This window comes from Carassius auratus, chromosome 10 (assembly GCF_003368295.1).
Source record: "Carassius auratus strain Wakin chromosome 10, ASM336829v1, whole genome shotgun sequence".
Taxonomy (NCBI): Eukaryota; Metazoa; Chordata; class Actinopteri; order Cypriniformes; family Cyprinidae; genus Carassius; species Carassius auratus.
In genome coordinates, this window is record NC_039252.1 from 7,384,761 (window position 1) to 7,528,939 (window position 144,179).

The 144,179-nt window shown below is 38.8% G+C and overlaps 6 protein-coding genes across 7 annotated transcripts in view; 4 read left to right on the top strand and 2 right to left on the bottom strand.

Annotated features, from left to right (window-relative positions):
- The first annotated feature begins 16,190 nt into the window (after positions 1-16,190).
- itga1 (integrin, alpha 1) lies at positions 16,191-66,368 on the top strand. The gene is made up of 30 exons (XM_026274557.1): positions 16,191-16,461; positions 39,412-39,532; positions 42,221-42,333; positions 43,688-43,779; positions 45,251-45,365; positions 45,755-45,876; positions 47,082-47,230; positions 47,411-47,561; positions 47,683-47,857; positions 48,882-48,955; positions 49,561-49,705; positions 50,416-50,558; positions 52,107-52,250; positions 54,800-55,060; positions 55,172-55,302; positions 55,918-56,081; positions 56,161-56,297; positions 57,803-57,913; positions 59,849-59,925; positions 60,279-60,408; positions 60,536-60,616; positions 60,712-60,788; positions 61,368-61,457; positions 61,927-62,035; positions 62,328-62,441; positions 62,526-62,630; positions 62,717-62,827; positions 62,919-63,014; positions 63,627-63,740; positions 63,834-66,368. The coding sequence occupies exons 1-30, from the start codon at positions 16,419-16,421 to the stop codon at positions 63,894-63,896; spliced, it is 3,558 nt and encodes a 1,185-aa protein (XP_026130342.1). The 5' UTR covers positions 16,191-16,418; the 3' UTR covers positions 63,897-66,368.
- Positions 66,369-73,807: 7,439 nt separating this feature from the next.
- LOC113110379 (integrin alpha-2) lies at positions 73,808-85,033 on the top strand. The gene is made up of 30 exons (XM_026274555.1): positions 73,808-73,958; positions 74,746-74,869; positions 75,596-75,708; positions 75,906-75,997; positions 76,137-76,251; positions 76,336-76,463; positions 76,551-76,699; positions 76,778-76,928; positions 77,285-77,438; positions 77,561-77,634; positions 77,736-77,874; positions 78,490-78,635; positions 78,724-78,867; positions 78,951-79,154; positions 79,240-79,370; positions 79,451-79,611; positions 79,703-79,851; positions 79,977-80,087; positions 80,170-80,252; positions 80,970-81,111; positions 81,201-81,287; positions 81,380-81,456; positions 81,550-81,633; positions 82,077-82,179; positions 82,289-82,399; positions 82,545-82,655; positions 83,187-83,300; positions 83,385-83,474; positions 84,105-84,221; positions 84,342-85,033. Exons 1-30 carry the CDS (start codon positions 73,913-73,915, stop codon positions 84,426-84,428), a joined length of 3,537 nt encoding a protein of 1,178 aa, XP_026130340.1. The 5' UTR covers positions 73,808-73,912; the 3' UTR covers positions 84,429-85,033.
- A 13,914-nt stretch (positions 85,034-98,947) lies between these two features.
- itga2.2 (integrin, alpha 2 (CD49B, alpha 2 subunit of VLA-2 receptor), tandem duplicate 2) lies at positions 98,948-126,005 on the top strand. The gene is made up of 29 exons (XM_026274554.1): positions 98,948-99,164; positions 106,991-107,114; positions 109,714-109,823; positions 109,982-110,076; positions 110,261-110,375; positions 110,787-110,914; positions 110,996-111,144; positions 112,297-112,447; positions 112,564-112,729; positions 112,856-112,935; positions 113,029-113,167; positions 113,615-113,760; positions 113,849-113,992; positions 118,171-118,368; positions 118,452-118,582; positions 118,969-119,132; positions 119,231-119,490; positions 120,272-120,354; positions 120,776-120,917; positions 121,111-121,203; positions 121,285-121,361; positions 121,533-121,616; positions 122,427-122,529; positions 122,650-122,760; positions 122,867-122,977; positions 123,238-123,351; positions 123,429-123,518; positions 123,921-124,037; positions 124,123-126,005. Exons 1-29 carry the CDS (start codon positions 98,963-98,965, stop codon positions 124,216-124,218), a joined length of 3,723 nt encoding a protein of 1,240 aa, XP_026130339.1. The 5' UTR covers positions 98,948-98,962; the 3' UTR covers positions 124,219-126,005.
- Positions 125,161-129,253, bottom strand: LOC113110427 (molybdopterin synthase catalytic subunit). The gene is made up of 5 exons (XM_026274623.1): positions 129,117-129,253; positions 127,202-127,318; positions 126,959-127,112; positions 126,749-126,872; positions 125,161-126,124 (listed from the first exon to the last, which is right to left on the bottom strand). Exons 2-5 carry the CDS (start codon positions 127,314-127,316, stop codon positions 126,038-126,040), a joined length of 480 nt encoding a protein of 159 aa, XP_026130408.1. The 5' UTR covers positions 127,317-127,318; positions 129,117-129,253; the 3' UTR covers positions 125,161-126,037.
- On the bottom strand, positions 127,202-130,718 carry mocs2 (molybdenum cofactor synthesis 2). 2 transcript variants are annotated; one of them, XM_026274627.1, is made up of 4 exons: positions 130,576-130,718; positions 130,271-130,395; positions 129,117-129,256; positions 127,202-127,318 (listed from the first exon to the last, which is right to left on the bottom strand). In XM_026274627.1, exons 1-3 carry the CDS (start codon positions 130,585-130,587, stop codon positions 129,130-129,132), a joined length of 264 nt encoding a protein of 87 aa, XP_026130412.1. In that variant the 5' UTR covers positions 130,588-130,718; the 3' UTR covers positions 127,202-127,318; positions 129,117-129,129. The 2 variants fall into 2 exon arrangements, with proteins under 2 accessions (XP_026130412.1, XP_026130413.1); XM_026274628.1 differs by having other exon boundaries at positions 130,271-130,392; positions 130,576-130,703.
- Positions 130,719-138,967: 8,249 nt separating this feature from the next.
- fstb (follistatin b) overlaps positions 138,968-144,179 on the top strand; it is a 6,210-nt gene continuing 998 nt past the window's right edge. The window contains exons 1-5 of the mRNA XM_026274602.1: positions 138,968-139,942; positions 140,715-140,906; positions 141,072-141,290; positions 142,142-142,366; positions 142,639-142,869. Coding sequence (XP_026130387.1) covers positions 139,858-139,942; positions 140,715-140,906; positions 141,072-141,290; positions 142,142-142,366; positions 142,639-142,869 — 952 coding nt within the window. The 5' untranslated portion in view covers positions 138,968-139,857. The remainder of the gene's footprint in view (positions 139,943-140,714; positions 140,907-141,071; positions 141,291-142,141; positions 142,367-142,638; positions 142,870-144,179) is intronic.

Below are 144,179 nucleotides of genomic sequence, written 5' to 3' on the forward strand. Positions count from 1 at the left end.
GCTAACAAGTGGATGTAACTATAGAAGCTGTCGGATTCATTAAACGTCATCGGAAAGAGCAGAAAATCTCATCTACAAACCAGTCGCTTCCACAGCCTCATTGTGTTTACAATCGCTCTCTTGCAAACTATTCCATCTCAAACTTTCAGAAAAAAAGTTTATTTAAACAGAGACTGAAAAGGCTGTCGAAAGCTTAATTATATGGTGTTCATTTACTGTACAGCATGTGATTTTCACTTCTGTCGATTCTATTTACGATTCAACCCTCAAAATGAACAGCTGAAGAGTTATCATGATGAACAAAATGTGTAAGAATCATAAATGATTGTTGGTCATACAGCTTATTTTCTAATTGTGTGTGGAAATTACTATGGACACAATCTTCAAGAAAAGGGAATTCATCAGTATTGCCATTTCTGCGGTTTTCCTGTGGAATCGGACTCCTTTTATACGGCTGCCGTAGGTTGTTTTTTTAGTCAATGGGTTAAAGTGAAACCCCTGTCCCCCCGGGACTTGATTTTGACCTAGGTGGAACTCCCTAGAAGAAGGTTTTAACCCCCATGAACACAAATGTGGAGTGATTTCAATACTATTTTGATGACCATTTCTCCTAGAATGCCATTGGGCTTGTTTTGGCCATGTTTTTGCTGTGATGGAGCTAGTTTTGAGTCGGGTTGGTTTTGTAACGCAGATCTAGTAACCCTGGAATTTATTAGCCACAACTCTCCTTGTGCACTATAATTCTCTAGCAGCTAGTATGTATTGGTTATTAATGTTATGTTAAGGGAACATGCCAACATTATGGGAATGTTTCTTTTGATTGTTCTAGATATGTTGAAACTTGGAACATTTTAACTAACTAAACTAAAAACTTCCAACTAAAACGTTTCAGAAATGAAACCGTTTATAAAAACTATTTATAAATAAAATTTTTGGGCTAGCATTTTGAGAACACTATTAAAGACCAGATAACTCTGAACAAATGTTCTACAAAAAATAAATGGAAGTATGTTCCTTTAGAATTTCGAGGGAACCTTGGCAGAACATTAGCCAAAGTTCCAAGAACCTTGCTTGCTAGCTGGTGTATTACATTTCTGATTGCATATCAAAATGAATTTTAGAAATGAAAAACATGTTCAAGTACATTTATAATGCATTTTTAAAAATAAATGAACAGAAAAGAAAGCAAAAGTTATGTCACAGACCATAATATTGTATTGTTGAGTAACAGTTTAGCCAATGCCTTTCCTGTAGCAAGGAAATGACATGTAACAGCTTTCTGCTGCCGAAATTTCAATGTGCTGATGAAACACGCCCAGATTCTATCCATTGAAATGTTCTTTGAGCCTGCACATGGCTGCCAAACCACGCCGTAACCTCCCTTCCTCTTCCCTCTACAGAAGACGTGCAGGAAGCATATAACAATAGGACTCCCTCTGCTCAAGACTTTGAGAAAAGACCCACATTGGGGACCATGCAGCTCACACAGGTCTGTTTACCATTAATCCAGACCAGGTAATGTTCAAGCAAGGTCACGAGAGAGAGCAGAAGTCACTGCCTGGTGGTCTGGCTCTAACCTGAGCGAGTGATCGGTCCTGTCAAGTGAGTAAGTGAGGCCACATGGTCTCCCAGATGTGATGTAACAACATGCCGAATGCTTGTCATAAAGAACAAGAGACGTCCCGCTGTGAAGAATTTTTATCGCAGTGCAGTGCTTTGATCAGACACACTGGGTTCACGCACGATAGACCCACCATGAAGACACTGTAGTTGTGGACGGAGACCAAAGTGGGCATTAGATTACAGCAAAGCGGGTGAATCTCAATGAGAGTATCACCATAGCGGTCTCGTTCTTTCTTTCTTATGGCTAGACGTTTGACATTTGAACTCAAGCGTCCTGGTGGAATAGGTAGCTGGTTTTTCTTCAGCTCTTGTTACATTATCACAGTCCTCTTCAAAATCATAGCAGACATATGGACTCTCACACTCCTAAACATGATCACTGAGCAGCTCATTGAGAACCTTTCGATTGGTGTTGATTGCTTGGGTTCCTGCTGAGAGCTGTCAAACAAGCGGATCAGTAGAGGGCTATCCTGTGTCTGCCAATCAGTGAACATGACCATATAGATTAAAGAGCAGAGAGCTCTCATCTGTTTGTATTGGCTCGTCTCAAACTAACATGTCCAGATGACAAATAATAAATCAATAGAGCAATAATATTAAAGTAAATATTAAAGTTCAATCACAAATCGCAATTTAAATTATGAATTAAACGCACTACAACAAAATGTAATTTAATTTAATTTAAGCCTTAGAATATGGAGAATGCAATAAGAATAAGAATAAACTATTTATAATTGTATAATAGTAATTATAATATTAATATTAATCATGTTAATAATTAACAACTAAAATAAAATTGGAGATTAAATGGACTATTTAACCATTTTATTATTATTACTATTATTATTATTATTATTATTATTATTAATAATAAATTCATATTAAATAAATTTAGTAATTTGTTTATTGTGACAATTTCACATAGTAATACATTCTGACAATTTTTTTCTTATTGGATTCTCTTATATTCTCAGATATCTATTATAATAAATAGTATTATAATAAATATGCATTACTTTGTTATATATATTAAATACATTTGATTGAATAAATAAATTAATTAAGTGACTTCATAATGAACTTGCAATAACTCTTAATGCTAAAGTCTGCAGTATTTGTGGTCACAAGTTGCAAACAACTGTGTGATTGGGGAGGAAGGAAAAAAAAAAAAAACATTGGCATACGCAGAATTCCACTAAGAATTCACACAGATCCATGCCAAGCCAAAACAGTTGCACAAAAACAAACAGGCATGAAACTGGGGTGAAGGGCACTTCATTAATAACCCATATCACTGTGTCCAGCATGTTTCCAGATTTTTTTCAGAATCATTCCAGGTCCTTTGGCAAACAACAAGAGCTTGATAATTCGGCGTAATGCAGTCAGTCAGTGATTTCCTAATTAACCGTCAAAAAGCCACCCCTTAGCTGTGAAAGCAGCACATCTGACTGTGTTTAAGTATTCATTATACTGTTTACCAAAATGAGTTTATGTGGGAGTGTGAATGCAACATTTCCAAAGCGTTGCTGATGTTGCCTAATAAATGAGTGGGTGTGGACGGAGTAAACCACAGAGACACTCAGTCATCCAACTGGGCAGGAGGGGAAACACATTCATTAAACTATATATGAGGGCCATAATGCCACAAATCAGGAGAAAAGGTTCCATGAAGTTAGTTTGTTTCCCAGCATTCCTTGAGTTCTTTCTATCTTCAGTTGGAAAGAAATTAAGGTTTTTGAGGAAAACATCCCAGGTCTTTTCTCTATATTGTGGACTTCAACAGGGATCAATGGGTTGAAGGTCCAAATTGCCGTTTCAGCTCCAAAGGGCTCTACACAATCCCAGCCGAGGAATAAGCATCTTATCAAGTGAAACAATCGATCGTAAAAAAAAGAAAGAAATACCACAAATACTCATACGTAGTGATGTAGACAGAAGAACTGACAGTGTTTATAAGTTTGGAGAAAGAGGACTGTTCAAAATTCACTGTATGTTGATTGACACACATTTACACGTCTTAGTTTCAGTTGATTGTTTAAAATGGTCCATTTGTGTGCGTGTCCTTGACGTTTAAATCTTTTGAAACCTAAAAGATTTCTTACGCTAGAAAAAAAGTGACCTTTGTGACTACATAATGAGACATGGACATGCTTTGCAGAGCTAGTGCAAAATGATCATTTATGGTTAAAAGGGATATACATTTTTATTTTTTTAATTTGTATGAACTACTTCAGCTTCTGCTGTGATCTATAACTTGAGCGATTACGTGAGAGGTGTACGGAAGTTCCAAGCGGTCATTCATTATAATTTTTTCGCTTTTTGTTTTCTCGTTATAACGACTTAATTTTTTCGTTATCTCGACATAACGAAAGTTTGTTTTCTCGTTATAAGGACATGAGGGTTTTACTGTTGCTATAGTAACAAACTCAACTTTGACAGGTATCTGATGGACAACCATGCAGGCGCTCATACTGTAGCCTATATTTCAGCAAATTTAGCTTCGCCTAGGTAATAACGGCTACAATACTGTACATAAATAAAGGCTGATCAATCACTGTAGATTTTTCCAGAGACAGTACAACGAACGTTTTGTTTTTGTAATTGACATGTTTAAATGGCAACACCGCGCCATTAGAGCTGCTTGGATTAAACTCACTTTTCATTTTCCCTTTATTTGAAATAAAATTATATATAATTTGTAATTTGTAGTAGTCATTATATGATGTGGCAGATTTCATGTGTGTTACAAGCTTCTGTTTGAAAAAAGCGTTCATGTGTACGTGTAGTGTATGTGTGTGTGTGTGTGTGTGTGTGTGTGTTTGTGTAGAAAAAAAACGATTACAACATTATAGAACAAAACTGAATTAAATTAGCCTATGGATTTTACATATACATCACATTTCTCATCAATATGGTTAACAATAAAGATTAGTAATAAGAAAAAGAAGCACATCAGCCTACATTGTTAAATCCCGTCCAACTGTAGATAAACAGAATACAGTGATGTCAACCTTGGTTTTGATAAGCAGTTATTTTATGACACAGAACACATTGGTGAAACTCATGCATCTAGCAGTGTTTAATACACAAAATATTCATATTGATTCAAGCATTTAACATTTATGAATTAATTAAATGTCAGTAATGAACAAGACTGCACAAATTATAGCGATCACGAGGAAGGTCCGCGTACAGTAAAGTGGATAGTATACAACATCCCATTAGTTATATTCAGGTCTATAGTGCCACCTGCTGGCACAGTTTTGAAACTTCTTAGAGAAAATTAAGTCCTTATAACGAGAAAACGAACTTTGTTATGTCGCGAAAACGGGAAAATTAAGTCGTTATAACGAGAAAACGAACTTCGTTTTGTCGAGAAAACGAGAAAATTTAGTCATTATAACGAGAAAACTAACTTCGTTATGTCAAGATAACGAGAAAATTAAGTCGTTATAACGAGAAAACGACCTTCGTTATGTCGAGATAACGAGAAAATTAAGTTATTATAACGAAAAAAAGAACTTCGTTATGTCGAGATAACGAGAAAATTAAGTCGTTATAACGAGAAAACGACCTTCGTTATGTCGAGATAACGAGAAAATTAAGTCGTTATAACAAGAAAACAAGAAGAAAAAAAATTATAATGCATGGCCGCTTAGAACTTCCGTAGAGGTGAGATGTTCATTCATGTTTATTTCGTGTTAACACTAGTAATAAAAAGGAGGTGATCACACTCTGTTCTGTTGTTAGAACTTAAAATTTTTTGTAGAAATATGTATACTGTTACACCTCTAATTTTTAGAGATCTGCAATGGTTTATTTTTGAGTTCTGCATTCTGAACTTCTGAACTATTTATCCAGAAAAGAATCTAGAAAATGGAGAAGAACAGAACATAGGCCTGAAGAACAGACATCTGACTGTCCTGGAAACGAGAAATCAGATTATGCTGTTGTATAAGAGGACTCCTTGTCCTCCATCAAACATCTTTTCCTCCACATTAAGGCGAATTTATTATTTTAAACCAATCTGACAGGCATCTTCTGAAATAATGGCTCATGTACGGCTTTCTGCTGAAAAGCAAATGACATCTTAAAAGCTTTCCTTTGGTAACAGGGTAACTAATCAAGATCATGCTGTGTCCAAAATAAACAGACCAGCCACAAAAGAAATTCTGAAAGTTTGTGTGTGTGTGTGTGTGTGTGTGTGTGTGCGTGTGTGTGTGTGTGTGTGTGTGTGTGAGTGTGTGTGTGTGTGTGTGCTCTTGTTGACATATCAGGACACAACTCTGTATAATGACTTGGGTATGACACAGGTATTACAAGGAGAGGGTGACTTATAAGGACAATAACCCATGTCCCCATTTTTCAAAACGCTTATAAATCATACAGAATGAGTTTTTTTGAGAAAGTAAAAATGCACAAAGTTTCCTGTGAGGGTTAGGCTTAGGTGTAGGGTTGGTGTAGGGCCATAGAATATTCAGTTTCTACGGTATAAAAACTAAAAAATATTTATTTATTTTTGGGCCATTTGTCAACAATTTTAGGAAGGCTTTCTATTATCTCTGAACAATTATATAATTACAGAATTGAATTTATTTTCTTTACAAATCATTATGTTGTGATTTAAAATGCCCCAATAAAGCAAAAACATTGGTTATAATCTGACCTCTTGGCTAGATATTTGTGAGTCAAAGCTGCCTCATTTCCTTCAGTCAGGGGGAGGGGGATTTGTTTGGGATATCCATACCTCTAAGCTGTTGGTGGGGTATGTCTTGCATGCATCGGATGTGTAAGGTCTCTTCTGTAACAGGCCGTGTCTGCTTGTTCAAAGACAGGCCTGCAGATGGGTGTGGTGGAGGAAATCGATTAAAGAACGGCACAGACTAAAAACACTAATCAGTGTTTCCTGAAACAGGATTCTATGAGGACCAAGAGATCAGAGGAAGCTGGAAAAATGTAAACTATGAGATTACAATTTTTTTTTTTTTTTTTCGGAAATTCACAGGACTCGAGGGAACTATACAACTGATGGCCTCTCGCTCACTGACAATTTGGACGTTTCATTTTTTACTTGACTGCTTGCCATCTGTAAATGTGTTTATTGCAGGAAGAATTCTCCAGAACCCCCTCGGTGCTGCTTTAGTCTCTGATGGAGAGCAGGTAGTGTATACGCAGCAGACTTATGGCCACATTATTGTCAGATGACACATTATTGATGACTAGCGAGATTTCAGTTTTGCTTTGAAGGTTTGAGTTTTGTATCGAGCACTGTTGGCATTTGCAATGTAAAAACAGCATTTATGAAAATATAAATTGAATTAAATAGACACAACAACACTAGAGCTAATGACCACTTTAGACCAGCCAATGACCAAGCTGCACCAGCCAATGACAAGACAAACTGATGACCATCTTGGGCCAGATAATGATAAGTTTAGACTGGCTAATGACCACCTTAGACCAGCCTGAACCAGCTATTGACCATCTTGGACAAGTTAATTACTAGTTTAGACCAGTTAATGACCACATTAAGGCCTTTCCACACAGAATGCGTAAAAGCGAAACGAATATAAAAGAAATAGCAGAAATACATGCTGGCATAAAACAATAGATTTCTATGGATGTTTCCACATAGACTGCAAACATTCACGTACCAAAAATGCAGAAGAAGAAGAAAAATAGAAGCAATCCAACAAATCTTTGCAGTTTCGCAAAGTGATTTGCTGGTCTTATCATTACCTGGTTTCAGATTGTTCATTAGCTGGTCTGAGATGGTCATTAGCAGGTCTAAAATGATCATCAACTGGTCTGCTGGTCTTCAGTTGTCTAAGCTGGTCATTGGCTAGTCTAAAATAGTAATTATCTGGTCTCAGATGGTCAATATGTGGTGGAGGCTTGTCTAAGCTGATTCAGCCTGCATAAGTTGGTCCAGCCTGGTTATTATCTTGATGCTAATTGTACTTCTAATTATATTTTAGGATGTAGGGCTAGCCTATTCTTGTAAGCATTATAGATAGTTTGTGTTTCTAGAGTAGAACCAATCTTTGTTTACAGTAACTTAATGTTGTATATTGAGCAGCGGTTGATGTTAAATCCATTTACAAGATACATATCTGAGGGAAAATGCATTGTTGGTCAGCGCCACCTAGCATGCACGTGTGAATTAGCAAAATGGCGAACAATCATTTTGCATTCGGTGTGAAAGCACCGTTGGCTATTTGCCTTGGTTTTTCGCATTGCGTTCACAAACAAGGTTCTACACCAGAAACACAAATTATCTATAATGCTTATAAGAAAATGCTACATCCTAAAATATAATTAGAAGTACAATTAGCATCAAGCTACACTTGAAAATGTAAGTATTAATGTATTTGCTTACCCACTTTAAACCATGATCCAGTGCTTGTAATAACTTCCAGTTGTGATCTATAGTTGATTTTTAATAAGCAGATACATGTACTCTGTAAGAAAGGCCACGCAGATAACTGAACAATCACTTATGCGCAACTCCAGCGCCAACAGATGCGCTTAAACACAACCAGCGTGCATGCAGTAATCTGTGAGCAGTGCTCAGTTATGGGTAGAACTGCGCGAGAAAGAAAGCGAAGGCAGTACGTGGGGCTGTGCAGATGCTAGTATTCATGCCATTCTTGGACGTAATATAGTTATATTGTGTGCGTTAATGACATAAAGTAAGTTTCTATTCTCACTCCTATTTAATCATTTACTGTAGACTATCGCGTTTGGGTGCTATATTGTGATTATGGCCGGTGTCTAGATGACACAATGCTAGATTCATTTAATATTTCCCTGTTAACTATTACAAACACAGTGTATATTATGTTTGGATAGATATTTAATAAGATATTTCTGCTATACTGTATTGTACAGCTAGATACTTTGAGTTTCAAATCTTTGGCTTTTAAGTTTCACCAGTAATAGTCGTTATAATTGGTGACACACTTTTTATTTAGTCACGTTTCTGTACATGTGACTGTGTTTAATGGCAATCATTATTTCTGTGACGATGCTTGTTATTACACACATTACAGTTTAATTACTGTTTAGTTATTGAATGTATTTATATGGATACTACATTTATATGTTATTTATTTTTTGTTATTTCTTTAATTCCAGAACCACACATACCCAGAGACGGATATGTTATAAAGCCAACTGCTAGATTGTTTGCCCATGCCTACTCAACTGTTCATTAAATAACCTAAATTCAGCAATTGGTCTGGTTCCTGTGTCCTGACCGGCACCCGAGAGTGATCACCACACAAATAAGTCTCGGCGATATATCTCAATATACAGTCCTTCTAAGTCTCACTAATATTGGTCCTTCGAGCCGGATGTGTGTCATTTCTCTCTAGAAGATGGATGATAGAGCCTCAACCAGACCTAAATGCCGGACCCACCCCCCACATCATTATGATGAGTACGAAATGGGTTTTGTGCTGCCACAAAGACAGTTATCTGAATCAAGAATCAGTAGGCATGGGCAAGAAGAGGAGTTGTGTTCACAAGAAAAGGGAGCTGCCAGTATGACCCCCCCCCCTCCTTCAGCCATCGTCAGTCACTAAGGGATGCTGACTGTACAGAGGAACAGCACATTGCAGCGGGACAGTACAGCCGGCAGACTGGCCTGATCCCCCTCCATGGACAGAGACAGGAGACCCACAACCTCAGTCTGCCAGTAGTGAGCCCATTGTCGACTTTCTGGAGAAGATGATGAGTGAGCTTCAAGTTCTAAAACAAGCAGCTGTTAGTAAGAGTAAGCCTCTTGTTGCACAGACACCAAGCCCTCATATCGTTAAACATGGTCCGCTGACAGCAAAGACAGGCAGGATGTTTCAAGGTCATTTGAGTCAACAACAAGGCTTCCATCCTCAGCCATCTATTCGAGCCAGTCCAGCCTATAACTCTACAGGAGTAACCTTCAAGGTGAGCCTGCAGCGATCTCAGAGCCATACCTGCCAATGAGGGCCCACAAAAGAACTGTAATCGATCCTCAAAATCAGATTCCTCTACATTCTGAGCCGATATACCGAGGTCCGATGCCGTCGATTCCCTACTTCAGTCACAGAGACTCCAGTGAGTTTGCTAGGATGAAAATAGCTTTAGAAAATCTATTACCCCCCGATGGGACAGAGCTTTTTAAATACCAAATCCTGGTGGATCACTTGAAGTTGGAAGAGGCAAGGCTGATAGCAGATTCATATCTGAATTCACCCAGACCGTACACTGATACCATGGCAGCTCTTAATCTAAAGTTTGGCCAACCTCATCAGATGGCTCTGAATAAAATAGCCAGTGTTATGGACTTGCCTGATATTCGGCGCGGTGATCAAGCTGCCTTTGAGAAGTTCGCCCTACAGGTCCAAGCACTTGTGGGCATGCTTAAATCCCTTGGTTCCCCAGGAGAGATAGAGCTACAGTGTGGATCTCACGTAGCACGCTTGCTGAGCAAGTTACCGACAGAGATGAGAGCTGAATTCAGGCGCAGCAAGTTTCATTATCCAGGAACCACCTAAACTCTCATTGATCTCTTTGATTGGTTGCAATATGAGTCATGGTGCCAAGAATATGACGGTTCATCAACAGTGAAGATCACTAAGGAGAAACAATGGCCTAGACAGGAGCCTCGGCAGAAGAGGTGGACCACTACTGTGCTACATGAATCTAGAGAGGCAATGGAGAGAGAAGTTTCACCCGCACAGCTGAATCCATCTACTACGAACAGAGCTGCACCCTACTGTCCATTCTGTAACAATACAGAGCACTTCTTAAGTCAATGTACCGAGGTTGTAAAACTGACCACAGACCAATTATCAGAATGGATCCGTACCAATCGAAGGTGCTGGCGATGTGCTAGAACTCACCAGGCAGCTCAGTGCAATCTGCAGAAACCTTGTAGCATTTGTCAAGGTAAACACCTACCAGTGCTGCACAAAGTTAATTCCAGAACACCTAAGAGTGTAGTCAAGTCGACTAAAGAGGAGAGCTGTCTAGTGAATACATCTTCTGAAGTGCTGTATATAGACAAACCAGTAGATGGAAGTCATGTGCTATTAAAGGTTATTAGAGTACTACTCCACCATGGTAAGCGCACTCTGAACACCTATGCTATCCTGGACGATGGCTCGGAGAGGACTATGCTCTTACAAGCAGCAACACGCCACCTGGGCCTCCAAGGAGAGCCAGAACACCTGGCCTTGTGGACTATACGTCAAGATATTCAAGTTCTTCATGGGTCCAAGGTGTCATTCCGTGTTTCCCCAGCCGATAAGCCTCAGCACAGCTTTCTCATCTCTGATGCCTTCACTGCAGACCACCTTGGTCTGGCACTTCACTCTTACCCCATGAACAAATTACAGAAAAATTACAAGCACCTTGTGGGCCTCCCAATACAGGCACAGCCCTCGCTGCTAATTGGAGCTGATCACCCTCATTTGATTACTCCTGTTAAGCCAGTAAGGTTAGGTCCCCCAAGGGGACCGGCAGCCCTGAAGACACGATTAGGGTGGACATTACAGGGTCCCACCCGACTTGTTGAGCAGTCCATTCGACCACAGCAGCGTTTATTGACCTCAACAAATCCCCTAATGGCAGAGCTTTTCAGGAACGTAGAGAAACTGTGGCAAGTGGACGTACTTCCTATTAAGAACAAGAAAGAGGTTACCAGGTCACGACAAGATCAAGAGGCCATTAACATGCTTGAATCAAAGACCACTCGTGTTAAAGTGGATGGAGTCTTACGTTATGTCACCCCATTGCTTAGGCACAAAGATATGCCTCCTTTCAAACCACAAAGGAAATGGTAATGCCCAGCCTCAGGAACACCGAACGGTGCCTCGCTAAAGACCCAGAACGAGCTAAGGCATACAACGCTGAAATTCAGAAACTGACTCGGACCGGAGTAGTTAGGAAGCTGAACTACCATGAGATAACACAATCAGTTGAATCATGGTATATTCCACACCACATGGTGACCCACAACAATAAGAATCGCATAGTGTTCAACTGCTCTTACCAGTACCGAGGTCAGAACCTAAATCAGTGGCTGTTACCTGGACCCACTTTAGGACCCTCACTCCTAGGAGTACTGTTACGGTTTCGAGAGCATAGTGTAGCCATAAGTGGTGATGTGAAAGCCATGTTTCACCAGGTCCGCCTGCTCCCTGAAGAACGCCCCCTTCTGAGATTTGTCTGGAGAGACATGGAAAGAGACCAAATTCCATCTGTGTTTGAGTGGCAGGTTTTACCTTTTGGTATGACGTGTAGTCCGTGCTGTGCCACTTACGCCATGCAGCACCATGTAATCAGTCACAGCCAGCCAGGGGATGATGTGAGGTTTTCCATTGAGAAATGCTTCTACGTGGATAATTGTCTACAAAGCCTCTCCTCACCTGACCTGGCCAGAACCCTGATAGATAAGCTAAGGGAGACTCTGGCTTCAGGTGGATTTGAACTCAGGCAGTGGGCCAGCAATAAGCTGGATGTCATCAGTCACCTACCAGAAGAAGCTCGGTCAGACAATCTGGAACTCTGGCTCACTCATGACGGAAGAGACAATCCGGAATCAGCTCTTGGCCTCAGCTAGCACTGCTCAACAGATGTGCTGCAGTACAAACATCGCCCTGTGAATTATGATGCTCCTACCATGCAGAATATCTACAAGGTATTAGCCAGCCAATATGACCCTCTTGGCTATATTCTGCCATACACCACCCGTGCCAAAATATTAGTGAGACAGCTATGGAACAAACACAGAGACTGGGACGACCCCCAGTTGCCGCAGGATTTGCTGCAGGCCTAGAGGGATTGGGAAGGAGAGTTAAAATTTCTGCCGAGGATCACGTTTCCCAGAGCATACGTACCTCCTGCAATGGATGAGAGAGGAATAACTCATGAGGTACATGTGTTCTCTGATGCCTCGGAACAATCCTATGGAGCTGTCGCTTACCTGAGGACAGTTAACCCTCAGGGTCAGCCTTATCTGTCCTTCATTGTAGCCCGTTCAAGAATTGCACCGAAACGACTGATGACCTCACCAGAGGTAAGAAGTTAGAAGAACTAGCTGAGCCTAACCGATGGAGCCATGGGCCACCCTTTCTGCTTCAAAGCCCTGACAAGTGGCCTACCTCACCAACAACAGCAATAGACGAGTGTCACACAGAACTTCGCAAGTCTATATTCTGTGGAGTCACTACGACCATACCTGACAAGGAGCCTTACCTACCAGATGTACATCAGTACACAACATGGAGGGAACTTTTAGAGGCGACCGTACAGAAGCTTCAAGGGGCGGCAAGTAACAGTAGAGCTCTTAGCGCTGATGACTACAGTACAGCTGAGATTCTTATCCTAAGAAGTGCACAACAGGATAGTTTCAGAGAGGAGTTCAGCCTACTGCAAAAAGAGAAACCAGTTCAACAAAATAGCCATCTACTTATGCTGTCTCCAGAGCTGGACAAGACAGATAAACTCATTAAAGTTGGTGGCAGATTGAGACGATCTGAAGACTTAGACCCAGCTGCTGTGCATCCCATTATTTTGGATCAGCACCATCCCACCACTAAGCTTTTGATCCAAGACTACGATTCTCGACTCGGCCACCCCGGCCCTGAGAGAGTGTTTGCAGAGATTCGCCGCAATTTTTGGATCTTACGAGGTCGAGAAGCAATTCGACGATATCAGCATACCTGCACAGATTGTAGACGATGGAAATCAAGCCCTCAAATTCCAAAGATGGCAGACTTAACTATAGCACGCTTAAGCCTTTATAAGCCAGCATTTTACTCGACGGGGATGGACTGTTTCGGGCCCTTTGTAGTCAAGTTGGGCAGACGCACAGAAAAGAGGTGGGGAATCTTATTTAAATGCCTTACGACCAGATGTGTACATTTAGAGATCCTCACCAGTATGAATGCCGACTCCTTCTTAATGGCTTTGAGGAGGTTCATCGCCAGAAGAGGGACACCAGCTGAGTTGTTCTCCGACCAGGGAACAAATTTCCGAGGAGGAGAAAGAGAGATACGAGAGGCTCTAACAGAACTGTCCCCAGAACTCCAACCCCAGCTTGCCAAACATAAAATACATTTCCACTTCAACTCACCTGGTGCACCCCACTTCGGTGGAACGTGGGAAAGGGAAATTCGCTCTGTGAAAACAGCACTTTACAGAGTAGTAGGAAGTCAAGCTGTCACGGAGGAAGTACTCCATACTGTTCTCCTGGAAGTAGAAGGCAAATCCGAACTCCTGAGCAGACGCCGATGGAGACATTCCCAAATTCTGGCTGATCAGTTCTGGTCTAGTTTCATTAAGAACTATCTCCCAAGTCTACAGTCTCGCCAGAAATGGTATTCCACATCTGCAGATATGACCCTAGGATCTGTAGTACTGATGATGGACCCTCAATTGCCGAGAGCACACTGGCCTATAGGACGTGTCACCAAACCTACACTAGACCGGTAGCCAGACTGATTGTTCTATCAGAGGTTCAAAATAAAGATGAGAACTGTTCACAGGTGCTGAACTAAGTACTTATTTAGGAACAAATGTGCTCCACACATTTGGGGGCGGCTGTAAGAAAGGCCACACAGATAACTGAACAATCACTTATGCGCAACTCCAGCGCCGACAGATGCGCTTAAACACAACCAGCGTGCATGCAGTAATCTGTGAGCAGCGCTCAGTTATGGGTAGAACTGCGCGAGAAACAAAGTGAAGGCAGTACGTGGGGCTGTGCAGATGCTAGTATTCATGCCATTCTTGGACGTAATATAGTTATATTGTGTGCGTTAATGACATAGTAAGTTTCTATTCTCACTTCCTATTTAATCATTTACTGTAGACTATCGCGTTTGGGTGCTATATTGTGATTATGGCCAGTGTCTAGATGACACAATGCTAGATTCATTTAATATTTCCCTGTTAACTATTACAAACACAGTGTATATTATGTTTGGATAGATATTCAATAATATATTTCTGCTATACTGTATTTTACAGCTAGATACTTTGAGTTTCAAATCTTTGGCTTTTAAGTTTCACCAGTAATAGTCGTTATAATTGGTGACACACTTTTTATTTAGTCACGTTTCTGTACATGTGACTGTGTTTAATGGCAATCATTATTTCTGTGACGATGCTTGTTATTACACACATTACAGTTTAATTACTGTTTAGTTATTGAATGTATGTATATGGATACTACATTTATATGTTATTTATTTTTTGTTATTTCTTTAATTCCAGAACCACACATACCCAGAGACGGATATGTTATAAAGCCAACTGCTAGATTGTTTGCCCATGCCTACTCAACTGTTCATTAAATAACCTAAATTCAGCAATTGGTCTGGTTCCTGTGTCCTGACCGGCACCCGAGAGTGATCACCACACAAATAAGTCTCAGCGATATATCTCAATATACAGTCCTTCTAAGTCTCACTAATATACTCTTTAAAAATACCACGAGCTGCATACAGAACACATACAGAAAATATATCATATGTCTTTTTGCTTTCATATTTCATGTGTAGAAAAAGAGTTAATGCTCTCTGACTCATAACACTCATGCATGTGGAAGGAAACAATGTTAATCTACAGATAACATAATTCAGTGCACAATTGATAGAAATGTTATTCTGTATAAAGAACATATGAGAATAAATCTGTTTGGACCAGCCTCAACAGCTATTGGCCATCTTGGACCTAATTGCTAGTTTATCAAAGCCGATGACCAGCTAAGACAGCTGAAGACCAACAGACCAGTTGATGATCATTTTAGACCTGCTAATGACCGTCTCAGACCAGTTAATGAACAATCTGAAACCAGATAATTATTAGACCAGCAAATTACAATCTGAGACATCTCATGACTAATTTAGTGTGGCTAGTGACTGGTTTAGACCTAAGTGAGCAGTTTAGACCAACTAATGACTAGTTTAGACCAGCCAAGGTAGGACTAGCTACTGACCACCTTAGACCAGCTTATTAACAGGTTGGACCAATTAATGATCAGACTGGACAGCAAATTACCATCTGATATATAATGACTATTTTAGACTGGCTAAAGACTTGTTTAGACCTTAAAGGTTAAAACAGTTTAGACCAGCTTAATTACCAGTTTAGATGAGCTAATGAACACCTCAGACCAGCTAGTGACCAGTTTAGACCTGTTAATGAGCAGTTTAGATGAGCTAATGAACACCTCAGACCAGCTAGTGACCAGTTTAGACCTGTTAATGAGGAGTTTAAACCAACTAATGACAAAATTAGACCAGTTAGTTTAGACCAACCAGTGAACAGTTTAAACAAGCTATAATCACCATCTTAGATCAGTTAATGTCCTGTTTAGACCAGTATACACAATTGCAGGCAAACAACAAACAAACAAACAAACAAACATAGTAGTAAAGATATAAATAAATCTATATATAATCTATATATAATTATTAATTCTGCCTAAAACTCTGCTAGTACAGCTACTTGACAGTGAATGAGAGAGAGAGTCCTCCCTCAGATGCCCAGATAAACCCTCCCTCACCGGTGTCCTCGCTTTCAAATACGCTTTTTAAAGTCTGTCAAGTTGTAGTTCAGGCAAAAGGTGTGAGATCTGTAGACTTGCACTGACACATTGACTTTGCGGATGAAATGTCCTGTGTATTCCTCTGAGAGTGTCTGACTCGAGTGTTGTCTCCAGAGAGTCGAGCTGCTGCTCAGTTGAGCGTCTGCTCTTCCAAGGACAGGAGCCTCGTCTAAGGCTCTGACAGCGAACCGGGAAGATGCTTTCTGGAGTCGTTCAGTTCACACTAGCAGCGCTTTTGGGTACGTTTTTTGTTTTTATTGTGTCGTATTTAGCATGTTTTCGGTCAAATGTATGATGATGATGATGATGTCAAAATCCTGAGCGCGAATCTGTGCGCGTTGTTTATTCCGTGCATGTCGCTCTATATTTCAAAGACCATACGTGCAATATAATATAGCATATTATTAATCCGGTGTGTTATATCCACTTTGGCAGGCTGTGGTCTGTTAATCTGAACAAAAGTATTTTTGTTATTTATCTTCTCGTAGACGTAGAGAACATTACTTAAACGCATTTTTATTTTTTATTTTTATTTTTATTTTATTTTTTTTGCGCAGCACATGCTTGCAAAGTGTATGTGCATATAAAATGTTACAACGCACTTTTAGTCTTACAGAGCAACTGGCTATGTTATTATCAGACTTTTTATTCCCTACTGCTTCCTCATATTATAATCATCACCATTACCCTGACGTTCTGCATTCTGGTGCCCATTGTCATTTTTTGCTAAATACAAAATTGTAAGTATGAAGACATAAAATATGACTTCTGAGGAAATCATTGAAGACATGTACTCTCACATGAGATAAAGACTCCAGTCACATCAGTCTCCTACTGAAGAAATCAGGGGCAGTTTTAGTAAATAATTTTTAGGGTGGCAACACCAAAGCAAACTTTTGAATCTCTTAACATTAGAAATAAATACAGTAATATAAAAGCACTGAAATTATTTGATTTTCTTTCTTTTTTATATATTTTATTTAAAGCTTTTCACTTTTTACAGAACAACCCCAACCCCATGCCAGCAAATAAGTAACAAATAAATAAAGTATATATATAATGAAAAAAACAACAACACCAAAACAGTAATCTACAGTACCACACCCATTAGAGCATAAGTCCAAAATGTTAAATTCAATCATCCTCTTCCAGAAATTCCATAAAGGACTTCCAAATCTGTAAGAACATTTGCAAACACCTTTGCCATAATAATAATTCCTGTTAGATTTTTGTGTTACATAAAGAATTGTGTTGTGTTTTGCCAAGTCAAAGGCAGAGAATTAGCGTATAGTTTTGCAGATTTGATCTGTGGTTCTGCTGTTTGAGTGTCAGCTTTCAGAACTTGTGTGACAAGTATAGATTTTGAGTGTAAGCAGTTGAAAAAAAAAACCCTGTAAATGCTTATAATTCAAATACACAGATGATGAATTCCCTGCCAAGTGAACATTGAGATCAGTTACACTAACAAAAAAACTCTTACTAGGATTCAGCAATTATTTTTATGGCTCAATGTCTATTACAGCATACATCAATTAAATTACAGATACAGATGTATAATTCAACAATGAACTTTGGGGGGGAAATTTTCATTTTACTACTGTAAGGTAATCTTGCTGCAGATGAAAAGCACTAGCAGTTCAAATACCAAAGAACTGTATAAACTTGGCATGTGCCACAATACAGTACAGTAAAAATAAAATAAAAAAGTGAATTTAGCATTCTCTTCTATTACAGTATACAGTACTATAGCAGTGTCTTGGTCTCCTGACACAAGACTAGCTATATATTTAGGCAGTCATTTCTCACTTCTGCAAAAATGCATTACACATTATAAATGGTTACAAATAAAATTTGACAGTCACACTCTTGGTGTACAACATGTGCTACATTTTGTTGTAGATATAGGATAGTGAAATATCCATTATTTAATGTAATTGTACAGTAATTATACTGTATGTGTAAGTAAAAACCCCTGTAGATGATTGGCTCGGCCCTCTCCGTTGTTAGGATGCAGAGATTCTGATTGGTGTGATCAGTTTTGCAACCTAATGTTTAACTTACTCATTGTTAAACTTTTTGAGAAACGTGCCTTTGTTTTGTAAACTGAATTAAGTGAGTGCCAACTAAAATCAGTTATATTAGCATTTTAGAAAACTCAGACTTATCACAGCTCAAAAGAGTGTTTTTGCCATTATGTTGCATTACACTGTCTTTGCCGTAGATGAAAAATAGCACATGAAACATTGCTCACATATATATTTTGATCTGTGATAATTCTGGGGTGGCACATCTTTTTTTTCTTAAGTGAGTGAAGTGACATTCAGCCAAGTATGGTGACCCATACTCAGAATTTGTGCTCTGCATTTAACCCATCCGAAATGTACACACACAGAGCAGTGAACACACACACACACACTGTGAGCACACACCTGGAGCAGTGGGCAGCCATTTATGCTGCGGCGCCCAGGGAGCAGCCTTGCTCAAGGGCACCTAAGTCGTGGTATTGAAGGTGGAGAGAGAGCTGTTCATGCACTACCCCCACCCACAATTCCGTCCGGCCCGAGACTAGAACCCACAACCCTTCGATTGGGAGTCCAACCCTTTAACCATTAGGCCACGACTTCCCCTAGCACGACTTCCCCTTCTAAGGGTGGTAGTTGCTACCCTGTGCTACCCGGTAGATCTGAAAGAATACAGTTTTATTCTACATGGAGCTGGATGCATCATCATGTCAGCTGACATGTTAAGAACAAAAATATATATTTTGAAACTTTAGATAGCACTTTCAGTGTTACACAAACTTCTTACATCCAAGCCAGCAGGTGTCACTATAAGGTACAAAACCATCAGTACTATTGAAATGAATAAGAAAAAGAACAAAAATACAAATTTCCTAATGGCACCTCAAAATATAAATCAACAGTTTGGCTGTTGTCCACAAAGCTGCATATTGGCAACTTTTAAAACACCTTTAATGTAAAGCTTTAATTAATGTTAGGCTATTAAATGGTAGGAAGAGCACTTTTTATAAAGAAAAGCTATCAGTGTTCCCTCCCTATTAGTTTAACCAAACGAAGACCGCTCATATCTCTTTGAGTGCAGTTTCTTAGGAATGCATGTGATGGAGGCTCGTGACCCGCGTTAAGGAATTGAGATTTAGATGCAGCTGCAGTTAGAGGTTCACATTGACTCACATAAACTGCAGGATCATCACAGTATCGCTTCATCCATGCACTTAAAGGAACAGTTTACCCAATAATTAAAATTGGCTGACAATTTACCACCCTCAGGCCATCCAAGATGTAGAAAAGTGTGTTTCTTCATCATAACAGATTTAAATAAATGTAGCGTTACGTCACTTGTTCACCAATGGATGCTCTGCAGTGAATGGGTGCCGTCAGAATGAGAGTCCAAACAGCTGATTAAAAAATCACAATAATCCACAAGCAATCCACACCACTCCAGTACATCAATCCATGTCTTGTGAAGTAAAAGTGTGTTAGTCAAATCCATCAAGATGTTTTTAACTTCTGACCTTTGCTCCTGGGTAAAATATGAGTCATTTATTTGTATTGGTTTCTCCAGTGAAAAAATAGTCTCGACTGAATCAGGAGAAACACCAGAAAATGGTTTTAAACAAATATGTTGGTGGATTTTGATGTGAGAGGACAACAGGGGATGGACATTTTGTTGGAGGAGGCGTTAATATGGATTATGAACTGATATTTTGGCCAGAAGTTAAAAGTTAAAGTTCAAAACCAAGGAGCTTTTCACGTCAAAAGATGTTTAATGTTAGATTTTTGGATTATTGTGATGTTTGGACTCACATTCTGACGGCACCCATTCACTGCACTGAATCCACTGGTGAGCAAGTAAACTAATGCTAACATTCTCCAAATCCATTCCCATTAAAAACAAACTCATTTACATCTGGAAATGTCTGAGGGTGAGTGCATTTTTATTTTTGGGGTAAACTGATCGTCTAACTCGGGTCCAGACCCTACTGGCTACCACCCTTCAAAATACTGGTTTATTAACTTTCATGCATATATGGTACTATGATAAGCATAATACTACATTACCAACGGAGTACGCTGATACTCTTTGGTGGTTTTATTTTAGATCCTATCATTCACTTGCTTTTTTTAGATGCTCCGAGACTACAGATCAGCGCACTAATAGTTTAATAGGTTGCATGTCTGTCTGCAATACTCCACAGACTCAGATGTGGTTATAGCAGTGGTGACAGTAAAGCTGTGTAAATTCCTAAAGGAGATGAGTGTGCAGGTGTTTTGGTTTGACATTAAAGGAAAGTAATCTGTTTTCAGTCAGCATGAGTGTAATCTGCGTAATCTGGATGCGCGGGACATCAGATACATACATATTCACATGCATGTCTAAGGCCTGTGTGATATGTTATAAAAAGCTCTGTGGTATTTCTAAATTATTGAGTCATTTCCTATGTATTTCCTGAGATGTGCCATCTGTTAAATGCTGAGTCATTGGAGATTATGATTATAATTATTGTAAGATTGATCGCAGTAGTGTTTTCTTGGATAAATACATAAAATTGCATAAGGAATTATTTTTATAGCATTGTTAATAAATGGCACTGACTCGCCAATGCCTTAAATATCCCATAATTTTTTTTTATTAATTTTACTATTTTAGTCATTTTTTATATTTAATGATATTGCTAATATTTTATGATACTGTAGACTAATAGACTGCATACGGTAAAGTTCAGTCTGTGAATCCTGAGATTTTTTTTCCATGGATAAACAGTGTGTCCAGTTTATCTCCAGGCTTCGATAGGAATGCATTCCTTCTGTGTGTGCTTTATGTACAAAACGCCTGCACTGTCTGGGATAAATAATGGATTCATTGAATGCTTAACAGATTCATAACAGCAGAACGGTTTGTGCTCCCTGCCGCCTGTGAATTTAAAGATATACTCTGTTTCACCCCAAAATGAAAATCTCATCATTTACTCACACTGCTCAAACAAATATATATAGAAACATATAATGAAATATAATGAAAGTCATTGTTTCGGACCCCATTTCTTTTTCATTGTATGGATAAAAACTATCTTATAATATGCTCCACACTGAAACAACATGAATGTGAGTAAATTACAACCGAATTTTCATTTTACGGTCCACTATTCCTTCAGCTCAGACTCATTAAACCTGTTTCACTTCATCAAGTGATTAGTTTTTATCCTGAGCATCTAATATGGCTGACTGTAGTTTCATTTCAGCCCTTTTTGTCTAATTTAATAAAGTGGACCAAAAATAGGGTCATTAGGAGATGAATGGTCAAGCTTAAGTTAGCCATCTGCCACTCCCCTCGCGCTGGCATGAAGAACATCTCCACAGTTATAAATCCAGAGCACTTACTGGCAAGGGCTTCAAATCTCCCAGAAGACCTTGCTTTGAACTGTCTTCTTCCATACTTGGAGACTCCAGATTGCTGAATGCATTCCATTACATGCAGACAAGCCCCAGTCCTTTCAAAGGAAATGCTCTGACTCATAATTATTGTTGAAGACGGTTGTAGACAAATTTGGAGTTGATGGTACCCGATGAGGAGTTCAAGAGCAGGCTGGTCATAGAACATGCCATAGTAACTTTGGCAAACCACTTACTTGTCTGAAAACTGGCACAGAATGTGCAGTTCTGTTTAAATGATCATAATAGATATAATTACCGCTTTGGTCAGCCTCCAATTTTAAACAACTACTCAAGGAGCTACTGTGAAAACATTCACACTGAATATGATAAATGGCTACCATGCTATCTGGATGGTTTCTCATAAATGGTTGTGATAAGGCTCGTTTTTTGCTATTGTGACTTGATTGCAGGAAGTATTCTGGGTTCCAGGGTACTTTTAAACATTCTTGATGACTGGGAAAACATCTCCCGTCATCTGCTTTGTGCCAGCGGCTGTCAAATCCTGGAAAAGTAGTGTTGGTTGTTTGGGGGCGAGTGAACCGGAGGCTGGCACGTCCCTCACTGGTGCACTGTTCAAGTTTCCATGCCATGTGCGCATACTTAGCTTCCTTAGGTTCAAAAACATCTCCAACTTTGATCTACAAGTGACTACTTGGGGAAAATCATGTCTTTCATTTCCAGCCACTCAAAAAAACTTAAGTGCTCATAGGTTTAGTTATCCAGTTTAGTTAAATGGATAGTACACTTTAAAATAAAAATCATAATTTACTATCCCTTCAAACGGGTATGACCTTCTTAAACAAAAGTATGTTTTAAAGAATAATTTTTAACAGTTTTTTTTCCATTCAATGGAAAACAATAACAGACCCCATTGACTTTCATTGTATTGACTAACAGTTTTGTTTTACCGAAGAAACAAAAGTCATATTAGGAATGATATAACACCTTCAGATAACGATGACCTAAAGGTTTTGGTGTAAAAGTGCACCTGAATTTAAAGCTTGTCTTTGAAGTGGGTTCTGTTTCATATAGAGCCGCTTCTTGTACATTTTAAACCACAAACACTGACGACTTAAAAAAAAGAAAAGAAACAATGCGCAGGAAGTAACACTTCTGAGAATGGAAGACTATCATTGTTCACTTTAGTTCAGAGATCTGCAGATGTTTTGCACGTCTTTGTACGAACTATTCAAGCATTTCACAGTTTTTCCTCAACGGATAAGACACATTTTAATTAAATGTAACACATTTCTTAAAACTATGACAACATAAACAGTAGACAAATAAAAAAAGTACGTTTATGCTAAAAATCACTTCAAAATGTGGTTTTCTTTAATATAAATCAGACGTTGCTTTCAAAGAAAGACTGATGGACTGAACACTCATTACGCACTGTCAGATTTAATAAAAACAGTATGACTAAGGCCTCTTACAATGAATGAGATTTCACAGAGCAGCCTCGAAACATGTTAAGCCTTGCAACATAATACTGCAGTAATCTACATTTATAGTATAAACAATTCCTTAAAATGCAGGGGGTTTTTTGTGCTTACAATACTGGAAAAATGTACCATCATTTGAGGAAAAGTAGTTTCCGAACTGGGATAACTGTATGTTAGGAAATGCATTACCATCACCCACATTTATGTGATGAAAACTGTAAAAATTAGATAAAATGTGTGATTGCATTTATTCTGAATCAGCATCTGGATCAGGAAAGAGGTTACTGTACTATATCGCTCTGCTTGCTGTGATGCACCTTCCAGTTTACCAGGGAAAAGGACAAATGCAGTAGCGCTGATCACATCTGACACAAATGTTTGGGTGTTAAATACCAGGAAGAAAGCAGGCGCTTAGAGGGTAGGAGGTGAAAAGTAAGAAGGATTTGTGATGTCAGCCGAAAAGGAAAAACACTTCAGAAGTGCTTGTTCTTGGTAAAGCAGAATTCCTCAAAACGAGGACCGTTATAATGAAACATTATAGGGGAAACCCCTGATCTCCCATAAAATGTTCAAAATAACAAGCCAGACATTTCGAAGCAGCTAAAGAGCATGACCCCAGGGGTATGACCCGCAAACCTCTCTCTCTCAAAGACTGTAAACCTCACAGCACAAAATAATGAGAGAACAGATACTTTACAGGTGCTTCATCTGTGTGTGTTTATGAGCCGTCTGGGGCATTGTCGAATGCTATTTTGCATGCTTTAAACATACCTTAAATGGTTGTGGGAAAAAAGTACCTACGGTACTCAGAAGTTTGTGATTTTAGACACGGCATTGAATCATTCATTCAAACAATTTGTTCAAAATTGCTGATTCATTCAGTAACAAGTATCAAGAGGCTGTCTTTATGAAAGAATCACTAAATCATTCACTCAACCAACTAAAACCTATAATTAATCCTGGAATGAAATTGCTGCTATGTTGCTCATTTAGCTCTTTTTTTTTTTTTTTTTTACTAACAAACATAAACATTTTTTTTTACTACAATTCTGTGGCTAAAATGTAAGTTACTCCTATTTATTGAACTGCTGTTTAAAAGATTGAATTTTAACTACTTATTCCTCAGTTATTTAATTTAAATTTTAATCAATTTCAAGTTAATCAATTTATATGTATGTATTGTTTTTGATATAATGATACATTGCTAAAATAAAACATAGCTACTTTTTAAGGCTGTATTTAGTAGGAGGACCGTGCAAGAGAAAGCTAAACAAAGATTGTCTTCATGAGCCTTATTTATACATCATGTGATTGAACTTCACCCAGGATTCAGAAGGAAAGGGCAAGAAAGCCCCTTCTATGATTGCATTATCTCCACTTTAACCCAACAGCAAATAACATACCTTTGCCAGACACAGAAAAACAAAACTTTCAGACTGTTAACAAGTTGACATGCTGCACAAACTCTTTTGAGGTCTCTGACATAGAAACTTCATATTTCTTGCAATATTAATGATTTTTGCTGTAGAGTGACATCTAAAGCAAGATATACATATAAATCATATATATTGATAGGCCTATATATTTTAAGCAAGATCCATTTGCTACCAGTACATAAAATACTGCAGCTTTTTTTCCCATCTCACCATAATGTTTAGCTTGAACTTTGGCCTCTACAGAGATCTAATCCCCAAACTCACATGAATCACGTACCATCCGGGATAACTAAGCAAGCTTTGATTTAAACAGACACTGCAGCTGAGAAAGATCAGTCAGTCCATGTACATGATGGTTTTAATTTCAGCTGCATGTAAAACGGCAGTCCCGGGGAATGTTGGCCTTCAGCGCTGCTCCAGGAAGTGAGAATCGAACTCCCCTCCAGCAGGACAGCAGCCCAACCTTTCCCAGAGCCACACTAGCATGTGACGTCCTGTGATTAGCCACGGGGATGTTTTGTTTTATTCTCATGCTATAAAACATCTATTTTATGGCTAATTTTGCTTTTCTGATTCAGACCACAGGATCTGAATGTCAGTGTCATTAATACAGTATATTGCGGAAAAATATACACAGTCAGAAATGTTGAATAATTAAGACTTTTTATGTTTTTGAAAGAAGTTTATACTCACCAAGGCAGGATTTATTTAATAAAAATTACAGTAAAAACAGTAATATTGTGAAATGTTATTATAATTTAAAATAACTGTTTTCTGTGTGAATATATTTTAAAATGTAATTTATTTCTGTGATCAAAGCTGGATTTTCAGGAGTCTTCAGTGTCACATGATCCTTCAGAAATCATTCTAATGTTGATGATACTGGTGCTCAATTTTCTAAAAACAATACAGTTTTTTTTTTCTCAGGATTTTTTGATGAATAGAACATTTTAAAAAAAGTTTATTTGAAACAGAAATCTTTTGTAATATTATAAATGTCTGACTGGGTTAATGGCTGTTCAAAAATTAGCTTTTTCATCATAGGAATAAATTACATTTTAAAATATATTCAGAAATAGAATATATTTCTTTTAAATTGTAATAATATTTTTACTGTATTTTTCACCAAATAAATGCAGCCTTGGTGAGCAAAGCTTCTTTCAAAAACATAAAAATATCTGAATTATTCCAAACTTTTGACTGCCAATGTATATTTTTGTTCTGGGCAAAACACGTTAAATATATTGTGTCAGTGGAAAATATATTTAATGTAAACCTTCAAATGCCAATGTAAAAAATTTCAATATTTTTTTTTATATAGTTTGTACAAAATATACAGGAAATCTATGTAATAAAACATGCAAACATTCAAAATTTATATAAAAATATGTAAATATATTTTAAAATATATGACTTTGGACCACAAAACCAGTCGTAATTGTAAATTTTTCAATTAAAAAAATTCACACCTAAGAATAAATAAGCTTTCCATTGATGTATGGTTTGTCGGGAGGATAATATTCGGCCGAGACTTAACTATTTGAACATTCTAAATTCTTAGCAATGTGTATTACTAATAAAAAATTAACTTTTTATATATTTACAGTAGGAAATTTACAAAATATCTTCATGGAACATGATCTTTACAAAATATCAAGATTTTTTGCATAAAAATCGATAATTTTGACCCATTTAATGTTTTTTTGGCTATTGCTGAAAATATACTCCATCATGACACTTATTGTTCACGCTTGATTGTTTCTTTTACTACATTTTTTTGGGTTGAAATGCAGGAAGTGACCCGCTATGCCCTGTGCCGTGTATTTTTAGTCTCAAAACATTTGTGTTATATGCTTGAGCAAGTTGGGTTCCTGGTCCGTCTGTGCACCATGTGGCTGTGTGGGAACGGCCGTTTTGGGGAGTGTCTGGGTGTGGTTGCGTGTGAGTGTTTGTAGAAGGTGGGCGTTTGACAGGACATGATCGGGGGTCTCTCCCCTGTTAGTGCGGAGGAAACTGGAATGAAAGCTTCTGGACTCAGCAGGGAGCGTTATGTCATTCTGTGGGCGGACTTTTTCATGGCCAGTAAAACACTGCTCCTCCAGAGGACACATCTGAAGGCAGTATATTCAGGAACAGGATATTGGGGTTGTGTGGTGAATCCACTAAAGAGTGCTGGCACTTTTCCAAGTGCAAACATTTTTGAATTTACTAATAACATGCAATACAACCTTACATGTGCCGAAATTAAATTAAGTACTTTTTTTTTTTTTTTTTTAAATAGACACACCTCTTTCTATGTGCGAATTGCATTCACTGCTATATTTCCGAGGATTGCTGCATAAGAGTAGGGCCTCAACTTAATTTTCTTTTCAATTGAGTAACAGGACACGTTCAACAGGACACATTTACTTGATTATCTTGAGATCTGCTTTGTCATGAAAGAGCGTGTGTGAGCCAGACAAGGCCTCGACCCAGGCCTCGTTTCTCATAATCACGTAGCTCTCCCGCTGCCAAATGGGCTGATTTAAAAAATCTTAGCCCAGATAAATCCAGCACATTGCTGGTGTTGGATGATTAAATCTTATAACATAATACATTTTATCAGATTTTGGCAATGTCAAGTTACACATGATCGAACCTGAAGGGGAAAGACAGCATCGTTTAGCAGGCTTTGCAATGTAAGCATGGATAGACCTCGTCACTTTAAACGTGTTCCCCATTTTATTCTTACATCTTCACCGATACCAAGACTTTGCTTTCACTGTTAGTTTGGCAATGTTTTCCAAAATGAAAAGGTCATGCATGCTTTTTGAACTCTGCAACAGAAAACTCAAAGCTGCTGTCTGCAGTTCTTCAGTATTGCCTTCATGTGGTTTTTGTACATTGGATGGAGAAAGTTCTGCTTTTTGTAGGGTATAGTTTTGTTTTCACACTTTGCCCCTGCATGCATGCATAAAGGATGTCCTGTCTTATATGAACGAACATGCATTATATTTATAATTAAATCATTTCGTGGAAACTCAAGTGTGACTTGTAAGAAGCGCTCTATGCACGTGTGAGACCACCATGTCAAAAATAAAATAAATTCTAGAGCCTACAAATGATCATTTATTATCTATGTTGCTTTATGCATTGAATATAGTGGAATAAAAAGAACTTTGTGTTACAAAATAATGGCAAGAAATGTGTTTGAGTTGTCTTCACAGGCTACACACAAAAGCAACACACAATGTAGACGATTGAGTCCGATTTCCAAAACAAATGATTCTTGTGAGCCAGTTCTATTAATAAGCATTCAACACACTCTCATGGCAATTTGTAACTACGTTACATTTTGGCAAATTGGTGGTGAATTAATTTTGTATAAATTTGTACAGCCTCACTTGTAGTTTTATATGGCCTGCTTAGGCTCCGCTGGGGGTCTGGTTTAGTGGTGGACCTTCTTGTTTACTACTTTTTCTAAAAATCATTCATTTTTGTATGAATCAAATCATAAAATAGTTCATTTTTTTCATTGTATTGTAAATAGTTACCAGTTTACAGTTTTTTTCAATCGCTAACAAGCGCTTAACCATACTTCAGATACTTTTTCTAAACTCTTAACACAGACTAACACCTACAAAACACAATTGGCCAAATGGATAATTTTCTTCTCAAAAACACATTTTGTTAAATATATACTAAATCTTCATTTCAAAATAGAACACACCTTTCTCTGTACACACTAACTTTACCAAATCACTGGAAATCTGACTGAAAATTAAATTATTCTGTCAAAGAATAACACTTGTTTTCACCTCACAAGTTACATGCAGTCAATCAAAGTACACCAGGTTTCAAAATACTGGCTATTGTTGACATTACAAAAACTGCATAGACTTTTCAGTCTCAGTTTTACAGGTATTTGTATGCAAAACATGCAATTCACTGTTTTACACTAAATTTCTTGGTTAGGAACTGTATGTCCAAATGTACAGTAATGTTCACATTCAAAAGCATTCCAGTAAAAAGCTATTTTTTCCTTTACTGTTTACTGCAGGAGGTACAGTAGAAACACGGTATGATAGAACAGAAAAGGTTTGACAGTATTGCTTACAGTGAACAAAATATCCATGAAACACATAAGAGTTTTCTGAACAAAAAACAACAACAGCAAAAAGCCCAGATAAAAAAGGGGGGGGGGGATTTAAAATAAAAACAATCTCTCACTGCTCCTCTCACTGTTCCTGCTCCTCTCACTGCACCTATCACTGCTCCTGCTCCTCTCACTCCTCCTGCACCTCTCACTTCTTCTCTCACTGCTCCTGCTCCTCTCACTGCTCCTGCATCTCTCACTGCTCCTGCATCTCTCACTGCTCCTCTCACTGCTCCTGCATCTCTCACTGCTCCTCTCACTGCTCCTGCACCTCTCACTTCTTCTCTCACTGCTCCTGCTCCTCTCACTGCATCTCTCACTGCTCCTGCTCCTCTCACTGCATCTCTCACTGCTCCTGCTCCTCTCACTGCATCTCTCACTACATTCTCTCACTGCTCCTGCTCCTCTCACTGCATCTCTCCCTGCTTCTGCTCCTCTCACTGCATCTCTCACTGCTCCTGCTCCTCTCACTGCTCCTCTCACTGCTCCTGCTCCTCTCACTGCTCCTCTCACTTCATCTCTCACTGCTCCTGCTCCTCTCACTCCTCCTGCACCTCTCACTTCTTCTCTCACTGCTCCTGCATCTCTCCCTGCTCCTGCTCCTCTCACTGCATCTCTCACTGCTCCTGCTCCTCTCACTGCATCTCTCACTGCTCCTGCTCCTCTCACTGCATCTCTCACTGCTCCTGCTCCTCTCACTGCATCTCTCACTGCTCCTGCTCCTCTCACTGCATCTCTCACTGCTCCTGCTCCTCTCACTGCATCTCTCACTGCTCATGCTCCTCTCACTGCATCTCTCACTGCTCCTGCTCCTCTCACTAGGACTGCTCTTCTCCCTGGGCCCCTTGCTCTTACTCTTCCTCGTCCATACATTACAGTGTTTGTCTTTTTCTGTTTCTGTTTCCAAAAAATCACTCTTCAAAGTCATCCTTTTACTGTATTGTATACAGTTTTTCTCAGTCACTTTGGTGCATTTTTCAAAACAGAAATGAAATTTTCAAAACTACTTGTACAACCTCCACATCATCTAGTCATTACAGTTTTTTTCAGTCGCTAACAAGCATTTGTCCAAGCAGTTGTCACATTTTCAAAACTCTAAACACAATTAGCACAGCATCTATCTATTGTGGCCATACCATTCACACATTTCATGTCGTTTTCACACAACATGGAGTCACTGAACACATTTCCACAATGCTTACATATTCTGAACAGACAAGCTATACCTCCCAACAAAATTATGGATCGTTTTTGTAGTATTTACAAATGTTAACACACAACATCCCACAATAGCAAAAACAATGTTCCAAACCTTAGATACAGTATAAAAACCTCTGCTTCTGCAATGATATCAGTTCAAAAACAATATATCTTAGCTGATTTATTTTGTGTAAATTGGGCCAACCACAGCTGATTCCAGTCTGGCTTAGACTCAATGGCAGGGCTTATTTTTTAGACAATAAACTTATACAATACAGTTTTTTTCAATCACTAACAAGCGCTTAACCATACTTCAGATACTTTTTCTAAACTCTTAACACAGACTCACACCTACAAAACACAATTGGCCAAATGGATAATTTTCTTCTCAAAAACACATTTTGTTAAATATATACTAAATCTTCATTTCAAAATAGAACACATCTTTCTCTGCACACACCAACTTTACCAAAACACTGGAAATCTGACTCAAAATTAAATTATTCTGTCAAAGAATAACACTTGTTTTCACCTCACAAGGTACATGCAGTCAATCAAAGTACACCAGGTTTCAAAATACTGGCTATTGTTGACATTACAAAAACTGCATAGACTTTTATGTTTCAGTTTTACAGGTATTTGCATCCAAAACATGCAATTCACTGTTTTACACTAAATTTATTGGTTTGAAACTGTATGTCCAAATGTACAGTAATGTTCACATTCAAAAGCATTCCAGTAAAAAGCTATTTTTCCCTTTACTGTTTACTGCAGGAGGCAGTACAGTAGAAACACGGTATGATAGAACAGAACAGGCTCGACAGTATTGCTTACAGTGAACAAAATATCAATGAAACACATAAGAGCATTCTGAACATAAAACAACAACATCAAAAAACCCAGATAAAAAAAGGGGGGGGGGTTAAAATAAAAACAATATCTCACTGCTCCTGCTGCTCTCACTGCTCCTCTCACTTCTCCTGCTCCTCTCACTGCTCCTGCTCCTCTCACTGCTCCTGCTCCTCTCACTGCTCCTGATCCTCTCACTGCTCCTGCTCCTCTCACTGCTCCTGCTCCTCTCACTTCTCCTGCTCCTCTCACTGCTCCTGCTCCTCTCACTGCTCCTGCTCCTCTCACTGCTCCTGATCCTCTCACTGCTCCTGCTCCTCTCACTTCTCCTGCTCCTCTCACTGCTCCTCTCACTGCTCCTGCTCCTCTCACTGCTCCTGCTCCTCTCACTGCTCCTGCTCCTCTCACTGCTCCTCTCACTGCTCCTGCTCCTCTCACTGCTCCTGCTCCTCTCACTGCTCCTGCTCCTCTCACTGCTCCTGATCCTCTCACTGCTCCTGCTCCTCTCACTGCTCCTCTCACTGCTCCTGCTCCTCTCACTGCTCCTGCTCCTCTCACTGCTCCTCTCACTGCTCCTCTCACTGCTCCTGCTCCTCTCACTTCTCCTGCTCCTCTCACTGCTCCTGCTCCTCTCACTGCTCCTGATCCTCTCACTGCTCCTGCTCCTCTCACTGCTCCTCTCACTGCTCCTGCTCCTCTCACTTCTCCTGCTCCTCTCACTGCTCCTCTCACTTCTCCTGCTCCTCTCACTGCATCTATCACTTCTCCTGCTCCTCTCACTGCTCCTCTCACTTCTCCTGCTCCTCTCACTGCATCTCTCACTGCTCCTCTCACTGCTCCTCTCACTTCTCCTGCTCCTCTCACTGCATCTCTCACTGCTCCTCTCACTGCTCCTCTCACTTCTCCTGCTCCTCTCACTGCATCTATCACTGCTCCTGCTCCTCTCACTGCATCTATCACTGCTCCTGCTCCTCTCACTTCTCCTGCTCCTCTCACTGCTCCTGCTCCTCTTACTGCTCCTGCTCCTCTCACTGCTCCTGCTCTTCTCCCTGGGCCCCTAGCTCTTATTCTTCCTTGTCCATACAGTGTTTCTCTTTTTCTGTTTCTGTTTCCAAAAACATCACTCTTCAAAGTCCTCCTTTTATTGTATAAGTTTATTGTCTAAAAAATAACCCCTGCCATTGAGTCTAAGCCAGATTGGAATCAGTTGTGGTTGGCCCAATTTACACAACATAAATCAGCTAAGATAAATTGTTTTTGAACTGATATCATTGCAGAAGCAGAGGTTTTTATACTGTATCTAAGGTTTGGAACATTGTTTTTGCTATTGTGGGATGTTGTGTGTTAACATTTGTAAATACTACAAAAACGATCCATAATTTTGTTGGGAGGTATAGCTTGTCTGTTCAGAATATGTAAGCATTGTGGAAATGTATTTAATGACTCCATATTGTGTGAAAACGACATGAAATGTGTGAATGGTATGGCCACAATAGATAGATGCTGTGCTAATTGTGTTTAGAGTTTTGAAAATGTGACAACTGCTTGGACAAATGCTTGTTAGCGACTGAAAAAAACTGTAAAAGGAGGACTTTGAAGAGTGATGTTTTTGGAAACAGAAACAGAAAAGGAGAAACACTGTAATGTATGGACGAGGAAGAGTAAGAGCAAGGGGCCCAGGGAGAAGAGCAGGAGCAGTGAAAGATGCAGTGAGAGATGCAGTGAGAGATGCAGTGAGAGGAGCAGTGAGAGGAGCAGGAGCAGTGAGAGGAGCAGTGAGAGATGCAGTGAGAGGAGCAGTGAGAGATGCAGTGAGAGGAGCAGTGAGAGGAGCAGGAACAGTGAGAGGAACAGTGAGAGGAGCAGTGAGAGGAGCAGGAGCAGTGAGAGGAACAGTGAGAGGAGCAGGAGCAGTGAGAGATGCAGTGAGAGGAGCAGTGAGAGGAGCAGGAGCAGTGAGAGGAGCAGTGAGAGGAACAGTGAGAGGAGCAGGAGCAGTGAGAGGAGCAGGAGCAGTGAGAGGAACAGTGAGAGGAGCAGTGAGAGGAGCAGTGAGAGGAGCAGGAGCAGTGAGAGGAACAGTGAGAGATGCAGTGAGAGGAGCAGGAGCAGTGAGAGGAACAGGAGCAGTGAGAGGAGCAGTGAGAGATGCAGTGAGAGGAGCAGAAGCAGTGAGAGATGCAGTGAGAGGAGCAGGAGCAGTGAGAGAAGCAGGAGCAGTGAGAGGAGCAGGAGCAGTGAGAGATTGTTTTTATTTTAACCCCCCTCCCCCTTTTTATCTGGGCTTTTTGCTGTTGTTGTTTTATGTTCAGAATGCTCTTATGTGTTTCATTGATATTTTGTTCACTGTAAGCAATACTGTCGAACCTGTTCTGTTCTATCATACCGTGTTTCTACTGTACTGCCTCCTGCAGTAAACAGTAAAGGGAAAAATAGCTTTTTACTGGAATGCTTTTGAATGTGAACATTACTGTACATTTGGACATACAGTTCCAAACCAAGAAATTTAGTGCAAAACAGTCAATTACATGTTTTGCATGCAAATACTTGTAAAACTGAAACATAAAAGTCTATGCAGTTTTAGTAATGTCAACAATAGCCAGTATTTTGAAACCTGGTGTACTTTGATTGACTGCATGTACCTTGTGAGGTGAAAACAAGTGTTATTCTTTGACAGAATAATTTAATTTTGAGTCAGATTTCCAGTGTTTTGCTAAAGTTGGTGTGTGCAGATAAAGATGTGTTCTATTTTGAAATGAAGATTTAGTATATATTTAACAAAATGTGTTTTTGAGAAGAAAATTATCCATTTGGCCAATTGTGTTTTGTAGGTGTGAGTCTGTGTTAAGAGTTTAGAAAAAGTATCTGAAGTATGGTTAAGCGCTTGTTAGCGATTGAAAAAAACTGTAATACACATCATAAAACCAGTTTCTCATTCTTTTGAACAAGTTGCGATTGCTTTTGTACATTCATGCAATTGATTACGCACATTTATCTGCGGTTTCCTACATTATCAGTTGCTAATGTCATGTTGCTCAAAATGTATTATACAGTTTTCTGTGCAATAGTCTTACCCCCCAAAACATCTAGTCTTTAGTTCATCGTATAAGTCATTAAATGCAAAATGGTTAATCTAGTTGTCATAAACTGCCAAGCACACTTTTTATTTGTATTTTTACACACTATTATTAGATGTTTTGTCAATTTGGCATGAATTGTGCAAGTGAATCTTGACTAATGAAGAGAATGTAGATGATAAACCAATGATAAACCATTTCTCTGAAATAGCTCAAAGGTTCATCTCATGAATCTTCAGTAGGAAAGCTTATACTGTATAGACAAAGGACAACACAAGAGTTACAAATTCTGAAAATTGAATTATTTTCATCTTTGTTCCCATATTTCCTTTTCTATATCACAATGGCATTGTAAAAGTATTTTTTATTTTTTTATTTTTTTGGTCAGACCACTAGTAAAAGTGTAACTGGGAATTCTATCCAGTCTCTTTCAATCAACATCCCACAAACAGTAATGTGTAAATGTGTAGTTTTGAAATGGATATATGGCATACATAAGCATATGGCATACTGTTCAATACAGTAGTTTACATCAGAACATCCCTCCACTGTTAAATTGACAACATGACTAAGCAATTTGACTGTCTTATCCGTAAACTATGACACAAGGACTTGACATTCTGATGGCACTGACATGTTCATTGACACAGATATTTATTTTTGAGAGATGAACTAAGGATTTTGAGCAAGAGACTGGCTTTTGCAGGTCATCCATTGTGTTTTGATATCTGTACGAGTTGTTTTGAAAAATGCACTTACTGTTTTGCAAATCTCAAGAATGATTAGAGAAATGTACCAAAGCGACTGAGAAAAACTGTAAGTGTCAATGTAATAGAAACAAAATAACCCCTGCCATTGAGTCTAAGCCAGATTGGAATCAGTTGTGGTTGGCCCAATTTACACAACATAAATCAGCTAAGATATATTGTTTTTGAGCTGATATCTTTACAGAAGCAGAGGTTTTTATACTGTATCTAAGGTTTGGAACATTGTTTTGCTATTGTGGGATATTGTGTGTTAACATTTGTAAATACTACCAAACGATCCATAATTTTGTTGAGAGGTATAGCTTGTCTGTTCAGAAAATGTAAGCATTGTGGAAATGTGTTTACTGACCCCATATTGTGTGAAAACGACTTGAAATGTGTGAATAGTATGGCCACAATAGACAGATGCTGTGCTAATTGTGTTTAGAGTTATGAAAATGTGACAACTGCTTGGACAAATGCTTGTTAGCGACTGAAAAAACTGTAAATCATTCCCAAAAACCGCCCTGTATAAAAGTTGACTAAAATAACATTTAAAACCATTAACCATTGTTAAAATATGAATAATATATAAAACTTTTATATTTCAGTTGCTTTTGTCAAAAAATAGCTAAAGCGAAAATTGGAATAAAAGTACATAAAAACTATATAAACATAAAAACCTAGAACTAAAAATAACAAAAACACAAGCGAATTACTAAAACTTCAGAATCAATTTAAAATGAAAATGGAAACTAAAAAAACTGTTAAACTATATTAAAAATATAAAAATAATAGTATTTCAGTAATATTAAACACTGTATTTACAGAATTAGCTGAGAGAGTTTATTTTATACATAAGCAAAAATTTAAATTAAATATGCCAGAATGAATATTCAGATTTACTTCTATATATTCATGATTTACATTTATATATAAAGATTTTTAGCTTTATATTCTGATTTACAAAGATATATTTTGGTATTCAGACTTACAACAATATATTCTGATTTACATTTATATAATCAGATTTATAAAAATATATTCTAATTCAATTCCGTATCCACAATTTACATTTATATAGTCACATTTTATAGAATTATTTCCAGTTTGGTGCTTCAGAGTTATTATGTTCAGTTAATACTTATAGTTTATATTCCATCTATGGAGGGATCCTGCTGTTCTTTAAGAGTGAGAAACCCGTGAGCATCTGAATCTTGAGTATAAATTGTGTTCTTGGAGTGCTGTGATCCATGTGTCTGGGCGTCTTCCCCATCTGTGATCAATGCAAAGGGACTCTTTGGCTGGTGGCCATCTTGAATCACCTAATTGCCTTTGTATTTTCTCTGACTTACTGTAGAAGCTTGAAATCAATCACATCGATTGAGGGAATGGATGAGAGAGACATTCCCATTCACCAATCCAGCAAAAATGATTGAACACCAATGCCAGTGTTTTAAAGGCTTGTCTTTTTATGTATTCTCAAGGTTACGTGTGTGTGTGTCACTGTGTTCGCAGAGCACTAGCTCAGAGAGCGTCCTGTTTTAAACCTCATCAGGAAGTCTTGCCTTTTCCTCTCATTATAAATTACAAACACCGTCTTCATTAAGAGAGGAGCCAGTTCTCCTGGTTTTAGAGGATGGTGTGTGTCTGTGAGGAGATAGATTTGGTCGAGGAGGAAGCCAGCTGTCCGGTTGCCTTTGGCCCTCTACATCTTTGTTTACAGTGTCAGTAGATTGCAGAGGAAATTCATTCTGTTTATCTAACTTACAAATCCGACCCAAAACAGAACAGCTGCCCCTCAGGATGGGAACGAGTTGGCGCATGTCTTCTTCGTCTGTCTTCTTTGTCTTATTTCTGTTGCTCTTCTTGCTTTTCCCAAACATGATCGTTAGACATTTGTTGTTTCGCTGACTTTCAGTTTCTCTACTATTCTTCACCTCCTCCACTTCCACTGTTTTTCTTCAGCTCCTCCTTTGAATTTTTTGCAGCTTTTTCTTCAGATTCTTCACCTTCTTCTCTTCTTTCACCTTCTTCCTGTTATCATTATTTGTCTTCTCATTTTTCTGGATGTTCTTCATTGTGCTTTTCTTAAGCTTGTCCTCTGTGGTTTTTATGATTTATCATCATTTTCTTCTTCTTCCTCATTCAATCATTATTTATCTTCTTCATTGTTATAGATCTTCAAGTTCCTCAGATTCTCTCTGGCCTTCTTGAGCTTCTGGGCCTTATTTTAGCTTCTTTTCAGCTTCTTCTGCATCATCATTTTCTTGAGCTTCACTTTTATTAGCTTCGTCTTTAGATTCTTCTTAGTCTACAGCTTCATTGTGTTAATCTGTTTTGGTCTTCTTCTTCACTTTCATAGCCTGAATATCTTTATGTTCAACTTTTGTTCTTTCTCGTTACAAAACACACTGCTTCCATCTAGATTGCAGAGGAAATTGATTCTGCTTATCGAACTTGCACAACAAAACAGCAGTTCCTTCGGGAAAGGCCCACTGGTCAGCATGTTTCTTCTTCTTCTGCGCTTCTTCATCATCTTTTTCTTCTGCTTGTTTTCCAGAATACATTGGTTGAGTCTTTCCTGTCATAGTGGTGAGTGTATAAATGGTCTTTGGGCTAGTCTTTCAGATGGTCACTCTTCATGCATATCATCCTCAGAAGTTAAAGAGCCAGTAAGATGAAAATTCTAAGCTTCCTATCACTGTTTATAAGTCCTGTACAATAGGTTTAAATCCATCCAAGGTTAAAAAACATTGTCATTTTTTCAAAATATCATTTTAAAATTACCTCAATTCTCAGAGATCCCCAAACGGTTCGCGCGAAGCTGTTCAAAAGATTCAGTTTCCTTAAACCCCACCTTTCGGTTGCATACTGTGTTCTGATTGGTCAACTGACATAGTTTTGATTGGTTGTTCGGCACACAACGTCATGGTAAACAATGCGTTAGCATCTTTTTGGGGTGAATTATGTCTTATTCTTCTCATCGCGAAGCAAACAGTAAAATAAAAAACTTGAACAGTCTCGCTGCTTTTTCTTCTGTGTGGGTGTATTCAAGCCGCGCGCTTCAGTTTGAATCTGAATAGCGCGTTCAGCGCGGGGGCGTGGTCACATTAGATATAATGAAGAGAGACACGAAAAACAGACATCGCGTTGTTTTCATATGGATTACTTTATCACAGAATATCTGTTTTCGGCAGCACTTGTTTAGTTTTAAAGTAGACATGTCAAGCTTTCTATAGATATCTCTCTCATGTCTCTTTGTTGAGTATTCACGGAGTTACACTTCATTTTAATGTTTGTAAATCATGATCAGCGCAGACAGGCTGCAGACAGCACACATACTGATAAGACGCTCGGGAGAAAACAAACACATAATTTCATAATCATACTTCGCGTTGTGATTCGGAGATGCTCGTTGGTCCAAATAAAGTTGGTAATGAACCCTCTTTCATGGCCAAACGCTTTGAAAATCCTGCCTTGAACTCACCGAGATTAGAAAAGCAGTCATCAGTGAAATGTTGTGAACACAATAAAAGGGATTTGTTGTACTGCTCTGTTATTGTGGTAAAAATGAATTTTAGCCATTGGTTCTTCTGATCTTCATTCTTTGGCAGTGAAAATAAAACAAACTTGCCTTTACAGTTAAAAACACACTGTCTCCTCGACATGATGCTATCACACCAAGCTATCACACCACACCAACCAGAGCATCTGTGTGTGGGGGGGGCAGGTCAGAGTTCCGTTTCTCCCAAGACGGTAGGCGGAGATTATTATGCAAAGTGTTCCTAGTGACGTACATAGAGATGGGCAAAATATTTGAAATCTATAACGACTCATTTCAGCGATTCAGAGTCGACTCCTTACTTTAGAAGCCAATAACTTTATAAATCGTGTACTTTTTGGTTTAATTACTTTACACATTGTTTACACTGATGGACAGCTACACCATACACTGTAATACAGGTAATTTTTGATTTCCCATCTGTGTGGCTCTTTAAGACTCAATAGAAACCGGGGCTTGGCTGGAAATCTTAATTACTGTTGAGTGGACATTCATACAAGGTGTGACCACAAACAAATGCAGCCTCCCTGTTTCCTCATTGAGCCATGACTACATGTTTTACCTTCATTATCTCAAAACATGACAACAGACATAAGGCAGCACAACTGGATTTCTGTCTCTTCGTATTCTCACCCAAATCCAGCCATCTACTCAACACCACAGTGATTTGTTAATCTTCACAATTCCTGTCCAAATCCTGGAATTGAATAAATCATGACTGGAATTCCGTTGCACACAACATGTGAAAAGACTCTCTGTGGCCTCTGCACAATGAGGCATTACAGACTATATTTAGTTCTCCTTTTATATACAGTACAAAAAGTCAGACTCTGGTGGTCTTCATGAAGAGGACATTGTCCAATAGGTCAGGACAGCTTCTCCGCATTGCTCTGTGAAATTCCTCTGCCTTCTACGCGTGTATTGCTCCCCCTAGGATTTGCATGTTTCATTCCCACACAACTGGGCATGAACAACTGGGACTATTTCTCTCTCTCTCCCAAAACAAAAAAGGGGGGGAAATGGAAAGTCTGTGTGTTTGTTTATTTACTTATTTATATTAATATTCATTATAAATATTTAACAATTAATAAACAGCTGAGTAATTGAATTAACAAGTCAGCTAAAGAAAATACTAGCATTTATATTATCTGCTCATTGGAATCATTTTTTTGTATTATTATTGGACAAATTAGTCTGACCATTAGTCTTATTTCTAAGATAAAGTGAGATGCATATTGTATGTGATGCTTATGTTGTCTTTTTTATTGTATGTTTCTTGATAGCTCTGCTGCCATGGTTGTCATGTTTCAATGTAGACGAGAAGAACCAGATGTCATTCAGTGGACCAGTGGAGGACATGTTCGGATACACCGTCCAACAATTTGAGAACAGTGAGGGAAAGTGGTATGTTTTCACGTCATATCTATAAATGCTTAGGGGCCAGTTTCACTAAACAGGGCAAATTCGCATCAGAGCACAATTCCAAAACAACGCAGATGGGCGTGGAAATTTCTGCAGGTGATACACTGCCAATGCGCAATTTTAAAGAAAACAGCCGCAACATCTCATTTACATATCAAACAACGCAATCTACCAAGCACAGCGCAAATTAGCCTCATTGCATATAAAGAATAAAGAAGCCACAGTATCTTGAAAATAACCAGAGGTCCAAAAATGATGGGTTGCAAGAAGGTTTGATAGACCTCTTTAGAAACTTTCCAAAAATACTGGAAAGTTTCCAAAATTTCTGGAATGTTTCTGAAATTTACAGAAAATGTTACCCTAGGCCTGGTATTGCGTGACTCCTAGTTGAGTATTCCAAGTGTCTTTTATTTTCTAAAGCCAATAAAAAATAATGGCTAGGCAAATAACATTTTCGGATAATGTGCTCTTCTGGCATTCAAAATAAATTAATACCTGTGGGAAAAAATCCTCTCCCTTCTACCACATGCTCTCTGTTCTCAGTTCTCTTGTTTTTGGTGTCTCTTCCTAGCAACAACAAATGCAGCCATTGTAAGCGCAAAATAGTATAAATCATTATTTTTTGGGAATTAAATATTGGTGCATATATCAATAATTTGAATAGTGCAAACCTTAATATTGTTTGTTTCATTTTAATACTCTCCTCCCATAAATTTTGCGTTTGAAATGGAAACTCCTAAGTCTTTAATGAAACCTGACAGTACAATTTTAACACTAAAATACGGTTTGTGCTGATGCAAGCTGTTAGTAAAACTGGCCACAGGTATGCTATTTATTGAAGTATTTACTGTATATTATTAGAATATTTACATTTGAAAGTTTAAAAATCTCCGTAATATTTGCATACTGAATTCTGATTGGCCATTGCTTTTTTTTTGCCTCTATTTACCATTTTGTACAACCAAAACAAGTGTTAGCACTAACGACGCTATAGCAAACGTTTTTGATGCTCTAATTTACTACATAATAAACAATATACTCAGAACCATCCCATAATAATGCTAGAATTGTCATTGTAAACCCATGAGCATCACTGATGTAGTCTGCTTTTGTAATGGCTCGTTTTTTCCCAATAAAGTCATCAAGCTAATGTACTAAGGCCTGCTAACTCCATTACGAATATAAATAAATGGGAACAAATTCCCTACTGTATGAAACAGTTCCACTCAGCGAAACCTCAGTGAATTCAGACATCTGTAGTCTCTTATAAATGGGTTCAGCAGCAGGTTTTAGCACCACTTGTAATGGTTAACCCTCTACAGTACTTTCAGAGAAACACCTCAGCTGCTGTGAAACCCCTAAACCTCTCACAGGTGGCCTTGACTGACTTGTAAACCTTGCCAGTTAGATGATTTAACAGACGAGGGATGGATTTTAAAGAGTACATTAGGGTTTTTTGAGGTTCATGATAACAGAGAAGCAGCAAAAATTTTTAATGGAAAACGTTTTACAATTACATATCAATTACATTCATATCAATTACATTGATATTCTGTTGAAGCTGACTTTGGATTTTAAGTATTTCTATTTAAAAGGTTTTCATTAGCTAAAAATTTGAGGAACAAGACTTAAATTGACTTCACATGTCTCCTCAAACCTCAGTGATTGGATTTCTTCCCCCTCTTTTGTCCAAAAAATATATTTTGCAGAATATTTTTGCTGCTCTTTTCCATCCATTGAATGTGAATGGAGGCGGAAAGTGCTGAGAATAAAAAATGACATAAAGCATCATAAAATTAGAAGTGGTTATAGAAGTGGTTTAAGACATCAGTGTCTGTTTGAAGCTCTCTTACAGTATGACTTCAGAAGACTTATGTGGATAAACTTCATGCTGCTTTATGGTGACATTTCAGTATTATTTATACTTAACAAATAAATTATCATTATATGGAAAAGAACAGCCAGGACATTATGCAATATTTCTAATTTTGTGTTCCACAGACACAAACAAATTTGCAATTTGAAATGACATGTTTGTATTTTCTTTTGTGAATTATCAGTCAGTCAAGGCTAAAACATACAGTATAATTTAAAGATTTTGGAGTTGACTGGTGTTCAAAGAAGTTGTAACCAGGGAAGATTGCATGGACTCCTGCTTGTGTCCACTACTGTCTCAAGGCTCATTTGTGCACAGGAATGTTAATGACTTGAGTTGTTTACATGCTTACACAAGGATATCTACTTTTAGCACTGTTGTCAGAAACCTGAGGAACACTGCGAATGTTCTTTATTCGGCTAAGTGTACTCAGATATAGAAGAAAAGATAATGAAACATACACAACCTTTCATGTTATCTCACTGTAAAACGCATAAATCATATTGGGCTTCAAGGGTGAAACATCACATATCCTTCAACATCATATTCAAACTCTCTAACAGTTATTGTTAACGAAAAAAAGAAACTATTTTCTCCTCGTCGTTCTGACATGTGTTCCATTTTACTGTAATATTAAAAATAAGCATGTGCATATTTATGTTATGCTTTCCTTTCCCTCTGGAAAACTGGCGACTCAATCAACTGCACTTTGGCTCAGCGTGTTTCCACTTTCTCACAAAGCCCAGGGGTTTTTTGCGGTCAGGGATGAATGACCCCACTCTTTTTTTCTGCAGGGTTCTGATTGGTTCTCCTCTGACTGGACAGCCAGCTAAACGCACTGGAGACGTCTACAGGTGCCCTGTTGGACAAAATGTAAAAACTGGATGTGAAAAATTCCTTTTGCCAGGTGAGAGGTGGCCTTCCTGAAAGCATTTGTGTGTTCGGTTAGTGCCATAATTTTTTCGGCAAACTATTTTTTTTCATTGCTGTGTATAATCCGTCTGCATTTACACTGTGGGTGCGGTTTTAACAGAAAACTTGTTCTAGGAAGGCTAACAGACATTACCTCAGTTGGCAAGAAATTGCCAACAGACTTCCTCCTCAGTTGGTATTTGACGGTCCGAAACACTGCAGCATGATTCAAGGGTACTCACAGATTTCGGCTGATAAACATGCACTAACATGGCACTTTGACTTGGCATGCAAACTCCTCCAGACTTGAGAATGAAGAAGTTCTTTCCAAAATTTCTGAAGGATCATGTGACGCTGAGGAATGGAGTACTGATGTTGAAAAAGCATCTTTGATCACAGGAATAAATTACATTTTAACATTTATTCAAATAGAAGACACTTATTGTAAATTGTAAGAATATTTTACAATATTGCTTTTTTTTACTATATTTTTATTATTTACAAAAAAAATGCAGCCTTGTTGAGAAGAGACCTTTTTTCAAAGGTGAAAATTTTACAGATCCCAAACTTTTCAGTTGTGGTGTACTCTAACTATAATGCATTGCAAACAAATTTTTTTTTTTTTTTTTTTTTTTTTTAATAAAATGTTGGGTGCGGCTTGTAAAATATTAGTAAAAAAAGTGAAACATGAATGCTAATTAAAAAAATTTCTAAGAATGTGCATTCAGAATGTAAATACAGTAGGATCTATTCTGATTTGTATTTTAAACCAATGATATAATGTTTTGTTTGTAAGACTCATTAGCCTGTAGCGCTAAATCTGTTTTTATATTAACCTCGGCCTGAATGTCTGACTCTCAGAGGAGGCCTAGACAGGAAGTGATCCAAAAAACATTTGAATGTCTAATCCACACATAATTAAATAATCCTTCACCAAATAACTCAAAGTTACATGTCGTCTTTTCTTACTTCAGGGATCTGACTCAAAATCAGACACATCAGAACAGATTCGTCTGTACTCTCAGTGCTTTCACTGTTTATGTCTCAATGTACAATGTAGATTGTACGGGTTAACAATATTATTTTTCTTACTAGTTCTCATGCCCATGGCTTACTTTGTTTCACATTGTTTCACATTGTGTGTTTGTTTATTTCTCTATTTAAAACCCCACATAAAGGACTCTAGCAATGTCTTTTGTTTTTAAAAAGGCAAGCAGAAAGATGACCTCAAGGGTGTGTGTATGAACAAAAATGTTAAATCTGCTTATATGGGAAAATGCAGGGGAGTTCTTGTTTAGATATTCTTGGGATTTTCACTGTGAGTGCATATTTGTCTATTTTTCTTACAGAAAGCACAACAATTCCCAACATAAATGAAGTGAAGGAAAACATGACTATGGGGACAACGCTGGTGGTTAACCCAGACGGCAGTGGCTTTCTGGTAGGGAACATCTGGGGATGTGTTTGCACTGGGGTCTTCTTTTACTTCAGCCAGTGTTAATTAATAGTGTCTGATCACAGACTTTTGAAATCATTACATTAAAAAAGGTTTGTGGAAACATTTGTTTTTTTTAGTTAATGTTTATAATTAAAGAACATGGCATTACATGCTGGCATTAAGCTTTTCCGGTACTCAAAAATGGACCTGGATTTAATGGGATCAAACAGGAATCCCCAATGAATCAAGTGCTATCCGAATGGATAAGCTGATATTCTGAGCAAAGAAAAAAATGCAATGGAAAAGTAGGAATTTCGGTTTATCCAGTAGGATCTTAGTTGAGCCCATAAGGACTGAGTCCAAGTTATTACAAAAAAAAATGCTTTAGGATTTTGTTTGACAAGGTGTGAAACACAGAACTTAAAGTAAGTGACAACTGGAGATTTTCAGCACTTTTTATTTCCCTAGTGTATTTGACTGGTCCTACAGTGAGACAGATGATGTTTTAATATACAAATATTCCATGTAACCAGTTTAATATAAGGTAATGAAAACGAAACAGAGTTCAGCATGTCACCCCTAATAAATATTCCCATGTACTATTAAGCTTTTCGACACATTGTTTCCAGCTGTTCCCAATGCAGCTCCAGCTCCAGCTCCCATATGCTGCAGAGGACCGAAACAGAAATAGTTCCATAAACATTACAAATCAAATAATTCATTGTGGGGGGTCTCAACTCTCAACGGTTACATTAAAAATGGAATAATCATTCCACAAGACTGCATATATGTGTTTATACTATCATTCAAAAGTTTGGGTTCAGTGTAATTTTCAAATATTTTTGAAAGAAGTGTCTTATGCTCACCAAGGCGGCATTTATTTGATGAAAAGCACTGTAAAAACTTTTATGAAAATATATTACAATTTAAAATAACTGATTTATATTTGAATATTAGTTCAACTGTCATTTATTCTTATGATGCAAATCTGAATTTTCAGCATCATTTTGAATATATATTTTTTTTTATTCAACATTGATAATAAATCAGTATATTAGAATGATTTCTGAAGGATCATGTGACTCTGAAGACTGGAGTAATGATGGTGACAATTCACAGGAATAAATTAAATTTCAAAGGAAATTAAAATGGAAAAGCTTTTATAATTTGCAATAATATTTCACAATATTACCGTCGAATACATCCAACCTTGATGAGCCTGAGAGAGTGATTTATTTAAAAAATCATAATAATCTTGCAGTGTACATGTGCATTTTTGTTTCTATTTTAATTTCAGTTAAAGTTTTATTTATTTATTTATTTTTATTTCACCAGTGCAGTACACGCAAATTAATCTTTGCTGTCCAGCCAAATCATGAAAATATAAGACAAAAAAAATCATTCTTTTTGAAGTTTCATGTGATGTCAGCTACCCTGTTCTCCAATCCCTCTCTCTCTCATTCCCTCTGGACAGGCCTGTGGTCCTCAGTACGGCTACATGTGTGGAAAACAGCAGTACATCACTGGGATCTGCTCGAATGTCAGCTCCTCCTTCAAAGTCCTCAACTCCATCGCTCCGACTGTACGAGGTACGCCACACATGGCGTTGTGAGTGTACTGTACATTAGCACATTCCAGCCGAGTAACACACAGCCGGTCCCCCCTGTGCTGCATGTCCATGTTAGGACAGTGTTTAGGAGAGCTGACATCTCCCAACGCAACACAGAACCAGCGACTCATCATAAACACACACTTACATACTCTATGATGTTTCATAGCAACAACTGTCACTTCCAGTTTCACAGCTCAACATTTTTGTTGAGTTTCAGACAGCTATGTCATGTAAACCTACCAGTGGCTGTTGGCATCCGGCTTTATTTCAGGAATTTAAATGAAAACAATGTGGTACAGTATTCATTTCTCTTTTGAGCTATGAAATTGCAATGAAGGTGCTCATTAAGTTTTTTGCTTGTTTCAGAGTGCAAGCAGGAAATGGACATTGTCATAGTGTTGGACGGTTCCAACAGCATCTACCCCTGGGAACCCATCACCCAATTTCTGGTCAAATTTCTCCAGAAAATTAAAATCGGACCAGCCCAGGTGAGATTTGTGTTATTATAGTTCTCTGGGGAGCAACCATGTAGTTTGTTTGGAAACACTTTAGAAATGACATTAGGTTCAAATAAAATATCCACTTACTGCATCGCTGGATTTTTTAACACAAGCTGCTTTTTTAAAGGAATGGTTGGTTTAAAATATCTACGACTGACTTTCCTGTTTTGAACCTCAAAAAAGATATTCTGAGCATTTGACCCCACTGATTTTTGAAAAAAAAACTTTTTCCACACAGGTCAAAATAAATGTGTATACAAGTGTAATTTTAGTATTATTTATGTACTGTTATTAATATTTTGAATCATATATTGTTTTTATATTTCCAAATTATCATTTTAATTTCCATTTCAATGTAAAAAAGAAATTGTATTATTATTTATTGGTATTTGTATTTTATTATTTGGTATTTTTATTATTTATTTATATTTAGCATTAATTTTACTGTATAAATTAGATTTAATTTGAGTGATTTCATGATTCCTGATTTTATTTAATGTACTAAAATAAAACTAGATAAAATAAATTAAAGCTATATAGACATATAAAACAACCTAATAACTTATAAAAATTAAAAAATAAATAAATAAATAAAATAAAACTTTTACTGAAATGAAAACAAAAAAAAGTAATTTTTTTAAACTAATTGTGTCTGAATGATACTACAATAATATGATAATGGAAAAAAAATAATTCAAATTTAGTTCAAAAAACTTTATTATCTATCAACCAGTGATAGAAATGTGTCTTAAAGACTAGCACATACACAAATACACAATAATAAGAAGTGTGCACTTGTTAAAAAACAGAGTGTTTTGTTTTGTCAAAGTTGTGCGCAGTTGGTCGCCAGCGTACACTAACATCATAACAAGGAGTATTGCATAAAGACTTTCCATGGAGAAGCTACTGGGTGCTTTAATTCTTGGGAAATAAAGGCTTTCTTGAGCACACCGCTGGAAAATAAGCTCCAGTACTTTGAGCTGGGGGAAGATCACATGTTCCAGGGTTAAATAAGTGTTTGCAGGGCTTTTTTGAGAGAGTGACTTCACTTTTGAGTCAGCACAGACAGAGACGTTTAGCAGAGAGAGACAACGGTGTGTCCGAGGGCCACCTGATCTCTCTTTTTTCTAGCATCTCTTTATGATATAGAGCTTTATGTGTGACTTTCCTTGTTTGGGTTTTTGATTCTCCAGGTGGGCATCGTGTCTTATGGAGACAATGTCAGCCACGAGTTCAACCTCAACAAGTTCAATAACAAAGAAGACCTTCTCATTGGAGCTGCTAATACAATTCAAATAACCGGCACAAAAACCATGACCGCTCTCGCCATCGATACAGCAAGGTATCACACAACAAGATTCAAAGAGTCATTTTAAATAGGAAAATAAGCTTTACATTTAAAACAGCAATGATATGATTCTGGATAGAATGATCTTAAAGCAAAAGGGGGTATAAGAAATAAGATATTCTGAAATTAATTTATTTAAAAATATATATATTTTATGTTGTTTATTTTCTAAAGGAAAGAGGCCTTTACAGTGGAACGAGGAGCAAGACCAGGGGTCAAAAAAGTCATGGTGATCGTTACAGATGGAGAGTCACATGACCACCACAATTTAAAAAATGTAATTGATGAGTGTGAAAAAGATGGGATTGAGCGGTTCGCTGTTGCTGTAAGTATATTCATCCATGTATGATAAATAAATACTGTGGTCAATGGATTCAATGGTTTCAGTAGACAGTATAGGTTGCTGTTCATTTTTAATGTAGCACATGTCATTTTGTCTTTTGCAGGTCCTTGGTGACTATAATCGAAAAAATAAAACCAGTGAAGAAATAAGCAAGTTTACTGACGAAATTGAATCCCTTGCTAGCAATCCCAAAAGTGATCATTTCTTCAATGTGTCGGATGAAATAGCACTAGTGACCATCGTGGATGCCTTGGGAAGCAAGATCTTTGCCTTAGAGGGTAACGTACCTAATATAATATCTTTTGATTCCTAATACTAAGTATTAAACATATGGTTGGACATACAATTTTCACATTGCATACGATAAATCAGGCAAATAAAATCCCCTAGACTGGCATTAAAGGAATAGTTCACCCCAAAATGAAAATTCGCTGATAGTTTACCACACTCAGGCTGTCCAAGATGTAGCTGACTTTGTTTCTTCATCAGAACAGATTTGGAGAAATGTAGCATTGCGTCACTTGCTCACCAGTGGATCTCCTCTACAGTGAATGGGTGCCGTGAGAATGAGAGTCCAAACAGCTGATAAAAACATCACAATAATCCACACCACTCAAGTCCATCAGTGAATGTCTTGTGAAACAAATCTATAATTTAGACATTTGTAACTTTTCAACCATTTCTTCTGGCTAAAATGTCACGTCTGAATCAGGAGCGAAATATGTACCGATCAAGCACAAGTTAAACTGACAAATGAAAACAGTCAAATCAGTTCTAAACAAATATGTTGGTTGATTTTGATGTGAGAGGAGGACAACAGGAGATGAACTCACTGGAGGAAGTGTTATTATGAATTACGAATGGGTATTTTGACTAAAAGCTTATTATGTTAAAAATGAAGTTAGAAATTTTGACTAATAAGCACCCAAAGTGAACACCTCTTCTTTCAAACACGTAGCTTTTCTGTTCACAAGTCATAAACTGATGGACTGGAGTGGTGTGGATTATTGTGATGTTTTTATCAGCTGTTTAGACTCTCATTCTGACGGCACCCATTCACTGCAGAGCATCCATTGATGAGGAAGTGATGCAATGATACATTTCTCCAAATCTCTTCTTATGAAGAAACAAACTCATCCACATCCACATGATGCCAAGTTTTGCACAAACATGACTCTCCTAGTTTCTTCCAAAAAATTTTAACCATAATTGTTTAGTTAAGCATACTTTTACTGCAAATAAGTGAATCACATTTAAAATGTTTAATGTCATTAAAATGTAAAAACGTCCTGTGTCCAACAGGCACATCAGAGAAACACACCTCCTCATTTGAGATGGAAATGTCTCAGTCGGGATTCAGTGCTCATACGTCTAAAGTAAGTGTCCTGTCATTCTGCTCTATTGGGAACTGTAATTCAGATCAGATTTTGACCCCGTCCTGTTGCCTGATTTATCTCATCTGACATCCTGCTGCTGGTGTGTCACGCGTAACTAATGTAACTAACGTGCAAACGCTTCAGTGTTTGGTTATGAATCACAGAAGGATGTTCTCTATGTCTGTCAGCGTGTCACATCCCTTCTCAGTTTGACAGAGACAGCATTTTTAAATGCATTGCTGTGTAGTCTGCAAACACATTGGGCCTCAGTCATGAAATGTGAATAGAACAAAGAAACTGTCTCCAAATCACACAAATGAAGTATGTGTGTGGCACGTACTGAAGTAAATGGAGCAAGTTTCGGGGGAAAGTTGAAGTAAAAATGCGAAGCTTGAATTCTGTCCCTACATAAAGAGTCATTCTTCCAAAACTTTGACATTTCAAAGTAGATTTATATGCTAAACAGATTTAGTTTATGCTTTTATTCAAACATAAACATTGATCAGCGCACACACATACAGTAAAGCACTTCACATGTAGTAAGCAGAAGCTCAAATGTGCTTGTTATTGTAATATATGTAACATAATGCATATCTTTCTGACAGGCAGGTGTGATGCTGGGAGCCGTGGGCGCTTTCGATTGGAACGGGACTGTAGTGATGCAGTCTGGCCAAGAGTTTGTCGTTCCCAAAAAAAACAGCTTCCATGACCCTGTAAAGCAGAGATACGAAGGCATGGCGGGATACGTAGGTGAGGACTACAAAATACATTTAACTTCTTCTTTTGTGCAACTTTTATTCATAGAAAGAAAATGATGGACTCAAATATTATAAGTATCAGTTTTGAACTCACTGCATGTATTTGTGTCGCATCCATTGCAACAGCTACCTATACCTCTAACTTCAAGCCTAGTTAAGGCCTAGAAGACTAGAAAGACAATAAGTCAAGGACTTGAATGATTACACGTCTCGGGTACCAAATAATCGACAATAAAAATGCTGTATATACATATCAGGAATTTTATTTCCTTCATAATAATCTCCTCGGAAAGACAAGGAAGCTTACAATAGAGGACAGTATGGTCCTAGTAGTCTAAACACATTGTCACAATCTCCTGCTGTCCCATAAACACTCACAGTCCAAGTGCAAACACTCACACTCTCCGCACATCCCCTTTTAAGGCTGTCGCTCCAGAAACAAAAGCAGTAAGTTGAAATGAACATGTTTGGAGAACAAGCTGCACGGAAGCACCATTTCACAAATGCTGATTTATGAAAAAAGATTGATAATCAGTCAAGCTGGTTTATTTTAGCATTATTCCCACAATGTCTGCAGTAAAGAAACAGTTTATGATTTGGGCACCAGCTGTTTCGTATTAGGCGTGCAGACTGCTTTAACTGGCTGTGAAGTTGGGTTAGTTGTGTGATGGTGAAGGTTACAGTGTGGTTTCTTGTTTGCAGGTTATGATGTGCAGTCAGCACACACACCCCACGGTGTGCTGTACATCACTGGTGCACCACGGTTTAACCACAGCGGCCGGGTCACTGTGTACCGCTTCGACGGAGAAAATGTCACCATATCACAGACCCTGGAAGGAGAGCAGGTAGCTTCATAACCACAACCTCTAACAGTTTTGGGTGGATCTTGCAAGAACAGATTTAGAGTTAGATTTTAAAAGTATATATTTATCTAATTTAATTTGTTCAGGTTCAGATCACATTCCACACCAAATTCAAAAGAAAATGAAGAAATTATTTAAATTGTTGTATATAAACATATTATGTATTTTAACATGAATAATATATTTTAGAAATATATATTGTTTAGTATTTTATTATTAAATTAGTTTATTATTTTATTAATATATATATATATATATATATATATATATATATATATATATATATATATATATATATATATATATATATATATATATACAGACATCCCAAGTCTCCCGGAAGTTCCGGGAGTCTCCCGCATATTGAAAGCGGCTCCCTGAGACCCGCAAATGAGTTAAAATCTCCCGGAATCTAGACCGAGCGAGCAAAAGCGCGCATGCGAAACAGATACTGTGTTTCAAACCGTGTAGCGCGCGCACGGCAGAGAGGGAGAGGGAGCGAGAGACCTTGCGTGTGTGTGCTAATGTGCGTGTGTGCGAAGCGCCTGTCAGACAGAGAGCATCCTGATTGGCCTGTTTCTGCAAATCAACCAATCAATTGTCAGTGTGGGCGGGCTTTTATCTCTTCTCCCGAAAAAAATTAATCAGTTATATCTATCTAGAAACAGAGCACCATGGCAGAGGGAAAGTGCCACAAAAAAAAAAAAAAAAAAGTATAAGACACATTTTACGGCAGACTACACGAAAGTGTACCCCTGTCTTATAGATGTAAAACATAATGACAGTCTTGCTCAAGCATTGCCCATGGCAGGTTAAATGATTGCAAAAGGCATGTTGAGGTGAGTTGACAAGTTTCATTTCATCTGCATATTATTCAGGCTAGTTGCCAAGGCTACATGAAAACAACAAACTCTTTAGACCTGTTTAAAGTTGCAATGGAAAATAAATAAAAGCAGTTTACATAAATTGTATAAGCAGATTATATAAATAGTAAAAGTAATCTACATATTTAAACATAATTAACAAATAATTACATTGGTCTATAGCTTATAGAAATAATATTTTAGGAGGCTAAGTACAGGGAAGTTCTCCTCCTCCCATTCAGATTCAGGCAAAGTCTCACTGAGAGGGTGAATACAGCTGAGATGTATTTGCTTCCTTTTTTTGGGGGGGGGGGGGGGGGGGTCCTTTGGGATACCTCCCTGAAATGACTTTTTGCAGGTTGGGATGTCTGTATATATATATGTTCAGACCACAACAAAATTGAGACAAAAAAAAATTAATAAAAAAGATAAATAAATGTGTATAAAATGTTATTGTTAATAATTATTGTATTATATGTTTTTTTTACTTATATTCATGAATATTAAGAATATCACAGTACCTTCCCAAATTGCCACTACTGTAATGTAATTTTTACCTCTGAATGTTTTTTCATTACCATTATTTCTATAAGATGTTCATTACTGCATGTTTCCATTGAAGTTTAATTCTCAGTGGTATTCATTAAGTGTGTCATGTTCTTCTTAGATCGGCTCCTATTTCGGCAGTGTTCTCCAGACGCATGACATCGACGGTGACAGTTACACTGACATCCTTCTGGTAGGAGCTCCCATGTATATGGGTCCAGAGAGGGACGAACAAGGTCAAGTCTACATTTACAGACTCAATGAGGTGTGTATGTGTCTTTAATCTGTGTGTGATATGCCTCATTCCACATACTGAAAACACGTGTAGGGGAGTGTAGTGCCACCATCCCACGCTGAGAGCATGTGGGAGCTGTAAATCTGGACCTGTCCTCTGGGAGTGTGTGTTGTGTTGGTGTTCAGCCTGAGATAAGTGCTCCCAGAGCAGAAGGGCTGGAAGGAGAGCGTGGGTAGGAGCTTGGCATCATGGGAATGGAAATCTAATGAAACTGTAATATATCCAGCAAAATACCAGCCTCTGTGGAGCACCTGCTTTCAACTGCTTCCAAATAGTGGCTTAAATTGAGCAGTTTCCATCGGTTTTGAGGTGGTGTACATTGGTCAGTGTTTACAAGGGAGAACTGTATTGATTGCACTTATTGTTCATGCTTTTTCTCCATGATTTTTAAATCAAAACACAATCTCTAGACATGAATTCAACTCTTAAAACCTCTTAAAAGTCTTTGACCTTCTTACAGTGTTTCCTAAGAAGAATGTTCAAGATCCTATGGTGTAACATGGTGTAAATCCATTAATTTCAATGGAAAGCTTTGCAGGGAGTTTGATTGACAGGTGATCTGACCAATCATAACACCAAATCTGCCGTTTTGTTCAACAAACAGAACAGACTGGAGATTACATTAATGCTGGTGGACTCAAACTTGAAGATAGTGTGTAATGACGTCTTTCCACATGCACTTAAAACAAGATACCCTCTAATGTTCGTTCATGTTTATTTTGTGTATTCTATAACTAATAAAGAAGACATGATCAGTTCACGTGCCGGTTGAACTGAGGTGATAGCGATCTGTCACGACACATTAAAGAGCAACAAAACAGCATCAGCTGCATGAATCTCTTACCAAATGACAAAATTTGGAATCTGAGACGTAATTTTATACCAGAAGTAACCTGCTCAGTCTTGTCTGTCTGTGTGTTTTCAGTTTCCTCTTTGTTCCACAATGTTGTGTAGTGTGAGAGCGGCAGGTTTAGTCAGACACTAACTAAATGTGGGGAGTCTTTGCGAAGGATCAGTTGGGAGTTTTGCGAGAGTTTCAGGAGTTTCGGTGATAAAGTTCTCTGTAATTGTGCTTTCGTTTAAGTAGGGTGGCCATATGCGCTGTTCAAACGGGACACGTCCTGCTCAGTTTTCGGCTGTTTGTACTATGCAGGTCGATCGAAGCAAAGCTATAGAGAAGAGAGCAGAGCTCTTATGCTTTCGAATCGCTCTTGCATGTTTGTTCGTTCGCTTGACTTGAAGCATCGCTGCACACTTTAGTGTCTTTTTTTGATTGGTGCGTAGTGACACCTCAAGGCAAACAAACGAACAATCACGTGCGCATATTTGCATTGCTCTGATCGTTCTCTGTAGAGCTCGCCTTCTCACGAGCATCCACACGATTGGTCGATTAGCGTATATACTAGGGCTGTGCAAAAAATCTAATGCAATATTCTTGCGCATCTTGTCAGTAAAGGCACTCCTGTGATTAGTAGTATATCTCCAGCACATGCGTTCAGATCAGGGTTGCCAGGTTTACAAAACAAAACCTGCCCAATTACTTCTCAAAACTAGCCAAATCGCATTTCGTTCCGGACGATAAAATATAAATTTTTTGGTGGGGTTCCCTTGGTAAAATTTGCATTTTAGGGGCTAAACATCACGTTATTTGTATTGGGGTTGCTTTGACTCGCAAACATGAAAAACAACCGCAGACTTGGCAACACTGGTTGGCCTTTACTACATAGAGCCGTAGTTCACTGACAATCCACACAAAATCGATTTCAAAATCACAGGCGATTCTTTGTCGATTTTGAAAAGCGATTTTGTGTAGCTTGTCGGTAGACTACCGCTCTGTGTAGTAAATGCCGCTCCACCTGAACCAGTGTTGCCGAGTCCATGGTTGTTTTTCATGTCCGTGGCAACCCTGCCAAAAAAAAAATTATTTTAGCCCCGGGATGCAATTTTTATCGGGGAACCTCCTGGAAACGTGATTGGGCTAGTTTTGGACTAGTTTTGAGAAGCAACTGGGCAGGATTTGTTTTGAAAACCTTGCAACCCTGATCTGCACTATGCTGGAGATGTACTTCTAACCACAGGAGCGTCTTTACTGACGAGATGCGCATGAAAATCGCATTTGATTTTTTACATAGCCCTACTATATACAATACCTGCATGTTATTGGTCAAACTGCTTTGGATATTTTAGGCAATATTAAAATCCTGGCCAGGACATGTCTCGTATGTACAGCGTATATGGTCACCCTACGTTTAAGTCGGTTGAACAAGTTTGTCATATTGATCACACAGTAAGCTTCTCTGAGGCGCTAATCATTTTTACATAGGAGAGTTGCAGCAACTTTCATTTTTATTATTAGTACTTTGCTTCAGTTGGAGGTGACAGTTTTGTTCTCTTGAACACATGGGATGGAAACAGTTTATTTGGATTTCCAGCATAACTTTGGATGGAAGCTAATGACTGGCTGGGTCCGAACCTTCATTTTTTCCCCATATCTTCTTTGTCTGGTTGTTACTCCTCAGAGCGGGCTGTTTGAACACGAGATGACGCTGAAGCCGGTGAATCAGACGTGCTGTACGTCTCACTCCCAGAGCAACTGTAAGAGTGTTAATAAGAACGAGCCCTGTGGCGCACGCTTCGGTACGGCCATCGCTGCCGTCCCCGACCTCAACCTGGACGGGTTCAGTGACATAGTGATCGGATCACCTCTGGAGAACGACCACAGAGGGGCGGTGTATATTTACCACGGCTCTAAGAAATCAATAAAGGAGAAGTATGTACAGGTAAAGAACCTCCTGCAGTGTTGCGGCCCTATTTAAGACCCTGCTCTACATTCATAAACTCCTTCAGCAATTAGCCGTCTTTAAATATGATCTGTTTATGTCTGTGTTTAGCGCATTGCCGCTGGAGGAGACGGAGAGAGCATGAAGTTCTTCGGGCAGTCGATACACGGCATCATGGATTTGAATGATGATGGCATCATCGACGTCACTATCGGAGGAATAGGAGGAGCCGCGCTTTTCTGGTGAACTTTCGTTGAATTTATGCCTCTCAATATGTCCTGTAGTACTGCATTTCAAATTCCCACTAATGTCCAGGGCTAAAATAAAGTCATGGGTATGTAACTTGAACCCACTACCCTCTGGACGTCCAGCTTTCTCGTTCCCAGCCCGCAGCAGCTGTCTCGAATTTGGACCCAAGCCTAAACATCCCACATCGCAGAGGCTTGTCCGTCAGGGACCTATTTCGGCTGGCCCCTGTGAAACTGTGTGAGAGTGCCTCCAACCATCAGATAAACACTTGGCAGCATTTCCTCTCTTAGATCCCCTATAGAGATCACAGATTCCTGAACGGCCACAAAATGACCCCTAAACGTGGAAACCCTGCGACTGTAGAGCAAAGCCATGGAGTCTAGTGACCTCTGCCATCTTCACTCCCTAAACTGCACCACCCAGCCTTTTAGGAGCTCTCAATTTGCCTGTAATTGACCACATATTGTATTTTTGGAGGCCACCTGAAGCGTTTAGTAAAACTGAACTCAGTCTGTGATCTACGAACCAGCTGTTCTTGCACAGAGCACAACGAGCTGCCTATTAATCCTCCGTTCAAGTAAACATCTTGTTGTATTTGTTTAATCCAGGTCTCGGGATGTCGCAGAGCTTCTTGCCAATATGACCTTTGACCCTGACAAGATCAATCTGCAGCAGACCTGTCAGGTTCAAGGGAGGACCACAGTATGTGTGAAGACCGAAGTGTGCTTCCAATATCGAATCAAGTCTGACAAACACATGCACACAGAAACGGGTGAGGAAGTGATGCAAGCTTTATGGGTTGTCAGTCAAATCTTTCCAATTTAGCTTTTTCAAAGGGTGTTTTGCTCCAGTCATCAGGTACAGTTTGACTCTTGACTCGCTGAGAGCGATTGCTAGAGGACGGTTTAACGAAACGGACAACAGGAGGCTTCAGAAGAACGAGTCCATCGTGGACCAGTTTTGCAGAGAGCACACCTTCTACACGTCGGCAAGTAAATCAGTCTTTTTTATGCAAGAGGGTCGCACAAACTTCTGTCATGTGATTTGTAGCTTCTTTATGTTCAGTTGTGTGTACGTGTGTATATAAAGAAGAAACGCTAGAGTCCTCAGTAACAGTTTAGAGCATAAAAACATGAAAAAAGGCAAAAATGTCAGGGCGGTACAACCGTCCTGATATTATAATAAAGAAATACACCTCTTTAAATGGATGAAGTTTCTGAATTGAAATGAATTTCAACTGAAATACAACTTCTGAATTGTGATATGTTTAGGGAGCCAAAAGACAAAAATGTCAGGGTGATACAACCGTCCTGATATTATAATGAAGAAATACAACTCTTTAAATGTATATTATATATTATATATATATATATATTAAAAAAAAAAATATATATATATATATATATATATATATATATATATATATATATATATATTTATTTATTTATTTAAATTGCAGTTATTTTATTAATTCAATTTAACTGAAAAAGTTGTATTGGCAGCTAGCTGAAATAAAATACTTTTAATATTTAATAATATTAAATGTCTTTTGTATATTTAATTTAATTGAATTTAATGTTTGTTTTATTTCAAATAATGAAAAGGATTTTTTATGGTTTTTGTTAATAATTATTATTATTACTGTTTCTTGAAGCAGTTTTGTTTAAAAATTACAAATATTTGAGGAACTCTGATGTGTTGAAACAGGAAATTACAGTAAATCATGTGTCAGATGATTGGACCTTTTTATGACAAGGCAAGGTTCAAAGTGTCATGTGGTACAACCGAAAATAAATAAAGAATAATAATATTTATGAAAATCTGTAAAAAAAAAAATAATAATACAATATTTTTTATGTTTATATATATATAATAGTTTATTTATCATCTTTCCATTGACCTTAAAAATATATTTTAAGGAAAATCTGTTGGTGTGTGTAATATGTGTTACTTTGGATAAAAGCTTCTTCCCTCCAGACGAGCTTCTTATAAAACCAGTCCCTCCTCTTCTCTGAAACCATAAACTGTCTGTCGTTTTTAACTCTGATCTAGATTACGTTACAATTAACATCTCTCAGTAGATAAAGAGCATAAAAGGAAGCGTTTGAAACCAGAGGACTTGAGTTTAATAAAAGCCAGAGTTTCTCTGATCAAAGGCCTGAGGCCAGTAAAACCAGCCCAGCCTCCATCGAGAGAGCGCAGCACGTCCTGCTTCACTGCAAACATGCCCCCTGAGATCTAGAGGAAGTGTGCAGTCTGTGAGAAAACTGAGCAGAAGAAGTGATGCCCCCTTGTGTCAATGATGGACGGCTACAATACTGCATGATCAATATGAGAATATGACTTAAGCCAATAATATATAGTTTATAATGGTGGCTGCTAGCAACGGAATGAATCTGATACCATTACTATGACATTTCAGACTGTTTATGAGTTGCTAGACAGACAGTTAAGCTGACAAAAATTTGCAACATCCTGTATTATCCCCCACAGGATAAACTGGATTTCAGAGACCCCATTATGGTCACGCTGGAATTCGGTTTAGCGGATGAAGACTCGGGTCCAGTTCTAGACGGGGAATTACCGACGTCACTCAACAAGACTGTAAGATCTCATGCTCTCTTCCTCTGTCCAAGCCGGAGGTTTTACTGTATGTGTGGCTGCTAACACTCGTTACAGAAGAGAGAATGTGGGCGGCTAATGAAGTCTCTCTAATTTTACAAGCACTGTGAGACTTTCTCCATGCTGAGCTGCTCTCTCACTCGCAGTTATAATCAGATTATTTCGCTGAAGCTGGAAGGACTGACAGAAGTAATGTCATGTCATTAAGTGGTTTTTTTATTTTTATGATGACTTTATTCATTTAAATGTAATTTTTTTTAAAACATAAACATGAAAAGACACTTTAAACACTTTAAACGAATCTGAACAATTTCCTTGTGATTTTTAAAATTTATTTTGAAATTTAGTTAAATATTAAGTATTAAATTATAAAGGCAACATGTTGTTAACAAATTAAATATTTCTATATGTATACAATATGTTATGTTATTATAATATTATTTGTTATGTATAATAACATGAGAGGAAAATATAAATGATCAGTCATCATCAAATATTAAAAAAATGTCAAGCATGAAATTAACAACATGTTGTTTACAAAATGTATTTATATTTTTTTTTTACAAATTAAGTAATATATTTAAAATGTTGATTTAAATATAGAAATTAAATAAAATTTCACAAAATATTTCAAAAATATCTACCATGATATTATAAAGATATGTTGTTTACAAATTAAATAATATATTGCAAATGTATAATAACATTAGGTTTTAATATTAAACTCAAATGTTGTCATACATATATTTTAAATATAATATATTTAAGTATTAAAAAAAATATACTGTATATATATATATATATATATATATAGATAGATAGATAATTATATATAGATATTCTATATATTAAAAATATATGTAATATATTTTATATATAATATATATTTTAGATATATTTATATAATAAATAAATTATATATATTTATTATATAAGTATTTAAGTAGAAAATTTGAATATATTTTTCAAAATTATTATTCTAAATAAATAAAATATTAATCTTATGAATTCTGACCAGTTTTTAGAAAGCAAAAACCATTTTTGTGAATTCAAATGTTAAATAAATATCTACATAAAAACATAATTGTGTTAAATATTCAATTACAATGTAGCTTTAAAATATTTTGTACAATTTTTCTCCAGAGGCCATTAAATCCCAAGCGCCCCCTAGTGTAACTACTGTACGAACCCCTGAATTAGAAACACAGCAGGTGATATCATATTTGTATTATAAGCATGGACTTTATGCATTCATTGACTTTACACAGTTATTTAACTGAACTGAATAGTGAATATTTATCCTTGTTCTTTCAGAGCGTTTTACAGCAGAATTAAATTCTGTTGCATCATTCGAAGCATTATTTTTTTGTTTATCAATGTAAAAAGGTTTTTACACTGTTTCGTACAAAGCGCTACAGGAATAAAGGGGGAAATAAGTGATACATAAAGTAGAGGCTGGAATCAGTCCTAATTTTACTCCAATGCAGTCCATCCAGAACTGGAGGTTTCTTACATAACTCTGTGTTCACACACACACACACACAAACCCAAGGAGACAGCTTTACAAGCTCACAAGATAAGGTTATCAGGAGGAAGAGCACATTTTCCTGGAAACTTCACTGAGTGTTTGCTTCTGCTACTCCCTCAAGTTCTTCTAAAGCACTGGAGCAGGATAACAATTCCTGACACAAATAATTGTGGGAAATATTTGGCTTAATTGTTGTTGCAGTTGCAGGACCTTGTTGGAAAAGGATGTAAAACAATAGCTGAATCTCTACAGAAGATACTGTTTCAGACCAACAGTGTTTGGCAAACTTAAAGAAATGAAGATGCTTTTGAAGCTTGTTTTTACGACCATTCGTGCACGTCAAATTAAGTAGTCCGTTATTAAGTTTCTTTGTATTTTCTTTGCTCTAGATTGCATTAGTGGACTGTGGGATTAAGGACAAGTGTGTTGCTAATCTACACCTTAAAGCCACTGCAAAGATCTCAAGGTATTATTAATAGCTTTTAATATGAGGTCAGTTAAATCGTCCTGTTTCTGTCTTTCTGCTTCATTCTTTGATATTGTTATATATGTGAAATGACGAATCAGATAAATATGACATTATCTGAAGTGGCTGTATTATTCGTGTACATGATTCCTTGTTTATGCTCATGCATTTTTGTAATTTCCTGTTGTCTGCTGCCCCCTACTGTTGACTTTTGAGAGAACAGGTCCAGAACAAGTTGTTCTGTCAAAGCCATCAGCCTCAGATTTCTCTGCAAGACATTACAGCGAAATAATAGAAGCCAACTAGAGCACTAGATGCAGACTGACTTTGTCCATCTCCATGTATTTCAACAGACTTCTCATAAAAAAAAGCAACCAGGAGAAGTTTAATGTCAATATTGACATCCACAACAGTGGAGACAGTGCTTACAATTCTAAGGTTACACTGAGCCACACGGGAAATATCCACTATGTGAATGTCGAGGTAGGATTTGTCTGTAATATATCTGTAATATGGCAAGAACATTTAAATTAATTTAAATGAAAGCACAATTTTTCAATGGAAGCTTATTTTCAAAAACAGTTTGTATCTGTTGTCACTTTTCTTGCAGCCCAAAGATAAAGAGTGTGAAACGAATCATACCAGAATAGTATGTGCAGTTGGATATCCTTTTCTTAAAACTGGCAAAAAGGTTAGATTTGCCTCTTACTATTGAATTAACAAGATAAAATAATGTGCATTATCATATCTCGTTCTGTTCACACGCTTATCATGTTGATCCAACAGGAAAGCTTCAGAATCCAGTTTGAGCCTAATGCCTCTCATATTCCTGAGAAGATTGTGATCAATGTTACTGCAACCACGTAAGAATTATGCCACATTAAATCCACTTTTTAATGTGTTTGAGTCAACTAAACAGAGAATAATATGGAAGCCCATTTCCATCACTAAATAAAAAATTTAAAAGAGAATTGTGACTTTTTATGGTGCAGTTATGATTTTTTTTCTCAGTATTGTAAATGAACTCAACTGCAAAAACTAAAGTCAGAATTTCAAGCTGTAATCTTGCAGTTCTGACTTTTTTATTGTAATTTAGAATTTTTCTCTCGCATTTGCGAAATTAAATCTCGCAATTCTGGCTTCAGAATTATAAAACATATATAAAATTCTATTTTTAATTATAAAATTATAAAAAAGTTATAAAAAGTCCAATTGTTAAATCTTGCAGTTCTGACTTTATAACACACAATTGCGACTTTACTGTACTCTATATCACACAATTCTGACTTTATAACTTGTTATTGCAAATTGATATCTCACAGATTGTGAGAAAAGTTTCAGAATTCTGTGATGAAAAGTCACAATTACCTTTTTAGTTTTTTATTGAGTGGCATTGATTAGGGGTACAGTATTTTGATGTATAATTATTATTTTGACTGCAGTGACAGTGAGGAGTCAGATTCAGACTTAAAAGACAACTTTGTAAGCATCGTCATCCCTGTGCAGCTTGAACCCGACCTGAGATTCGATGCGTGAGTGGCTTTTTAAACCAACCAATCAGCTTTGCCAAAATAAGCATGTGAGCAGGACTGAGCTAAGTAAAGTGAATGCATTGACAGATGAGATTTATTCAGTCTGCCATTTCATTCTGTACACTCTTAAAAATAATGGTGCTTAAGAGGTTCTTCATAGCAATGCCATAGAAGAACCACTGAGTCAAAGGTGCTTTAAAGAACCATCTCTTTCTTACTCACAAAGAACCTTTTGTGAAACAGAAAGGTTCTTCGGATGTTAAAGGTTCCTTATGGAACCATTTAGACAAAAAAGGTTCTTCTATGGCATCGTGAGGCGCAATTATTTTTAAAGAGTGTAATGTATCTAAAATTGACTTAACATATATAAAGTCATTTGCATAGTGAAATGTAATTAAATGTCATATTGTGTTCAAATTATATAAACACGAGGACAGCTGGTCAGAGTCTCAATATGTTTCTATCCTAGTAAAAAGTATATGAAGGAGGACCACATCATATTAAAAGAGAAGGATACGATACCCAGTGTTTTCAACCACACTAGTCTGATCGGGGATGAGGTGAAGATCAACTATGAGGTAAGACTCAAAACGTCAATCTGGAGTTTGAATCACTTCTTTCAGGGCATCATGTGAACAAAATGAGGAACTTTTAAAGAGAACTATGTCTATGTCATAGCAGTTAAAATTGGACAATGGCTAAACTAAGATACTGCATGGCTGAGGAGTCATCTTGGAGTCAAATGGAGTCTGATGCCAATGTCAGATTGGCATTGGGTGTGGTTATGATCCAGATTCACTTAAACTGGTTCGAATGTGAATGCTCAGTTATTATCAATTTCTGATTGATTTCTCTTTTGTTGTTCAACAGATTGAGGTTGATCCTAAAATGCCGAGTCCTGAACTGCTGCTCAACATAATATTTCCATATCAAACGCCTGTCAAAAACATGCTGCTGTACTTGACAGATGTCAGCCCCTCACCAGTAGGTGCTCCGATTCCTTAAAGCTATTGTGGCACTGACTACAGTACGTGACAGATCTAAAACTGCCTCATTTCATTCTTACAGGGCATCAGCTGTAATACCAACACCCTGATTAACCCTTTACGGATTAAGCCTGACAATGCTTATACAGTGAATCCTAAAAAAGAGACCTTGAGTGTATATCTTTTGGTGAGTAAGCAGGGCTTTTCTCATGAATATGTGAAATGGATATCTGATGGTAAGTGTTTTACTCATATCATTTTTCTCTCTTTCAGAGTTGCAAAGAAAAAGTAAATCCCTGCATGACATTAAACTGCTCCATCCCACCTGGAGGTTTAAGGCATATCAACACCACGTTCAGAGTGTGGCGACCCACCTTCATCAAAGTACGCCCTTCATCTTCTCATTTACTGTCTCAGTTCTGCTGCGTGTGTGATCTGTCAGTATGCTGTAGTAATAGTAATAATTCCCCTATAGGGAGAATTTTCCAACATTCACATGGCCGTCGATGCCAACCTGGAGACCAAGGACGCGGACCTGTATGTGTTAAATGACAACGTCAAGAATAGAGAGGTATGAAAATGATCAAGACCTGGATATTGCACTAATATAAATATAAGCAGCAATTCAAACAACCTTAAAGATATTTATTTACTTTTTTTACTTACCCTCAAGCCATCCCATGTGTGTAAGACTTTCTTCTTAGAGATTAATACAATTAGAGTTATATTCAAAAAATGTCCTGGCTCTTCCAAGCTTTATAATGGCAGTGAATGAAGGTCGTGATTTTGAAACCCCAAAAAGTGCATCCATCCATCATAAAAATTGCTCCACGTGATTCCAGGGGTGAATAAATGTCTTCTGAAGTCAATTGGAGCATTTGTGGAAGAAAAAAAATCTGTGTTTAAAACTTTATAAACCATAATCTCTAACTTCTGCTAACTGTTGTCCTCACGTTCAGAGGATGAAGTAGGCGTAGCTTGAGCTCTGGTGAGAAGTAACGAATGCGGAAGTCCAGAGGAGTGATCGAAACAAAACACTGGTCATGAATTAGAAGGACAAAATAAGGATTTGTAAAGAAACATTTCTGAGGATTTCGATATAAGCCTAGAGGAGACTGGCTTTCCTTAGCTTGACAGTACTTTTAGCTTTTAAATAGTGACTGGTGTTATATCTGTACTGCAGGTGAGGATTCAAGTCACCAAAGACATACGAAGTGGAATCCCACTATGGATTATAATCCTTAGTATTCTGATAGGACTCTTAATTCTGGCACTTGTCATCTTTGCTCTATGGAAGGTGAGCATTTTAATTTACGTATGTTAATTCCTCTGCACACTCACAGTATCACAGTGGTGCTGAATGTTGACTATGTTGAATGCTCTCCTCCAGGCTGGATTCTTCAAGAGAAAAACAGTCGAGGACATGAAGGAAGATATGAAAGACTCGAAATGAAGCTTGTGGATCTGTAGCCTCCAGCCCTCAGGTCAACTCAAACTTCACCGCTAGCCAAGGTCATGGAGATCACAAAGCATCACCAGGAACGTTCAGAAATATCAAGATCAGAGTCATGTAGGACAAATGGGTTCACAACTAAAGTATTGTAGAGCAAAGAGAACCCAGCGCTTTGCTTGAAACGTTTGAATCTTCATGTTGCTCATGCTCACTGCAAAATTCGACTGAATGTGAACTCGAGTAAACCTCTGAGATGCCACAAGATTGGTGGACATTTTGCCAAACCACGAGTCAAGCTTGGACAGCAAAGCACCAAAGGTTCATCTTGTCTGAACTCAACACCCCACCAGCCAACCTCAGACACTCCTCTGTAATCCTCCAATGCCATTCATCATCAGCATAGCAAGGACCAGAAACCTGTCCTGACAACATCTACAGAGATCTGCAATCCCGTAATCAGAACCATACACTGGTATTTCACAAGAGGTTTATTCCAGTAACTCACTCTTAGAGCTTGTTTTGACGAAGCGCTGTACAGTGACGTTTTTCATTTCAAAGCATTTGTTTTGATTGGTGTTATGGGCTATGATTATTGGCACATTCCTCTTTTTGTTCACTGTTCAAGCAGTTTTTTGGCACTGATGTTTTTCACACTTTTTGTCTTCAAGTATGAAGAGGGAAAGGTCTGTACTGTAAATGTAAAGCTTTAAAGTGTATATAAAGTAATGTTTGCAATACCATGTTGATGATAAAGTAATGGCTTTATCAAAATGATTTCAACATCTGTATTCAGTCTTGTTTCCTGAGGTAGAAAGCTTGTCGTTGCCCGCAGTATTTCTCAGGCATTCCAGAAGGTTGCATTGAATGTCTGGAATCATCAAATTGGACAGCCCACTTTCTTGTTCAATTTTTGCCATGTGTAAATATAAGGAAAACAATTACTTGACTGAAACAGAAATGTTAAAGCTAAAGAGTGTAATTCATGCACCTCTATAACGGCACCAAACTAAATAATGACTGTTTCCAAACAGGATTCCCAAACGCTCTCCTATTGGTCAGTAGCCCCGCCCTAAACTCACACCATTGGTTAAGTCAGTGTTGCTGTTGTCAGGAAGATCAAACAAACAGAAATATTTGGAGATTACCAGAAAGACAAGGTGCTTGTACTTTTCAGGTGATTAGTCTAAAAATGACTCTTTATATTAATTTGGAGTAGAAGAGAGTTTTTTAACAATATAGAAAATGTAGGTTATGAATCCCAATAAATATCACACACACACACATACATGTGTGGTTAAATTATACAAAATGCAAAAGGAGACTAAATTACAGATATTGCAAAGGGTGCAATCAAAGATACATATAGAGTGTAAGAGTGCCTTAATTTATGAAGCTCTGGGTCTTTGAATGGGAAGAAGAATTAAAGCAAGATTAAAGCATGAATACATTTGTAATTAATTAATGATTCATTAAGCCATTGTTTTGTGGTAGTTGCATTGTTTCTGCTTCCAAAGTTGTTGTTGTTTTGTTTGTTGGTTTTTCAGGGGGGTTTCTTTTTAAGTCCATTTTTTACTTATCCTTAAAAACCATGTAAGCAAATTGCAAGGCCATTGAAATATTTTGATCAGCGCAAAGCACCACAATTTGTCAGTTTTCAACATGTTCCTGTTTTTGCCAAATGTCCAGTTTAACCCCCAAATGTGAATATTTTATTTTATATTTTATGTTATATTTAGAGAAAGAGAACAGAAAGAAAGTGTTTGCCAATTCTGTTTTTCTGCTTTACGATTCAAAAATATAATTTAATTATTCTTTATTTTATTTAATTGGTGGTTTAAATGAGCACTCATTTGTTGGTGAAAACTGATTGACAATTGAGTTTTTTTTTCCTAGTAAAGCAAAAAAAAAGAATGCATGCAAAGATGTGAACAGTGTTGTGCAAGTTTCAGAAAAAGGGCTTTGTTTCTTATTCATGTGGTACTGCCTTATTATGTGTAAGATATGTGTTATTATATAACTGTCATTTCAACACAAGAAGCTATTTTTTCTTTAAAGTTGGCATGAAATTAGTTTTTGCTGTGTGGGTTTAAAAGGTGTTCACAGACTCATATTTTGCACTGCGAAGTCAACATCCACTCTCATTTTTTTGTCATTTAGACACTTTTTTTTGTTGAATAGGACGCCAAGATTCTATTGTATAACATATTACAATCAACTGCATTCATCTTTCAGTGACACAAAAACTAAATAATTTGGTGAAAACATGCAAGATAATCAAGCCTCACTCTCAGATGAAGACCATCAGTCTTGGGCACCTGTCAGATTCTCTGCTGTGAAGTTTCTATATAATGCACTGGTTTGTCATATTGTACATACGTTTCAGCACGGATTTAAAAAGCTTTGCACATATTGTCGAAAAAATGTGCGCTTGTCAAAACAATAAATGCTAATTTTGACATTTAGACCTTTTAAGAGACATGTTTGTGTGTGTTTTTATGAATACAGTACTATTTTTATACAGTAGTACAGTATTCCAGGAAGCAAGGAACCAATCACCACAGGGCTGCCAGCTCTTACACATTCAGCATGAGACTCGCGCTGTTGACACTTTTCTCATGCTCTCATGACACATCCATTTTCTAACACAGTCAAAACCACCCTGAGTTGAACCTTTAATAATAGGATACTGGCAAAACAGATTAGGAAAAGGCTACTGTGCCCAGATATAATGCAGGAAATGAGTATGTGCATAATTACAACAAAAATGGTTTATTGCTCCACCAAAGTAAACAGTTCAAAACAAAGCCAAAGCAATGGCTAAGCAAAACTCTGCATGTCTCTGAGCAAACACAGTCCTAGTTTTGCTATAATTAATTTGAACTCTTTTTGGTTTACTTTCTAATCGTAGGCTCTCGCTAGTTTGGACCATTTTCCATTTCAGCCTTGTTCTCACCCTCTCCCTAAATGCACGTGTCCTTATGGCCATTCATCATACTTGTTTGTTTGTGCCATCCTTGACATATTGTCAAATGTCACCCGAAGTTCACTGGTTCACTCTAGTTCATTGGCACTGCCCAATTGTAAGCCCCATACTTTTTTTAGATAAGATTAGATTAGATTAAACTTTATTATTTTCATTATGCAGAGTACAAATACAGAGCTAATGAAATGCAGTGCCCATTAATGAAATACACTTGCCCATTAGAGGCACCTAAGAGTCACAGTGTTCCTGTAGCTCAATTGGTAGAGCATTGTGCTATCAAGCGCAAGGTTGGAGGTTTGATTCCCTGGGAGCACATGATAGGTACAAATTGATAGCCTGAATGCACTGTTAGTCGCATTGGATAAAAGTGTCTGCTAAATGCATAAATGTTATATTCAGACATCCAACATGGAAGCAATCATTGAAACTATCCCCATCTTGGTCAATATACTGATTATGGTTATAGCCATACCTCCTATTTTTGAATGAAATAACACAACACATTTCATCTCCATTATCACCAAACCCATGACACAACACCTCCAATCACAGAGTTCTCCATTCACCGGTTGTTGACTTTTTTTTTTAAATGCCGCAAATAAAGACGCGGTTGTTGGCCACTAAAGAGTTCTGCTACTGGAACTTTTTCAAATAATTTCCACAGGAAGTCAAATATTAATGTCGTTTCAAACCCGTAAGACCTTCGTTCATCTTTAGAACACGAATTAAGATGCTTGACGCATGCATTCTGACGGAGAACCTGAATGCGCTGTGCCTTGTTTACAAGCAGAGCAGTGCACACGTATGCATTGTGGTACTGTGAACATGCATCAAAGACTGACGTGGAAGAGAAGAAATAGAATAGAAATGTTCATTTTTGGGCGAACTATCCCTTTAAGACAGTCACCTGTTGCCACCTGCTGGCATAACAAACAAACTGGAACCAGCTATAGTTTATAGCGTTTCTCAACCACATGAGTGCAGTGAATGACCATGTGTGACGGTGGATTAAGGAAAGACTGGAAGCAGATGCTCCTCCTGGAGTTCCCAGAAGCGCCTACCTGCTGATTGTAGTCATCAATAAGGGAGTGATCCAATATGTCCCTAGCAGGCACCCAACTCCTCTCCTCCGGACCGTAACCCTCCCAGTCCAGCAGATACTGGAACCCTCGTCCCCTCCGTCTCAAGTCCAGAATACGATTAACCGAATATGTCGGTTCCCCATCTACAAGATGTGGCGGCGTGGGAACCGGAGTAGGCGGATTAATACGTGCATTAAACACGGGTTTAATTTTGGACACATGAAAGGCGGGGTGTATCCTCATGTACGCAGGAGGTAGTTTGAGGCGGACTGTCACCGGACTAATGATCTTGGTGATAGTGAATGGGCTGATAAATTTGGGAGCTAATTTATTAGAAAAGGAACGCAGAGGAATATTACTAGTAGAAAGCCACACCTTTTGACCCACGACGTAAATGGGAGGCTTTGACCGTTGGCGATCGGCCTTGGCCTTAGTGCACTCCCTCACCCGGAGCAGAGTCTTGCAGGCTCTGGTCCAGGTGCGGTGGCACCTCTGGACAAACGCGTGAGCGGAGGGGACCGCAACTTCAGATTCCAGACTGGGAAAGGCTGGTGGCTGGTACCCTACACTACACTGAAATGGAGAGAGGCCCGTAGCTGACACTGGCAATGAATTGTGCGCGTACTCCACCATAGAGAGTTGTTGACTCCAGGAAGAAGGATTCTTGGAGACAAAACATCGCAACGTCCTCTCTAAATCTTGGTTGTCTCGCTCAGATTTTCCGTTACTTTGGGGATGATAACCCGAAGACAAGCTAACTGACGCTCCTAACAATTTGCAAAACTCTTCCAGAATTTGGATATAAACTGAGATCCCCTGTCCGAAACCACGTCTACCGGGAGGCCATGAAGCCAAAAGACGTGATCTAGAACAGTGACCGCTGTCTCCTTGGATGTCGGTAATTTGGGCAAGGGAATGAAATGTGCCGCCTTCGAGAACCGGTCCACTACGGTTAAAACGACCATCATGCCATTAGAGGGCGGGAGGGCAGTAACAAAATCTAGAGCGATATGGGATCAGTGTCTCGAATGACAGACAGCAGTTGAAGAAGCCCATCAGGAGGTCGGTTAGATGACTTACCACTGGCACAAACTGAGCAAGCCAAAACAAAATCGCGAGCCATAGGTGGCCACCAGAATCGTTGTCTAACTAACCCATTAGTTCTACTTATCCCTGGGTGACAAGCCACATTAGAACAATGCCCCCACTGGACAACTTCAGACCTTAACTCCTCCGGCACAAATAAACGGTTCGGTGGACAACTGGACGGATGCGTTACCCCTTGTAAGGCCGTCTTGACCTTCGACCCGACCTCCCATATGAGTGCTGAGACCACTAATTTCTCAGGCAAAATACACTAAGGAGTCACCGGATGGGCGGAGGGATCAAAAAGACGTGATAAAGAGTCGGGTTTGTGATTTTTGGAACCCGAGCGGTACGATAGGGTAAATTCAAAACAACCGAAAAAAAGTGCCCACTGAACCTGCCTGGAATTGAGTCTTTTGGCAGTTCTAATGTATTCTAAGTTCTTATGATCGGTCCAAACAATAAAGGGAACCCCTGAACCCTCCAACCAGTGACGCCATTCCTCTAATGCTAATTTGACAGCCAACAACTCTCTATTGTCAATGTCATAATTACATTCGGCAGGAAATAGTCGATGTGAGAAAAACGCGCAAGGATGGACCTTATCGTCCGAAGCAGTATGTTGGGACAACACTGCTCCTACCCCCACCTCTGACGCGTCGACCTCCACCACGAACTGCCGTGTGGGATCAGGGGCCACAAGGATGGGAGCTGAAAAGAAGCGGTTCTTGAGGTTAGTGAACGCAGCCTCAGCTGCGTCCGACCACCTGAACGGAGTACTGGGAGAGGTCAAAGCTGTCAGAGGTGAGGCTAGTTGGCTGAAATTACGTATGAAATGCTGATAGAAATTGGCGAACCCCAGAAACTGCTGTAGGGCCTTACGGGAATCTGGAGATGGCCAATCTATCACAGCCTTAACCTTGTCAGGGTCCATACGTATTCCCTCGGACCAGACGATATACCCTAGGAAGGGAACAGACTGTGCATGGAATACGCATTTCTCCGCCTTGACAAAAAGCCCATTTTCAAGTAACCTCAGGAGCACTCGTCTGACGTGTTGAACGTGTTCCTGGAGAGATGAAGAAAAAATCAGTATGTCATCCAGTTAAAAACATATATAAACTGATCTACCATATCTCTCAACACATCATTCACGAGTGCTTGGAAAACCCCGGGTGAGTTGGAGAGCCCGAACGGCATCACCAAGTATTCAAAGTGCCCTCTAGGGGTATTAAAGGCGGTTTTCCATTCATCCCCCTTCCTGATGCGGACCAAATGATAAACATCGCGTTAATCCAATTTTGTGAATATGGATGCTCCCTGCAACGTCTCGAAAGCTGAAGACATGAGTGGTAAAGGATAGGTATTCTTTATAGTGATGTTGTTCAGCTCTCGGTAATCAATGCAAACCCGAAACACACAGATATCACCACAAAGTGCAAACACCCCAAGATCACGGTTTACAAACCGTGACAGTACCCCCGACCCCCCCCCCCCCCCCCCCCCGGAGAAGAGGAAGGGCGCATGAACCCAGAGACTAAGGAATCAGAACTGTATTTCTCCATGGCCTCCCTCTCAGGAATAGAAACAGAGTATAACTTGCCCTTAGGCGGAGACTTACCTGACACTAAGTCTATGGCACAGTCGTAGGGACAATGCAGAGGGAGAGAAGCAGCACGGGACTTACTGAACACTTCCTTCAGGTCCAGATACTCAACGGGCACATTTGGCAAAACCATGTTCTCCTTCTGAAAGACAGAAACAGGGACAACAGAACAAGCAGAAACCAGACTCATGACATCTTTCACTCCACAATGTGACAGTGTTAGAACCCCATTCCACTCGTGGATTATGCTTGAACAACCAGGGGTGACCTAAAACAATGGGAGCAACAGGGGAGTACATGAGAAAAAAGGATATGGTTTCTTGATGGTTTCCAGACGTGAGCAGAGTGATGGGTTCAGTATGGTGGGTGACGTGAGGCAGTTCCTGGCCGTTGAGCGTGGTGACATGGATGGGGAGAGACACAGGAAGGACAGGAATGTTCAAGTGATATGCAAGTAAAGAATCAATGAAATTACCTTCAGCTCCAGAGTCCAGAAGGGTATGACATTCGTGATGTTGATTCTTCCACCGCAGTTTCACCAAAAGGAGGGTCGATGATGTAGATGAGGACTTCTCAGCGGAGATCCGACCCGATAGTAGCCTCAAGTTTGAGGCATGAGTCGATGTTATGATCAGAGCTTCCATGGTACAGGCACAGTCCTTGGGACCTCCGCCGTTCCCTCTCCCTCCGGGACAGCCGACCTCCACCCACCTGCATGGGCTCATGGTCGTCGATGGCACCAACCGAGTTCCCTCGACTCAAGAGATGGTAGGGCGAGAAGGACTGGGTTGGCGACCCAGGCGATGAATCCGTGCATCGACCCGTAGAGCCAACTCTATGAGTCCGTCGAGAGTGGGGGGCAGCTCGAGGAGATAGATCCCACTGCGCCGAGGGTGCGGAACTCAATGGAATAATCGGTCAATGAGGAAGAGCCTTGATGGAGTTCCGAGAGCTGATGAGTGGCTTCCCTGCCGGTCATGGCACAGTCAAACACTCTCCTCATCTCCTCAGAGAGGGCGTGGAACGAGGCACAACACGGATGTTGTATCTCCCACACCGCCGTCGCCCATAAGGCAGGCTTGCCGGATAGCAATGTGAGCGTGAATGCTACTCTTGATTCCTCAGTAGCGAAGGTGTGGGGCTGTAGGGCGAAATGCATTGAACACTTAGTTAAGAAAGTTCTGCAAAACACTGGCTCACCCGCATAATTCTCCGGCGCCGGAAGTCGCGGCTCTGGCCGGAAGTTGGTCCTGGGGAATCTCCCGGGGGACGGACGGTGCAGGCGGTGCCATGGGCGCAGTGGGAGATTTGAGCTGATGTATCTGCTGGGTGAGCTCGGACACCTGTGCCACCAGTGCTCGGATAGCGTGTCCGGTGTTAGAGATGCTCTCCTGCTGCTGATCCATGCTTTGGCCACTGTGGTGCATAAAATCCATGAGGGTGTTGGTGCTCGCTGTTTCCATGGTGGTGAGATCGTGTGACGGTGTTTTAAGGAAAGTCTGGAAGCAGATGCGAGTTAAAGATTTAATGAGCTGAGAGTAATACAAAGACACAAATAAACAAACTCTGTGGTGGTGGTGAGGAGGTGAGGAATGCAGAGGATGACGGTGAGTAGGCAGCAGGAGAGGATGGCACAGGAACTGCAGGGAATTGAGCCGAAGGTAAGTGTCCGTGGCTGAGTGAACGTGCGGAGAGTGGATGAGGTTCTGGGAAAAAAACACAGACTTCCAACGCAGAAAACACTTAAGCCAACGAACAGGGTAACCACATGGAACAAGAAACAATGATCTCACAAACACAAGACGTGAGACAAGCCAATATATAGTGGATGAGTAATGAGTGGCAGCTGTTGCTTATGACAATTAACGGAGACGCCACAAACTAAGTGCAGACGCGAAACACACAGATATCACAACAAAGTGCAAACACCCCGAGATCACGGTTTACCAACCGTGACACCATGCTTACCCATCTTATTTTGCAGTGCTACAGTTAAGCTATTTTATTGTAATGTGAAGATTTGGCAATTATAAAAGACTAACAATATAACCAGTAAAACAATTTGCGCTACAAAATGTGATGTGACATTCATCCAAGTAAGGTGACCCATACTCAGAATTCGTGCTCTGCATTTAACCCATCACAAGTGCACACACACAGCAGTGAACACACACAAAGACAGACTGTGAACACACACCCGGAGCAGTGGGCAGCCATTTATGCTGCGCGCCCGGGGAGCAGTTGGGGGTTCGGTGCCTTGCTCAAGGACACCTCTCTAACCACTAGACCACGACTTCCCAAAGGTAATGGTCTGTTCATAAAGATGATCATAAAATAAAATGATAAGAAATATAACAGTTCGTGATATAAATTGAGAACTACGGAATGTTTTGGTACAGATAAAATATAATTAAGCAAATGACACCAGAAGCCTCGCAAGTGACATCTAGATGGATGAACTGATATTGATAACAAGCAAATAAATTAATCATCAATAGTTTTTGCTTCCTAAATGACATCTGAAACACCATTGTTTAAAAATGTGTTTCACTGGCCAGATATTTGGCTTACATTATGAGGCTTGACGAATAAACCTAGGAGAATTCAGCAGAAATTGAGCAAGTTGTCTGGGATATTGCTTACACATTTCCTGTTTGCTTTAAAACTATGCCAGTTAGGTAAACTCCTCAATTACATCCCAGTCTGAGAGATAAAATCCCGTCAGGAATCTTGGCTTAATCATTGTTTGCTTGTGTGTGTGTGTGTGTGTGTGTGTGTGTCACAGTCTGCCGTGGGCGCGCTCACTCATGATGTTGAGTATGATGACTAGTGCAGCGTTTTTTCAGCTCCATGACTCCGTCCCTTCACCCACCTGTCCTCGCGCAGTCCCGTGAAACGCAGGAAAATATTATGAATTCATGTCTAAATTGTGTCCATGACTAAACTGTGTCCTTTTTAGCTTATCCGTGGTCTATAATCTGCTATTTCTATCAATCACTTTTTTTATTTGGAAACTTACTAAGTGTAGAATAAAAGGTGTGACGCCCGTTCACGATCATTCAAAAACTACATGTTCCTTATTTGGTCATTGGTCAGTGTTGCATAATGTCAACATGAAAGTATGATGCAAATCTACCGGAGCGCTGCTATGACATCATATCCTCTGAGCGATGGGAATAGTTTAGGTTGTTTCATTATTAACAGTTACAGCAGGACTGGAGACATCACTATCTACTCTTTCTTAACCATATCTCCAGCAATGGACAAAGTGGAAAAAGTTGTGATACTACTGATATTATTGCAGGGTAAGTACTTGTTTTGCTTACTAAATGATGCTTACAAGTTATTAATCTTCATAGTTTTCATTACTTTTACATTTGGATGGACAGACACGTTAATATTAAAGCTGCAACAAATGAAGATTTTGTGGTAATGATCTATAATGAAACTGTTTTATATACTTAGTAAACTGTCTGTAAAAATGTCTTAACCTGCTTAAACAAGAGCAACTGAAAAAAGTACTTTTTAAATTGTATGTATTGTACAACTGTACTTTAGGACAAAATACTGTATGCTGAAATATTATTATTTTCCTGCCCATAACATTTCTTTATTGTTTTAACCCACAAATCTTTGGCAAATTGAAAAATTTCGATTTAAACTATTAATTTAACAAATTTTGCTTTTATAATTTTATTATTTATTTTATTTAAATATTTTTCTGTATGAAAACAAACATTGATTTTATGTATTTATCATGTTTCATTTTCTCACTCACCCTTGGAATCTATACTATAAAAACACATTTGTAAATGATAAATCTGTGTTGATGCAGATAAATCTGTGGATCATAGTTTAGTGAAGATGTCATAGTTTGTAGTAAAGGTGTGTTTGGTGTAAAGTTTAGAAAGGGTTGGGTTCTCATTTCATCTTATCAGTATTGTTTGAAATATGCCGAGATACTGCTGGTCATAAAAAAAGGCTTACCAATGTCAGATGTCTCATGGAAAAAAAGTTTTTTGTAGAACTAGAACCGTATTAAATATACTGTGTCTAAAATCAGAGCTGAGAATGTCAAACTTCTCCTCGCAGGTTTCTGTATTGCTCAAACTCAGGGTTTCAATGTGGGAACGGCAGGGGCTAAGATCTTCTCAGGTCTTGTGGTAGAAGAGTTTGGCTACACTGTACAACAGATAAGCAATGATCAAGGAAAATGGTAAGATATGTCACACACCACATGATTAAAAATGTAAAAAAATGCATTGTGGATCTAAAGTCTATTTTTGAAAAGTGTTGGACTGGTGCTATGAGTCACGGTTCACTCATGGATTACAGTGGGGGACTTGAGACAGCTTTGTTAATGACTAATTCTTGTCCAGAATACCAGTCAACTTTTATTCCACGGGAAAACTATTTGGCACTCTACCAATCTTAAAGGAACATTCCCCACTAAAAACAACAGTGCACTCATGTTCAGGTCATCCAAGATGTAGATGAGTTTGTTTCTTCATGTGAACAGATTTGGAGAAATGTATCATTACATCACTTGTTCACCAGTGGATGTTCTGCAGTGAATGGGTGCCGTCAGAATGAGAGTCCAAACAGCTGATAAAAACATCACAATAATCCACAAGTGATTTACACCACTCCATCAGTTAACCTCTTTTGAAGTGAAAAGCAGCATGGTTGTCGTAAACAAATTATCTGAAGGCACCCATTCTCTGCAGAGGATCCATTGGTCAGCAAGATGTAATGCTAAATTTCTCCAAATCTATTCTGATGCAGAAACAAACTCATCTACATCTTGAATTGCCTGAAGATTTCATTTTTGGTTGAAATATACCCCAAGTATAGGGAAACATATCATAAGCACATTTAAAAATTAAGTCATTTGCATGAATAATGAGTTTGATTGCATAGACAAATGGATATTTTTGCTCAGGCTTCTGGTGGGTTCTCCCTGGAGTGGATACCCTCAGAATAGAAAAGGAGATATCTATAAGTGTGACATCAGTGCTTCCAGAACACTCCCTTGCCAGAAACTAAACCTTGCAGGTAAATGTCTCTTTATTTTAAATAATCATGCACTTACAAAAAGTATTGTGGTATGAACATGGGCTTTTGGACATGGTACATCAAGATTTTTTAAACCTATCTGACACCAAAATACTTTTTAAGCCCTTTAAAGTCCAATAAATCAGAATTATCATATTTTTCCTACTTGTCATGGAAATATATCTGTGTCTTGACAGACTCTATCAGCATAGACGGTGTTCAGAGCATCAGTGTCAACATGAGTTTGGGCCTGACTCTCACTCCAATGGCTAAACCTGACATGTTGATGGTATGCTGTAGTAGAAGTGTAGTAAAAGTGTAGACACAGTAGTGTCCCCATCAGGGAGCCGGATCTTTCTCCTTTTTAAAAACATTGCTCAACATAATGGAGTAAACTGTAGAAAGCTGATGGCATGTTTGTGTTTCAGACGTGTGGTCCTCTGTGGGCTCAGCGCTGTGGCAGTCAGTATTTTTACCCTGGAGTCTGTGCTGAAGTGAGCCCACAGTTTACTCCCCAGTCATCCTTCTCTCCTGCCATTCAAAGTACATCTTAATTTGTACGGTCAGAAATGTACAAAATATTGAATAGAGTAAGTGAGTGATTCTTAATCTGAATTTCTCTTTCAGCTTGTGGTGGGCCAATAGATGTTGCCATTGTTTTGGATGCATCAAGCAGTATATATCCATGGCCTGATGTTATAAACTTTCTCATTAAGCTTCTGGAAAATCTCGATATCGGCCCAGATAAAACTCGAGTAAGTACTGTTATTAACCTTATTGTGAACTGATTTTTTCTTTGATTTATATGATATGACTTAATTGAGATTCTGTTTATTTTTTAGGTCAGTATAATGCAGTATTCAGAGGAATTGACCTTTAATTATTATTTTAGTTCTGACCAAAATAGAGACAAAGTTCTTTCAGAAGCTTCTGGTATTAATCGAATAGTTGGATATGATACCAACACCTTTGAAGCACTTGACCAAGCCAGGTATTTTTTATTTATATTTATTTCTTATTTTTTTCTTTATTATTTGTGGGGGGAAATAAAACATTGTTTGTATTTCAGACAGACAGCTTTCCTTCCAGAAAATGGTGGCCGTCCCGGTGCCACTAAGGTGTTGGTGGTGGTTACAGATGGAGAATCTGCTGATGGTGATAAAGGTCCAGAAGTCATTGAGAGATGCAACAAAGATGGCATCATTCGCTTTGGCATTGCTGTGAGTGAGAGAGATCAACATGAAAAAGAAGCATTACGTCAACAAGATACAATACGATAATGCATTTTGATCTACCATACAAGTTGAAATGAGAGAACATTCAATCATGAACAGCTGACTGTCAGCTGATGCAAGCATGACTAACGTGGCCTGACTGAACTAACGCGATGCTCAATTTGTGTGAAATACAATTAGTAGTGAGATTCATTACAGAACATAAACTATTTTATTTTAATTAACTACCAAATTATTAATTGTTTAAAATTTTATACTAAAGTGCCTAATTTTACGGGCTTTATTTCTTTAAAGAGACAAACATCATTTTTGAATTAACTGTCTTCTATGAATTTATTCAGATTCTAAAGGAAAGTGCCAATATTCAAAAATTCATCGAGGAGATTGAGTTGATCGCTAGCACTCCAACAGAGAACTACATGTTCAATGTGTCATCAGAGCAAGCGCTGATCTATATCGCAGGAACGCTGGGGGACAGGATCTTTAACATTGAAGGTAAATCATTCACATATGCCAAATTAATAATGAATTTGTTCATCCGGTGTCAACCTTTTTATCTTAAAAAACAGTTTTGAATTAGGATAAGCATTCAAATATTTTGTCTTGTTTGATTTGAGGCACCAGTCAAGGTCAGGAATTTCAACTGGAGATGTCCCAAGTTGGATTCAGTGCACATCAGACTAATAAGAAGGTGATCTTTCAACATATCTGATTGTAATCAAACTGATTTCTAATGTGCCATACTGATTCAGAAGAATTGAAGGCATGACAGGGTGGTATTTTATCCCACAGGGTGTGATCATGCTGGGTGCTGTCGGAGCGTATGGATGGAGCGGGACCGTCGTCCATCACACAGCTGGGAAATCACACATTTTACTCAAAAATGCTTTCGAGAAAATCCTGGATGACAGAAACCACAGTTCTTTACTTGGTGAGCCAGCCAGAAAATGAACTTTAATGTATTCTGAATGAACGAAAGGAAATATAGAGGTCTTTTTTCATATCCATGATACTGTCCAAAAGTTTGGGCTCAGTAAGATTTTATTTTTAAATTAAATAACACTTTGATTCAGCAAGGATGCATTAAACTGATCATGAATATTAGTTCATTGTTTCAAGTAAATGCTGGTCAAATAAAAGCTTTTTTTTATTCATCAAACAATCCTAATGAAAAATGGAAATCACAGTTTCCACAAAAATATGAAGCAGCACGACTGTTTTAAACAATGAGCATCAAATCAGTAAATTATTATGATTTCTGAAAGATCGTGTGACACTGAAGACTGGAGTAATGATGCCAAAAACACAGCTTTACCTTCACACAAATACATTTCCTTTTAAAATATATCCACATAGAAAATAGTTATTTTAAATTACAATAATATTTAACTATATTAGTGTTTTACTGTATTTTTATATACAAAAAATATAGCCTTGCCGAGTATATACTCCTTTCAAAAAGGAGTATATGCTAAATTTGTTGAATGGTAGTGTAACATCCTGCATTTTTGATTCAAAAATGCATTTTCTGCTGTCTTGTGTTCAGGATACTCTGTGGCGTCTGTATTTGACGGCTCGTCTGAGTTTTATGTGGCCGGTGCTCCTCGTGCCGTTCACAGAGGACAGGTTGTAGTTTACAGTATGAACAGCCAGAATCAACCGGTCATCAAAGATTCACAGAGAGGAGATCAGGTACTCGTCTGTCTGGGATCTTTAGTTTCTTTTAGCTGCGTTACACACTCAAGTCCTGTGTTAGATCAGTGTGGTGTGTGGTTTGCAGATCGGCTCTTATTTCGGCAGCGTTCTCTGTCCTGTCGATGTGGACACTGACGGTGTGACGGATCTGCTGCTGGTCGGAGCGCCGATGTACATGAGCGAGGAGAAATCTGAAACAGGAAGAGTCTACCTCTACACCATTACCACGGTGAAACATTTACTGCCCATAAAACTCATCTTAATTCAAAACAGGTTCTCGTGTTAAAAAAGATTGCCTCATGTTGTTCTCAGGGCATCTTGAGCAACCAGGGGAGGTTAGAGGGACCCTCCGCATCGGACAATGCTCGGTTTGGGACGGCCATCACTGCTGTCCCCGATCTAAACCTGGACGGCTTCAGCGACGTTGTGGTTGGTGCTCCGCTAGAAGGCAATGGCCAAGGTGCCATTTACATCTTCTATGGAGACAGAAAAACCATCAGAAAACAGAGCTCACAGGTAGAGAAAGCACTCTAATAATTATATATATATCTACTGTATACTGTAAAGGCTGTAAAATTGTCTCTCTTCTTATTTTCTGCAGAAAATACTTGGATCTACACTGGGCCCAGCGTTTCGTTTCTTTGGACGCTCTTTAGATAGTCGTGGTGATATGAACGGTGACTTGATCCCTGATGTTTCAGTCGGAGCGGCTGGGAACGCAGTGCAGCTCTGGTGAGGATCTCCGTCTGGTTGTTTAAGATCTATAAAATCATAATGAAAGCGTGATGCTCATACAGTATCTGTGATCTCAGGTCAAGGACAGTTGCAGCTGTCACAGCAACGGTCTCCTTCAGCCCCGAGAAGATCAGCATTCTGAGTAAACCTTGCATGTTTGGAGGAAGGATGGTGTCATGTGTTAGTGCCAAAGTCTGTTTCAGATCAACGTTCAGACCCATGGTCGCGGTTAAAATAGGTAAAGTCGTCTCTCATGTGTTTTGTATCTCATATATGTTAAATGCCCCAGAAATCTCCATGAAAGTGAATGGTATTACACTTTTGTTTAGATATCAAGTACAACCTGACTCTTGACGCTGGCCTGCAGTTATCTAGAGACACATCAAGAGCCCAGTTTGACAACTCAGAGCGTCTGATCCAGAAATCTCTCAGTGTCTCTGACAAAGAAATCTGTGTTTATCATTATGTGTATGTGCAGGTGAGTTTTTGCCACTTGCTACAAGCCTCATGCTGTTCAAAACAACAATACTCTGTGGTATAGCTTCATTTCATTTAAAATTGCTTGACTGATCATTTTACACCGTTGCTTTTATTGTTTAACAGGAGACCCCTGATTTTCTCAGTCCAGTTGCTATGCGAGTCGACATCAGTCCACAGAATCCAGAGAAAGGGCCTGTCCTGGATGCATTTCAGCCTAAAGCGTGGGAATTTTTCGTAAGATCCCCTCTGAATTTAGTTAAGAGCATCAGTTTCCGTCATTTCAAAGTTTGTTTCAAATGTATTCCTGTTTGCGCAGATCCCTTTTGTAAAGGACTGTGGCTCTGATGACAAATGCTCTTGTGACCTGAAGCTTACTGTGAAAGCTGTTAATGTATCTAGGTAACCTTCACACAAACACACACACACACAAGTAAAGTCAAATGTAAAACGGTAAAACTTCTATGAATGTAAATATGATATGAAAATTTAAACTTGAAAACAAAAGCAAAAATTTGAAATGTTGCCTTACCAACTAACTGAAATAAGTTGAAGTCCCTAAATTATTGAAACAAAAATTTTAATAAAAATAAATTTAAAAACTTCATACATATATATGAAAATATTTAAACCTATTTACAAATATACATTTCTATTCATATTATTTAATATTATTATTCATATAATTTATATTATATATAAATATATTTAATAAATAAACTTAACATATTTTTCTAAAAAATATACATTCCTGTGTATGTATTAAATAATCACGATTAATCATTATTTATATATATATATATATATATATATATATATATATATATATATATATATATAATACATTCTATATAATTCTAATAAAAATGTAAAAATGAAATAAATATTTAAAAAAATAAACACTACATCAAATAATTAGAAAATAGAAGGCCAGATTTAGTCATTTACGAATTACTAAGGTTTAAAAAAAAATTACGCTCCAAAAAAGCATGTCGTAAACTATTTTGTGCTCGAAATGGCTGCGAGTCAACTCAAAACACTCAAGGACTAGCTGCAGGGCTAGGTGTATTAAAAGATCCAGAATCCTGAAATGTAAAAAGCTTTTATTGTGTTTTGCAGCTCATCTTCACTTCTAGTCAGTCCTGACAGAAGAAGACTGTCCTTCATCGTGACAGTAAGGAACATGAAGGAAAATGCGTACAACACAAGAGTGTCTGCGAACTTCTCCAGGAACCTGTTCTACGCCTCTTTCACACCACCTGTACGCCCACCGTTTCGTGTTCTGGCATAAGTCTGCTCTGGTTTGTGTACGAGAAGTTGTCTCTGTGAATCTTCTTGTTGTGTGTGCAGGCAGACAACACTGAGGTGAAATGCAGTTCAAAAGCAGGCTCACTCGACTGCAGAGTTGGATACCCGACCCTGACACCTGGCCAGATGGTAAGAGAAAAGCATCTGTGTGTGTGTGTGTGTGTATGAGACCATACACACTTTTCGTTTTCTTCAATAATGTCATTTTGCCTCATCATCAGGTAACATTTGAGATCCACTATGACTTCAACTTAAATCACCTAGAGAAACAGGCTGTTGTGAACTTTGAAGTGCAAAGGTAAAAGTACTTGTTGTTAACACAGTTCTCTTCCAGCTTTTGTGCAACTGTTTGGTTTCAGCTGTAAATAACCCTACACATAACCGTTTCCAGTGACAGCGAGGAGGAAGTGACATCTGATAACAAGGTCTCTCTCTTCATCCCAGTCCAGTACAATGCTGAAATCATCCTCACCAGGTCAGAGGTCAAAGTAATGCTCTGTTAAACCTGTATCTGCTTGTGAAGTGGTCAAACGCTTGAAATAATTACGATTTTATGTAAGAAGTCTCTTCTATTCACCAGGACTACATTTATTTGATTAAAAATACAGTAACATTGTAATATTGTGATTTATATTTATTATTATTACAATTTAAAATAACAGTTTTCTATAGCAATATATTTATGTCATTTATTATTGTGTTTTCAAGCTAAATTTTAGCATCATTACTCCCATCTTCAGTTTTGTTTTTAGTTTTCATCACTGTTTTCATCATTGATAATAATAAGAAATGTATGATTATGCAGACTTAATATATATACTATATATATTATATTGTATATTAACCTTGACCTCTATCACACAGAAAAAGGCTCAAACATTTATGTGATGTAAAAATTGTAGTTCCATAATTTTCTAGAAACTTAAACTTGGATTTTTGCGGGATTGGTCCTGAGGATCAAGTCAAACATACTGTGTCAGGTTTCGAAGACATCGGCCCAGAATTCAACATTGCATTACGAGTTAGTAAAAACAACACTATATTTCCCATTAAACTAATAAGTCCTGAGTTCCCTCTAGAGTTAGCAATGTGAACTATGCGATAGTTATTTGAAGCATGTCTTTCTGCAGGTTTCAACAGGAACTTTCCCAATCAACCAGGCTCGTCTGACCGTCTTGCTGCCCACCAGCACCAAAGCTGCAAATCCTTTATTATATGTGACTTCAGTCCAAACGGCACCTGTGAGAATAAATAATGCTCTATTAAAATGTATTAGGAAATCAATTTCTTTACAAATAAAAGTATTTCACTCCATAAGGATTTATACTGTAACTACCAGACTGGGATGAAAAACCCGAACATTTAATCTGTGTTTCTGCTGAGTAGGTTGTAAATGTGCAGTGTGACAGCAGCCGTCTGATCGACCCACTAAAGATCAGAGAGAAAACACACACGGCCCGCTTCACTAAAGAGAGCTTCAGAGGGACAGCAGAACTGGTCAGTATGTGTTTATGATAAATTATACATGCTGTAATATAGGCATTCTGGGTTTTAAATATTATAATAATAAATGTTTTTTGAGCAGCCCATCAGTATACTAGAATGATTTCTAAAGGATCATGTGACACCAACGCTATCTCATATCTTAAATTCATATTAATTGTTCATGTCGTATAATATGTACGATTTAGCACAAATGGTATGAATTTGTACGAATGAGGTCATACAAATTCATACAAATTATCCACCTCGTAAAATATGTACATAATGTTGTGAAATCAGGCTGGTGACACTGAAAACGGGAGAAATTATGCAAAAAAAAATTACATTTTGAAAAATAATCACATTTGAAATTATAATAATATTTCACAATATTATTGTCTTTTCATATTTTTGATCAAATAAATGCATCCTGGGTGAGCTGGAGAGATGTTTGTTTAATAAACATAAAAAAAGCGTACCAACCCCACGCACTATTTTAAATGGTAGTGTAAAATACAGGTTTTTTTTTTTTTTTTTCATTTCCAGGATTGTAAGGCGGCAAAATGTGAAACCATGACTTGTGTCCTCAAAGATCTGGAGGTGAAGACCAGTTACTTCGTAAACATCACCACTAGGATCTGGAATGGCACATTTGCCTTTGTGAGTGTTGAGCTGCTTGAGCCCTATCTACTTCTGTTATCTGTCCTGAGCAGATGCTTTATTCCACTCTGTATCTGCTTCCAGGCTGATTTTCAGACAGTTTTAGTGGCTGGAAGCTCTGAGGTACACACATCTCAGCCTGATCTCATAGTCATCGCACACAAACAGCAACAGGTCAGTTCATCCCCGTCTTTCAGTTGTTTTTAAGATGATCAACCCTGCCGAAATAACTCAAATCAGCTTGGCCTAGATGATTTTCTGTGCTTGGCTGGTTTCGTTTTGTTAGTTGAAGAAGATAGCTCTTCTGTTCATCAGAAGAACTAACGGGGGAAGTTGTTTTTTGTCCAGTATGCTCGTTTTAAGCACTTTTGTTGTGTTTTCCCATAAAAAGCCTAAACATTCTTAAAATGACATACTCGAGAAGCGGAAGTTTGGAATTAAGTAGTTCAATGTCTTTAATTAAGTTTACTTGTGTAACATACCACAAAGTCAAATAGGTTTCCTTTAAATTTATATAAATATAAATAAATATATATGTGTGTGTGTGTGTGTGTGTGTGTTTGAAATACAACTAATATTTAAATATTTAAGCCAATACACAATATTATAATGCTCCTTTATTTAAGTATTTACTTTTCCTCTTTTTTTTATTATTTACTTGACTAGTAAATAGCAACAGGCAATATGTCTGGCTATTGTCGATACACAATACTTTCATTTATTGGAACAACCCTACTGAGTGTGTACATATATATAATGGGTGTGGTAATATGCTTTATCTACTTTTTCCTGACTCTGCTGCAGATAAAAATTACAGTGAGTAAAGAAGGAGCGACTGGAGATATTCCTATTGGTATAATCATAGGAAGTGTCATTGGCGGCCTCCTCCTTTTGGCTCTAGTTACAGTGATCCTATGGAAGGTACAGAACGAGCTCTTTGTTTTAGCATTTAGAATTGCAACTGTACTAACACACTGTAATTCTGACAAAGTAAAATGCTTTGTTGTAATAATATACATTACAACACTGTTGTCCCACCAGGTTGGCTTCTTCAAGAGGATGGCTTTGCCACAGGGAAATGAACCGGATCCGGCAGAACAAGAGGGTCTGTGTGAGAATCAAGCATGAACGGGACATAAATGCTCATCTCTGTGACTACATGAGAAGAATTTTACCTCGAAATGTACAAATTGATAACTGATATTCAGTTTACTGCCATTCGGGTCCTGCCAGGAGGTCTGGCTGGTAATATCTACTGTATTTTAAAGTATCTCACGACTCTCATGCACTTGCTTGTTCGGTGCTCACTCTTGTTTAGGCCTCAAAAGAATGAACGAATGTGTTGGTACACGCATGAGAGCCGGGATGTGTCTCCTTAAAGCCAGAGGGCTTGGGGTGAATGTCTGAAGTTTTTCCCTCTGTCCGTTCCTGCTTCCTTCTCGTTCTGACATGCTTCAGTTTGTACTTGGTTCTCAGTTAAATCATGACAGATAACTCTGTAAAAACATAATTTGAAGTGTGTCTTTTTCATTAATTTTCTGTTGTTGGGTGTTTCGGAGACCTTTAGCTCGCTCATGCACAAACCTCCAGTACGATGACACACACACACACACACACACACACACACACACACTGTGGTTATAACTCCTCGATGTGAAATACTTATTAATGACTCTTACTGTTGTGATTACTCAAGCCCCGGGGGAAGATTAAATTATATTCTTTTAACTTTGTTTTTGTTGGCCTGGTTTCTTATTTTGCCTCTTCTTTGTCGCTATTCAAGAATAAGCATATCCTAAAGAGATGAATGATTATTAGGTTTGTCTTTACCAAAGCAATTATTCTTCAGTATACAGTAATGCTAAACATCTTAAAGGGGGGGTGAAATGCTCGTTTTCACTCAATATCCTGTTAATCTTGAGTACCTATAGAGTAGTACTGCATCCTTCATAACTCCAAAAAGTCTTTAGTTTTATTATATTTATAAGAGAAAGATAGTCTGTACCCTTTTTTCCCAGAAAAACACGAGCGGCTGGAGGCGTGGCGTGTGGGCGGAGCTAAAGAATCACGAGCACGAGTAGGCTTTTGCGTTGAGAGCGTTTGTGACATTACCGTGAGGAAAAAAACATCATCCAAAACAAACCATGGCTAACAGTCAGATTCAGCCGTTTATTTATGATCCAGAATCAGATCCAGAGGCTGAAATTTATCAAGACTACAACGACTACAGCAGGACGTGTTTAAGCAGTTTTACTCACCGCCTGCGGTTCCAACACACGATCGTGACCCTTTTTCGTTGGGATTGCATCATCCTTAAGAAATAAACGATGTGCAAATCCGGCGTCAAACTGGGCCTTGTTTGTAAAACAAGCATCTTCGAAATGCAGGGATCAAACACAAACACTTGCACAACTCCGTCGATGCTCTTTAAAAATAAACTCCATCCACTGGTCCCTTAATGCTGTTTTTTCTTTGGTAATCTGTGCAGGGTTGTCTTGCGGTACAGACTATATTTCTCTTATGAATATAATAAAACTAAAAACTTTTTGGAGTTATGAAGGATGCAGTACTACTCTATAGGTACTCAAAATTAACAGGATATTGAGTGAAAACGAGCATTTCACCCCCCCTTTAAGCAGTGTTGGGGGTAATGCATTACAAGTAACCCAAGTTACTACTAATAGTAATACTAGTAAAGTAAAACATTTCTTTTTAAAATTACAAGAAAATATCTAAGTTTTTCAAAAAAGTAAAAGTTACTTTGTTTTCCCATTATTGTCCCATTATTGTCCCAATATTGGGAGAAATCGGAAGTACAGAGGTGTTGTGTGCACTGAATGAACATGGAGTTAAATGTGAATGTGCATTAATTAATCCCACTCACACAAAAAATAAATAAATTTAGTTTTAGTATTCATCAGAATGAATTAAAACAGTGAAATGCAAAGAAACTCAGAATTGGATGATCCAGTTCAACCATACTAATAAGCAAAAATTACTTTAGAGTACGCTTCATTGTTTTTTTGTTTAGTTTTTTCTATTGCTGAAGAATGATGAACCTTCTTCACTTGTGTTCTACTGTACAGACGTGAATTTACTTTTCCTTCAGCCTGAGGTTTATTCATAACACTTTTTGGTGTGAAAGGGCTTTCATATTTGCTATAAACAGAACTTCTTATATTAAAAGCAATCAAGCCCTGCTCATTTAAAAAGTAACACAAAATTAACATAACACATTACTTTTCATAAAAAGTAAGGTAATTAGTAACTTTTTTAGGGAGTAATGCAATATTGTAATGCATTATTTAAAAAAAAATAACTTTCCCCGACACTTATCTTAAGTCACACTTAAAATATGAGAATGTTTTTAAACAACTTTTGTTTTTCATATTTCCAAAGTTCTCAGAATCAAAAGTTGTCATAGTAGGGATTATTATTATTTACGATTTTATAATTTACTAATTATCATTATTGTCACTATTGTTATTTGAATATATTGAATGTCATGTCAAAAGTAACCACAGCTGCAGGAGAAAAAGATTCAAACCAAGTAAAGACGGTACCAAAATAATCTTAGCAAAAAATGTAGGAATAGTAATTTATTTCATTTGTCACTGATGATTAAGAAATTAACACTGATCCATACGACCAATGGTGTTGTGCCGAAATCAGTGATCTAGCGCAAACTGTGACCAAATGCATGATTTGGCTAGGGTCACTGAATCTTACAAGTAAAATTATCATAATTAGAAAGTTGCCACTCTTAATTTTATAATAACTGAATATAAATGTTAAAAAAAGTGGCTCATGTGCTGTGTGAGCTCCTCTTCTTTCTATTTTATAAAGCATATTTAATCAGATTTAATATGATGGTCAAAATTATAGCTACCAAAATGTTAGCCCTCTTTAAGTTTGTTCTTCAAATTCATTCAAGGGATGTAAAGATTAATCCTTATTGCTATAGATTTATTCTTGTTGTCTTTTGAGTAACAGTCTCCATTACTGAAAAAAGCTCACTAAGCTTATTTCTGTGATTTGTATTTTTTTTATGTTATCATTCTCAACATTTGTTTCTTGTTGCACCTCTAACACTGCTGATTAGCTATCCACTGTAAAAAAATAAAATAAAATAAAATGTTGCTTCAGGCTACAGTCAACTTACTTTCATTTTAACTTTAATAAAAACAGCAAACTCGCATATAGTTTACTGTTGTATGGAAACTTGCTCTTGAGCAGAGTAACTCTCATGAAGTGATGCAAGCTGCAATGTTGATCGGCTGATAAATAACATGCATTGGACAGTGCAATACAGTTTTTTTTCTTGTCTTTTTAACACAATTAACACAAAACACACAGAAAATGTAAAAAAATAATTAGCACATCCTTTTTAAGAGTGCATGATTTTACAATAAAATATAATAAAACTCCTCCGGCCTTCAGTGTGTAGCTGACCATCTCCTTCGGCTTTCAGCGTGTAGCTTATAACAAATATTATAAATGTAATTTTTTACGATAAACTGTTCTGTTTTTCTTTTCTTTTTTTTGTTGTTGTTGTTTTAACCATAAACTATAAAAATTTGTCGTGACTGTCTGTAACAGGAGATTTCTCCAAGTAAAAACATGGATGCTGATTATGAGGGGCTCATCATATGGCCAGTGGTCTATTTTTTTGAAATACAGAATTAGGTAACCCAAAATATTTAGATTTTACATTACATTTACATTCATGCATTTGCCAGATGCTTTAATCCAAAGCAACGTGTTCTGCATTAGGTACACATTTTTATAAACATTTTATTGAGTTAAATTAACCGAACTTTTTGTGTTTGTTATTTTATAGTTTGTGGTCTGGATCATATCATCTGCAATACATTCCAGTCCGAGCCCTTACTTGTGATTGCCATCTTGAGAGTGATAACATCAATTTAATTAAAATCAATTTAATCATCTCAATGTGCATATAGCACAAAGACAGTTGGGGCAAATTCTTTAATCTGGGTTGAATGTTTGGTAACACTTTCTATGAAGCCCATTTTTATAATATATTATAAGGGTATTCTTAAGCAACTATAATGAATGCACAATGAAAATGTTGCATCCATTTAAGCAACAATGGATTATATTTCTCATAGTTATAATGTATTACAAGACACATTTCTTAGCATGTTGCGCTACTTTACATAAAGCAGACCACTTATAAAAATTAATAATAGATTTTTTTTTCTCAAACAGCCATAAGATTAGATACCAAACTAAAGTGTATTATGGTACTTTTGCTTTGAACTAATTTTATTGTAATATGCATTTGATTATGTTAATGGTCCACCAACAGACAAACTGACTATAAAAAAACTTTGTCCTAACCCTAACTTTAACCTAAGCCTACTAATACTCTAATGAGAGTTAGCTGACATGTAGTTGCAAAGTTGCTTAAAGTCAACAGACTATAAGGGGACCATCAAAATAAAATGTAACCTAATATATGAGTAAATGTAGTAGATTTAATATGATATTAAGTGTGTGTTATAAATAATCATACTATTAAAAGTTATGAACAAAAAGAACTACGTGTTATAATGTATTTTAAATCGAGTGCAGAGTTAGTTTAGTCAGGCCACGGAGGCATAGGCTGTGACCAGCTGATGCGGTCAGCTGTAAAATTGCTCCAATCACTACCACTCTCCTATTAGACACGGGACATACAGTACAGACCAAAAGTTTGGACACATCTTCTCATTCTCGAGTTTTCTTTATTTTCATGACTATGAAAATTGTAGATTCACACTGAAGGCATCAAAACTATGAATTAACTCATGTGGAATTATATATGGAATTATATACATAACAAAAAAGTGTGAAACAACTGAAAATATGTCATATTCTAGGTTCTTCAAAGTAGCCTCCTTTTGCTTTGATTACTGCTTTGCACACTCTTGGCATTCTCTTGATGAGCTTCAAGAGGTAGTCACCTGAAATGGTCTTCCAACAGTCTTGAAGGAGTTCCCCGAGAGATGCTTAGCACTTGTTGGCCCTTTTGCCTTCTGTCTGCGGTCCAGCTCACCCCTAAACCATCTGGATTGGGTTCAGGTCCGGTGACTGTGGAGGTCAGGTCTTCTGGCGCAGCACCCCATCACTCTCCTTCTTGGTCAAATAGCCCTTGATGCCTTCAGTGTGACTCTACAATAGTCATGAAAATAAAGAAAACTCTTTGAATGAGAAGGTGTGTCCAAACTTTTGGTCTGTACTGTATATATGTGGCACCACTGCTCGGTGAGTATACTCAATGGCTTGCAAAGCTCAAACTGCTCTCGAGAGCTATCGCTCACTCAGGAACTCTCAGGCAGTGAATCTATCTCCATAGGAAGTGTTAAAATCTGATTTTGGCAGTATTCCCACAGAGTATCTCACCAGATTTCAAGTCGTGAACTTAAGCGAATTTGCCGCGTTGTTTGTCAAGCAATGGACTGAATTGATATGAGTGAGCACTTGATATAGATACTTCGCCTGCGATTCATCGCAAAAGTTGTACTAATAAGGCCGACTCACAACTTTACATGAGATCTGCCTCCCCGCTGGAAGATGCTAGATATTCAACAAGAATCAAAGCATCCATGAATATCTGGCAATCTCACCTTTAATTCATCTCTGATGTCTTCACGAAGCTAAGCAAAGTTCTTTTATTTGAATTGCCTAGTGCTATTTTGGCGAACATGCTTCAGACATTGCTTATTGTACAAAGATAATTGTTCAGTAAGGTTGCGAGGCATGTTATCATATTATCACAACAGTATCAACAGTTAAATATACCCACGAGCCTCGTTAATCCGTGGACAAGGCTGATTATCAACGGGCTGCTGCTCAGGCTCATCTATTGGGGATACTTTCATCAAATTTATCCGACTACTCCAACACACTGGGTTTAATCAGTCATCTGCTTTTGCTCAAACTTGTGTACCAATCAAGAGCTCGATATTAAATGTACAGATTAAACAGTAAATTTTGCTCACATCAATGCTAAAACGTTATCCGACAAGGGCAGACAAGAGCCTCCGCTGACTGAGCGCGCACCTGATCAAACGGTCAAGGCTTTATCGTCACATTCGCTGTCATACAGGGTTATACAGGTGTTCGAATCCGCGAAAATGCTGGAAATTTATGCAGTGTTTTCAAGGTTAATTATAAAAATGCTTGGATTTAAATAAGTGCCAGGAAATGTGTGCATTGGGTTAATATTTGCTTCTTACTGAACTGGTAACCATGGTTTCATTATACAAGTAGCTGTAGAGTGCTCTTATTAACACGAGCCCTCCGATAAAAGAGAAAAGTCTGCTTGGTTTGTCTTCCACGGGAGAGGGTGCGCTTGAGCATATAAGGCAAACAAAATTTCCCTGTTCAGTTAAACTACATCCTATGACTGCATCCATACAATCTTATGAAGGGTTCCCCAGCATCAAGGTAGGTATTATTGGCATTATAAATAAATCACACACGGCATTGAATGCTACAGTCGTGATCAGATCATGCATCACTGGACTGGACTCTCTCGAATATTCATCTTAAACAGTGGAATGAAGTAAACAAGAATTAATTTGTGGCATAGTCCGCGAGATGCAGTGGAATCATCATTCATCAATCAGGGATTTTGTTGCACTTTCTGTAAATTAAATCCCGAATGGATTAACCATCTGTTATGCTACTAAAATCACCTATTATAGGATGTATGAAAATGACGTGTCATTCCCCACAAAAATTAATAGTTAGTGACAAAATCTAAGTACATCTGAACCCTGATTAGTTCATGCTAGAAACATGCTAATCATACTAGAAATATACTAGCGACATGCTAGCAATATGCTAATCATGCTACAAACATGCTGGCAAAAACATGCTAATCATGGTAAAATCATGCTACCAACATGCTAGTCGCATGCTAATCATGCTAGAAACATGCTAACAACATGGTAATCATGATTAAATCATGGTAGCAACATGCTAATCATGCTAGAAACATTCTAATCATGCTAGCGACATGCTAATCATGCTAGAAACATGCGAGCAACATGTTCATCATGCTAGAGACATGCTAGCGAAATGCTAATCATGTTAAAATCATTCTAGCAACATGCTAGTCGCATGCTAATAATGTTAGAAACATGCTAACAACATGCTAATCATGCTAGAAACATGCTAGCAACATGTTAGTCATGATAACAATATGCTAGCAACATGCTATTAACATGCTAATCATGCTAGTTGCATGCTAGTCCCATGCTAGTCATGCTAGAAACATGCTAGTCATGCTAACAACATGCTAGTAACTTGCCAATCATCCCTAGAAACATGTTAACAGCATGTTAATCATGCTAGAAACATGGTAGTGACATGCTAGTCATGCTAACAACATGCTATTCGCATGCTAATCATGCTAGAAACATGCTAGCAACATGGTAGCGACATGCTAGTCATGCTAACAACATGCTAGTAACTTGCTAATCATGCTAGAAACATGTTAGTCGCATGCATTCTTTCTGTAAAACTAATCATTTTTTCTTTTGAACTAATCGATATCATTCTTTCTAACTAATCTATCTGTCATTCTTTCTAACTGATATATCTTTCTTTCTTTCAACTAATCTATCAATCTAACTTTAAACTATAAACTTCTTCAAAGTTTCTGGTCAGGCTTTCTCAAGCCAACTTAAAGTTTGTCTCAAACTTTTTTTTCTAGTATTACTTAAGACCAATACAAAGAAAGGATTTTTAGAAATCTTGGCCAACTGAAAGTATGAACACGAAAAGTATGAGCATGTACAGCACTCAATACTTAGTTGGGGCTCCTTTTGCCTGAATTACTGCAGCAATGTGGAGTGACATGGAGTCGATCAGTCTATGGCACTGCTCCGGTGATATGAGAGCCCAGGTTGCTCTGATAGTGGCCTTCTACAGTGCCTGAGAGGTCAACGTGCTCCAATTTAAGAAAACACATGCAAATTGAAAAAACACAAGCAAATAAAGAAAACATCTTCATCAGTTTGACAAGACAAGTGTTGCAAATCCTCATAACACATGCAAATAACAAAACGCGCTGCAAATCCTCACAACACATGCAAATCAAGAAAGCTGCAAATCCTCAAAAACATGCCAATTAGGAAACACCGCTGCAAATCCTCACAACACATGCAAATTAAGAAAGCTGCAAATCCTCAAAACATGCAGATTAGGAAACACGCTGCAAATCCTCACAACAAATGCAAATTAACATACACACTGCAAATCCTAACACATGCAAATTAACAAAACAGCTGCAAATAGCACTGACCACAATGGAAATGTTTAAAGGAGACCCTGGTCGGTGGAGCTGTTACTGAACTGAAAGGTGAGTTGTTGTTTTTTTAACACCCTGATTGCATGATTTCTTTATCTTTTGGATATTATTAGCCTAAATAATTACATGATTAACTGTGAAACATTACTTATTACGATGGCTAACTTTAATATCCTCAACTAAATATAATTTCAAGGTTAATGAAAATTAATTTGCAAGGTTTCATTAATTGTTTCTTAATTTGCATGTGTTGTGAGGATTTGTAGCCTTTCTTAATTAACATTTTGTTGTGAGGATCTGCAGCGTTTTCTGCTATTACAGCTGCAAATCCTCACAACACATGCAAATACGAGTTTCTTGATTTGCGATTTGTAGAATAGGATTTGTGCACCTGCAGTGAAGGATTGGGTGTAACTATTGTGTTGTGTTTTTGAAAGAAGAATTTTTCTTTCTTTTACTTAGAATTTACTGATACACAGCTCCGCTGTCACAGGCGCTCAGTTGGTTTGCACCAAAAATACTGTAGTAAACCTAGACAGGACACTTTATGTTGTGGCTAGAGGAATCTACTCTACAGACCAAGCAACACCACAGGGGTAGAAACCGTAATCTTTATTTTATATAATTCATGCAGTTACCAAACATGTCAGACGGGGTCAGGTTCTACAAGCACTAATGTTAAACAAATCTGGGCGAACAACACCACCATGGAAGCTGCTAAACAGAGAACCGCAATAAACAGGCCATAAAAAACCTAGCGCACATGCAATAAATAGGCAAAAGCTATGAAACACATATCACACCCGCAGGACACGCACACGTTCACACAACACGTCACCGTCACCCAAAAGACACCATCAGACTGCCACATAAGAATTTAGTTCATCATAACCCTCCCACCCAATCAATAAATGGCTATACTGCTAGATTTCAAATTACACACACACACACATAAAGAGTTAAAAACTTAACTCTCCCGGGATGCGAGACCCTCCCCCGGGGTCTAGGCTTTGCGCTGGTTGGTAGAGGGGAAAAAGCAAACACCAGTCCAGCGCTCGCGAGGCCTCCGACTGTAGCGAAAACGGAGCCCCCCCCTTTTCTGAGAAGCCGCGTCGCCTAAAGCACTCCTATACCCGTCCTTATCGAGTAGGGTGTCAAATATTGCACCCTGGTGGTAAAATATTTAATTGCTGCCACACTACGTAACGCAACCATTAGATTAAAAAAAGTGCTTTAGATTAATCGATAACAAATTAACATGATCGAAGAAATTCTTAACGATCAATTATCGATCGTCGATTAATCATGCCCATCCCTACTTTCAACCATTCCATCTGATTGAGGATGACGTCCTGGTCTTATAAATGTTCAGCAACTGGCACACTTCTTTAAATAACCAAAATTTCGGCCCTGATCAGTATGGACTATCCTGGGGGCTCCAAAGCGGCACACCCACTGTTCAACCAGCAATTTAGCCACAGTCTCTGCTTCCTGATTAGGAAGAGGGAACGCCTCCGTCCATTTAGAAAAGTAATCGCCAATAACTACAATATATTTGTTTTCTTTGGGGGTTTCGGGAAGAGGTCCCAAAATATCTACCGCCACCCGCTCATAGGGCCTCGAGGTTACCACCGATTGGAGTGGGGCCCGCCATTGTTACCCTACAGCTTTCCTGGACCCACAATCCACACACTCCCTACACCATCGCTTCACATCCCCAAACCAGCCCAGCCAATAGAACAGATCTTTCACCTTTGCTTGTAATTTCTGTATTCCCAACTGTCCACCCGTGACATCATTATGCAACTGTCTTAAGATGTCTGACACCATTACAGTGGGAATAACCACCTGGACCTGGTTTGCGGCATCAGATTTCAATGGAGGAAACCTCACCAACCGGGAGCCCTGAATTTGTAACTGGGACCATACTGGTGCATACCTTTGTAGATCATCAGGCGGTTGCAAACCAGTCCCTCCCTCTTTTATTTTTGAACAATGATCTTTTTTTAACTCTGCATCTTCCCATTGCGCCCGAGCCAGCTCATCCCCTTCTCCCTCTGGGGTTACATTAGGAGGCAAATTTTGTACTGCAGCTATTACAGGCACCCCTCCTGTCAGTGGTGCTGGCTCCAAGGGCACTGGAGTTGACAGGTAAGCAGGCAGCCTAGAAAGGGCATCAGCATTAGCATGCCCTCGTCCAGGGCGATGAACAATTTTATACTGGAAACTTGCTAACTGCTCCACCCATCTGGCTAACTGTCCCTCTAAGCCCTGGAAATTATGCAGCCACCTCAAGGAATTATGGTCAGTTCACAGAACAAATTCCTTACCTAAAAGATAATGTTTAAAATGCTTGATGAACGTGACCATGCTTAACAGCTCTTTCTTAGTTGTGGCATATTTTCTTTCCTGCTTAGTAAGGGCTCTGCTGGCATATGCTATAAAATGTTCAAACCCCCCTTCTTCTTGTGACAATACAGCCCCAATACCAGCATCGCTAGCATCCGTATCCAAAACGAATGTTTTAGAGGGATCAGGGTATACAAGAACAGGAGCTGACATTAAACTCACTTTGAGCTGTTCAAAAGCTGTTTGACATGCCTCAGTCCATTTAAAACGCGGGCGGGCGGGCGGGCGATCTCAGCAAACCCCTTCACAAACCTCCGATAGTACGAGGCTAAACCCACAAAACTCCTGACCTCTGCTTGATTTTTGGGCACCGGCCACTGACGCACAGCCTCCACTTTTGCAGGATCTGCTTTCACCCCCTTTGAGGAGATGTGTCCTAAATACTGCACCTGAGTGGCAAACAAGTTACACTTCGTGGGCTTGACTTTGAGGTTAGCCTGGCGTAGTTTTATCAAAACTTCATCCAGACGGCCCAAATGTTCCTGAAAGGTCCGTCCAAATATAATAATATCATCCAAGTACACCAGACAGGTCGTCCACTGAAGATCTGCCAGCACCAGATCCATCAGTCGCTGAAATGTACTTGGACTATTACAAAGACCAAAACTAAGGACATTGAATTCAAACAGACCCTGGCGAGTGATAAACGCAGTCTTGTATTTATCCACAGGATCCACCTCCACCTGCCAGTAACCACTGGCTAAATCAAGAGTTGAGAACCAGCAAGCTTTATTCAGACTGTCAAGGGCATCATCAATCCGTGGCAACGGATACGCATCCTTCCTGGTTACATCGTTTAACTTCCGATAATCCACACAAAAACGGAGGCCACCATCACGCTTGCGTACCAAAACTACCGGAGCTGCCCAGGGACTATGAGAAGGCTGAATTATGTTATTGGCCAACATTTGCTTTACATGGTCCTCTACCTCATGTTGCAAGTGGAGGGGAACACGACGGGGTGGCAACTTCACAGGCTTTGCATCCCCTGTATCAATCTGGTGCATTGTCAGGTGTGTTCTCTCCAAATCCCCCCTCTCCCTCACTAAACACAGACATATTTCTTTGTAACAGCTCACGAATATCTCTTAAATCAGATGAAGTAAAATTCTTCTGATGCAACCCGAAATGAGCAATAAGCTTGTCAACAGACCAAGGATCATTTGGGCCATCCTCATCCTCACCCATGCCTACAGGTTCAGCCTTACAGCCCACCTCAATGTCGGTATGCAAAGTTCCCAACCTCATACCCCCCTTTAATGTAAGGGCATCTTTAGTTACATTAATCACTCGTACTGGCAGTCTACCCCTCTCCACCCTACACACCACCAGAGCTATCATTACATCACATTGATTTGATATGGTGTCTGATGGTTCCAACATACCCTCACAACAGGCCACAAAGGAACCGTCCACCTTTCCAGCAATGATTGCCTCACTACGTGGGGGAATTACAGTATCTTTTAAGACAATCTCGGTCCGAGGCGTATCAATATCCGCCGGAACAATCAGGGGAAGCATTTTACCCATAATTCGACATTCCTTTTTACCAAAATCCACAACGACACCATATTTACTCAAAGTCAAAACCCAAAAGAATATCCTGGGATGCCAATGAATCAAACTGGCAGATGGTTTGCCATTTTCCCAATATCCCCATCAGCCCTCCATTAGCTGCCGACACCTCACCATGATGTCCAGACAGGTCTGTTCCCCCTTTAGTGATATCAAGCCAACGTTGTTTTGGTATAACTGATAACGTTCTACCCACTATCTACCAAAAGGAGGGAGTCTGACGCACCTATTATGGCTCCGATGTATCCAGAGCCACCCTGGTTGCTTGCAGAGGCCACATATGTACCAACACGCCAGGGGGCAGGCAGTGGGCCTACAGTACCTGCCCCCTGTAGTTTCCCTGCGAGTATGGGCAATCTCGTTTTATATGTCTAGTACACCCACACTCCCAGCAACCACCCCCCGCCCCTCTGGTTCGATCTATGGCCCCTTGTGAACCACTATTCCTGGGCTCTCGTACAGGTTCCCTAAAAAATTAAGTAGGAGGGTTTACCATAGACTGTTGAATGTTGCTCACTGTTGTACGAAGAGATTTTACTTCCTGCCTCAATTCCGCCACCATTCCTAACATCATTTGCATTTGTTCTTCGCTTTTAGTTTTATTCTTTACCACTCCCCTTACTTTTGCATCAGGCATTAGATGGGTTTGCTCCATATTCCGAAGAAGCTCTAATTCTGAAGCAAGATCAATTGCATCTTCTAGGGTATCAGGTTTTGCTCTGCGCAGGCTAATACGGAAGTCACCGGTTGCAAAATGTGTAAGAAATTGATCTCTTGCCAACATATCTCGTGTGCAATCATCAGCTGTGGGGTAAGCTTTAGTGGTGAGACGCCGTAAGGCATTTCCGAATTCCCTTACGGTCTCATTGTGCATACGCCGGCGGGCTGTAAATGTAGCCCTACTCCAAATCGCTACTATCACAAGGCTTGAAACATCTAGCCATAGCAGCTTTTAGCAGCCCATAATTTCCTTTAGCCTCAGCGGACAAACCACTATAAATATCTCTTGCACGACCAGAGAGTAGAAGAGACATAAATTTAAGTTTTAAGGGTTCATCCCAATTATTTACATCAGCCGCCAAATCAAATTGTTCGGACCAATCAGACCACTCACGGCCTTCACCAGTGAAGGTTTCAGGCATAAATACTGGCCGTGCGTTAGCTCTTAATGTTCCCATCTCCCTTACATGGCCCCCACCTTCAGGCCCAACATTATCATCCCCCTGTAGCATTTTTGCAACAGTGTCTAGGTTTTAAGGTTCACAACAACAAAAAAAACCAAGGTCCCACCGCTGCCACCAATGTAGTAAACCTAGACAGGACACTTTGTGTTGTGGCTAGAGGAATCTACTCTACAGACCAAGCAACACCACAGGGGTAGAAACAGTAATCTTTATTTTATATAATTCATGCAGTTACCAAACATGTCAGACGGGGTCAGGTTCTGAAAGTCCCAAGCACTAATGTTAAACAAATCTGGGCGAACAACACCATCCCTTACGAAAAAGAACCATGGTTTTATTATAGTAAAACTGTAGTAACCCATGGTTTTTTGGCATATTGACTGCCATTTGTAAAACCACAGATTTACTACAAATACCATGGTTAAACTATGGTTAATATAGCAAAACCATGGTTAATTTGTGGTTACCATGGTTTAACTACAGTAACCATGGTTTTTTGGTTTTATTTGTAGTAATCACCCCCGCACACAGTTCACACAACACGTCACCGTCACACAAAAGACGCCATCAGACTGCCACATAAGAATTTAGTTCATCATAACCCTATCATTAAATGGCTATACTGCTAGATTTCAAATTACACACACACACACACACACAAAGAGTTAAAAACTTAACTCTCCCGGGATGCGAGACCCTCCCCCGGGGTCTAGGCTTTGCGCTGGTTGGTAGAGGGGAAAAAGCAAACACCAGTCCAGCGCTCGCGAGGCCTCCGACTGTAGCGAAAACGGAGCCCCCCCATTTCTGAGAAGCCGCGTCGCCTAACGCACTCCTATACCCGTCCTTATCTACAGGTTAGCCCGCTAACTATCTTCACCGCCGGCAGCCCTAAACAGCATGCGAACGGCACCCACCCCCCAACCTTGAGTGCAGCTCGGCGTTTAGCAAAAACACTGCTTCCCAGAACAGCTCATGCTTCGCTATGCCTCTCTATTTATTGTTCTCTCTCCTTCACGCTAATCAATGGTCAGGTGCAACAATTATTTACTCCACCCCATCTTCCCTTAAATCCCTCCCCCCCACACGCAATCATAACAATATATCTTTACCACGTCACTTCATTACAATACCTTCATAGTCACCTTTTGGACGTACTTTCAGCACCATACATGGTTGCGTTTGAAGGCGTGAGTTTGGGTTTAGTTTTGTGGGAGGCGGGGGCATCTTCTTCTTCTTCCTCCTCCTCCTCCGCCCAGCTCCAGCGCTGCGCCGCGGTTTCACTGGATGCACACAAACACACTGGAGAGCTCGATGCTGGATCACACTGTGGACTTAAAATGAATATTCTGCAGGTACTCCTCGCTGTTCTGTGTAAGTACTTATGCAAACATATTTGTATTACAATTTTGTCATGCTGTAAAACTGAATGACAACAACTCTGAACTTACAGCTGAAGTATAAATAAGTCATTTGAGGAAAATACTTTTATACAGGAGATGAATGGGTTTTGTGTATATGTGAGAAATTAATTACCAGTTTTAGCCTTTTTGTTTCCTTTGAACGAGTCTGTGAGGAAAGTTTTTTGTGGCTCACTGTATAAGCTATGATGTGAATGTATGCACTTTCCCACTATTTTATAACATTTTCACACAATTTACGACATTGTAGTTTGGTTTTAGCATGTTTTGCACTTTGACAAATATATATTTATGTGTTAATAAATTCTCAGTCTACATATTTCATGTAGCTATGTTAGCCAAGTTTGACAGTTTCTCTCAATTTAGCTATTACTAAACTCCAGGTCTGGAAAGTAATAAATGTTTGTTAAAAAGAAATGTATTATTCAGTTGTTTTTTTACTGTACAAAATCAAAGCAACAGATTTGATTAATTAAGACCATCCTTTACATTAGAAGTGCAATATTTTGCTTGCTGATTTTTAGTTCCCAATTCCCATCATGCTTTGCACAGGACTGAATCTGGAGTTTGATTCTTGAGATTAGGTGTTATTTATGTGTTTTGAGTAAAGGGAAAGAGCTGTTATGTTTTAATGTTCGGTAAAACTGAAGAACATGTAAAAGTGTCCATTGCTGAAGTTGCTGACAAACAAAAACACTTGCACAACTCTGTTGATGCTCTGTAAAAATAAACTCCATCCACTGGTCCCTTAATGCTGTTTTTTTTTGGTAATCTGTGCAGGGTTGTCTTGCTCTGGCAACCAAAAACACACTTCTTTTGTGACATTTCGCGACGCTCTCGCTCTGATCAGTGAATGTTGTGCTCTCAGTGCTCTGCTATACGGGAGCGCGGGCTCTTCCGGCAGAAGTGCCCTAGGACCCATATAAGGAAATTCTGCTCCATCTAACGTCACACAGAGCCATACTCGAAAAAAACTTTACGAAACTTGTGACAAACCGGAAGGAGTATTTTTGGAACAGAAATACTCCTTCAAGCGTACAACTTAATTTTTGAAACTTTGTCCATGTTAAGCATGGGAATCCAACTCTTTAACCGTGTATAAAACTCAGTATGCATGAAATAGCATTTCACCCCCCTTTAAAAGTTTCTCCTTTGCGTTTTTAAAAGGTTTTGTGTACAGACGATGTTGTCAAAATGATTCCTGTTCCCATGGATTCACGAAAACGATTAAAACTATTTAAAAAAATCCATATTATTCATACCATGCCAGTAGATGGCGATGTCATTTGTGAAGAAACACCACTCGGCTACACACACACACACACACACATATCTAAAGACTGAACACATAATACGCATGAACATGACGTCACCGTTTTCACAAATTCACATTTTTGTAGTCACGGAGACAGTAAGGCTTTTGTCATGTAAACGAACATGACATAAAAAGTTTGTAGGTGAAAACTGTATCGGGTAAACTTCCTAAGTTCAACTAAAAAAGTATGTCTAAAACTAAAATCAAAAACCATTTTTCGTGTATTGACAAAACAATAAAACCTAATATAATTTTGACCAAAAAGTTTGCATTCTGTATGATGATTAAGATTTTTTTTTTTATTATTATTATTATAAGGGCCATGTTTGATGGTAATAGGGTTTAGATAACCTGGGGACAAAATGTGAAGCATTTTTAATAAATTATGTTCAATGAAATCTTGCTCTCTTTCTTTCTCTTTCTCTCACTATATATATATATATATAATATATATATTTGTGCTGTCAAATGATTAATCGCGATTAATCGCATTCGAAAATTAAATTGACATTAAATTTACATAATTGTGTGTTGTGTATATTTATTATTTATATATAAATACACACATGTATATTTCAGAACATTTTTTATATATATTATAAATATATAATATATGAATTATATGAATTTACAGTGCCCTCCATAAGTATTGGAACTGTAAAGACAAAATTGTTCTGTTGGCTGTGGAGTTAAGAAATCTGTAAATATGATTAAAAGATGAATATGAGACAAAACTACAGAATGTCACATTTTATTATTGGGTGATTAAACGCAAAGATGTTTTATCAGCTAAGAAGATCAGGTCATTTAGTGTTTCATCTCCCTATCTGATGTGAGCAGATGTATTGGAACACTTTTGGAACTGAATTGATGGACCGATGAGACAAAGATTAACCTTTATCTAAGTGATTGCAAAGCAAAAGTGTGGAGAAAAAAGGGAACTGCAAATTATCCTAAGCATACAAGCTCATCTGTAAAGCTTTGGTGGAGGTGGTGTCATGGCATGGACATGCATGGCTGTCTCTAGAACAGGACCTCTTCATTGTAATGATGCTAGTGCCATCACGTATAATGGCACTAGCAGAACGAACTTGGAAGAGTACAAAATCATCTTGGCTACCAATATTCAAACTCATTAGAAAGCACTTCATATTGGATCAAGACAATGACCAAAAACACTCTGCCAGTTCAGTCAGGGACTTTATCACAGAAAAGAAATGTAAAGTCTTAGATTGCCCAAATCAATATCCAGATTTAAGTCCAATTGAACATTAATTTCACCAGCTGAAGTTGAGACTAAAGCCAGAAACTCCCCAAAACAAGCAACAGTTGGAACTGGCTGCATTGAAGGCCGGAGAAAAGCATTTCAAAGCGGAAGAGCCAGAGTCTGGTGATGTCTATGGGTTGCAGACTCACTGCTCTGATTGCATGCAAGAGATCTGCAACCAAATAGTAGCTTTGAATCTTTTACATCTGCCTTAAATTCAACTGTTCCAATACTTATGCTCACATCAAATAGTGGGATGAACTCTAAAAGTGCTGTCCTTTTTAATTTGGTAAAACATGTATGTGTCGAAAGACCTAATAATGAAATGTGACATCCTGTAGTTTGTTGCATATCTTTTAATAATACTTGCAAATGTCTTGACTCCACAGCAGAGAAAGCAATTTTGTCTTTACTGTTCCAATGCTTATGGAGGGCACTGTATACTGTATATCATAGTTCTGATTGAATAAGTTGTTTACACTCTTAAAAATTACAGTTCTTGCATCAATGGTTTCATGAAAATCCTTTAACGTCCATGGAATCTTTCCATTCCTCAAATGTGCTTTATAGTGGGGGGAAAATCTTCCTTATTGAAATGTTCTTCACACAGAGAAACATGCTTATTTTGAGTACTGTTCAATGAAAGGTTTTTACAAGAACCAAAACTGGTTCTTCTATGGGATCGAAAAACCCGCTATTTTAAAGTGCGTGGCAACCACAAACAGCCACAAACAGTTAGTGATCTATATTCCTTGGTAAAATAATTGTTTATTCAGATTATCATTAGTAATAAATGTAGCTTTACCCACACAGTGGTCAAAACATCATGGTTAAATGGTGTAGGATGCTTGTCAAAAGTGTTGTAGTTATTGTCTGTTCTGAATGGTGTCACAGATCAGTGTCTAAACTGGCTTACTGATCATAAAGAGTGCACTGGACCGGAAGCACATTCTCTCTCTCTTTAACCCCACAGTCTGACCTCTCCTTCCTTTGTTTCCGTTCAGTTCATGACTTAATTCATGCTCTGTCTCGTTTCATGTGTCCATCAGCACTGCAGCCCACTACACTGTTAAAAGGCTGTCTTTGTGTGCATGTCTCTTTAAATAATGAATGGAGAACTCATATAGAGGACATGTCTCTGTCACTTCATTCATGTTGACCACACTTATTTTTAGCGGATTATGTAATTTCTACTGAACTTCTGATTAAAATAACTTAAAAATAATAGATGATATTAATGATGCTCTGCTCAGGCGTGTTTGTACAGTCTCTTTATCATCTTACAATCATCTGAAAACTTCCTCATCAAAAGTCAGTATCGGTGCACAGGAACATAACTGAGACTGTTGAAGTTAATGATTAGGATTTGTGCACTCACATGATTCAAAGTGTAATGATGAATCATTCAATTGAAACCTGCGTGAATGCAAATATTATATTTTTAGAACATGAGACACTTTTAAACTATGTTTTTAAAAGGTTGTTCCTTTATGTCAGGTATTGGTAAGGGAGGAACTCAGGTGCAGACAGGGATTCTCAACACAAAGGGTTTATTAAATACAAAAAGGGGAAAACAAAACCCACGAGGGGGAAAACAACAGCTAGGGCAGGAACTAAACAACTTAACAGGGCAGGATTGATAAGACAAACAAACTCTTGACACTAACTACAAACACTCACGGTAATACAAGGACTTCAGAGGGTACAGCACAATCTCACACACGATCACATAAGTAGAACACATCTGAGAAACACATATCACAATGACAATGAACCGACGCAAGACAGAGCACACTAGGAGATCTAAATAGGGGGAACAATCAAGACACGACAGGTGGCACAGATGGGACAATCAAGACACGACTAGGTTAACAAGGGGGGCGGGGCAAGGGAACGAGACAACACAAGCACATGGCCCAAAGACAAGGCCATGTGCTTGTACACAAAACATGGGTCTGTCATGATCCTGCCTCAAGACTAGGAAAAATCAAGGACACGAGGGCAGAATCATGACAGAACCCCTCCCTTAAGGAGCGGCTTCCAGACGCTCCTCAAGGGAACATCAAACACGGGACACGACTGACATGACAGACTGGGACACAGACACAAACCAACAAGACATGACAAATAATAACAACGGCAAACATGAGTACACAACAGCAGGGTTGGGGTGACAAATCAAAAAAAACAAACAGGGAAGGGGAGGGGGCGGGACCACAAAGTTCATAGGGGACAGACCAGGGCGGGTGGGAGGGGTAGGAATCTTAGGAGGACAGGACGAAGGCTGACGACGGGGGGTACGGGCAGGTCTGGATGGTGAGGGGCGGGGAGGGGTCTCGGGACTACTGACGGGGGACATGACAGGAGCAGACAAGGGACGCGGGGCAACAACATCTACTGGACACGGGGGGGCAACATCTACTGGACACGGGGGGGGCAACATCTACTGGACACGGGGGGGGCAACATCAACGGGACACGGGGCCACATCAACGGGACACGGGGCCACATCAACGGGACACGGGGCCACATCAACGGGACACGGGGCCACATCAACGGGACACGGGGCCACATCCACGGGACACGGGGCCACATCCACAGGACACATGACTACATCAGCGGGACACGGGGAGACGACACCTACGGGACACGGGGCCACATCCACAGGACACGGGGCCACATCCACAGGACACGGGGCCACATCCACAGGACACGGGGCCACATCCACAGGGCCACATCCACAGGGCCACATCCACAGGGCCACATCCACAGGACACAGGGCCACATCCACAGGGCCACATCCACAGGACACGGGGCCACATCCACAGGACACGGGGCCACATCCACAGGACACGGGGCCACATCCACAGGACACGGGGCCACATCCACAGGACACGGGGCCACATCCACAGGACACGGGGCCACATCCACAGGACACGGGGCCACATCCACAGGACACGGGGCCACATCCACAGGGCCACATCCACAGGGCCACATCCACAGGACACAGGGCCACATCCACAGGGCCACATCCACAGGACACGGGGCCACATCCACAGGACACGGGGCCACATCCACAGGACACGGGGCCACATCCACAGGACACGGGGCCACATCCACAGGACACGGGGCCACATCCACAGGACACGGGGCCACATCCACAGGACACGGGGCCACATCCACAGGACACGGGGCCACATCCACAGGACACGGGGCCACATCCACAGGACACGGGGAGACAACGGCTGGACATTTGGGACTTCTGGGGACAGGGTCAGGGGACAAGACAGGACTGACGGGGATTTCTAAAATTTGGACAAGACGGGACAAATAATCAGAAAATGCTTTAGCAGCTAGGACAATAGGCATCTCCTTACGAGATGAGACAGACAGTACAAGAGTCTTTGCTGCAGAGTCGGCCGCGGCTCTCTCCTCCGCTCTCACGACTGCAGACTTGAATACGGCTTTCTGTTTTGCCGGCTCGGGCACGCTCACCGCTGCTGGCTCGGGCACGCTCACCGCTGCTGGCTCGGGCACGCTCACCGCTGCTGGCTCGGGCACGCTCACCGCTGCTGGCTCGGGCACGCTCACCGCTGCTGGCTCGGGCACGCTCACCGCTGCTGGCTCGGGCACGCTCACCGCTGCTGGCTCGGGCACGCTCACCGCTGCTGGCTCGGGCACGCTCACCGCTGCTGGCTCGGGCACGCTCACCGCTGCTGGCACGGGCACGCCAGCTCTCGACGCTGCTGGCACGGGCACGCCAGCTCTCGACGCTGCTGGCACGGGCACGCCAGCTCTCGACGCTGCTGGCACGGGCACGCCAGCTCTCGACGCTGCTGGCACGGGCACGCCAGCTCTCGACGCTGCTGGCACGGGCACGCCAGCTCTCGACGCTGCTGGCACGGGCACGCCAGCTCTCGACGCTGCTGGCACGGGCACGCCAGCTCTCGACGCTGCTGGCACGGGCACGCCAGCTCTCGACGCTGCTGGCACGGGCACGCCAGCTCTCGACGCTGCTGGCACGGGCACGCCAGCTCTCGACGCTGCTGGCACGGGCACGCCAGCTCTCGACGCTGCTGGCACGGGCACGCCAGCTCTCGACGCTGCTGGCACGGGCACGCCAGCTCTCGACGCTGCTGGCACGGGCACGCCGGCTCTCGACGCTGCTGGCACGGGCACGCCGGCTCTCGACGCTGCTGGCACGGGCACGCCGGCTCTCGACGCTGCTGGCACGGGCATCCAGCATTGCCTCCTGTCTGCTGAGTTCCATTGTGGTCGGTTCATTCTGTCAGGTATTGGTAAGGGAGGAACTCAGGTGCAGACAGGGATTCTCAACACAAAGGGTTTATTAAATACAAAAAGGGGAAAACAAAACCCACGAGGGGGAAAACAACAGCTAGGGCAGGAACTAAACAACTTAACAGGGCAGGATTGATAAGACAAACAAACTCTTGACACTAACTACAAACACTCACGGTAATACAAGGACTTCAGAGGGTACAGCACAATCTCACACACGATCACATAAGTAGAACACATCTGAGAAACACATATCACAATGACAATGAACCGACGCAAGACAGAGCACACTAGGAGATCTAAATAGGGGGAACAATCAAGACACGACAGGTGGCACAGATGGGACAATCAAGACACGACTAGGTTAACAAGGGGGGCGGGGCAAGGGAACGAGACAACACAAGCACATGGCCCAAAGACAAGGCCATGTGCTTGTACACAAAACATGGGTCTGTCATGATCCTGCCTCAAGACTAGGAAAAATCAAGGACACGAGGGCAGAATCATGACACTTTATCAATAACATACTCATGTAATTTGACCCATAAAGCTCCTTCACAAAACCGTGAGGTTCATCTCTGTAAATATTGTTTACTGTCTCCAAGAATGACCACATTAAAGTTTTCCTGCACTCCAGTCGCCCCATCTCTCATAGGTTCACATTCGTGCTGTAGCTTGTCTGCATATCAACACACATGCGCACACACACACACGCGCACACACACACACACACACACAAACACACACACACACGCACACACACACACAGAGGGTTTAATGTTGCTTATCAGAACAGATATTGTTCTGCTTCCTTATTCTTGTTCTTTTGGTAGTGTTGTTAGTATAATATGTGTATGTTGTATATAAGACAAAATCCTGATATTTGCATGTCTCTACAGGTTTCAGCATCGATAAAGCTCAAGGTTTTAATGTGGGGACTTCTGGAGCTAAGATCTTCTCACAGTTGGCAACAGAACAGTTTGGTTACTCTGTTCAACAGTTTAGCAACAGTCAAGGAAAATGGTGAGACATAAAATACAAATTGAAATTGAGTGTTCATTTAATTAGCTTTCTTACTTAAACTGCCATTTTTGTCTCTTATATTCATCAAAGCTGCACTTATTTGATCAAGACAAAGTTAGAAAATACAGTTAGAAAATACAGGTCCTTCTCAAACAATTAGCATATTGTGATAAAAGTTCATTATTTTCCATAATGTAATGATAAAAATCATCAGTATTCAAACAATAAAAGACCTGAAATATTTCAGTTGGTGTGCAATGAATCTAAAATATATGAAAGTTTAATTTTTATCATTACATTATGGAAAATAATGAACTTTTATCACAATATGCTAATTTTTTAAGAAGGTCCAGTAGTAATTTGAAATATCATTACAATTTTAAACAACTGTTGTCTATTTGAATATACGGTAACATGTAATTGATCATTTAATCCTAAAAAATATATTAATATTATTAATTAGATAATTATAAACTTGTTAATAAAAATAAAATTTCTGTATTAATAATAAAAATAACCATTATTTTATTTGCACACTAATAATAACTGATAACAAATGTTTGTTTATTTATTGATTTATTTCAGAATTGTGGCAGTGTTGTTTGGAATTTTGGATTGTTGGATTTTGTTTATTTGGAATAATAAGGAACTCATGTAACAACACTGTGTTATATAGTCCTGGTTCAATTTGCATAAAAAAAAAAAACATTATGCCAAGCAAGCAAAACCTGCATGCATGCCTTTTTCCCAAGTATTTATTTGATTTTGAATGGGTCACATGACCTGAGCAGCAGGCCTGTGATATGCTAAATGGCTATATATATATATATATATATATATATATATATATATATATATATATATATATATATATATATATATATATATATATATATATATATGGGAGATCACAAAGAGGCCAAGTTCCTCTAGCATCTATCTGCAGGAAAATGAAGGTCTTCCTCTTATTCCCAACTGCAGTAATACATGTTCCCAAAGCCAGCAAAAAGTCACACATTGTACATACATAGGCACAATATACAACGTTTCCTCTAAAGCACAAAGCAAAGCAAACACTGGGCACAACTTTCCTAACATCTGCTAACTCCATAATTGCTACACAGAAGGGTCACGGACCTTTCACTATTATTTGTCATGCCCCTAAAGTGTTGTTGTTCACTTATGGTCATATCCACTGTCTAGACAGTCTTTAAATGCATGTATTTCTTAAGATCCACGCTGGTGTGCAGCAGGTCAGATGAGGCATTTCCTGCTCTGCTTTGGGGGGTGTTGGTGACATCATTCTCATTGTGAGTCAAGCATTGGCTCTGTCTGAACTCCCACAAACACACATTAGAGACCCCTAACAACCATTTCTATAGACAATGAGTCATTATTACCCACAGTCCTTTTCAATCAGAATTCCTTGTATCTGTTTACTCACATGTTTTCAAAAATCCCCTGAACTTTCCCTACACAAAATTCCATTACTTTTTTACTCCTTAGAAGCACAATACTATTATACTATTAATTAAAACTAACCTAAAATAAGTAGAAAATCTGTCATCATTTACTCACCCTCATGTTGTTCCAAACCTGTGTGAGTTTTTTTTTTTCTTGTGTTGAAAACAAAAGAAGATATTTTGAAGAATGTTGTTAGCTATGGCAGTCAATGGGAACTGTCAACTGTTTGGTTACACACAGTCTTCAAAATAACTTCATTTTTGTTCTAAGGAAGAAAGAAACTCATACAACTTGAGGGTGAGTAAACATAAACAGATTTTTTGGGTGAGATATCTATCCCTTTAACCCCTTAACCAGCATATAAAATTATACAACAATAAACAACACTCTTTCTTCTTTTCTTTTCCTTTAAATTTTTTTACAGATTGTGTTAATCTTATTTAAAAATCAAAATCATTCAAATATTAACCAAAAACGATTTAAAAAATAAAAAAATATTAGTTAATCAACAAGTATTATTATTATTAGCTAAAATCGGCTATTCTCTAATTAACCTGCTCCTACTGAGAATAGTTTCAATTTGCAACCCTTTTACCCATTCTGTAATAGTTTTATTTTTATTTACTTTATAAATGTTATCAGTTAATGATTTATGTATATAATATTATGTATTTTTAATGTCATTGTTTTTTTTTTCTTGCATTGTCGATTTTAATTTAAAAAAATTCATAAATATGTGTATTTACATACATACATAAATACATACACATCTGAACCCAGTTTGTTTTTTACTGTCAAAGGATGTGAAGTGATTGAGCTTGTGTGTCAGTGTTTGAGGAATGCTGTGTTTAGTCTGGGCAGTGCACCTTGATCACATGATGGCCACCTAGTAGTGATATTCTGTGTAATTAAGTGGGTGTGTTGGATGATATAATGCATGCCCATGCACCTACACACATGTAATCTCAGATATGCTTCCAAATATACACCCTTCTGTGCCACTGGTCATTAAACGCTGTTTTCGCAATCCTGTTGTGTAGAATATCCTTAATAACTGCTCTGTGCTCTGCAGCCTCACCTTATCCTGTACTTCAGGATGATAGTACTTGATCTAACACCTCTCACTGCTCCCCAGGCTCCTCGTGGGTTCCCCATGGAAAGGATACCCTCAGAATCGGAAAGGGGATATCTATAAGTGTGAGATTAACAGTCCTGGAGCCAGCTGTCAGTCCCTTAACCTTCAAAGTAAGCAAACATTTCCCATCATTCCCAGTATCATCATCAACAGTGTCCTTAAGACAGTATCTGTGGAGACCAGAAGCAAAGTCTTAGATTTTAATAATACATCTTTTAGAATGATAAAGTAGTGAAGCTGAAGATCACTGTGGTTAATGTGCTCTCAGATGCTGTCAATGTGACAAGCATATCCAACAGCAACAACATCAACATGAGTCTTGGTCTCACTCTGACTCCAACCACCAAAAACGGCGGGTTTATGGTGAGACTGTTGTTTTCTGTTTACTTTCTGCTGTTTTGGCGCCCGTACCAAGGAAGTTCCCCGTATGTCTATAAATGATAAATGAGAAGTTCTATTCTTTTTTGAGAAATGAATGCATGCTTTGAGTGGTTTGTGTAGGATGTGCTTGGAACTCATATTACGTTACATTACGTTTGTGTTTCAGACGTGTGGTCCTCTGTGGGCTCAACTCTGTGGAAGTCTGTACTTTTACCCTGGAGTCTGCGCTGAAGTGAGCCCACAGTTTACGCTCCAGTCATCCTTCTCTCCTGCTGCTCAAAGTATGAAAGCATGAAAGTTTACTGTTCACATTCAAGGGGTAGTTAAAAATGAAAATTCTGTCATTAATTACTCACTCTCATGTCGTTCCAAACCCATAAAACCTTTGTTCATCTTCAGAACACAAATTAAGATATTTTGGATGAAATCCAAGAGCTTTCTGGCCCTGCATAGACAGTAGCACAACTACCACGTTCAAGACCTAGAAATGTAGTAAGGACATTGTTAAAATAGTGCATGTGACCTCAGTGATTAAACTTTTATGGCAGTTGCGTTGTCTATGCAGGGTCGTAAATCAGTCAGATTTCATAAAAAAAATCTTAATTTGTGTGCCGGAAAATGAACGAAGGGCTCTCCCTTTAACTATCCCTACAGCAAATTGTTAACATTCATGTTGTTTTGTGTCTACACAGCTTGTAGCAATCAAATGGACATTGCCCTAGTTTTGGACGGATCCAACAGTATATACCCATGGGAACCAATTGTTAACTTCCTCGTGAAAATGTTGGAAAACTTAGATATTGGACCTCAAAGCACTCAGGCAAGTCAGACAGCTGGTGTGCCATTTCAGCAGTTTTTGTAATATTTCTAGTTAATATATTTCTGATTTCATTCATAACAGGTGACTGTGATGCAGTACGCTGTTGACACCTCCTTCGAGTTCTACCTGAATTCCTATCGGACAAAAGAGTCCATGATTAAAGCAGCTTCAAATATTCAACAGAAACAAGGATTAGAGACTAATACTTTCAAAGCCATTGATTTTGCAAGGTATGCATGCTTCTTTCTGAGAGATATCATTGAAATTCCCCCACACACCCGACTTAAGCTTCCTGTTGGGGTCTCATTTCTGGAGACATATCCCCAAAGCACTAGTAAATAGATACTATTGGCGTTTCTCTGGTGATGTAGATTCAGATGACATCTCATCCCTTTTGAACACTATCACTTAAGACTAAGATCTCTAGTGCTTCATTACACCTACAGTAACCAGACAGACTCCAGACGATGACTTTGTATATGCTTTAATCAAAGCGTGACCTCATACCAGTCACAGAATCATCACAACTAAAACAATACAACAGTTTATATTCTGTAGCATAGATACATGGCAAGATTACATGTTCATTACATAATTCTTCTCTACTATATGTGCAATTCAGCAAACCTCTTCTCTTGTTACTGGCAAGGCAAGGTCAGTTTTTTGATTACATCATCTTGTTACTCAAGTATAACTCATGGCTTGTTTTTGTTTTTAATGGGTTGCTATGTACGTCTACATTATTGCAACACATCAACTAAAGTGTTAGTACATTTTGTTTGCAAAAGCATATGAATGTTATCCCTGTATTGAAAAGAATGTTAGTTATGATTAATTAAAAATTTCCTTCAATATTTCTTAAAATATGGGCACATTAAGGAGATAAATAAGCTCTCCTTAAAAACACTCTTCACATTTAAATCATGTGTCTAACATTGGATATGTATACATTACAGGAAAATAATTTTAGTTAGTTATCAATATTTTGCACTTTTTGCATAACTTGCCATTATTGTGATTAGGTGACATACCATCAAATTATTACACTTGCAAGTTATATTTTCCTGTTTTGTTTTGCTTCATATACAGTATCACTTTTATTTCATATACTGTATCTAAAAGTATACATTAAAGCCATTTAAAAAGTTGCAAAAAATAAATAATGAAGGCTTGATAAAAAGTTTACAATACTGTTTTATCATGTTTAATATAATAATAATCATAATAAAGGTATATAAATAGTTTTTAAAAATCCCCAAACAAAAAGTACCCAAAGTTGTAATATATGTAAAAACACTATCATTGTAATTTTTTTACACTAAACACTTTCTTTTGATTTTGTGTTTTGGTGTGCATGTCTGTCGGATGATTGGCTCTCGTAGACAGAATGCATTCCTAGCCAAAAATGGAGGTCGTCCTGGGGCCACTAAAGTGATGGTGGTGGTAACTGATGGAGAGTCACATGATGGAAATCTGAGGAACACAGTCATCCCGGCCTGCGAGAGACAAAGTATCACTCGCTTTGGTATTGCGGTTAGTGATAAAAAAAACAAAAAAAAAAACAAGATATGCAGTCATGGATTCATATATGGGTCTCAATATTCAGTATATTTGAATGTTGTGAAGAAATTGATTTTTGCATGTTTTAGGTGCTTGGATATTACATAAGGAATGACATTGACACAAGCAAACTCATCGCTGAGATTAAGTCAATAGCCAGCAGTCCAACCGAAAAATACTTTTTTAATGTGTCTGAGGAGGCGGCGCTCATAGAGATCGTCGGGACTCTTGGAGATCGAATCTTCAACATTGAAGGTCCGTGATTATGTCGATTATATAAATAAAAGCTATTTTAAAAGTAATGTGACGAACATGGGTTTCTTTATTGACATGTATTATGTCAATGATCGTTTTCTTTGTTCATTTCACTGATGTGTTTAGGTGTTGGAAAGGGTACTGGGGATAATTTCAAAATGGAAATGTCCCAAGTCGGTTTCAGCGCACACCAGACCAGAAATAAGGTTCCGGCTTTATATATCCATGTGTTTCCATTAATGCTTTTTAAAGACCTTCTTCCTTCTGGTGGTTTACAGTACACTGACTATTGCTTGTAGGATCTGATCTTACTGGGAGCAGCTGGAGCATATAATTGGATCGGGACCGTTGTGCACCAAACTGCACAGAAATCTGATGTTTTGCCCAAAGCTGCTTTTGAGAATGTCTTGGATGACAGAAACCACAGTTCATTACTTGGTAAGTATCGTGCTTGGTTAGTTTTACTGCATCTAATGAACTGAAATATCATAATTATAATTTACCTTTACATTAACACTGCAATATTTCACTAAAAGGTAGCAAATTAGATTAAATTGCTGACAAAATTCATATTGTTAATTGGTAGCTATGCTTAAACCGACTACAAAATCATCAAAACATCCTTAAATCAAGTTATGAAAAGATAAAACAAGATAATTCCTTAAAACATGATACAAATGCAAAATATTAAGATGAGTTATGTGGAAAATACTGTAAGTGTATTTTGTTGTTAGCTTGTTTTGAAAAATTATGGTAATAGAACAAGAGCAGTATACTTTATATTCAAAATATGAAGAACAGGCCTTAAGTGGATGTTTAGACATTGTAATGGGAAACAATTAGTTTCTGTTTCCTCAGTTTAATTATTTCCTGTCTTGTGTTCAGGATACTCTGTGGCGTCTGTATTTGACGGCTCGTCTGAGTTTTATGTGGCCGGTGCTCCTCGTGCCGTTCACAGAGGACAGGTTGTAGTTTACAGTATGAACAGCCAGAATCAGCCGGTCATCAAAGATTCACAGAGAGGAGATCAGGTACTCGTCTGTCTGGGATCTTTAGTTTGTTTTAGCTGCGTTACACACTCAAGTCCTGTGTTAGATCAGTGTGGTGTGTGGTTTGCAGATCGGCTCTTATTTCGGCAGCGTTCTCTGTCCTGTTGATGTGGACGCTGACGGTGTGACGGATCTGCTGCTGGTCGGAGCGCCGATGTACATGAGCGAGGAGAAATCTGAAACAGGAAGAGTCTACCTCTACACCATTACCACGGTGCTTTTCTCATTTGTCTTCCATTTCCTTTCTGTGGATGCCCTCCTCTTCTTCCTGTAGTTGAGGAACTCATTCCTGGTATTCGGTAATATTTCAACTTGGAATATACATGGTTTTCAACTACAGTGACTTCTAAGTAGCTAGCCCACATCATTAAATCTAATTAATTAAAATTAATTAATGAAAAATAATTTTAAAAATTTTCCCAACTCTGCCTTTAAAAACCTTTTATTTTTTCACTACCTTTTATTAATGAAGCTAAAAATATACAAATTTGTTTGTCTATGATCTTTTTATTTTTGTAAAAAAAATTAGGGCTGTCAAATGATTAAAATTTTTAATCAAATTAATCAGAATTTTCAGTGGATTAATCATGATTAATCACTATTTGCAACTACACCTGAATCCTAACCATTTTTTTTTCTGAAATGCATACCAAAAGATAAATATCTATGAAATTATGGATAGAGAAACTCGAAAGAATGAACTCAGAAACAAAAACATGCGCCACAATCACATAAGCAGCACTCTGGGCACTATTGTTTTTGGGAGGTGTTCATTTGCTCTGCCACAATACTTTAGGATCGATATTTTCACGTTCTGAAGGCTTCAAGTGCCAGTAAAACCAAGTAAAAATGCATATGCTTTCCCAAACAGCTGTAATTTTCGCTGCATTGCATGTATGCGTTCTGCGCATGCGCAGTGTGAAACACAGGACGTTATAACACAGTGATCCTCAAATCTGGCTCGCGAGATCCACTTTCCTGCGAAGTTTAGCTCTAACCCTAATCAAACACGCATGAGTTTGCTAATCAGTGTCTTTAGGATCATTAGTAAATCACAGGCAGGTGTGTTTAATTGGAGTCTGCGCTAAACTCTGCAGGAAACTCGCGAGCCAGATTTGAGGATCACTGGAAGAAGAAGCTCCAGCGTATCAACTACCAAAGTCGTCTCTGTTTATCGAGCTTGGCATGAATGTATTTGAGAGTAAATGGGGTAAAACCTTAAGCTTCTTCGGTGTTTTCGTCGCGGCGCTCGCCGCTGTTTTTTACTATCTTGAGAATTCAGAGATCGACGAGACTTTCCTAACCTGAATAATTTGTCACACTGCGCATGCGTGAAATGCGTTAAAAAATTTGACGTAATTAACGACAAACAACTAATTAACGCCGTTAACGCGCTATTTTTGAATGCCCTAAAAAAAATAATATATATTTGTTTTTGTTTTTTATTGTTTTAGCCCTTCACTTGTCATATAGTAATCAACAAGAAATACTTTTGTTCTTAATTGTCTTCCCTATATTTAAAAAAATATATATTAATGTGACAAGGTGTGAGGGGTTGAAGACTGTAATACATTTGATGGGATACATTACCTTAAATGTACATTTTTGGTTAATTTTGTCCACTTGTTTATGGGTCAACATATCTGTATGGCCAGCATTGTCTTTCTGCTGCAAATGTGGGTGCAATTTCTGATTTGTGATGCTTGTCAACGTTTTAAGTTGACATATTACATCAAAAATTATATTTAAAACAAAATATGATATATGAAAATAATGTTGAAAAAGCAATAATTTTCCATCTTAATTTTATGTGACGGGTTGAGTTGTTAAGCTTGACAGTACCCTCCCTGACGATAACATGCCTCAAAGATATGAATAAAAAGTTTAAAACTACTAAAGATTTTCTGCACCACTATTAAAGAGCCCTGAGTTATGTCATTTCTGGGAAATTATGTCACATATGAGTGGCATCTAAATTATTATGGGCGTAGAATGGTTCGAGTTCAGACAGAGGGACATAACTTTAAAGTCTGGTTTTTATGAAATATTTTGCATAATAAAGAAAAAGTTATATATATATATATATATATATATATATATATATATATTTACATTATATGTATCTATATTATATATATATAAAAGAGGAACACAGATATATAATTCTTACATTTTGTTAAGTTTAACATTTTGCTTGGTTTAAGATAGATATAAGACATTATTTTATGCTAAATAATATAAAAATGCAATAATTTTTATTAGTTATAATGGGCATCCCAAAGCTTTGTGAAAACTTCTAACAATTAATTTGGGTGAACCACCACTTTAGAAACTCTGAAAGGAGGACTGAAATATTGCCGAATTCCAGGAATGACCCAGTTAGCTACACTACAAGGTTTCATAACAAGGTTCGGGAGGAGCACGGCAGATACTTAGCCTAATTAACACAGGTGGAGCCACTTAATATAATCAACCTTAGGGTATAAATACAGCTGAATTAGCCTACCTGTCTCCATTGATGGTTTGTCAGCATCCCCCACTCCATCTCCATCTCCATCTCCATCTCTTCCACTAGAGTTCATTTTACACTTTTACATATACGGCGGCGGTGGGGGTGGTTAACTCTAGGTTCGGGCCATTCCCGAGCTCGGAGCCCCTTCCCCGCACAGCACACCAAATATGCACTATAATACTTCAGCTAATTATATGTAAGTGTGAACTCGTGAACTACTAATGAAGAGTAAAGCAAGGCAAGTTTATTTATATAGCACATTTCATACACAATGGTAATTCAAAGTGCTTACATAAAAAGAAATAAAATAATCATAAAAATAATCATATCAATAAAACAAGGGATTTAAAATGAATTTAAACCAGTCAAAATAGAAAATGATTATATATAAAATACAGTGCAATCAGTTCGGATGTACTGTAGCACAGCGCTCATTCAATAAATGCACAGCTAAACAGATGAATTTTGAGCCTTTATTTAAATGTGACTAATGTTTTAGCACATCTGATCTCTTCTGGAAGCAGGTTCCAGCTGCGGGCGGCATAATAGCTGAAAGCGGACTCCCTTTGTTTTGTGTGACCCCTTGGTGTTTCTAACTTGACTTGAGCCTAATGATCTGAGTGTCTGTTAAGTTTATATTCAGTGAGCATATCTGCAATGTATTTAGGTCCTAGGCCATTTAATTATTCATAAATGAGTAAAAGTACTTTTAAAATCAATCCTAAATATAACCGGAAGCCAGTGTAAGGACCTGGTGCATAGCTGTGATAGACAAATTGGATCTTTCTCATTATTTAACAAAGTGTGAGTATATACAAGCTAAACAAGAGCGTTGCAAGAATTGAGCCTTGTGGGACTCCATGTCATGGACATCCACTTAGACTTACTGTATGCTCTCCTAGATTCACATACCTCTCCCTTCTAAGTATGACCTGAACCATTTGAGTACCATCCCAGAAAGCCAGACCCAGTTTTCCAGTCTGTCTAAAAGTGTCATGATCGACAGGGTCAATACCAAATTTTTGCTATTAATTGCTTCAAAAACATAGTATCTTGTTTTTGATGTTGCGGTCGAATCTGTCTGACTTCTGTAAAACTTGAGGATGTTCTAATTGCCTTCCTTATATTATTGATCTCAGAAAAGAAGGAAGCATTTGCTGTTGGAGAGCTTTTGACTGGGAAATCTGACTTGGAGAATTTGTCAGTCTCTCAACTGACAAACTGTTACTGTTGAGTTAAAACTTGTTAAAACTTATTGAGTTTTGAGAAGAACCTCTGTCTAGCTGTGGCTAGGTCCACCTTTAAAACATGACAGCTTTCTTTATAGATGCTATAGTGAATTTCAAGTTCGTCTTACGCCACATCTGCTCACTTTTTCATCCTCTATACTGTGATTTTTGTTTGCCACCATTACCAGGAGGAGATTTATTTTCACTAAATACCTCCAAATTTAGTTTGTGGTATGGGATTGGTACAATATTTTAACGGTTTTGACTTATGCTTACTAAGGCTGCAGTTATTTGATAAAAAATACAGTAAAAACAGTAATATAGTGAAATATTATTACAATTAAAAAAAAAGTTTATTATTGTAATATATTTTTAAAATGTATTTTTTTCCTGTGAATTTTCAGCATCATTACTCCAGTCTTCAGTGTCACATGACCCTTCAGAAATCATTCTAATATACTTATTTGCTGCTTAAGAAACATTTATGACTTTTGCCTTAATAAAGACATAATTTGTTGCTTGTTAATATTTAGTAAGGTAGTAAACTTAGGTTTTGCTTGCAAAATATAAGATGTCACAATAAACTGTCTGTATGTTAGTAGTACTTACATACTGTATCTGTTTTTATTAATTTATTTAATTTTTTAACAGGGCATCTTGAGTAACCAGGGTTTCTTGGAGGGTTCTCAAAAGAATGCTCGGTTTGGGACGGCCATCATTGCTGTCCCCGATCTAAACCTGGATGGGTTCAGAGACATTGTGGTTGGTGCTCCGCTGGAAGGCAATGGCCAAGGTGCCATTTACATCTACTATGGAGACAGAAAAACCATCAGAAAGCAGAGCTCACAGGTAGAACCGAAATTCACAGAGTCCTCGACACACATGAAATATATCAGCTAATGTCCAAATTCAAAACATTCTTACACATTCAGAAAATTGTCGGATCGAAACTGGACCCAGCGTTGAAGTTCTTCGGCCGCTCTCTGGACGGCAGAGTAGATATGAACGGAGACTCCGTCCCAGATGTGGCAGTGGGGGCTTTTGGGAAAGTGGTCCAACTCTGGTGAGAATTTAAACACATCAGCCTTCATTTCACCAATTGATTTTCATACTTTGTTGGGGTGTAAAACAGCTCGATTAGACCGTTCCATGTAACACAACACAATGTTAATTAGTAATACTTCATTAACGCCCCACCTTCAACAATTGAGTTAAGTGCAGAACAGCTGCAGGGACGGCCTCAGTCATGGTGGGATATGTAGATGTGTCTGTGGCCAGGGAAATGATTGCTCCAGCTGTCCTCTGGAATCCCATTTTTCACCTCAGAAATCCTCGTAACATCAGCTTTCTGTGGGACTCTTCTGTTGGTTCCAAAAGCCATAAATCACTTGAAGTGTTGTGTTTTAATTGATGCATTCCTGACCTCTCTCATCATATGGTTTTATGTAGGAGTAGAGGAGTAGCAGTGGTCACGGCCAAGGTTTCCTTCTCCCCTGACAAGATCAGTATCCTGAGTAAACCGTGCCGTTATAGCGGGAGACAGGTGTCCTGCTTCAAGGCTAAAGTGTGTTTTAGTGCAACATTTAAACCAGTGACTCCGCTTGGGACAGTGGGTAAGGATACAATTCTGATCTGGACTGTATTTATTTTGGAGATGGACACATTTTGTTTGATGAAAGTGATGTATTTGAACTTTCTTTTATATGAACAGTTATCAAGTACAACTTGACCGTGGATGCCGACCTACAGTCGTCTCGGGTCAGCCCTAGAGGACACTTCAGCAACTTAGATCGAGTCGTCCAGAAAGACATCAGCGTCCCTGCGCAGGACGTATGTGAAGAGCATGACGTCTATGTGCAGGAGACCCCTGACCTCGTCAACTCAATTTCTTTGCGTGTGGATGTGGTCCTCAGCCACCCAGACGCCAACCCTGTTCTGGACATCTTCAGTCCTTCTGCGTGGGAATCTTTTGTGAGTGTTGCAAGAAGCTCATTTTAAATTTTTTAGTGTTTTAAGTGCCTTTGGTTTACTGTGAAGGACATGTGATAAGAAAAAAGGCAATTCATCTAAACGATTACATCAACTATGTCTGGAACTTTCAAACTATGATGGCCAAATACGATGATCCCCTTGATGAGCAACCCGCTTTCTAACATATAAAGACAGCTATATGTTTTTATTAATACAGACCCATTTATAGTATGCTATGTGAGGAAAAATAATGTTATGATAATAAATGCATATATATAATTATTATTAAAGTTTGATTAAATTATATATCTATATCCACACACACACACACACACACACACACATATATATGCATATTTTGATTGTAAATTATATCCCATTAATTGTATATAAAATAAACTAAGTACAAGATAAAATTTATTTTAGCTTATTATAGCAATTTTAATAAAAATATTATTCCAAAGACAATAATAAAAAAATTATATAATACAATTAATTCAGTACATACATCCCAAGGACAGATGAATAATGTTCTAGAAAGAAAATAATATATATATATATATATATCATTTTTTTTTTTTTTACAAAACTATAGATATCTATCTAATATCTATCTAATATTTCTATATCTAATATACTATTCAAATACTTTTTTAATCTCTCAATTTTTCCATGGACCACCATGGACACCAGTTTAAAAACCCTGACTCAAAATTGGAGAATGCAGAATAATGTCCAGAAACTGTTCCTAAATCCGCACTGTGGTTTTGGTTTGGTCCAGATCCCGTTCTCAAAGGACTGTGGTGAAGATGAGGTTTGCATCAGTGACTTGGTACTGACTGTGCAGAGTGAAGAGACACTTGGGTAAGATTTCCTCAAGCATACGACTGAAGGTCACTGCACACTTTCATTCGAATTCTTCACACGTTATAAAATAAATACGACCTTACGTTGTCAATCACATTTACATACCGCCTCTGAAACTTTCCTCCGTCCTAAAAAAACTTGGATCTGGTTCGATTTTCTGCGGGGGTTTTTGGCATCCGTAGCAAGCATTTTGATAGGAAAGACTGACAAAATAAAAAAAGTAAAAAAAACTCACAAGAACTCAGTGTGCAAGGACCCTAAAACAGTGCAAAATACTATACAACCATCTCTTATTAATGTGCATTTAGTCTCTAATTAACTAGCACGCTATTTAATTAGCAAAACATTTTGGCAATGCATCCGTTTATTCAATCAATCAAAAAAATAAATAAAATACAAGTTGTTTTTTTTTTTCTAGCAAAACCTCACTGGTGGTCAGCCAGAACAAGAGAAGACTCTCCTTCACTGTGACCGTGACTAACAGGAAGGAAAATGCGTACAACGCACGAGTGTCGGCCAGCTACTCCAGTAACCTGTTCTATGCTTCTGTTACACCACAGGTAATGCAAACTATTCATCATGTACCTAAAATCAGCAGAACAAAACTGGGCAGGAGGCTATGGCTTGCCAAACACTAGCATATACAATATTCTAACCATAACTGAAGTGCAGTATAAAATGCATATTTTGCTCACGTCACACATTCTTGTGTTGAAAAAAGCTATGTTTTGCTTATTCAATCTGATATTGCAGACTGAGGGAGCAGAGGTGAAGTGCACTCTGATGAAAGAATCAGACACACTTATCTGTCAAGTGAGTTATCCAGCGCTGAGGACGGACCAATCGGTGAGGCCGACATCTGTGAGCATTAATCTTCATACAGTAGCTGACTGATGTGATTGTAATGGTTTTGTATGTTTTCCACAGGTCACATTTGTGGTCAACTTTGACTTTAACTTGAATCGGTTTCAAAAAGATGCCATTGTTGTCTTTGAGGCTTTAAGGTAAACTGTTTTACCCACAGTTTAAATTTTTTTAACAATGACTTTTATCATTTCATTTTATCGCTGTGCGTATGCTAAAAGCTATTTAGAATATTGCAAAACATCTGACTGTCTAAGAATGATAATATTACACGCGTGACCTAAAGGTTATCGGTTCATTTTGCACTGCAGTGACAGCGAAGAGGAAACTCCTGCTGATAATAAGATCTCGGTCTCCATTCCTGTCCAATACAACTCTGAGATCATCCTCAGCAGGTCAGACATGAAACACATGCTCTCCCCAGTATTTCTTTATGACTGGTCTGTTACTGCATTCTGACATCTGTTTGTTCTGCTATAAAGTTTGAGGTCAGTTAGACTAATACTTTTGTTTTTGTTCAGAAAGGATGCATTAAATTGATCAAAAGTGAGAGTAAAGACATTTGTAATGTTTGAATAAACGGTTTATTTGCATATTAGATTGGTTTATGAAGGATCGTGTGATCTGGAAATAATAAAGGAATAAATTCAATTGTTTCATAAACTCATATAGAAAACGGTGGTGATATTCCACAATATTGCTGTATTTTTGCTTATCAAAATAAATACAGCCTTGGTGAGCATAGGAGACTTCTTTCAAAAACTATAAAAAAATATATATAAACAAAAATACATCACTGACCTCACAATTATTCGTTGTTAGAAAATGCGGAAAGTATGGGAACGTTACTTGTAAAAATCCTAATTAACCATTCATTATATCAGAAATTGTTTATTATACATCACTTTCAAAACCACTTTTTAAAATATATGTTTGCGTCTATGTTGAGTAGTTGTAGCTTTGTCAAATAAATAATGCAAGTTACTTTACTTTCTGACACCTGAGCTGGGCAAAAACAATATAATACATTACTTTCCATAAAAAGTAGCTAAATAACACAGTTAATTTTTTTTCTGGAGTAAAAAATATTGCAATATTGTAATGCACTGGTTTAGTAACTTTCCCTAAACGAAACCTTTTAACCCATCAGAATGTTTGACTACAAGTCCTCTCTCGCTGTCTTTATTATAATTTAATCTCTTCAGAGAATCAACCATCGATGTTTACCTGCTTGAAAAAGAGAACAGTTTCACATCCACAGTGAGGAATTTCAAGGACATCGGCCCAGACTTTAACTTTAATTTAAAGGTGAGTTGACTTGGAAGTGAAACGGATGAATCCCTCAGGCTCTTCACCGCTGCCATCTGTTGGTTTGCTTTGAACAGGAAGTTGCTGGTAACGCTGACGTGAGTGTATTTATTTCTCCAGGTTTCTACAGGAAGTGTCCCGGTCAGCCTGGTTTACCTCACTGTCTCGCTGCCCAACAGCACTAGAGCAGGAAATCCTCTCATCTACGTAACCAGCATTAAAACATCACCTGTGAGCATCCAAAACCTCACATTTATACACTCAACCCATCATAAACATGAGCGAACGCTTTCTCTGTGAATGTGGAAATGATTTGACACGATATTTCCCACAACAGGCTGAACAAATCCATTGTACAGACAGTCTACTGATCGACCCGTTTAAGATCAGGGAAAAACCTTATACAGTCCGATTCAAAGAGGAGAGTTTCAGAGGAACAGATGAACTGGTCAGTGCTTGTGGATCCTCATCTTAAAAAATCTTGAAATCCAAGAGTGCCGAAAACATGTGCTTTTGTTATTGTTCGTGACACACAAAGGAAGTACTAATGAATTAAGTATGAAACCCATTAATAATTATTTGCGTAATAAATGTTTTTAATTTGATCTAGATGGAGTTGATTTGCTTGATGACAAATCATGTCTCTGATTACAAATAACAGGATGTCTTTCTTTCCATCCGTACTGATCATCTGTTGGCCATCCACAGGACTGTCAAACGGCCACATGCCGCTCAGTGAAGTGCGTCCTGAAGGGCCTACAGGAGAAGAGTGATTATTATGTGAATGTGACAACGAACATATGGAATGGTACCTTTGCATTGGTAAATAAACTCATCTCAGTGCTTTTCTTGGATCAGTCTGGGCTAATATTGGGGTTAACAGTGTTTGCGTGTCACAGGCTGATTTCCTGTACACCGTGCTCTCTGTAAGAGCTGATATAGACACGTCTCAACCGGAGCTGCTGCTCATCGAACAGAAATCCCTGCAGGTACAGTCAAATCAAGACGGATCAATCGTTTGGAAATCAACATTTTTGCCTCAAATATGTGACATATATTTTTGCCAATATATATAAAAAAGAAATAATAAACAAACAACAAAATAAATCTATCTACATTTGCATTTAGCCTAATTGTTTAGCCTTTACTGTAAGATTGGAAATGTATTTTCTTTTCCTGAAATACATTTTGAAATACATTTTGGTATGTCAAATTTAAAACTACATGTATTTTCATTTTCAAAACTGTATTTCATTAAGTTTTATATTTAATATATTTTGCATATATTTAAAATATATTTTGGCCTGAAGAATAAATATATGAATTGCTGTATGGGATCAGCAGTCATTACCCAATGAAGGCTAAATTTACAGCTCAACTCTTGATTGCAGGTTGAAGTCAAAGTGAGCAAACCTGGAGCTAAAGGAGATGTTCCAGTGGGTGCCATTATAGGAAGTGTTATCGGCGGTCTGTTGTTATTGGCTCTTGCAGTTGCATTGCTTTGGAAGGTAATTTATTTTGCCGTTGTAATTTTTATTCAGTCTACATCTTATCATTGTCTTCTTTAAAAATCCATGTATTGTTTGCGTTCAGCTTGGGTTCTTCAAGAGGAAGTATCAGCCGATGATGAACGCGGCTGAGAATGAAGCGGAAAACCAGGAACTGGAGGAAAAGAGCGAGACACCCTAAGAAATCTGCCAAAACTCATTCGGCGTTATCACTGCTTCCCTGACAGTAATAGCCAGAAAAGTCTAGAGAGAGCAAACTGGGTTTTTAAAAATTGCCAATTTGATTTCAGTGCTGCAAGTCACATTTTGGCATTCAAATCCCATTCATCTTTCTTACGTCTTTTTCTCCTGCTTGACTTGAACTCTGGTGTTTTTGTTTTAGCATTCTTACCACTTCCATTCATTTCCTGAATAGTTAAGTATTCAGCTAACCCAAAGTATACTTCACTTTGCATGAAGCTTGTCAAAGTATCCTCCGTTTGATAGGCACTGGACACATGCGCACTAGAAAGAGTCACCTTTGTCCAGTGTCTGCGCTATTTCTCTTCAGAAGTTATGAGTGTCTTTGTACTCATTTAAACTCAAGTTGCGGGTCTCCATCCACTACAGAAGCAGTTTATTATTCTTGTTTGGTCTTCTCTGTTCCTTTTCTGACTGAGAAACAACGGCCTGGGACTGTGTTGCCACCTTGTGCACAAACTAGTCAAAAAAAAGTGCACGTGTGAGCTGACCGTACATTGTACAAGGGCTGTTCGATGGTTGTGGCTAGAAGGGATACAGCTCCAACCAGAAACTAACAATGAAATTGTATTTTCTTCCTATTTGTGTTTTTTATTAACGTCTACACCTACTCCAACACTAAACATAACCCTTACAATAATGTCAAAAATAGTAATTATTGTTGTGCAGTGTGCCAAAAATTATGCCCAGTAGCTGCTGCTTTATCCCTTCTAGCCTTAACCCTGTTCAGTTGTGGCTATTCACAATTAATTATATTTAATTATAATTAATTATACTAGGCCTAATGTGAAAATTGGTGGCATGTAAGTAAATGGACCTTTGAGTCATTGACTCACTTAATTGAACAAATTTGATAATTTTTTTATATACTGGAGTACTTAAATCCCAAACTTTTCCCACAAATTTTAAAGAATACTAGGCATACGTTCCAAATTATACAGTATCAGTGAAAAGAAGCCTTCACAAAATCGTAGTGAGATCATCTCTGCAATACCAAATTACAAACTCAAACATTTTTTTATGACCAAAGCAGCAATGCACTGGCAAAGCAGGCTTTTTGTAAATTCTACTGTGCCACTGTTGTCCACACAATGTAGAAATGAAGCAGTGCCACTGTATGCAACACATCAGGGAAATGGACTAACACTGCATGAGAAAACAAATGATTGTGACTACTTGCACAAATGAATCAAGTTAGTAATAAGAAACACTTTAAAAACTTAACATTAAAGATGTTAACTTTTAAGATGTTAATTAAACATACGTGTTTTCTGCATTGTTTCTTATTACTAACTTGCCATTTATAAACATTAAACAGAGCTTATTTTTATGCACAAATGTATAATGACATTTCAAACTAGTTGACTGCTTTAATGATCTAAGCATTAAATGATGTAGTCAAATATTCTGAAATCTCCAACATATTTGCATGTATATGAAAGTTTTAGTAAATTGCTACATGAATTCAGGGTTTAACTTCTACTGATGTCGTCATGTGACGTTTCAAGGAAATCTTTGAGACCCGTCTAATCAAAGACAACATAAACGACAAAGATTTCCCTTAATGTTTACATGATGTTTTTGCACTGGTACTTTTTTAAAGACTTTTTATTCAAGAGAAGAGTAGAATATGCTCTTCTTTTTTTTTCAAATCGTTGTTTCATCAGGTGTTACAGGAAAACTTTGAGCTTTGTATTTTTCCAATAAAAACCTCTTGATGCCTCGTGAGATTTACTGTAGCTCATTTGCTATTTAACAGTTCAGCTTTGTTTAGGATCTTTCCCAGTATCCCCCCACAAACACTCCTTGTTCTCTTTCCAGCACGGCTCCCCAGACTCGTATATTTCCTGAAAAGAACAAAATAATTACAAACATGTTCCAAACAATTGTGCAATGTAATATATGAAGAGAAATTATTACACTTTGATGGCATTAATTACAAGTTATTATACAAAAGGGAGGGTTCCACAAACAGGGTACACTGTGGTGTCTTATAACTTTATTATTTTTACTTAAAAACTTCAAAGATAATAATTATACTTAAAGAGGCACAAATCAAAAAAATGTGTTTTGCTAAAACTATTTGATTACATAAGATTACCTAGAATAAAAATAGCTGGCTTTAAATGAGAAATGTCTGTTTTTTAAGTCATGTTCACTTATGATGGGAAGACAAACAAAACTCATCCATTTTATCTTTATTAACCAAATTGTAGTGTTGACTGCATTTATCAACTTAAATATTGCCCATAATTTATTGCAAATGTAAGTTTAACAAAAATTAATTGTTAATAGCTTGCTATTATATTAAAATGGATTCTCAAGTTGTATCATCCATGTCTTTTTAGTGTTTATTACTAGACAGTAATAGTATCATACAAATCGATTTTAAAATGTGTTGTAAAAAAAGGCACCTCCTTCTCAAAGGTCTTTTTCTTTAGCTTATTCATGTTGTATATGGTTACACAGACCTTTTTCCAGATTGGCACAGTAGCTTTGAGTGTGTCGATGCAGTACTTCACCGCCTCCAGGGAATCCTTTCTGTGTGGTGATGAGATCCCAATTATAACACTAGCTTCCGTTACAGGAACCACACTGTGGACACGGAGGGAAAACATCCTCTAAATACAATGATGTTAAAGTGATTTACTTCTATTATCTAAACGAGCTTCGAGACTCACCCGAGTCTATGCTGTATGTTAATGTGTCTGACGCTGGGCCACTTGGTCCGGACCTCACTGCAGATCTTCCTAAGCTCGGACTCTGCCATTGGACTGTACGCCTCATATTCAAGCCGGATCACTTTCTTCCCCTCAAAATGATCTCTGGTAGTCCCTGAAAGAGGAGATCACATATAAAACTGATATGTAGCTGTAAGAAAGCCAAGTCTTAACCGAAGCAATGATGGCATTACAAAGACTGACCAATAAACAGAGACACAGCGCCACAGGAGGGACACGTAACAGATTCAGAAACACGATCAGCAGAGAGCTTGTCAACAGTGAGTGTAATTAGATCCTGACCCCCGTCTGCAGCCATACCTGCATAACAAAAAAAAAAAAATTATTTATAAAATAGGTTTCTATATAATGAATGTAATATGAAGTATACTATGATAGACTTACGTTGTTATGGGTTTATATTAATGTTTTATTATTATATACAGTTTTGTTCAAAATAATAGCAGTACAATGTGACTAACCAGAATAATCAAGGTTTTTAGTATATTTTTTATTGCTACGTGGCAAACAAGTTACCAGTAGGTTCAGTAGATTGTCAGAAAACAAACAAGACCCAGCATTCATGATATGCACGCTCTTAAGGCTGTGCAATTGGGCAATTAGTTGAAAGGGATGTGTTCAAAAAAATAGCAGTGTCTACCTTTGACTGTACAAACTCAAAACTATTTTGTACAAACATTTTTTTTTTTCTGGGATTTAGCAATCCTGTGAATCACTAAACTAATATTTAGTTGTATGACCACAGTTTTTTAAAACTGCTTGACATCTGTGTGGCATGGAGTCAACCAACTTGTGGCACCTCTCAGCTGTTATTCCACTCCATGATTCTTTAACAACATTCCACAATTCATTCACATTTCTTGGTTTTGCTTCAGAAACAGCATTTTTGATATCACCCCACAAGTTCTCAATTGGATTAAGGTCTGGAGATTGGGCTGGCCACTCCATAACATTAATTTTGTTGGTTTGGAACCAAGACTTTGCCCGTTTACTAGTGTGTTTTGGGTCATTGTCTTGTTGAAACAACCATTTCAAGGGCATGTCCTCTTCAGCATAGGGCAACATGACCTCTTCAAGTATTTTAACATATGCAAACTGATCCATGATCCCTGGTATGCGATAAATAGGCCCAACACCATAGTAGGAGAAACATGCCCATATCATGATGCTTGCACCTCCATGCTTCACTGTCTTCACTGTGTACTGTGGCTTGAATTCAGAGTTTGGGGGTCGTCTCACAAACTGCCTGTGGCCCTTGGACCCAAAAAGAACAATTTTACTCTCATCAGTCCACAAAATGTTCCTCCATTTCTCTTTAGGCCAGTTGATGTGTTCTTTGGCAAATTGTAACCTCTTCTGCACATGCCTTTTTTTTAACAGAGGGACTTTGCGGGGGATTCTTGAAAATAGATTAGCTTCACACAGACGTCTTCTAACTGTCACAGTACTTACAGGTAACTCCAGACTGTCTTTGATCATCCTGGAGGTGATCATTGGCTGAGCCTTTGCCATTCTGGTTATTCTTCTATCCATTTTGATGGTTGTCTTCCGTTTTCTTCCACGTCTCTCTGGTTTTGCTCTCCATTTTAAGGCATTGGAGATCATTTTAGCTGAACAGCCTATCATTTTTTGCACCTCTTTATAGGTTTTCCCCTCTCTAATCAACTTTTTAATCAAAGTACGCTGTTCTTCTGAACAATGTCTTGAACGACCCATTTTCCTCATCTTTCAAATGCATGTTCAACAAGTGTTGTCTTCATCCTTAAATAGGGGCCACCTGATTCACACCTGTTTCTTCACAAAATTGATGACCTCAGTGATTGAATGCCACACTGCTATTTTTTTGAACACACCCCTTTCAACTAATGCAACTAATTGCCCAATTGCACAGCCTTAAGAGCGTGCATATCATGAATGCTGGGTCTCATTTGTTTTCTGAGAATCTACTGAACCTACTGGTAACTTGTTTGCCACGTAGCAATAAAAAAATATACGAAAAACCTTGATTATTCTGGTTAGTCACATTGTACTGCTATTATTTTGAACAATACTGTAGATAAAATAAAAATATAGATATAGTGTTGGATTTGATGCCCACCTTATTAATGTCTTTAGCCTCCACTGAGGGGCGGTATAACGGCCACCTCGTCCCCGTCTCTGAGGGTCAGGGGCTGCTCTCCCAGAGGCACGTACTCCTGACGCACAGCCAGAACCACCTGATCCCGTAACACAGAGAGTCTGCGAGCAGGATACACATCGCAGGAATTAAACAGTACTATACATAATGAATAGAAATTAAAATAAAAATCAACAGATGCTCTAGTCCAGAAATACCCAAACCAGAGCCCAGGTGGTAAAGCCCACTAAAGCATATTTTAATTTCGATTACTATATTTCTCTCTTTTATGTTTCATTGTTGCAATAGTTGATTTAAAATGTTAAAAACAATATATATTAATATGATTTTAAAAAATGTAACATTTAAAAAGTTAATGTTTAACATTAGTAAATAAACGTTTAAATATTAGTTTAATTACTTATTTACTACTACATTTTATTATAAAATATTTTTGGCACATAGCCCTCCTCAATTAAGCTTGATTTATCGTTGTTTGTATTTAAAAAAGTTTGGACACCCCTGCTCTTGTACATTTGGAAAACAACACAAAGTAGTAATTTCTAGATAATTGATTTTACATTTTTAGATGCTTATCGAGTGTGCACAGAGCAATACATTTCACATAAAACGACTTCAATTCCGGGAAAAGTATGAATTAAATATTTACACTGCAAATATAATGCTCAGTGTTATTACATTAAATACTAATATATATATATATGTAATGTAATAACACTGAGCTGAACAGTTACAGTTTATAAACATGCTATTAACATTATCTTTGCAATTAAAAGCGTATAACAAAATATATAACAAGATATATCCAAAAATATGTATTAATAATAAGTATCACTACTATAATTAGTATTTGTACGTCAAAATATGCTAAATGTTATTACATGTAAATATATATATTTATTATTTATTATAACAATTATTGTTATTGCTGATATTAAGTTGTATTATTAGTGAAGTTTCACGCGCTGTAAACGAAGTCTCTGATTGGTGGACTGAGTTGCAACATATCATCTGTTTGATCTTTTTCTAGTTTTATCGCGTTGGTGACTTGCAGTTTGAAATCACTGATCTGAAAGTTTAACAGTGGTATTAATGTAGTTAAAATAATAATTCACCTTGGATGTCTGGTCTCCAAATGCTGCCACAGCCGTAGAGAGGATATGTTTGACGGAACCGTTATGTTTTCTGCTTTAAGTCCCGTTAATTCGGCACTTTTTGCAAAGTACAGAACCGACACCTGCTTAACAAATAACGTCACGTTAGATATTTATTAGAACAGAGTCCGAGAAAACTTCGCAAAACACTCAATAAGTTCACTGAATGCCGTGAGTGATTAACGTTAAGTAAACATGGCACGTTTTGTATTTTCGCTTAGGAGGTTGATAAGACATAGTATAAACTATTTTAATAGCAGACTTACCTCGGTATTCATGTATGTATATTGGCTGGACACAAGTAAACTTCAACCCTTCGCCGCGTGCGTCGGTTTGTCTTCCTGTGAGCCCGAATCCGATTGGTTTTGCTTCAGGTCAGCTGACTCGTGACACATGACGCTGTTTATTCCGGAACTCAATGGACTCGTGAATGTTTAAAATAACTTATTATTAATTCGCACTTCTTCTTATCTATTAAGTCTTAATTGAGTTTTTAACGTTGAAAAAAGCGGCGTTTAAACGTTCCTGAAATTAGCCCTACATTTCATTCCACCCTTCACCAGCAGATGTCCCCACATTTACAATACATAACAAAATTGAGACATTCACCAAAATCACAATTAGGTCCATAATTATAGTATAGGCTCACTTTATTCAGGGTTACTATATTTAGACTCATGTAAAGCCTTATGCGCGTATCTAACTTTTAAATCTATCAGTATAGGGAAACAATTTTAAAACAATAGATCAAACGCTCGTTTCGCCATTATTAAACAGCCGATGGCTGTTTTTGTTCAGTAAGACAATCCTGTGTGGCATTCGATCAATCCAGTGACATCTGCAACCACAAACCACAGCTGTGCAACTTATGTCCCCGTTTCACAGCCATTGTTATTAACAACGTGTGGCAGGAGACACTTGCAGAGTCTCATTTCTCCCCATTTTTCAACAGAGGGACAGCAAGGCAACACCCAGACATATCTGGCAAGCCAATTCAACATTTACTTCTTAAAACTAGTAACGTTATGTTTTATGTTACCAGTAGGCCTACTACTTCGTTTTACCTAATAATAGACTAAATAATCTAATTGTAAGTGCAATGTTTATATGTAAAGAAATGTTACTACTGACAGATAGTTCATAGATACCAGTATGTATAACTAAAAATAAGTTATGTGAAGTATTACATAATAAATTGTTACTAGTAAAACTAAAAAATACTTAAGTCAGGGTGGCACCATATTAAAAAAAATCTATGGAAAAAAGTACAGTGTGTTTAATTGACAGCAATGATGTTTAAAACATACCTATTGTTCAGCTGATTAAATGTCTTTCAATAGACAAGTACACCATAAAACAGTTTGAAAACTTTATACAGTGTGTGCCATTGTTAGGTTAGTAAGTTTTCCCTCACAGCCTCATTTTCATCCTTGTTGAATTCAATATGCTAAACCAAGGAAGGTCTATAACTGGTATACAAACATAGTACCATAGGTATGAATAGATAGATGCCATATTTGACCACTCTCGACATGTCCGCCATCATGGGATAGTCAGCGTGTCGACAATCACCGTAAAAATCAATGCGTTTGCACATTCTCTGGTTAGAAAAATCCACCAAGATTTAAATTCTTAAAGAAATGGAACAACCTTTCACAATTGAGAATGTTTTGGTTTGTGTTTTTATTAGTGGTGGGCCGTTATCGGAATTAACGTGCTGCGTTAATGGGAGACTCTTATTGGGCGATAAAAAAAATATCGCCGTTAATCTATTCTCAAAGTTGGGTTGAGAGATGGGTCTATACTAGACGAGCTATGATGACTTTCACCTTGATATTTTAGCGCGGATGTATGCCTAACTGAATTGCACTGTAGGGGGTGAGAAGAGTTTTCGAATGTGTGTGTATGCCTTCTGTGAAATTACCACGTCAAACGTGACGTGCTAACATGGATGCAGCTGAAGCTGCAGGGTTTGCTTCAGGGATTTTTCTTCCCAATGGAAACCTCGACAAGACAAATGCCTGTTTCACACATACTCCGTCTGCAGTGCGTGTACGTTACGTATGTGGTGCAGAAACAGCACGGACTCATACTCATTGTGCTTTCACACAGGACGCTACACTGCTGCAGACGCACCACTCCTGGAGTGCGCTGACGGGCCGCAACCGTGTCAATGCTGGAATCTGTTAACGGGTGCATAAAAAATATGGAACGCATACGCACTGCAGACGGAGTATGTGTGAAACAGGCGTAAGGTTGTTTGCACCTTGTGCAATGTGGAATAGTTTACAGCTTTCTCAAGCACTTTGTGATGCATTTTGGAAAAAGGAGATGAGCCCCTGGTCTAACGCCTGTTTCACACAAACGACTGCAGTGCGTGTGCAGTCTGTGTGCATTACGTATGTGGTCCAGAAGCAGCACGGACTCATGCTCATTGTGCTTTCACACAGGACGCGTTTGCAGTCCGCTACTGATCTTTGGCTGTTTAGTCCACTAACTCAACATTTGTTCATTATTTAGATTTCAATATATAAAATATAAAAAATCTTTCATAATCATAGACGTTAGTTTAAACTCAATAAACAACATATTATTCATGCATTTGACTTATTTAGCCTACTTTTCTTGTTAGGATAACGCAAATATTACAATTAAAACACCGCTGACAGAAACAGTCATCTCTCGTGCCTTTTGCATTTAAATCTTTATTACAAGCAATCCCACGGGTCTTAATGAACTTTGTTTTTCCTGCTTCCATAAAAGTTAATATATTTTGTTGCCTCGTTTATCTAAAGGTGTTCTTTTTCTAGTTTTAACCCTAGCCAAACACCCATGTGTTGCGTGTGAAACACAGTAGGCTTTAATCAGCGCCGCCGCTCCCACCACGCGCATAACGCACTGTGCGTAGGGCACCAAGTGCTGAGGGGGCACCAAAAATAGCCTAATGAATTTTTTTTAAATGCCGGTATTATTTCATTAGCCTATAGAATTAGCCACATTTTAGCCATTGATATGTAACAAAAAAGGGGGAACAAGAAAGATATTTAATAATTGCTCTATTCTAGTCTAGAAAGTACACCCCCTCCCCCATGCCGGATGGTCCGTTCCGGTTGTTCGCGTGGGCAAACTTTTTTTCTCGGGGTCGGGGTGGGGGGCATCATAAAGGAATGATGCTTAGGGCACCAAAATGGCTAGCAGCAGCACTAGCATTAATTAGTATACATTTATTGTGAAATTACTGCATTTTCGTGTCAATCCATGTTAATTTTTACCGCAAACAATGTGCTGTCACTTTAATTCAGCACATGCAGCACAGCAAAAATAGACTCGGTATGTAAACGATCGCTGCACTGCTGCAGACGCACTGCTCCTGGAATGCACTGACACACCGCAACCTCATGCAGTGTGAACGCTGAAATCCATTAACATGGGTGCGTAAAAAAATAAGCAACACATACGCACTGTAGACGGAGTATGTGTGAAACAGGCGTAATGCACCACCTGGCTTGAGAAACCTATTCTAAAAGACTTACTTTTAGTCATTATTTTATTTGGGTAGCACACATATTCTGAATGCCTTTGGCAGAATTCAAATGAGCCATTTTAATCTAGATTAATTCCAAGATTACAGTGAGATTAATCTAGATGCCCACCACTAGTTTTTATTTATGTATACCTCAATATTACAGGTCACTTATGTAACACCTCATCTAAACTGCAAGTGTGAAACTGGTAAACGCTCCAGTTACTCATGTAACCTCGGTTCCCTGAGAAATGGGAATGAATGTTGCATCGTCGTTTGATGACTGCTTAAGGGAACTCCTGTTTACTGTATAACTGAAGCCTGATTGGTTAACGTTTGTGTAGCTGCACAAAGCATAGCCAACCAGTATATAAGTCGACTTGGAGTGCCATCTCATCAAAATCATATGACTAAAGCGACAGCCATCAATCATGTGCAGCTATAGCATGGCAAATTACGCAACACTCTTGTTCCCCTATTTGAGTGAACCTTGGTTACGTGAGTGCCTGGAACATTCCCTATTGAAAGGTTACTTCAATTGCATCGTCGTTTGACAACTGCTTGGAGAACGTATCCAATAGCGTTGTGCTATAAGTAGATGCAGAACTTAGCCTGCTCCACGTGCTCAGCCCAGGGACACTCAGCGAGGGCTCCATAGAGGCATAGAGGTGTCTTGTAGATGGAGCTCTAGCCTCTAAAATGCAATTAGTGACTCGCTGGGAGATGGCTTGATTCTCGTCGAGCGGCCAAACATCAAGGCTACCCAGTTCCGGCTGGGGATGCAAATCTTTCCCTCTGCCTGTGAGAGAAGGTCTCTCCTCAGTGGTATTGACCACAGTGCTACAGATAGCAGGTAGATCATCTCTGGAAACCAGGCTTGTTCCTTCAGAGAGGGGCCACAAGGAGGAGAGAGCACTTTGTGTCCCTGACTCGCCTGATAACCGCTGATAGTGAGATGAGTTCTTTCTGTGCTCAAAGCAGGAGATGTTGAGTGATCCTGTGATGGGGATGTGACCTAAGGCTGCCTTGGCGGTTGATAAAGGCTACTATAGTCGTGTTGTTTGAGTGGACCAGGACGTTGTCCCCATTTAAGGTTGACAGGAAGGTTTTCAGGGCCAGCAAACAACCATCATTTTGAGGCAGCCTGAATGTAAGCATCGCTCATTGGTCACCCAGGATTGTCGTACACCAGATTGCCCTCATACAGAACGTCCCAGCCCGAGCTGGAGGCACCCGTTGTGACACACTTCCTTCTGGAGGTCGTTCCAAGCTGCATGCCTAACAGAAACAGGCAGGGAATTGTCCATGGGGCCACAGCTTTGACACAGCAATGAGTTTCCCTGACATAACCACGGCCCAGGCGCTAGGCGTGGGAGCGAACGTGGACCTTTAGCCAATATTGACAATATTGAAGGGGCCGGATGCTCAGGCATTGAACAATGCCGTCAGGGAGTTTACTGGTGTAATCCAAGCTTGAATTTTCACAGAGTCTATAAATGTTCCCAGAAAGTCACTCACTGTCTGGGAATCAGAAAACTCAGGTTGAATTGATTTTCAGCCCAAGACGCTCTAGGTGGTTAAGCAACAACAACATGTGAGCAAAAATGTCCCATTCTGATATGGCCAGTCGTAGTGGTAGTTCAAAAAGTGTATTCCCACCAGTCTCTGAGGGTAAAGAGCTGTGTCTACATACTCCGTAAAAGTGCAAGGGGCCAGGGACAGTACAACAGAGGGACAGTGTACTGACCACTTCCTCAAAGTGAATCTCAAGAACAGTCTGTGACAGGGCGCTATTTGGATGTAAATGTAAGCGTCTTTCACCAACAAAAAACAGTCCCCAGGCATATTTGTGCGAGGATCTGTTTAAGTTAACATTCTGGAAAGCTGTTGCATGAGGGTCTGGCTCAGATATCTGAGATCAAGTATTAGTCTGATCCCACTGTCTCTCTTGGGAACATGGAAGTAACGGCTGTAAAAACCTTACTCACTGTTTGCTATGGAAACCATTTCCAGCAGTGTATGTACTTCGGACCAAAGAACATGCATTGTCCAGTACCGAATTGTGAATAATACCTCTGAAGTGAGGTGGCCTGAAAGCAAACTGGAAAGAGCAAACCTCATTCCATGGTTTTTAGTATCCAGCTTCAGCTTGACACACTGGGGATTGCTTTCCAAGCAAAGAGCCAGGCAGCAAGCGGTTACTTTCCTACTAATGGCAGTTAATGGCACAGGGGCAGGGAACTGGCATTTGCAGTATGAAGAAAGGAGAATTGCTCTTGTGGGTCCACTATCTCAGTGGTAGTTTGCTTGGGCATGTGCTGAATGAGAAGGATGTGCCTAGCTTGAAAATAATTTTCATCACTCAGTGTTAAACAGATGTATGGAAAGCAAGTGTGAGCTTTTTTTGATGAAGTTCAAGCCTTAGCATGAACTGATCCTTTCTTTTTCCTCTCAAAAGTTCTACTTTGCTAGACTAAGTGGTAGCCCCCGTGAGCACAACGTCAGAGTAGGCATGGTCCAGATGCGTCTAATCTGAAGCTGTCAGTATTCTCCTTTTTAATTAACCTAAAAAGATAAAACAATTAATTAGCGAACTGGTCAATCTACGCTCCTACTCTCACCTATGGTGATGAGCTGTTGGTCATGACCAAAAGGACAAGATCCTGGATACAGGCGGCCGAAATGAGCTTTCTCCGTAGGGTGGCTGGGCGCTCCCTTAGAGATAGGGTGAGAAGCTTGGTCACTTGGGAGGAGCTCAGAGTAGAGCCGTGCTCCTCCACATCGAGAGGAGCCAGCTGAAGTGGCTCGGGCATCTATTTCGGATGCCTCCTGGACGCCTTCCCAGGGAGGTGTTCCATGCACATCCCACAGGGAGGAGGCCCCGGGGAAGACCTAAGACATGCTGGAGGGACTATGTCTCCCGGCTGGCCTGGGAACGCCTCGAGGTTCCCCCGGAAGAGCTGGAGGAAGTGGCTAAGGAGAGGGAGGTCTGGGCGTCTCTGCTTAGACTGTTGCCCCCGCGACCCGGCCCCGGATAAGCGGAAGATGATGGATGGATGAGGGGTGTTGATGATCCTCAAGTGTAAACACACCATCAGATCAAAGTGCTGTGTATCCGCCTAAAAAGGATAAAATAATTTGTGCAAATGAGGGGTTAATCCTCACATGTAAACACACAATTGTGGATCAAAGCACTGTGGGAAGAATAGAGCATACAGAAGATGTTCTGGCATGTGATCACACAAGCCTGGTTGCTCACCCCTGTGACTTTACTGTTTCATCCTCTGAGGCAGCTTGGTGGGGAGAACGTAAGAGCGAGAGGGGCGGGGCCACCTTCATTAAAGAAGGCAAACCAGGAGTACAGCAGATCGAGACACATACTCTCACAGTGAGAGCGATCTGTCTCAGTGAGCACAGCCTCAGCACTGGCGTAGCCCAGGCGAGTGGCACACTCAAATCTGAGGCTGTCAGTGATATGAAATCACTGATGACAGCCTTTACTTCGTAAAATCAAAGCCTGATTGCCGTTTCTTCCCCAAGGTAACTGGGAGGGGAGAAACATAAGACCAGGGGAAGCGGGGCCATATTTATTGAAAAAGGGGAGCCACGAGCAATGCAGGGACAAACTTGTGCTTTCGTCTGTGAAAGCAGCCTGTCCCAGTGAGCATAGCGTCAGCAACACACACACAAATGCAAAGCTGTCAGCGATCTGAATTGCTCCATGTAAGAGCAATCTCTTACACATCTCATGTGTAAAACACATCAGCAGATCAAAGTGCCTGCGGAAAATGAGCACACAGGCTCTTGCCAACGTGAGACCATTCAATCCCGTTTGCTCAGCTCCGTGACGGCACCACTTCTTTCTCCGTGCTCGCTGAGAGAGGAGAAATGGGAGAGCGGGGTTGCCTTCATTTAAGAAGGTAATTCGGGAGTGGAGAAGAGTCTCTGCATGGACACTGCCGAGACAGGTGACTCACTCACTGCCATTCTGCATCATGCAGGGATTCCCCACCTGAGCCACACTCGCGGTGCAACATTTGCAACAACGTCACAGAGAAATTGCTCAGGAATTGCTCTAACCAGCGAGAGAGCCATATCGGAAGGCGTCTCGCTTCTTCCACTGCCAGTGTTCTTCTACAGAGGCAAGCTGAAGGCTGTGCTTCTTCCATCTTCAGCTTATAGATCACAGAGTCAGCAAAGAGATGATCTCATCACTGAAGCAGAAGATTCTGATAAGATGGCGCTCCAAGCTGACTTATATAGCGGTTGGCTCCACCTTTTCTGGTGGGCTTGAACACCATTTGTTTGTGCACAACCAATCGATTAAACAAGAGTTTCTCTAAATATTCATCAAACGGGAGTTACATTTTAATAAGGGAACTAAAAGGGTCATCTACTTGTGCAACGTCAGCCGCTTAAGAGGAGTTTGTCGTGTCACGTCGCATCACTAATAGTTTAGATTGAGTGTAACGAAACACCCTGATTGCTTCCTTTTGAAGGAGAATTTGTTCTGCTATATTTACAGGTTTGACCCTGAGGACCAAACAACTGTCTCAACTATTATTAGAATAACTGCCCTTCTTCATTCTATTATTACCCATCAAAATTCACAGTAATAGGCCACTTTAAAAGGTTAACACTCATCATCCCATCTGAAATAGATGAAAAAGTGTTGGATCCATTGAATGCAGAGAATTTGAAAAGTTCATACGTATTCCCACGGCACAGATACTGTTGTCTCTATACATATTCTAGTCTGATTTGCTGTACAGTAGAGTATATAGAGCTTTAATGATAAAGAGTGTAGTAATTTAATATTCTTTCTCCATGTTGTATTATTTATTTTTTGGTCTGTTCCCTGTTCTTGTTGTATTAGCAAATTTTTAATGAACAAAAATACATGAATTAAAGTATTTTTTCTTTATTCTTTCTCTCTTATATCTTTCTCTCTCTCTATTAAATTAAATATGTGCTTTATTGGCATGCAAATTGTAACAATGTATTGTCAAAGCATAGTGTTTACACTGAATCAAGAATGAATAAATTAAATAATAAAAAATGTATGCATACATAAAAGAAATTGCCTAGAACACATTGACAGTTTCTCTCTCTCTCTCACTATACACACAGACACATACACACACAAATGTTTTATTAAAAGAACATGAAATTCCAGGTTAGACATCGGCCCATTTCCCTTATAATTCCCCTTATCTGTATAATACCATAATTTAATGAAAATAAATCATAATAACAGTAATTATCATTGTGAACTTGTATTTTTCATCATCTTATGCTGTATTATGATTTTTGGCAAGTACAATCTAAAATTGTCAACCCTGTTGCCATATGTTTGAAAAAAAAAACTGGATATTTGCAGAAAGATATCTTGTAGTTTCAAGATTTTAAGAGCAATGTAATATTTAGCATACAACTCAACTCTGTTATTCTTATACATAACATTTCAGCCTCATGGCACATCCCACTTTATTAACATTAACATTTTCTTAGAATGTTTACAATCCTACAACAATCAAAATGTTACCCCATCAAAAATAAACTAGTATTTATTGTGCAATTTTGCATAACTGATTTGTTTCATAAAGTTCAACTTCAAAGTTTGGCATATGCTGAAAGAAGAAAATATTATGCTGTAACAATCAGCTTTCTTTCCACATTAAACACAAACAGACCCCAAATCACTTTTCTACTGTTTTCCAACTCTTTGAAACCCCCCCCCCAAACTCAGCCCCAAATCATAATGTTGCACTTGAGGGGAGAAAGTTTCTAGACTTCCAAGTGTCACCTGATAAATTTCGGTGGGCAAACTATTACAATGCTCTCCCCACCCCCCTATGAAGTATGAAGACCGCCCACCACAGGCATCCAACTCGAGACCCCATATAGATTTAAAAAGCGAGACGGATTCGGTGTGTATGACAGTCAGTGAGTGCAAAGCATCGGGAGAACATCTGTCCGTCTGTAGCCCGTCTGTCTCCAACGCGCGTCTCCACTTTTTCTAGGGATGCTACAGTTACCGCAGCTCCGCCAGAGCGTGATCGCGCTTCTCATATGGTTCGCGCACTTGATGGAACAGCAGAAAGTACAAGGTAAAGTGACACATATCTTTCGCGTGCAGTCTGAAGTCTGAATGGGGGATGTTATGCAGTGAAAAAGCCATTCATGCGTTTATTTGGACTTGAGCAGCGGTCCGGTTGCGCGCTGGTGCCTCTCGTGCGTAAAAACTAAGAAAAATGATATGAACTTGTTTTTGAGACGCCTATAAGAATTTTACCATATATATTTATTTTAAAGGCACTTCTGTCAGACGTTCTGTCAAACTTTGTGCAATAGCAAGTGTGGTATTTTTTTTATTATTTATGATGTTTAAAATGGTATTATGTCTAAACGGTTGAGCATGTTGCCGAACAATGCACACACACAAAAAAAAAAAAAAAAAAAATTGCTTGCACAACCACAATATAGTGTTTCTTAAGTGTCTGAGTGGATTCAGATGGCAGAATGACTCTTTGAAAATTTGGAATTTAAACCCGAGTTCCTTTTTAAAAATACCAGTGAAATCATTTTCGAATGTTTTTTTTTTAAGCTTTTACCTGGATCAAGCGAAATCTGTGGTTATTTCATAATGTAAGTCGTCACTAAAGATGTAACCAGATATTCAATACTGAAGGGACCAAAGTTAGAATTTGTAGACATGTAAAGTAAAAAAAAAAATTCCAGCATGTACCTCTCAGTGTCCAAAGTAGTTGTGGCTCTACTTGGCACTATTTGGTTTCAGTAAGCTACATTCAATTACATGCCTGGTATGAGTGATATATAAGCAGAATATTATTCAGCACGTAATAAAGTGGCTCTTTGCAGCTGGGAACTGCTGGCTTCAGCAGGGCAAGAATGGGAGATGCCAGGTTCTCTACATGTCTGGGATGAGTCGGGAAGACTGTTGTAGAAGTGGTCGTTTGGGCACAGCGTGGACCGAGGAGGATGTACCCAATAACACGCTCTTCCGGTGGCTGATCTTCAATGGCGGTGCACCGAATTGCATCCCTTGTAAAGGTACCACATAAGAGTGATTTCATCTTTTGAATGACTTGCTTTGAACTGTTAGCCTATAAAGATTTCAGACAGGAAATTAAAGGGAATGTTTATGAACATTGTGATCATTTGTCAGTCCAGAACTGACATGTCAATTAATCATAGCCTTCTTTATTGATTCCACAGAGACTTGTGATAATGTGGACTGTGGTCCTGGAAAGAGGTGCAAAATGAACAAGCGGAATAAACCTCGCTGCGTATGTGCCCCAGACTGCTCCAATGTCACCTTTAAAGGGCCAGTGTGTGGCTCTGATGGGAAAACATACCGGAACGAATGTGCCCTTCTTAGGGCTAAGTGCAAGAGACACCCTGACCTGACTGCGCAGTACCAGGGAAAATGCAAAAGTACGGTCACTTAAACCTGAAACCTTCAAATTAAAAATGAAATCTAAATTTAAATGCTTAAATATTTAAAAAAAATAACATGCTCCATCTCTGAAACAACTTTTTCATTGACAACAGGAAGAATGCAAGAATTGCTTTTAAGAAACTTGCATTTTTGTTTACATTTGGTAATGTAACACACTTTTCATAATCCACTCAATTCCCAATGGATATAGAAAATTTAGGTCCCGACTTACATTTATCTTGCCGAATATCCTGTTTTATGATATTTTAACATTACAGAACGTCACATTAACATCACATTACAGAATTAAAATGTTCACCAAATACTAATCTGCTCTGCCTCTGAAACAATTTTTCGTTCCGGTGACATCATGCAGGCCATGCGATCTCATTGGCTCATATAAGATCAGTTTAAACCAGCATTTTAAATTACATTCTGTTATGTACAGTAACACCCACTTTTGACGAACCCCGTAAATTCCCAATGGATACTGCAACTGTAAATTCCGACCAAAATTGTCATTAAATATCCTTTTTCACTCAGAAATATACCACATTACAGAAGTAAAATGGTTTCAAATGCTGTTTCACGTTGACTCTTTAAGTCTAAAACTCAGACTCAATTCTCAATTCTTTAAATACAATGTGCATTTAAAAGGAACTGAATGATATCTTGCTAGTAATTGAATGGACATGCATAATCGCATGTCTTTTTAATAAAAATACTATGCCTACTAATGCACTGACAAAGTATAAAGTTATAGTTTCACATCAGTATCACGTAACCTAGGTGTAAAAGTTTGTTAAACAGAAGCTGCCAGCATTGATGGATTATTATTTTCATACAGAATCATGCGATGATGTGCAATGTCCTGGAAACTTGAAGTGTGTACTGGACCAGACCAACAACGCCTACTGTGTGACCTGCAACCGACTTTGCCCCGAGGTGACCTCACCGGAGCAGTACCTGTGTGGGAACGACGGGATTGTGTACCCCAGCGCCTGCCATATCCGAAGGGCCACGTGCATCATGGGATGGTCCATTGGAGTCGCCTACGAGGGGAAATGCATAGGTGAGAATAAGTCAAAATCCTGTGCTTGCACAATCCTCTCTTAAACATGTGGTTCTCATTACTCTGTTTTCTGTTGCAATAACATATTCATGTTTCACATGGGTAGCTTTGACTGTTGCTGCTTTTCTGCATTATTTAATACCTCCTCAAACCACACGGAGTGGAATAAGACTAAAATTAACGGCCGAAAGGGGCTTGAAAATAGGTTTTATATACAGTTAAGTGAAATCATATTTTGGGAAAACTTCTAATTTTCTTTGTCTACTCCACAGACGCCAGGTCCTGTGAAGATATCAAATGCCGGGAGGGACGGAAGTGTCTTTGGGACAAGCGGACGGGACGGGGACGCTGCGTGGTGTGCGAGGAGACCTGTCCCGAGAGTCGTCCGGGCGACAGCGTCTGCGCCGGCGACAACGCCACTTACCCGAGCGAGTGCGCCATGAGGCAGGCCGCCTGCTCTTTGGGTCTTGTCCTGGAAGTCAAACACTCGGGCTCCTGCAACTGTAAGTAGAGGATGCTAAACCTAGCCGCACCCATGTCCCGCATTCCCTCCCCCTGCCGAAAAACACCCCTCTTTCTTGCCCCTCCCATTGCGCCCACGAGGAACACGAGGACTGTCGGAGAGAGAGCGTGTATTTGCCATTGTGTCGGCTTCCTAACGCAAAGACTTAACTCAGTGGCGATGAGATGTTAGAAGTGTCCGGGACAGTGCAGTTGTCCCCTGCTCCTCTCGTTCGATGAGGTGTAAAGCCAAAATCTTTGAGGTCAAGCCTGGAAGGATTTCCGTTTTGGGATGCGAGACAGTTTTGAACATGCTGCTCCTCTGATTTGGTTTCACTGTCTGCGCATCAGAGACAGAAACGTGTCTGACGGTGTCATGTGGAAAGTGCATAGGGACGTAAACTCGATTAGCGTGCTCTGTTTGTGAATCGTCTTGTTGTTTTCGCCCTATGGCAGGCTGACCGACTCTGTGATGGACAAAGAAAAGCGTAACTGGTGCCATTATGGTGCACGGCCAGAAATTCACCAGTTACAAAAGTGACAAAAAATGCCCTGGAAATATAAAATATACGGGGGCAGAATTTGTTTTTTTTTTTATGTGTATTTTAATATATAGATGTATTTCTGACGCATATTTTAATTGCAGTTTTTGTAATGGTCAGTATGCTATGTTTTATAAGCCCAGAAAATCAAATCCGAGAGACAAATATTGTCTGCGGACGTTCATTTCTGACCCCAGCTAACATCTTTAACACCTTTTGTCTATTGTCTCTATGTAATAAAGGGAAACTCCATTTTTTTCACTGTCGGTTTGTTATGTCCATTTTGCGTAATGTGAAAAAAAAATAATAATTTAACCATATTCTGTGTTTCGTAAGTATTTTAAATAAAAAAAGCTATGTTTTCATCTAGAAGAAAGGACTTTCTTCACGTTTCTAGAAAATATCACTTTTTCATTTGAACCTTATAATGATTAAAATGTGGGACATAACAAATCTCATGTGGGAAAAATGTGATTTTATGTTTAGCAGGAACATGTTTAGATGATCAGTTGTTAATGCCCTAAAGTAGAACCATATTTCACCGGGCCGAGTCTGTGTGTGGTATTGAAGAATCATCATCTTCCAAACAGCGATATTTTTGTTTATACGAAGGGATTACGTAGTGTCTCTTTGCTTGATTTGATTAGATTTTATACAATGACTTGACAAATACAAGAAATCGTCTCCACTAATAAAAGACAGAGGTAAAGCGCCATTCCACAGAGAAACTCAATCCCACCCTCTGGTTCCTCTCTGAGCTGTGATCCCAC

Coding starts and splice junctions, on each gene's coding strand:
- itga1 (XM_026274557.1), top strand. CDS start 16,419: ATGCTTTCTGGAGTCGTTCAGTTCACACTAGCAGCGCTTTTGG. Junction 47,231..47,410: donor CTCGCCATCGATACAGCAAG/GTATCACACAAC, acceptor TATTTTCTAAAG/GAAAGAGGCCTTTACAGTGG. Junction 48,956..49,560: donor TCAGTGCTCATACGTCTAAA/GTAAGTGTCCTG, acceptor TCTTTCTGACAG/GCAGGTGTGATGCTGGGAGC.
- LOC113110379 (XM_026274555.1), top strand. CDS start 73,913: ATGGACAAAGTGGAAAAAGTTGTGATACTACTGATATTATTGCAGG. Junction 80,088..80,169: donor CTAAAGCGTGGGAATTTTTC/GTAAGATCCCCT, acceptor CTGTTTGCGCAG/ATCCCTTTTGTAAAGGACTG. Junction 81,112..81,200: donor ACGCCTCTTTCACACCACCT/GTACGCCCACCG, acceptor TTGTGTGTGCAG/GCAGACAACACTGAGGTGAA.
- itga2.2 (XM_026274554.1), top strand. CDS start 98,963: ATGGTTGCGTTTGAAGGCGTGAGTTTGGGTTTAGTTTTGTGGGAGGCG. Junction 109,824..109,981: donor TCAGTCCCTTAACCTTCAAA/GTAAGCAAACAT, acceptor ATGTGCTCTCAG/ATGCTGTCAATGTGACAAGC. Junction 120,918..121,110: donor ATGCTTCTGTTACACCACAG/GTAATGCAAACT, acceptor CTGATATTGCAG/ACTGAGGGAGCAGAGGTGAA.
- LOC113110427 (XM_026274623.1), bottom strand. CDS start 127,316: ATGGCTGCAGACGGGGGTCAGGATCTAATTACACTCACTGTTGACAAG. Junction 127,113..127,201: donor CGCTGTGTCTCTGTTTATTG/GTCAGTCTTTGT, acceptor CTCCTCTTTCAG/GGACTACCAGAGATCATTTT. Junction 126,125..126,748: donor CTGTGCCAATCTGGAAAAAG/GTCTGTGTAACC, acceptor TGTTCTTTTCAG/GAAATATACGAGTCTGGGGA.
- mocs2 (XM_026274627.1), bottom strand. Junction 129,257..130,270: donor TTGGAGACCAGACATCCAAG/GTGAATTATTAT, acceptor TCCTGCTCGCAG/ACTCTCTGTGTTACGGGATC.